Genomic DNA, 140,377 nt, shown 5'->3' with positions numbered 1-140,377 from the left:
CCATGCATTACAAAGAAACCCCAATAACAGGAATGCCCCACTTGCCATCTTTGCTGAAACTGAGGAAAAAAAACTCAACTGTAACCCACTTCTAAAAGAATAGAGGGAGTCCTCAACAAAGAATTTAATCATGACAATAGCGGTTAACGATACTGAAGAACAGACTTAAGACAACTAGACTTGTTCATGTTTTGACTTTCACAGAAGTTGCAAAGTGGTCTTTTAATTTGTAATTACTTATCGTTAACTTTATTCAAAAGTGAGTGCTAAATTAAAATATTAAAGATATGAAACGAACAAAATGACGATTTGTGTAAACGGCAGAAAACTAAAGTGCTTGATAAGTCCTCTGCCACCCCACCCCCTTCACAGCTTAAAACAATCTCTTTCATTAAACTGCTAATCTTATGTATGGCAGCTGCTATAAAGCATGAGATTCTTAGAGCATTGCTTTGTGCAATGTTCATACAATCTATCCCACTACAGGTACACAAGAAATCTATTCAGAAAAGCAAAAGGAATTTTGCAACTTAAAAGGTGTAAAACTATCCCAATTTAAATTAACAAAAAACAGCTATGAAATTGATCACTGAAAAACCTTTACAGCAGTTTTAACAAACAGAACTGTAGCCAATGGACTACTTTGCAAGTTAGAAGTTATGATTCTACCTAATGACACCTAAAATGGTTCAAATACCCCAATAAAAACTTCATGCAACAAGGTTTCAGCTTTTGCATCAGCTTTATGACTCCAAGCCTTAATTTATTTTTCGACAATGAAAGCGGTCTTTTAACTTGCAACAATGATGTAAAGTGGCTTGTTGTACCTTTATTCAAAAGTGAGCGCTAAGCAATTTAAAACATTCATGATTTAAAACTGTGATGACGATTTTCATAAATGAAAATTTAAGTGTTCGATAAATCCTCTGCCACTCCACCCCCTTCATAGTTTAAAAAAATCTCTCCCACAGAACTGAATTAATAGACCTGATGCAAGCTTTAATGTTTGGATTAATACAGAAAAAAGGTAAAAGCTAATTATCTCTTCAAATGGACAACTTGGTCAGACAAGAAAGCAATTAATGTGTCAAGGTGTTATTTTGTCTGCAGCAAAAACAAATGCCAAAAAGGGCCAATAGTAAGAAAGCAAGCAAATGTTCTTAAATATGGATTTTAGACTTACCAACTGTAGGGAGGAATTTGCTATTGTTGTTGTTCCCTTCTTAAAACACAATTACCACAAATATGCCTTAGTTTAACTTGGAAAATATTTTATGCATGTGGTTAAAACGTGGTGTACAGAAAATGTGAAGACTTTACAGAGAATTAAATATCAATTTTAGGATTACAAGATTTTATATTATATGGAACTCTCATTTTAAATCAATTTTACATTCAAGACAAATATAAACTTAGGTTTAAGCAGGGCAGACCACACTTCCCTTCTGACAGCTACAGCCTCCAACTCCACCTGGAGGATTCCCAGATGCTCCCAGGCCATCTACAATATATAATCCCTCCAGCATGTTGTGTCTTCCATAACCAGTACAAGTCCAGCAGATGGTGCACTGGGGGAGTTCTCACCAACTGCCTGAACCACCTCTTGATCCAGAGGAGCAGCGACTCTACTCCCAGATCACAGTTCTCTTCTCCACCTCATGGAGAACAAGCCCAGCAGCCCAAATGGCAAAACCTTACTTCCACTTGCACCTGCAATCTACTTTTTTTGGTCACTACCCAAAGCTAATGACTACAGGTGAGGACGGGGACATAGATCGAATGGAAAAATGAGAACTTTGTCCAAAAACTTAGCTCCCACCTCCCCGCAGCAGATCGGTACAGTGTCCACATTACTGTAGCCACTGCACCAATCCGTCAATCTTGCATTCCCCTATACCCTGACTTATGAACTACACCTGATGGTATTTAAATTCCTCCACCTGGGACTGGTGGTGCCCCTTCTGGAGTAAGCAAGCCACTCTTTTTGCGAGACAACCATGTCCTCCAATTTTGTGGTGCTGACCCTCATTCCAACGGTGAAACACACGGCTGCAAACCTCTCCAGTGAACACTAGACATGACAGTCGGAAGAGGCAAACAGGACACAAACAACTGTTGCAACCCTCAGATCCCCAAACCTTGACATCCTGTCCATGAAAATCACAAAACAGGACAGGAGACAAGATGAGGCCTAAGCGGAGTCCAACTCCCACTTCGAATGGGCTTGACTTAATACTGAGAATGCAGGTACAACCCTTGTCCCGCAAATACAGGGACTGGATGGCACATAGCACTAGCCCAGGCAACCCATACTCCCACAAGATTCCCCAGGGTACACGGGAGTATAACTAACTTTATATTAGTTTTAACAGAGCTAATATAAAGTTAAACTTTTTAATTAGATGCTATGAATTTGAAGATTAAAGAGGGAATGACTGAAAGGAATAACATTTGCTGGTCATTATGGTACTTGAGATTATCACACAACTGCAGAAGGTTTACTTTTATTCAAAAAGTTACTGTCTCCAGACAAATACAAATCAGAAACAGTACAGTGGACGACAGAAGATGGGGGGGACAACAGGTTAAGGTAAATATATTTATATATATAAAACATTTTAAGCTGGTTGAAAACATACAGCTTTAAAGAACTGCTCACACAAAGAAACACACCTTTGAAAATAGAAAAAAATCAGCTTGCACTTAAATTTATATATACAGTCCTTTCAGCAGTTCTGTTAATGCAGTGGTGTGAAAAAAACACTAGGCAGTATTCTTCAAAGCATAAGAGTATTTACTTACGTAAAAATTACGTAAAACAAACATATGCTGTGTCAATAGCATTTCTAATCTTTTTCTGTCAATATAACACTAGTCAATTTCTATGGTTTTTGGCTACCACAGCCCCATAATTAAACCTTTAAACATAACTAGTTTTATTTACTTACATGGAAGATTTCGGCAAGAGAAAACAGGGAGTTTTGTATTGCAAGCATATTAAGGCATGGAATGATTATAAAGAATATACCTCAATAAACAAGACATTTAACAAAAATGTACATTTTGTACTATAAGTTAATGTTATACTTAAGCTGTGTCTAGCTGCCCAAGCATTGCAGAATAATGTTCATGTCCAAATAGGTTTTTTAAAGATTTTTATGTTACAGATTTTTTATTTAAGGATTTGTGAAAGGACATTTAAAATTTAAAAACTTAAAGCTGAACTTTACAGAATACCATGATGGATAGTTTCATGAATCTGTTATCCAAACTAATTTACATATATAGGAAAACAAAAAAGGTATTGAAACCTGAAGACTTTGCAAAGACAAAGAAAAACAATATAAAATACAAATTTAAAAATCTTTTTTATGCATGAATACACATGCATTCATTTTTAAACATTTTAATATATTTCTGAAACCTTATAATTTTAGGTTGGAATTTAAAAGTAAGAAAAACTAAACAAACTGCGCGATTATAAAATCAGCACCAATTTATATATATATAACTTTATTTAAAATTTAGATACCTATTCCCACACTCTAATAAGCTGTATAATTGTGTTTTGAGAAAATTATTTTCAGCAAACATACTATACCCAAGCTCTTTTTTATTAGAGACAATACAGTGGCACTACTGGAAAGATTTGCACTTTCTTCCTTAATATTAGTCTCTCAAAAGGACAGGCAAACAGTTTAAATCTTTGGGTAAGCTTAATGACTGCTTAAATATAGTCATCATCATTAGTTTCCAGCACTGCATTGATACCTCAGAAGAGTAACAGGGATTTACTTCTTTATGTCTCATTAGTCATAATCTGCTCCAAGATCACATGGCATTGGAACCTTTTTTTATTTTTACGATACAGCAAAAAGAAAAAACAAGGAATCAAGAGGACAGGTTCCATCATCACACATCATAAATGTCAAAAAACAAAAAAATGTATACTCATTGTATTCAGAAACAACCTGCTTATAAATTACTAATTTACATCTGATTACGTTCTATTACAAAAGGGCTATACATTAGACAAAGTCTACTTTAAGTTATAAAAAAATTCACCCCAGTTTTAAAAATACTGTAATCTGATTTAGAATTCTGATAGCTCCCTGCACAGGGTTTCAATGCTGAAAATGCCTCCCTGTAAATTGAAAACATTCATTCTTCTATTGAAATCAATATAACTGAAGTCTAAAAATCCCAAATCCTTCCTAATTTGTCAGTCGCTGTTTAACTAAAAACTGGAAAGCTTACCCAATGATTGCAAACGTTTTAGTAGTTTTAACAAGTCACCTCAGCAGGCAAACAATGTTGCCTCTCAATGCACTTAGTCCAATGAGCATGTCCAATAAAGATTCTCCACAGAGGAGAAAAAACATCTGTACAGCATCAAGAGGTTTACTGTAACAACAGAAATTGTCTTTCTCCTTAGCAAATCTTCCACAAAATCTGCTTAGAACATTGATACTCCAAGGACCTAAAAATAAAAGAAAACGAGAAGTTGAACACACGATGGAGCACAGTTCATTCATATGCAATTTAATTCAAGTATTCAAGTATTAATTTTCGGGATGTTCAAGTTCAATATCTGTTGGGACTTTTAAAACATACATGATTTCAGTATATTCTTCGCATGTTTAAATGTGAAAAACTTGGTAATCAACTGAAAAACATCTAACCTTTTGATCCAATCATTTTTAAACGCCTCATGTACAATCTATTTTCACCTTCAGCAGCTGCTTATTGCCATCTTGTGGTAAAATAGAAAATAATCCCATATGCACAGAAAACTAGACATTACCAAGAAGATTTTATCATACTTGAAATGTGCAAAAACTTCGACAGAGGTTCAATCTTAGCTGCACAATGCACCTTATAAGGCTTAACTACAAACACTTTATATATATATACTTAATATAAACATTTACACAAATTTTTTTTAAAGAAATGGTTAAATCATTACAGAATCATCCATGATAGAAGCAGGATCAAAGAAGTCCGGTTTCAGTTCTGATCTTTCTCTGCGATTCTTAGATGGCGGCTGAAAAAAAAGGTTTAATAAAACAAAGTTGTTGATAAAGAAATTAACAACTCAGCACATCAAAATTTAACATCTACTATTTGTGATAGAAAAAATAATTTAATGATTTCACTCTGTCCCCTAATTTGATGAGCTATAAAACAGTGGCCTGTTTGTACACAAAGCTACACTTCTTAGAATCCTGAACAGAACATTTCATTTCCTGTTATATATAAGAGTTATCTATAGTATGAGTTGTGGATAGTAAGTATGCCACCTTGTGGTGGTATGGCAATATAAATCTAAATTATTTTAAAGAAGATTTACAAGATGAATGTTAAATATGTAAAAATGACAGACAGTACCAAAGCATGTAATTCAGTTCTGTAATGTACTTTTATAAAAAGCACATTCTAACAAAAAGTGAAATGTTTTCTTACCAGATCAATATCCATGGTGTCAAAATCCATGCCTTCATTGAGATCTTCAATGCGTCCTTCAGATGACATCATTACATCTTCTACAATTGGCTCTTCATCATCTTCCATAAGACCTGTACCACGCCGGCTGGAGTAAGTTAAAAAATAATGAGGTGAGGGATTTTTGTTAACTAGTTTGGTATATACTGTAAAAATTATTTGTGCATTTTCATACCAAGTTTAGTAACTACTAATTATTTTTAGTAGTTATTAAAGCTACATTACTTTCATTGACACAATATATAACCAATATAACCCTTTAGGTGTGAACCCCACAACATAATCTAAGACTGACAAATTACATACTGTTCAACACTAAACACTAAACTAAAGGAAATCAAGAGTGAGTATTGTTTAATATACATGGCTCAACACTTAAAGATTTCTAAATTGTTTTAACAGAAACATCAGAATTTTTTTCACTTTCTATTTTGCACTTTGAAGTCACCATTACATTTCCTTACATTGCATGCTGTAAATTGCTTCTCAGTTTGGCGTAATTCATTGCTCTTTCTTGCTGCTGCCGGACTTCTTCTTGTTGTCTCTGAGCCAACATCCAAGTTACCTGGGTACTGAACAATACAGTACAGTTATATATTTGTAATCCCTTGAAAATGCTATCATTATTTGCAGAATTTTATGTGCCATGACCAGGGCTTGCAGAAGTGTCAGTTTCCAAAATGTCTTGAAAATTGAAAGGAAGAAAGGGAGAAGGGGAGACCGAAAGAAAACCCTGTTCTCCCCCTCTTGATACTTTCTCTGATATTTTTGGTCGAGTCTGGAACCAAGTTGTATCATATTTTCATAAACTATCAAGTAGAGGCTACAAGTGTAGCTTCATGATTTGACATTTCATAAGTATTCACAAGAAAAACAAGTGACTAAATTGGTATATAAAATTGCTTTATCATATAAGCCTCAAAATACAACTTTTATTTAAACAGAACTTTGTAATCATATGCTTTGATCTAACTGAACCAACTTCCCCATAATTAATCATGTACATACTTGTAGTCCATTGGTGTTTGATGATGCTGTTGCTGAGGTTGCTGCTGTTGTTGCTGTTGCTGATCAGGTGGTAAAGAGTAGACTCCCATGTAGCTTTCTTCTGGTCGTAACCTCTTGGGGTCTCTCATGACAGTAGATGTGAGGTGAGGCGAGGGCATCATAACTGGTGTCTGCATTGTCTGTTCCCTGTTCATCCACATGCCATCACTGCTGCTGCTTTCTTCAGCTATAAACAATTAAATGTTATAACTAATTAATTTGGAGATGTGAATTCGAACATTAAATGTAACAGATAATGACATATCGGCTTGTTTGCATTTACATGTCTTATACAGATATTTTCCTTACCTTCCGTTAGTTTCCGTTTCCCAGTTGCAGGTTTCGCCTTTTTACTCCTCATAGTTGAACCTCGACTGCTTATTCCGCTTATAACAGACATGGTATCATCGTCTCCTCCAGCGAGCAAAGAATTTCTGTACGAGATCAGTGGAAGCCAGCAGTCCTCTCTTCGCAGAGCCATCTGAAATGTCATGAACTTCTCCAGGTAAACATATCTGTGGAAGGAGCAAAAACATATCAAAAGAACAATTCTGATTAGGCAAGTGCAACAAAATGGAAACAATGCAGACATTTCTTCTTGATAACTGCCACTGCACATTGGATAGTTTATCTGTTGAAACCATTATGCCAAATTTTAATGTCACATACTACACAATTTTCAGATGACTTAAAATTTAATACATAGTTGTCACACAAGTGGCAAAGGGACAAAAAAAGATTAAGCACTGAGAAGAAAAAAGTTTGTAGATTTTTTCACTATAACTTCAAGAAACCATATGAACTATCCTTGAAATGTTTTTTTTTCTTAAAGAACAGATCAGGTTAAGCATTATTTTCACATTATAAATCTGAATTGAGACTTACACTGTCCTTTTGTCCTGTCGAAGCAGTTTGGAGGAAAACTCACTTAAGATATCCAGGAAGGCTAGATTAACTGGGGGATTTCCTTCTCCATGAGGACTGGGCTCTTTAAATGCGAACTCAATGCCATCTCTGAAAATAATCAGATTTCTCATGTTTTAAGTGTTTGATGAACACGAAAACCAAAAATAAAACTTAAAATCAATACTCCAAGACAAAAGGCTGGGCATCTTAATTTCATAAAGCAATGTGAAAATGCAAATCTTCCATTTTTCATGTTTAAATCTAAACTTTAATTTCAGTGTGCAAAGCAAAATTAAAGAAAATGGAAAAAATGAAAAATGTTCAATTCATTTTACTTTTTGTGAAGAAAAAGAAAAGTAGCCTTTTGCAATCCATGTAATTATTCTAGTGACTTACTTGTGTAACATGGCAATAGCTTCCCTGGTTTTAAGCTGATCAAGCCCAAACGTTAATGAAAAACGCCGTGCCAGTTCTTTTATTCCACAAAAGGCTGAAGAAGATCGGTCAAAATTATACCCAAGTTCTGACAGCATCTCATTGAACAGCTAGGAAAGAATCAATTTTGTTATCAAAAACTGAACAGAACAGATTTCAAAAAACGTTTTAAAATGTTTTTAATTTTTGTAACTGTACATTGCAAGAACGATTATTTCCTCATATACACTGAAGTAGGTTTTAAATACCTGTACATTTTCTAACTGGAATGAAGATAATTTTATGTTCATAAAACTTAAGCTTAAAACTGAAAAGGTTTGCTCTTACCTGCTGTAAGCTCAATATGAGTGTTTTTGCACACTGGATCTTGTCTATTTGTCTTGTTTTGCTCATAGTTTCTTTGATGATATCCCCATAGTCATTGTAATACTATGAAAATAAAAATAACAATAATTAAAAAATCATGCAAATGACCACACAATAACAACAATAAGCGAATGTATTCCAGACCTACCCTCATGTATTGTTTGAATATGTCTGCTCCTGTATTTATTTCCACAACATTATAAATAATTAATTTACAGTAAGCTGCAAGGAGGTTTCGCCTTTTGTGCAAAGCTTCAATTTTTCCGGCTTCGTCATCTTGTTGTCCATCTGATTAAGAAAAAGAAGAGTCTTTCTTGAATCTCTAAATGAACAGAAGGAAACCAAAGGCTAACTGCCCCCACTCTGTAAACATTATTTGCATAAAATGTTAACTAAAGGTTAACTCTGTACACAGATCATCATCAGGGAGGAGTTTTAGCTATTCAGTTTTAGATATTCACCAGCTGTAATATTTATACAGCCATATGTCAACTTTATTTTCACCCAGATGTTTAAATTTGTAAAGAGACCAACTATATAAGTCTTAATTTAAATGGTACAATAAAACGTTTGAACAAGGAAACCCATTTCTTCCGCTTTTGGCTAGACAGGATTAAGGATTTCATTTATAATATAGGCCAATATGCTTTTACATGGCAATGTACATATCACAATTCACAAACTTAATATGTACAATAAACTATGTTTAGAAGCTTAGAAATGCTTAGAAGAACAATTAATTTTAATCTTCTAATCTTTCATGATCATTATGTTGATAACACAAACCATGTTAATATATTCAATATACTTTAGAGCCCTCTTACCTGCACTGTTGCTGTCATCATCTTGATCAATAAATACATGATCCAGAATGAAGTTAAGTAGTTCAGACTGCAGAGAAGAATCTGGGGTGTAAACTAAAGGCTCAAGCATGTCACGCCCTCCTGATACAATCTGATGACTAAATATCATCAGGACATCACAAAGGATAGTGAAAGCCTAGAGATCAAAGGGAACCCAATTACTAAGGATGACCTGATCATCAAAAGGCATTCAGGCATACACAGTTATCCAGAATAGATATTGACAAGAGATTTGAAATACCACGAAAAGTCACTGTTGATTTGGTTTTTCAAGCCATGGCACTGTAAACATTAAGTATTACAAGATTCTTTGAAAATTGACAATCCTACACCAGTGTTTTTTCATTCATTGGCACACTTGTATGCATTTTAAAATTTTGTGACATACCACCTCACTTCCTACACATACATGTCTCTAGCCCAAGAACATTATTAAAAATGTATTGCCACCATATCAAAGCAGGAACTGTTAACAATAAAACAATTCTTGCTAAGGCAGTGTTTTTATTTCCATCAAAACAAAAAAAATGAACTTCGTATCACACACGACACCCACGTGTGCAGTCTTGAGCCTGATCACGATCCCTGACTTGTGTGTATAGTCTGAAGGGCAACAACATTTTGGTTATGCCACAAAACTAATATAATAAACAATATTACATTTCTTAAGTTTGATTTTTCTCATTAGGGACTTTTCCAAAATTCTTTAGCACTAACATTAACTACAGCACCCAACACAGTAATATGACACTCATTTATTCAAAATGACATTAATTTATTCATGATCTTATCTATCACAAAAATAAAGTACACAAAATTTTAAAAAACAAGTACTATATAAAATTACAGACCTGTTCTTTAACGGCTGTATTTACATTTGTTAGGTAACGCTGGCACATCAGACAAAAAGCCCTCATCTGTTTCCTCAGGTTCACCATATCCTCCTGCAGGAAGACGAGAAAATACACTTCACATTAACCACATTACTGTTACAAGAACACTCAAACCTAAAAGGTGACTTTCCACATATTATACACATTGGTATAAAAAGCATATAAGAATTCATGCTAAAACAATCAATAGATCCTACTTGTCAAAACTTTCAATACATTCTGATCAAACTACCTTGATAAAATTGTATGAAGCTCTATTTACCATCACTCTGTTAACCTTGTGTAAAGGATGGTTTACACCCTACAGTAACAAAAACAGTACAAAATCTACAGTAATAACAACAAACCCTTCCACATTAAGGGAAAAACAATTTTACACTGATACAATATTTTAACTCCAATAAAAAAGCATACCTTTGTAGAACTGCCTTCTGAAACCTTGGCAAGACGCCACAGTATCACGTAGTGTGTGCACTGCAGTGCGTGAATGACAATCTGAAAAAAAAACATGCAAGTTTCTCATAGAGAAAAGTCCTTTGTGGATGAAAACATTAGAAATTGACCATAAATACCTGTTCTGGCATGTCCCCGTTCTCAATCCCAGTATTAAGTAACTTGTAGGTGCTACTAAATAAGTCCCACCGGGAGAGGTCATGTGCACTAGTAGAGACAGAAAAAAAAATTAGAACATGCAACAAAAAGCACTGTCAAGAAAAATATATGCTGAAGATTTTATATTCAAAACTAAAAAATGTTTAAAGTTAAAAAAATAAATCTATGGAGCTCTCAGCTGACTGAACCAGTAAAGGCTGGAAGTTGGATCGAGCTCTACAATGGAGACATTGTGGGTTTTAGTCTGGGTCATATAAGCCATCTATGACTAGAATTATCCAAATGGCAGTACACAACTGGCTATGTGTCAGCAGGGTAGAGAAAACTAGTGTTAGTCAACCAGGCCTATTGCAGCAGAACAGCAACTGTGTAAAGTATAACTTTAAGCAGGAGAAGGGCTTCTTACTTATGGAAAGCTGTGATCCTCTTTAGTGTGGATAAGACCTGATAAGCATCATCCTCATCTGGCTCTTCTCCCTGTGAAACAGAGTAACAATATCAAAAACACAGATTAGTATTAAATTGTCCATCTTCAGCTATATCTGGGTTTAAAATGTGTAAGTAATTGGAGAGTTATACAAACCTCCTGCAAAAAGTCCTCTAGTAGTCTGTTGAACTTGTCCACCAGCTCATCTAATAATTGGCTCCTTGCTATATCCACCCTATTAAATATTGTGAACTCTTCATTGCAGAGGGCATGGTAGGTCTTAGAGCAAGCCTCTAAAACATCAGTGTCTGTGTGTTTCTCCACAATCTCCCTTATTTGCCGTAACAAACAATCCAGGTGCTGTGAATAAAGATGCATTTTATTTTAAAGATTACTTAAAATATAACATATTACTAATCAAAAAAAGTTTATTATAGGACATATTATGAAGAAAAAACATTTTAATTACACATTTTAGTCCTCACCTTTTCTAACCGACCTGTTGTGTATATTTCTAGGTCAAAAAATTGTGGAAGCTGCAAAAGATTGGTCACCTTTTCAGCATCTACAGAGTACTAGGAGAAAAAAAACAAAACAAAGCTTATACTTCTACCAGCAGAACTTTTTACTTTTTGAGGCATAAAAATGAGATAATCCACCGTGCATATTATATAAAATATCTGACGTCCTAAATTTTAAAGTCACTGATCACAACCAATGTTACCTCTTGAATCAAAACAGTAAAGGAACATTAACATGAGTAAATTTTCAGTTTAATTTAAGAAAAAGTTGCATTAATTTTGGTAAATGACTCAGATGTTCACCTTCAAATATAAATATATATTTGGTCAAAGACAAACATACATCGAAAGTGACTAACATGAAAACCTCTGGCATTCTGAATTGTCAAATAAAATTAATTAAGGGGACATTTAAAATGTGATCACTGATGTTCTTTACAATATTCAAATTTAAGTTAATTAAATCAATTGTTGAACTGGTTTTTAGCAGAATCTACTATTATGACATTATCAAAAATGACAAATGATAAAAAAGAAACATCCTCAAAATGAATGTGAACTAAAATACCTTGGCTAGCAACTGAGGCAATGATACAGCAAACAGCTCAGTGATTCTCGTCCGGTCGTCGAGCTGGGTTTTTTTTTCCTTTGCTGTAAGTACCTGTTAAAAAAAGTACAAAGTTTTTACATTTCACTGTAGAATCAAATTCTAAAAACACAATAAGAGAAGTGCCCTTCTCAAATACATTCATACCTTAAAGATTTTGGATCTACAGTAGCTCAGAAAATTTGAATAAACTCATTTTGGTAGATACATTTTCAATTGAACAATTTATTCCCTTACCACGGGATCACCATTGCATAGTCTCTTTAAAAAAATAGGAGCACATCAGAAAGAGACATTCTCTTAAATATTGATAATATCCATGGGATTTATCCCCTCAAAGAACAAAATTAAGCTATGGAGACCCCCCTTTGAGCTCCAAAATTACGGATTAGAACCCAATTACTGTATCTCACTCCTGAACCTTCTGTCTGGAGTACTGCTTACCCTTTTCCCTGTTCCTCTGCCTACTGGAGGGTGGCATTCTGCCGCCTGCCGTATGGTGCAGAGCATAATTTCAATCAGTGCAGTCTCCTGGCGGTCTGTCAAAGCTAAAAACAAAAATCATAGCTTATGCAAACAAACTTTCAATATATACATGACACACTCAACAGATACCTGAAAAAAGGCGACAAAATTACATTTTCATTATATATTAATAAGTATCTTAATATCAATTGAGCACAGGAGTATAAACTCAATTTAACCCATGTAAATTTTAATCAAGTACAGTGGTGTATCGGCAAATGCAAATGTCAGAATATGTCCAGAAAAAAGACTATTGAAAAAAGTAACCTATGATACAATATGCCATAAAACATTCACATTACTGAAGTCATATACATATATAAGCAGAGTAGCCCTTTACCTTCCTCGCCTGGAAGTGGCTCTTCCAGCAGAAGGCTGATCATGCACTCCCAGTCCTTCAGCACATCAGAAGCACAATCCCACATGCTGTCCACGAGGTAAGCTGCATGCTCATGAAGCTAAAATGATTACATACATTACTACACTAATCATCCTAAACCTCGATGTTTAATCTTTTTACATAGTGCTGTAGTGTTTGAACATTGTTGGGAAATCCAGATCTTGTAAATACAGTTTAATTATCAGATTTATTGGTTGATTAGGCTCACTTCTTAATTTTTTTACCGCAAGTATTCTGCTGTATGGTTACTAACCAACAAACACTTCTGAAAATCATCCTTGATTAAGTTGATCATGTTTTCCCTATTAAGAGCATACACTGCAGTCTGGCTTTGATGACTGAGGAAGTGCCCTTCTGTGAGGCTTGCTGGAAAACCTGGGATATACCTGAACCCTCAACAGTCAGCATTAAGCAACTTTAAATTGCCAAACTCAATAAAAACATGTTGCCCTTGTATTAATGACGTGAGCAGATTTAAGGGCTGTGTGCAAACAATGTATTGCTTAAGACGGTGTCAAGTGTTTAAGAAGGTTGTAATAATGACTTCACAAAAATGCTCAAATTAAATCAAAACTATAATAGTAAACACTGGACATACAGTGCCTTGCATAAGTATTCAGTCCATTACTTTATATCTACAACTTACTGAACACTTTCAAAGCAGTAAACAGACAAAGAAAAACAGGAAGCCCTGATTGCTTAAGTATTCGAAAAATTATGTTTATGCAACATTGAAGAAGAAGTGTTGTAATGCCATTGCAGATGACCTGCACTATAACTGCATCACAGCACTATACCCTGTACACATCTCTACTGTAGCTATAGGCTCCATCACTGCATACGTCCCATATTTAGGAATAATTAGATGTGGATTTGGTGAAGAAAATATTTTTAGAATCGGATTCACTTACTACCGGAACTACCGCAAAAAGAAACGATTGACGTGAATGATGAAAAGTTCACAATGACGGGAGTGAATTTTATGGAGATTGAGCTCCTTCAATATGGAGCGTGCAGTTTAAATTTAATCTTGAGCTTGACATTGGGAAGCATTATGATGTGGGACATGACCTTAGAGCAATAATCATTACAGTCAGCCAACCCTGCTGCTGCATAAGTCACCTTTCTGCCTGTCAGTTCGTGCCACTTTCCTGACCTGCCTCATTTCCAGTCATTCACCCCAGTCCCTTCCACCACAGCAGAGGCTATTTTCTCAAACCCCTATATCCATACAGTTCCTAACCTAGATACTCACTGTTATTAACTGTTATCATCTGATATTTTTGATAATATTTGAAAAAATATTTTCCTTAACTGTGTTGATATGGTCCCCATGGCATTGTAGAATGTTAAGAGTTTCGGAAACTAAATTTGCCCATGGGAGTTAGTCTGTTAAACACATTTAACACATTGCCTCTGAATACTGACTTTTGCTTTCTTGGATACATTTTTAATGGTTTATAACGATATTCATCTTCTAGAGGTTTTTAATTCATTAATATGCAACAGTATGCTTACTAACTGCTATTGATATAATCTCACTAAAAACTATTATAATTCAAACACTAAAATGTAATCTTACCTCACTTTCCAAAAAGAAAAATACAGTTGTTTTCACAAGATTAGCATTTGGACTTTGCCTTCCCCTTCTCTTGGGCATTCCATCATCTTCTGTATCCCGGTGACTGAAGAGTCTTGAGATAAAAAAACAGTTGCATTTTAAGTTTAACAATTGATCGTGGATCCTAAAATCTGTTAACATCCACGAACTATTGGACGTATCTTCTTTGAGCCTAATACATACTGAAAGTACATGTACCAAAGGTACAAATAATAGGTTTATTCCATGCTGAAAAGAGAAGAAGAAAACAACATATACTCGGAAATGTTTTTTTCAGAAACAAAAACCCGGCACAAAAAAGGCTTTCAGACAACTACGGCACACAGAGGTGCTACTTGAATATGCCAGTTATCTGATGTTATTTTATGGTTCACTGTTTGACTGTACATAACAAAACTTTAAGAAATTTGTCTCTAACTATGAGAAATGACACCTATATAGAAACTGGAGTAACTTCTTTCTGCTCCTAGATGTCATAGCAGATCACTGAAGAACGGACAATAAAATCCTGCATCAACCTCGTCCCCTTTTCTCCTTTTTCTGGACAAATATGTCCAAATTTGGCATAACTTACAACAAAACATTATTTCTGTCATGAAGGACGCCAACATACTCAGTGATAAAAGTTAAAATCTGATGCCTATACAACAAAATCACAATGATATTAAATATTCAAAATTCAAAAGATGTTTTGTTTACAGATTTAAGAAGTACATAGCAAATGCTGAATGTCTATCAGTTTTTTTGTTAGCAGGTTTCATCACACTATCTACTTCAGTCTTGCATATTGCAGCTAAAGATTTTACACGTACAACGGGACATTACCTGCTTAGTGAAACATGCTCAACACTCCTAACTAAATGTTTAAATGTCCTACTCCCCTTTAACCATTTTCCCTTAATTTAGGTGCACTGTCAAAGTAAGTGGGTAAGGACTTGGAAGTCTTCAAAACTACTTGAGGTTTTCTCATTTAAATTGCAAACATTTAAGTGCTGTGGATGTAATTGGGTCAGATGGCAGAGATTTCAGAAGTCTGCACCTCAATTATCTTAAGCTTCATATGGATAATTAAATTATCTTGTTAAGCTGAATAGCATTGTACATGATTTACAAATTGTTGGGCATTACCAAAACCACACTTTAAAGCTTATAGCAATTGAAATAAAACTAAATGGTCTTTATTACAGCTTCTCTGCAAATTGCTTTAAAAAAATTAAATTTAGAAATAAGGCTGTTAGAACACTGGTCCTTAATGTACATTCTTGTTACCAATTTATTTTCCTGATCCTTTGTGTATCATTCTACTCTGTAAAACTAAAATACATATTTTATATTATGAAAGGACCATTAAAGCTAATTTTACTATTACCATTCTGCAAGCACAGTATATTATAGTGTTGTATGTGAACATGCAAAACAGCATAAAATGGAAGAATAACACAAGCTTTAATATTTCACACTAAAAATAAAACTTTGATCAGATTTGTTCATTACCACAAAGACATCCACACAGCCTATACACTTTTGCACAGTGTACTTTCAACACGAAAGCACAAGTCCAAAATATTCTAAAGGGTCCAAAATATACCTAAAAATACAACTTTGAAGCAAAACTTGCTTTCAAATAAACATTCATCTGAAATTTTGCCACTGATGAATAGTTAATTTTGGGTTTACTCAATATGCCTACAAGAGCTACCTCGTATACTTCATGAATCCATACATGCTTAAGCTTTGTCCTCTGTGTGATTCAGTAAGTTGATAAATATTTTTTCTTCATAATTACACAAACAATATGTAAACAACTAAATTAAAGCAAAAACGACTTACTTTTTGTAAAGAAACTCTCCTGCTGCAACAGCTACTGGCCTATGAGCTGAATAAACTAAGTGATAAACACTTTCACAGTCTTCTGCAGTTAGAACTTCATCGCTACTACTGTAAAGAGAAAATAAATATTCATTTACAAGCTGCAAGACATTTTTTTAGGGTATAACACAAAACAACAGAATTCATGTTCAAATTTGTGAGCATCCCAACACGTTTTTCCTGAAAAAGAAAGAATGTGTTCCAAAAGGAGCACCTATCGTATGTGGTATCAGACCATTTAAAAAAAGAAATGAATGGAAAATAACATACAAATCTGCTTCCATTTTCAAATGAATAAAAGAATGAATGAATCGATAAGATTGTGACATCAATAACAATATTAACCCTAGTGCATCTAAAGATCAGATAGAACACTATTCCTTGATTTATACTGCAAAGTAAAACTTTGTACACTGGTCATCTGCAAACATGCAGCCAATACTGAATAAACATACTCACTGTAACACAAGGGTCAAAAGTTTTATTGCTTGTACTGCAACATCATACTCCTTGTCCAGTGTCATCGACACAATTCGATCCTATGCAAAGAAACAGAAATATTATAAAGGAATCATTTTTTTAATTCAGCATGCATTGACATGCTCTACATATACCAATGATTAACTCTCAATAAGGAAACAACCAAATGATCAAGATGGGTATAATGGCCTTCTTTTACTTGTACTCCTTGTTTTTTTGTAGGACACTTTGAATATTCAATAGTATAAAAACATTCTAGTAACACTAAAAACAATCAAAACATCACTTTCACTAAACAATTCTTTGCAGGTCATGGTGATGAGCAATGGACTTTTAATCATTTTGGCTTAATATAATCTGTTGGCATATATTCTTGCAAACTGAAAACATGACAAACCACAGAAATGTGTTCAGAAATGCTCACCTTGAAACGGCTTGTGAATAACTCAAGCTTGGCATTCAGTTCTCTGTTGTAATATAGGCCCTGAAGAGCCGTAAGACACTTGAGCCTCACTTCCCCTTGCTGAAACAATAAAACAATGATACAAATTGGATTAAATGCTCCTATATAAGTAAAAATTAAATTAACATAAAAAGCAGTGTTTATGTTCAGATTTTATGCAAAGGACAAAATGATGCATAATTTCAAAAAACATGAAAGTTACCATCTTACTGCAAGCCTAAGACCATATAGAGGAATGATTTTGTTAAAGGATATATATCTTCTTTGAGAATCTTACATGACCACTTGCCGGCAACTACATATGCTGCCTAATGGTTATGTTTTAGGACTGTGTGCTATGAACTGTTTCAGATGATAACATAAAAAACGGCAACATAAAAGTATTAACTCTGTGATACACATTAAGTAATTTGGAGAAATACTTTTATCTTTAATAATAATTTACCTTATCATGCATGGTCCACCCCACATATTTTAAATAGCTGTCATTGAGAAAGGCATCACTGTACATCTTCATCCAGACACCAATCTCTTCAATGCAGATTGCGCGAATTTCAGCTATTGAGTCCCTGTGAAAAGTTAGCAAAAAATAAGTTGGGAAAACTTACAAATAAAACAAAGACAAATGCAGAAAAAAGAATCTGTTTATTGTTCACGTGCAGCCCTAAGAGACAAATACATGTGGTATGACATTTTTGTAACACTTATGGTCTTAAACTTCAATAATCAAATAAATTCATTTGCAATCCAGGCTTTCAGTTTATTTCAGGTCTTTTGTGATTTATTTTCTTTAATCCTAACATTCTTGGAATTGGAAATATGTCTATACTATGCATATAAGAAACATATTACAGGAAAAACCCATATGGAGAAACAAAATCATACCGATATCTGTGAACAAAAACGCCTTTGAAGATTGCATTCATCATGTTTTCAATTTCATCCTGATTTTCTTGAAGCTGCAAGGAAATGTGAAAAACAAAATGCATTACAACTTGCAGTACAGGTCTGTCAACAAGAGAAAAGGAGCTGCACTCAATACATTACGTTGCATTTTTTAAGAAAATGAAGAAAAGGTGCAAATTAATTTAAAGTGATCCAATATATCCTTAAATAGGCAATTTTTGAAAAAGACTGATATACTGTAAAATTAAATGCACACAAAACCTTACGCTGCGTGAAGGCCTTCTGTATTAAATGCAAATAACCAGATGGTGACCCAGCAGGCACTTTAGTTATGTAACTCAGATGTTAATTACACTGCTAGCTAAACATAAATCCTTCACAGTGAGAAGTCCTTAAGTACAGTATTCAGATAATTCCAGACCATGGAAAAGCAACAGCTAGAGTCAAATATAAGATACTTTACAACTGATCCTTGCCATTTTGTAAATTGTGAACTTGAGTTTGTCAGCTTATGCCTAGGGTGTCAAACTAATTTACTATGGCATGCCAGATTTGATTTAAATGTACTTCAAACAGCATGCAATGCCATTAATTATCAAAATACTAGGCACAACCACTACACTATTATTTATAGTGCCTTCATTTTACTAAGCCATTTTTATTTAAATGAGGTCACTTCGCTTTGTAGCTGCTTCCCTGTGATAGCTCTCGCTTATTAGTCATATTTATTGTTGAACATCCTTCTTTATTTTTAACAGCAAAATCTCCACCCAATGCTTCAGAAATTACAAAAGTACAGAAGGAAAGCACTACGCTGGCTGTAAAACCTGGAAAAAAAGATCTAAAGGACTAAAAAAAGCAAGTGGTCGGAAGGCGTTTGCATTGCCTTGAACTTTGATGTCAAATTTAAGTCTTTCAAAACCCAACTTGTATTCTTACATTTCTTAAACATGGTGATTATCCGTAGCACGTCAGGTATTTAAGCAGTGGAGACTAAAGAAATGGAATTGTGGAGGGGATGGACTTTATAATTTCAAGCCACAAGAGTAACTCACCTTGACAACATTTTGAGAATTTGTAATCCATACGTTAACATTAAAACAACCATTTTCAGCGAAAAACATGGAAAAAAACTATGGAACAATCTTTGGATGCAAAGATGGCATGCCAACAATCTTTAAGTGAAAACATCTAGTTTTTCTTTCAACTTTACCTCTTTGCGCTTTTGTAGGAGCAGCTCCAGCCTATCATTCGCTCTCTTGCCTATCATTTTGTTTCGCTCAGCCTCGTACTGCCTCTGTGTGTTGTCCATGTTGATACTAAGATTCAGTGCCACATTCACCAAGGCGGTCATCAGCTTCATGGCTGTTGAGCAAACATTTATACGGTCACAAATTAAAACCTATATCCAATACAATTACCTAGTGTGGTTTATCCCACTGCAGAACATTAAGCCTATATATTGGTCTCCTGCATGTTTTCTACATGAATGAAAAGTTACTCCAATATTGATTTTTTAACTCTGCTGATAGTTTTCACCTCATAACTGTAGAACCTGGAAAGGATGACAACCAGCTGAATTGTTATATTTTAAATGCATTATATTGTTTGTGGTAAAGCACTACTATGCTTGGAATGTTCTGTATCGGTTTTGTAAAAATATTAAGTCTTTAAACAATCTGTCAAGATGGAAAAAAAAACATGTGATAAATGAATGTCTGCCCCAGTACTAAATGTTAAAAAAAGTTTTTTGAAAATCAAGCTAGTTACCTGCTAACGTGCTGGTATGTCTGAAAGCTCGAACCTGGGAGTCCGAAAGCCCAGTCAGAAGCGAGATTACTGTGTCCATCATGTATTCATCATATATGATGCTGTATTGACACTGTCGAACCAGTACCCCAATAAACTCACAAAAACTGGATTTAAATTTTTTCCACTGTGGACCAGCAATAGTTAATGGATAATCACCGCTGTCCTAAAATCAAGAGAGATAAGTATGGTTATTTCTGCATTGTAATTACTATGTCTAGTGCAAAATTCCTTCAAGAACAGTATTTCAAATAACAGTTTTAAAAATTTTAACTTATTTAAAAACATAAGCAAAAATATTGCTTATTACAATGATGATAAATATGAATTAACTGAAATTTTGTATTTATAAATCAAACCAAAAATAGAGCTTTTAGAAATTAAAATGGATTAGTACATAGCGAGCAAGCTGTTTTATAGTATAGTACTAATGGGATTAATAAATGAGTCAAGAGTTATATCCACTGAGGTAACTAAAAAAGTAAATTACTGGTAATAAATTATTAAAGCACCATAGAGGTGATTTTTGTTTTACGTATAACACTGAATATTAACTTTAACAACAATAGTAAAGCGCAAGCATAATTTCTTAATTACATTAATGGCACTGAGTGAATTGAGATAAAACGCCATTTTGTTAAAATATGCCGCACTTGTAGTTTTATAAAATACATGGTTTCATATGGTTATCTCAGCCTACATAAAGGATTATCAATACCGTAACAGGTAACCTGACTAAAACCGTACCTCATCAAACTCCTCAGTCATCTTCCTGATGATTTCTGAATTTTGCATGTGTCTGAACATTTCAGCAGTTACAACACCTGTAAGACAACAAAGATTACAGGACTAAAGGTGTATGTCTACTTTAACAGTGTTTTTGTGTTTGGCCCATTTAACTACATATATGTAATTCTTGTTAAAATATGAACCAGAACTATGAGGTGCCTGAACTGTAAACTAATCATACAGACTAGCTAAATCCACAACATTGCATAAAACGTTTTATTACTATATTTTTACTAACCAAATCGTGTTGAAATGGCAATACAGCTTCACCTACCTTTACAGCCTGAACATTGAATGAAAAAGTTGATTAAGTCCAGCAGTGCTGTGTCTCTGTCATGTTTGTAGGACTCTATCCAGTCATCAACTACAGACTGTGAACGCAAAAGCAATCAATATTTAAAATCATACGTTTACAAATTGTAAGCAACTATGCATTTATCTTTTATTTATGTAATTTTAAACCCTAGTTATCTAACATTTGAATATTAAATCAACATTTTCATTTGCATTTTCAAGGTTTCAAAATACCATATCAAGTACCACAGTAAACAGTAGTATGGTAAAGAACCATACCTCTTCTTTAGATGGGGAAAATACATGTTTACAGCTCTCAGAACAACGACATATAGATATGGTCATCTGATTATCATGTTAACTTTGTAATCTTCAGGGACAAACATTTCACAGGCAATATACCATATTATGTCTCACATGCTTAGCTTAAATATACCTATTTTACTTCTATGTATAATGATATGAATACTAACCTGCATGGCACACTTTCCCATTTTCACCACCTCAAAAAGCATCATGTTTTCCATTCCATTTTCCTGATGGTGTCCATTCATTCGGCTCAGGCCTCCCCCCTTTCCTCCATTTCCAGCCTTTCCCTTCTCTCCCGTGACCTTCTTGCCCTTCTTGACAGTCTGAAGTGCACATAAGAAAACATGAAATACAGGAAAAAACAACAATATAATCCAGACTAAAACTTTTTAACCCACTGTATGGAATAAGCACTACAGAATAAAAAAAAAACATTTTCTTACTTTTCCTTTGCCTGCCTTTGGATTCCTTCCATCGGGATCTTCGAAGTCCGTATCAGAAGAGAAATGCGTATCAGTTTCCCTTAAAAAAAACAGTATTTAATTTTGAAGATGAAACGGACACAGCTTACAGATACATGTTTTTGGTCACAAGTAGAATGATAAGTCTAACAGGCTCAACAAAGCAAAAAGACAGGCATTCACTTACTGTGGAAAATGAAACTCCGTTTGTATTTCTGGTGCTGCTATCATTTCTTTAACATCTTCTGTACCACGTCAACTTAGTAAGGACCTCCACCATTAACCAGTGAAGACCAGTCAGATCCAGAGATACCCTTGTTAGCTCTTGAAACTCCTAAAAAACAAAAAGCACAGATATAAAAAGTCTCCTTTAAAGGTAAATTGAACTGGGTGGTTACCATGTAAAGTCTTCGATCTCTTCATCAAGACATTGTGGAGAAGCAATAATAACAGACACAAAGAAGAGCATCAAGAATGATTCCATTTCTCAGGGCAATGTTGTACACGTACAGTTTGAGGGTGCTAAATAACTTCAGAACAAAGGAGGTTTCATTCAAGTACAAAAAACCTAAAGGATATAGACAGGTTTCGTTCAACCTAGTGTGTCAGTGAAACAAAAACAGGCACAGGGTCACAAAAACTGAAGCAGAATTCATTTAGGACAGACAACAATGAACAAAAAGGGGTGAAACAGAGATCTCACCTTGGTGTTTGAGGACCAAACTCTTTGCACCCTTAAGCAATGGCTAGAGGAAATTTTAGATTCACTTGGCTACTAAACTATCAAACAAGAAAAATGAGCATAATGACCCCACTTCATTGGCAGATCTATTTATGTTATAATTTTAACCAAAAAGCTTACAGAGGTAAATCAATGCTGTTCCAATATCTTAGTTGTAGTTAAAAGATGTTACATCAATTTGCTAAAGGAGGTAAAGTTCAAGCACAGTATTTTTCTACTTTCCGAAATTCTCACGAGGGCCAAGAAAAATTGTCAATTTTTAACTTGACAGCTCTTGTCGAGGATTTTTAATAAAAAAAAAACCAAATTGGTTTAGAATTTTGCCTTGTACTAGAAATGTATAATGTACCTGTGCTATACAGGTTGTAGCCACTAGGGGAGCAATGTTGCACTCCTTTTGAACTCAAGCACACTTTGCTGTAAATTGATATTCGCTAGAAGTCACTAAAACATGATGCCTATTCTTAAACAACGGATATCCATTGATTTTGCTGAAGATATTGGAAAGATCTCTTATTTTTACAAAACTAAACTTTCCTGTCTTGTAAGAATATGATTAATTAAAGTCAAGCTAAAATATTGCATTGGCCTTATTAAGAATTATTCTTATGAAGAAGTTCTAATTTCCAAAAGATTGCAAGGTTATGGTTGCATGACAACTTTATTATATCTCCTGTAACCTCAATAAAATGCAGCAACTGGAAAATCCCAGTTGACTGAAGTGCCTTAAATCATTTACTACACCTGAACCTATGTGTTTTTGCTTGGTGTTTTTAATGTTCTCCGCATATATACATATTTGTCCCACAATACTATTTCATTGTTTTGTGAATCTTTTCTTAAGACTTTCACTGTATAAATATACATAATAAGCAGTCATTACAGCAACACTTTATAACCTTTCACAGTCCTGGGACACTGCTTCAGGACCCCAGATGCTAGAAAGGAATCTACACCATTCAACTTGTCAGTCAATCCTATTTAAAACTAAGGATATAACTTGAACTTTACTCTGTCAATCTCATTGTTCAGAACACAAAATACCCATCTATTCAAAGCTATGGGCCTTCTTGTGTGGGGGAAAATGTGATTTTAACTTCTCATTGTCCACTGTGCACTTGGACAAGCCGAACTCCTAAGATGCTCTTCAAGTTGGTAACCTTCGTCCTATATACAGAAGCACATTTGAACAAAAAGTGCTACACATAAGCAAGCAATTCTATGTAATTACACATAACCTTTAGCAAGATATTTGTGGTCTACACTTCCTGATCCTCAACAAATAATCTACAAGAGCTGGAAGTAACATAAAAAATTCAGTATCTTACCCACTGTCAGATTGTCTTATGCTTCAGTGGTTAACTAGGCACTAAAATCAAAAAGATATTAAAGCACTTCTTGCAATCTCAATTTCCAGACTTCAGTCATTTTGGTTATTTGCATTTCAAGCACAAGAATGCCTGAATTAAGCACAAAGATGGGTTCTTTTCTTTAAAAGGACAATTAAACTTGATGCACTTTCTGTGAGAACAGGCACATTAAAGTTACTTGCAGAGTAAAACAATTAAAAACAAAATGAAGGATTACGGGGTGTTTAGCTCGGAGTAAAAACTGCCTTCTGACACCACATTACCTATTTATCAAATTGCAATTGTTTGGATCAAAACAATTACATAGATACATGCTATCCCTTCATTTTAAATCATCTGCTGAGTCATAACTTGCCTGTTTTGTCACTATGTTTCACCTGTAGGATAGGAATTTTGCAACAGAAAAGCTTTGCCCATTTCCTTTAAGACTTGCTTATGAGAACTTTTTTTTAGTTTTGACTAAAAGGGCAAGGAATAATATTCTTTAGGTAAGTCAAATAGTTTCTTCTAAACATTTATTACAAAAGACTATTGTGAATGGTGCCATTAATATATCTTTCATTCTCATGCTTTTGTTAGAATGTTTCAAGGCAGTTAACTTATCAACAGGATTATCAATATAAGTGCACCTGTGACCTACTAAAACACATTCAGCAGATGCAGACTGCCTTATAGAATTGAGGAGACATAAAATAGATTTTCCATTGATTCCATATAACCTGTAAGAGACACTGTATACAAGCTAGCCTGCTGATCAATTACATAACTGTCTACACAAAAAACTTCAATCTGCAAATTCTCTGAAAACCACTTTTGCCAACCACATTCTCACTGAGAAATCATATACATCACAGATAATCATATATATTATACATATATATACATAAATTTTGGTTAACAGTTTGCTTCTTAACATTTGAAGGCTCCACATGTGAAACAATGTGTTATTTTTTCTTTCTCATGCTCTGAATTAATTCTAATTGTTCCTTTGTGGTTTCCCACTCCCCGTGTGTACACTTTATTCTAAGTGTCCTTATTAACCCCAGTCTCTGAAACACCTCTTGGGAATCTTAAAGAAAAAATGTTTCTAGAAACACTGGCAAACAAACCCTCCAGATCTTTTCTATTATGGTTTTTACTAGTAAACCAATGAAAATTGTATTAGTAATTACTGGAATGAGTCGCAGTACTACCCATCAAAAATGAACTACTTACTGTTAATTGTTAATTGGTTTGACAGACATTAGAAGAGATGAAAATACTCTAAACCGCTTTCTATTTTCCTAAGCAGTTGTTTAGATTTTAGCTTTTGTGCCAGTAATACCTGAAAAACCTACCAAGTAACAGACTATACTACATGATTACAAAGTTGAACATTCAATGGAGTTGGAACAGGTTATGAATTTGCTTGACTCTACAAAAGTGCATTCTGATAGCATAACATTTTCAGACATGACTGTTAGTATGTAATGTTAAACATTTTATTAGTTTCTTTTTGATAGACTGGTGGTTTCTGAACACCAATTTAGTAGCCTATGCCTCACAGTGCACAAGGGATGTTTAACATATTGGAGTTAGCTGTCACTAAAAAAATTAAATGTCTTGATAATTCCATTACCATGTTATAATGCTGTATAATCACAGAACTACTACTCCCAACAACTTGCACCGGATAAATGTATGTAATACATGAATCATTACCTAAGCACAATTACCAATTTTAAAAGATTTACTTTAGACACAGTCTAAAGTCAAACATGATTGCGATTTGTTAATGCTAAGCACTAAAATTCAAGATTAAAACAGAAGGCAGGTTTGTTAGTCTGGAAGTAAAAGAACTATAAATCGAAAATAAAGTAACATTTTGTCTGTAGTTTAAATTGTACAAGTTGCTGTACAAGAGTATCAGTTTCGTGTAGGTCTACCCCTGATAGTAACATATACATTAAAATGAATTTATGGTTTCCATTTGATCAACAAGAGCATTTATACATCAGAACAAAAAAAGACCTAGCCTAAAACCTAAAATTTTAATACGGTCTGGCATCTCTTTTTACTTGGTAGCCTGATTTCTTCTATTATCCAGAAAGCAACAGAAAATAAAAATGAATTAAGTACTCCTTATGTTAGTGTCCCAGAATAGAAATTCCTCTACATAACCCAGTGATGAAAGCAAAGCAGAAAAGAATCAATTAGCACATGCTGAGATGCTATTGTTAAGTTCAGAATCCATCCACAGTATTCACGGCTTGAATGTAATATTTGTATGCAAGGAAGATTTCACCCTCATGCTCCAGTAAATAGGGGGCTTTCAGAATGTTTCGGGTAGCTGGCAAAAATAACAATGCCAGTTGAAGTATGACTGCTGTAATTGAAGAAATGCTAAGGAAAGGAAAGTAACAGAACAGTTAAGATGTTAAGAAACTGTAACAGAGTTATAGACATTTACTAGTGTTGACTAAATGTAGCTGTTATCAAACCCAAAAAGCATACAAGGAAAAGGTACAGAGCTATAAAAAGAAACAACTTTTCAAAAATCATAGAACCATCAGAATTGTACAGCTCCAACAGAAAATATTTAAATTAAAATCTAAAAGATTAGACTAAAAAAAGTAAAAAGTAATCCTGATGACAATTATATATCCAGCTACCAAGATTACCATGTGGCACCTTTGCAAGCTCAGACTGTTTTTTTATATAAATCCTTTGTTAAGAGGCATCCTTACCATCCATCTGTTCTTTACATTTATCACTTGCTGCAACAGTCTCAATAAACCCCAGCTTACTTTCCTGAAGAACTATTTTGATCTGCTCCTCTTAGTAATATGTAAAGCAGAAAATATTTATCAAACAAAAAAATTATATATAACTAGTAGTCATTATATCAACACAAATACCCTCAGGTAGCTGTATTGCTATATACAATGCAGTTTCTAACCAAAAATCATTTAAGTTTAATCAGAATCTTTATTTTTGTTGAAATAAATCTAAGGTACTGCACACTGCTACACTGCATTCAATTTAATATAAACTTCATTCAAAATGGAAAAACCTCATGCCAAGAGCGCTTTCAGATTACATTTCAAAGTTAAAAAGGGCAGATTAGTGTAGGATCTTAAAAACAGAACATTCTGAGAACTGTCAATTACAATCTAAGAATTCTAAGAATACTACAACTAAAAAAACAAAGAAAATGAAAAAAATCCACAACTACCATCATCTGTGGGCTACAAATAAATCTAAGAATATGTTTTAAATAGTCTAAATATCAGATTCCCAGTCAATTTTAAATCTCTACTTGTCTTGACAAATTAGTTCACAGCAGCATTAGTACTATACCAACAGCATAGTAAACACTGAAGTGCACATTGACTTGATGGGAAAGAGAGCTAGAAGAGACTTTCTGACATGCTACAAACTCCACAGTGACACATATGAGGTAAAACAGCAAATGGATAAGAAGTACAACCTTCATGATGTCACCATAAGTCTTCAGGTGCCCGGGACATAGCAGAGGTCACACCAAAAATCGAGAGAGTCCTTGACAACCAATCCAAACCCTACCACAGTGGTAGCAACAACTGTCTACCACCTGCTATCTTGTACTTCTAAAAAAGACAATAACATGACTTGGGTGATGCTTTCTTAAACTTGTTTTGATTATATATGTAAAGCAATGCCAAATAACTTGAATAATGCTACTGCTGGCCTACACAATTCTGGCTAAGACTGATCTGGCACACCGATATATTAAGAAAGCAACCTTGGAATTGTTTTGTTCTTCTCCTTAATGAGAGATATAGCATAATGCTCGGAGAACAGGGAATTACAAAATACTCCCTTATGTTCCCCACTTCAATTTCTAACAAATCCTGAATGTATAAATAAGACTGGCACCACAAATTAAGCAAAGCCTCCATTTTCTTTTTAGAACTAGATTCAGAATATTTTGTGGCAATACTTTCATGGCACATGCTTCTCGGTGTAAAGAACCACATCACAACCGAGAGATTAATATTAGAAAAACAAAGAGACAGCCTACATTGACAGGACTGACATCTGTATGTAGGCAGCAAGATCTTTAAGCAAATAAGCCTGACTAGAACAGTAATAGGTTCTGAGAATAACAGAGAACTCTAGGCAGTGTTGCCTTCATTAAAAGTCAAAATACTTATAGAATAGTAATGTGTATTTCAATATACCTGCTCCATAAACTATCTGCTCACAACAACTCTTGGTTCATATACATAAAAAGTAGTTAAATCTAACTTTCAGAGCAGAATAATTAACAGTCAACGGCTTTAACAAATCTTAAAACGCATCAAAGATAAACCTAACACCCGATTTATTTTTAATTTCAACTCTAAATTTAACAAAGTGTAAGATGAAGTGCTTCACATGAGCAATTTACTAAATCATTCCATTTCTTCACAAAATACATAAGCCCTGCGTCTGTAAGATTCCTTTTTCATGATTCTGTCACACAGCAGTCAGGCTTCATAAATTCTGCGTTTTTATTCAAGTACACATTGTTAAGAAATATTAGAATAAAAATCCCAAATCGTTAAACTCAGGGAACTCTGCAGAGAGAAAATAAAATTAATCAAGAAATGTATTATTTGCAATAGCGTTTTTCCCAACTGAAATTGTTTAACTACTTATGTTCCCTCTAAAAAGGTTAGGAGATCATTTTGTAATTACAATGCAATTTCAAGACATCATGGAGTGCAGCCTTATAACAGTAAAGCTATACTAAGTCTCAAGGGGGAAAAAAATTAAATTATATAATACCAGTATAAACATTTGTATTGAATCCTTGCATAGTTCAGCATTAATGCACCACTATTTCACCAATCCCAAACAGATGGCTAGAGGCCATTTAAAGAAACCTCATCAAGTAAGAAAAAGGGCAGTGTAATCATTAAAATTTAAAATACAGTACCCCATTCTGAAAATTCAGCTACTAGATAAAACACATTCTGTAAATTACAAGTGTTACAGATCCATCTTTAAAGTCTGCCCACTTCAAGAACCTGACATCATCTAAGACACACCTATGACAAAAGTACCAAAAATACCAGAAGGTAGCTAGAACAACAAAACTGCAGCCTTGGGATTTTTTCAATAATATAGTCATCAGCTTAATTGATGATTAACCTTCAGATTACCCATCAACCACACAACAGTTCTTTCAGAACCAAGAGAAAGAAAATTGTCAAATTACCATAGAAAACATCCAAATATTGCCAGGAACCTTAGAAGCCTCAGGTTGTGGTGAAAAAACTGCCAAATCTGAGTATCCCGGAGTGCTATACACAATTCTGCTTGCCACCACCTTTGATTTGAACACTGTGGGGTTTTTTTAGGAAACATTTACACCTAGTATTCATTCCATTGGGATAGACTGAAACCTGGTGTCATTTATATGGAACTTATAAAGCATTTTTTGATTTAAGCACAATTACAAAACTTTTAAAAGTCAGCATATATAAGATTTTACATAAGAACATGACTCCCATATCCTTCATTATACTGTTTGACTTGAATGTTCCTGATAACCAGTATGGAGCACAGTGCACAGCAAAACGTAAAAATCTTTTCCTCTGAAAATGAAAAGTTGTGGTGGTCAGAGAGAAAAAGGCAGAGCATTTTCCTGCTGCAGATTCTACAATGTGTAGATACCTTAAAGACAAAGATATTTTCATGGCAACTCCAAAGCCTGCTATTCGAGGAGGAAAAAGCACTGCGCTGAAGAAAACAAATTAATTTTTTACTTCATTTTTGTAAGAATGTCAACACAGAATCCCTGTCTGGTACATTAATGCAAGCACTGGCAGACATTTAAAAAGCATTTTAAAGCAAACACAGGGTGGTTCCAACACTTAGAAGCAGTTTAGTTGGCTTAGTGTGGGGAAATAAAATTTGCAGATCACGAATCTTAAAGATTTTTTTGTTGAACATAAACATGTATTGGGATGTACTGCAACAGTTGAATAAACTAGAAATGATTAAACTAGCATTTGATGTTATCATTAATTATGTTAAAGACTTCTGGACATTTACATTCCTGCAGAACTCAAAATACTGTAGTGCAACACCTGCCTCTTAACCTAGAGGGCTTATGTCAATTTCCTTATTAAGGCATGCGTAAGACAAAGTTGACAACTAAGTAATTTAAATTATCTTTTAAAACTAATAACTGCAATGCATTAAAAACTTCATACTACATACTATCAAGATGCGGGCAATCCATAACCACCTCCTTTGGAAAGAAAAGCCTACACCACCATAACCACTGTAACTACATTGTGACTTGAAGCAGCTTTAAGATTAATACAGGAAAATATATAGTTACCATGTTTTTTTAATATAGAGGTTCCCCAGAAAACAAGGGAACAAATCCAAAGTAGGAAAGTTAGAGACAAAAACTAGAACATAAAGGATGGTTGGTTGATGTCACAAAAACTTGTGTACACAAATCTGTTATGTTTAATATAGTTTATATAAAATAGAAAAATTTATATTTTTAATTGATACACAATTTAAATAAAAGTGTGAAGACTGAACTTTAAATCAGAAGAATAGTGGTGTCTATCAGTTTAATCTGTGAATACTGTAGATCATTCTGGGAACAAAAATGCTGATAATCTCTAATGAAAAACAAAGTGGTCCCCACTCCTGCATTGTAATGTGGGAGCACTGCAACAGAAATACCTTCAGGCATGATGACAATACTTTCTAAACTACTAAGATATGATCGTCTTAAATAGACAAAATACAAGGTACTAGAATGCAACTAAAACATTCAGAAGTGCTTCTGTTACATGAAAGAGTTTGGAAACTTTTTAGATTCAGTCATCTAGAATGCAAAAAATGAGTGAGATGGATCACCTTGCTAAATAAGCTTAAGTGACCTAGGTCTCTTTAAACAATGTACAATGTACACCCACAGGTTTTGGTCTAGGAACCAGTAGTTCCATGGATAAAACATGAATCTCAAACACTACATTTTTTTTCATTAGGTATGGAAAAAGACAAGCCTCTTTTATGGTTTTCTTTGTCTTGGTATACTAGAAATCTTTCTAGGGCATTTTCCATAGGAACCCACAATGCACAGCTAGAGGTGTTCCAGTTATTCTCTTTTTAATGCTAGCATTAAATAAACAAAAGACACAGTATGTAAAGTACTCTTCATAATGAAAGATAAATGGCAGAGAAAAGGTGGTGAGTCCCCAAGGTTCAATACTGTTCAATATTCTTGGACTTAGACCTAAAATATAATTACATCTTCATCAAAGAATGATTAAAAGATTAAGATAACCCTATTAAATGCAACACAAAGACAAAAGATAAATTTGGATTTAACAAAATGATCCAAAACCAAAATCATTGTATGAACTCTTAGATTCACTAAAAGCGCCTTACGAAAGAGCCCAGTGTGTTTGGATTTGTGCAGTGTGAAACCCAATAGAATGCTGGTCAGCATTACCTTCAACTACCTTTTAGAGAAACTGAAAAATAAACTATAAACATCCAAAAAGATTAAATGCTTTTGGTGTCATATTGATTTACTGATCCTTCGTGATTGTGTTGCACTCGAATGACTGCTGCATAAGCAATAAATCAAGAAAAAAAAACACACAAAGGAACAGATATGCTCCATTTCTCAAAAGAACACCTTTGTGCCATTGGTAGGTTAGAGCAACAACCCCAGGTGGACTCCCAGTGGAGTGCCACATTAGCAAGTAATGTGTAGACATGCAGAATGATACAATAATTGGTGCCTTTAAGAAATTATTGAGGAGGTCCAAGGTCCTGGTATAATGATCTGGGAAGGGTATGAACTTTGCTCATAGTGATTGATGAAAACCCGACTACACATTGCTACACTACAAGCCCCGGGTCCCCGCTTGCTACCCTTCATGACATCCTGACTTTACATTCTAGAAGCACAACACATCCTCATGCTCATTCATGAGAAAGGAAAGGCTGGACTAGAGCACCAGTGAATTTGCAAGATAAGCTGGAATAAGGTGGCATGTTGCACTGGGGTACCAGTGAATAGACACAGACATTGCCCACAGTCTTCAAACTGAACGGGACAGAATACTACAAGAAAGAATCTGTGACCTGTTACAGAGCATATGTTGCATATGTACAGCTCGTATTGCTTCCGCCAGTGGCTATACAAATTAATCAAGTCTTTTGATACTAAATGTTAATCTGTGTGATGAATGAAACTATGTAACATCTGTTCAATACATTGTCAGCATATCTGCTACAAAACAGTCATTCTGTTGATATTCTGAATTTGTTGCAGTTACAACGGAGTTATCTTCTGATGTTCAGTATGTATAACTTCATGTCCTTGGATCCTTGGTTTTCCCGGTCACTTACAAGAATTTCTACATCAACTCAGCATCAACTGTGGACTACAGCGATTCAAAAATATTCACAACCACATCTGTACCACCACTTTACAGCTCTAAATATAAATGTTTTAACTTCATCTTCATACCTGTCACCTGTTTCTGCCAAATAATACCTCACATTTCTAAATGCCTACTCATTTCACTTACATTTATAGAATCTGAACAGACTATATAGCCATGTCTAATCTATCTTTGATTAAACTTTCAGAATGAAGATGACACATTACTTTTCTACTGATTGAGTTTTGCCTAGTATCAGATATTGCATTAACCCAGCAGAAACATTAAAAATTTTGGTAACCTGGTGGTAGAAGTCTGAATTCTACCACACTATACTATGATATAAATACAGTATTATAGCTGCATTCCTATATTAAACTTTTTTTAAATCATATATCTTTATTTAAAAAGATCCAATATTATTTGTCATACTTCATAAATACTGTGAAAGCTAATTGGAACTTCTGATGCTACAGCAAGACATACTACCTATAGTAGATTTTTCAATGATTGACCTCAAACAACCAAGTCTACTTCTGTGAACTCACTCGATCAAACCTTATGTCTGTATAGCTGACAAGTAACTCAACTTGAGTGAAATTACTTGCAGTATTGATTAAATAAACTTGAAAACAAACACAGTACTTTCAAAGTTCTTATTACTAATTATTTTAGCAAGAGAAATATCAGGCCAGATCAGGGGCTGTTGTAATCAAGCTTTCATGATTGCTGAAATGATGAGCTATTATAAAGGCCTTCGTTACCATAATACATTTGCTAGTGCCTTATTTTGCTCTTGCTTAAGTGTATCAGTGAGGAATGTTAAGAGTTCTATTTAAATGGTCAAAATCCGATAATGCTAAGTAGTTATTATAAGATTTACTGAAGGGTGAACATTCTTATATACTATGTTTTTTTAAATATAGCTAAAACAGTAGGATCTGCAAGGAAAATTAAAAAAGATTTAGTATAATTTAAGAAAGGCAAGATGACATTTAATGGAAATAAGAGCAGTGTGCTACATACAGGTAACAGAAAACTGTTATAAACTGCTTTATGAAAAAAAGCTTAAGGGTTCATGTTGAGAAAAACTGGAGCTTATTCTTACATTTTCATTTTCTATATAATGTAGAGAAACAATAAAAAAGACAAGCAGAACAATAGTAGATCTAGTTAAAAGCATACAATTTAAATAAAGGGGACTACCTATCTATGGTGCAAGATGCATCATGTCTTTCCAAAATAAAGTTGAGCAAGATATTCAGTTAATAATAAAAAGGTAAATGTAGTGAATGTCATCCTCTCTTTTGTAAACATTATATTCTTACCTTATGTGACACATATCAAATTCAAATTGAGTAATGAAATGCCTGGTATTAAATAAAATGCCAGAACAGTTGAATAATGTTTCTAATTTCTAAAACAATAAGGTGACACAATATTGCTGTAATTTGTGAAAACAAAACTAATTACCCGCACAATAACAACTGACAGGGAGACGTGCATTTCTTGGTCTAGCACTGGCTAATTAAGTAGTACATGCTGTAAATGCCATGATGTCATCCATATAGAAGAGTACATCAGATCTTAATGAATTCTGAAAACCAATGTGAATTTAAGAAAGTGCATTAAAAGCTTTAAAGTCTGTCAAGCTGCACCAATGACATAATGGAAGTGAAACTAGGTAAATCAATAAAAGCACCTGAGCTACTATTTAAGTAAAGACAAGCAAAGCACTATAACTGCTCTGCAGTTAAGAGTATGATACAATCCCTCACTGCAAAGAGAACATGAAACATTTACAATTCCTACTTGTATTCCGTTTTATGAAAAGCCACTTGTATGAGAGGGTGACAAAGAAATCAGCACAGAAAAAGCAGAAATATATTGTTTGGTTTTCTTTCCATGAAACATTGCAACATTACAGCCATTTCTAATAATTTTTTTTAACAAGAATGGCTACAAAAGAGAAGCCATTCAGCTTATCTAACCCGTTCAGTAGCTAGAGGCTAGCTGACCAAAGATAATCATTCAAACAGAATACCCTCATCCCTTGTTAACTGAGCATTTACAATTACTCGCTAAAACAAACTCTATACCTGTTTGTTATATGTGTGAATTTCCCCTACTAATACGAGCTTCAAGCGTGTACCTAGATTTTCATTTTTTGCCTTTCATCCTCTTAACTATTTTAACAGAAGCTGTAAGGGTATTATACAAGTTATGGTATGGAATAATGTCATGAATGCAGAAATTCGTAAAAATGTCAGTTGATCAATTTTAATACTTTATACAAAAACGCTTTATTTCGATTCTGTACTCTATGAATGCACAGCATCAATATCACCAGACTGTTTTTATACTTTTACATTATATCTCCACTTCTTCATAATACATTTAAACATAACAGCCTGCATGTGCTGGTCAATTCTATTTGTCATAAAACATACTCTTCAAATATATCAGAAATGTATGTAAACTAAGCTGGTTTATGTCCAGTTACAAGCACTTGAACAAATCAGGTACTTACATTTATTTAAACGGGAATTAAGAGCAGTATTTACAAGTTCCCACATATGAGAAGAAAGTCTGGAACCAGTTATGTTTGTTTCCACTATACCATACAGACCAACTTGGTAGAGTGACTGGGATATTATTAACTCATGAACATTACCTCCCTTTTCAGCCACTGAACACTACAGCACTTTCAAAGTCACAGATTGCCCTACAGCATCCCTAACCAGTTTCTTCCTTGCCTAGCTGCTTTGTAAGGCATTTTCTAGGTGGTATGAAACACATTCCACTTCTTAAAGATCAGCTACACAGCACTAAAAGGAACATTCAGTGTTTTGTTTATACCTTTCTCCTGATCTGTCATTTTATCTTTGAGTATTTTTGATAGTTGTTCACTACCTGACCAATGAACTTCACAGAGACAAAAAGGCTACCTATCTACTTTTGTGGCACATTATGATAATTTTTTGCACAAAAATTTTAGTTTTCCATAGTCAGGGCAGTGAACCCCTATGCGATCATAAATTTGCCTTTTTTCTTTAATATTTACTTTTTTTTTTACTTTCTATGTGCAGAGTAGGTTATGTACATAACACTAATTGCTACTGCGAAGTGTCAGAACCGTAAGCTTTAAAGTAAACTGAAATCTGTGCAAGGGTCTGAGAACCTTCGCAATCTGTACACCTGTATGTAGTATGTAGTTCAAGTTATCAGCAAAGTAATGCAACAAACTGTACTATGCCATCAGAATAGTAAAGAATACACTACCTATTGTTCAAATATATTACATATGCAAAGGTAGGAATACATTCCTGGTTTGCATACCACATTCTTCCTTTTTCATCTAACAAGCAGTATTATCTTACTAAAGCACACTGTCTGCACCCTCATCTGTGTAGTAAAGAGGAAATAAGATATGGAAAAATTACAAGTTAACCTCTGCTAATTGTAACTCTCCTAAAAATACTTTTGAGCTTCTAGCTCTTCATTTGCCAAATGTATTCCTACAAATAATCTGACTAAATACTACCATGAATAAAAAACTTACATTCGTTAATGACAGTAAAGTGAGCATTAAAAAATGAATTAAGGAGAGAAGTGCAGAATTTACTGGATAACTTCAAAGACAACTCCATATGTTCCACATTTTCTGATGAAGGCAAACACTAAAGACTCTTAACAAGTATTTTAATTAAAAGTAATTTATTAAAATGTGTATTAAAATGCAAAATGTCCACTGTGTAAAATACAGAACTGTATGTTTTAGTATCCATGTACAAACATTTCATGTAGGATACCTACATTGTAGAGATAATGTGGCTATGATGCTTTCAACTTCCAACATTTTAAAATTTAATGTGAAAACAGAAAGACAAGAGAGCACAGATTTTCACTTTGAGGTTCAGTCCTACCTTGAGATTTCTATGAGCTCAGGCTTTCTTCAAAAACTAAAAAATAGATTTAAGACTACTTTAGTTTTCCTATATATTGCATGTGCTTATGCATTTCATTGTCACAATTAAACCATGAAAATTTTATGTTCATTTGGTTTTACAAAACCAGGCCATTCGTCCATGAACGTAAGTGCTAATGTATTTTAGGACTCCTACTAAAAAGTACTGGTATTATTCTACCACTGTACTTCTTCATTAACATAAATATTGAAAAGGGCTATCAATTTTGGAGAATTTTACCTTAATTCTCAAACACGAAGAAAAACAGTACAGCTGTTGTCTTATGAGGAAATATTGGGCATCTTGCAGTTTAAACACTAGCTACACAGCTGACGCATTAATTCTTTTACTGCAAAATTGTCACAGGAAACACTAACCTTAAACTATCACAGAAAACATGGAAATCGTGATGTTCTGCAAGCATTAAAAAGAAAAAACTATTAAGGTGCTAAATGCCAAAATCATTATATAGAGCAGATTTCATGTAAAGTCACAACTGCATGACACAGAAAGGTGACAGTTTATCCAGTTACTACATAATGGCAGGTCACTTCTCTTGCTTAATTCTAATGCATGAGCAGAACAACTGATGTGACAAGAAATTATCAACTGACAGATTCATCTCTAGTGCCAAAATCAAATTTCTATTCACAAGAGAACCACTGAAGAATTAAAACAGTTCCAATTTTTGCTTGCTGGAGAAGGGAGAAAAAAATAAGCCTGTCCTATAAAGAGTGTTTTCAGGTTTTTCCTAGTATTTAATGATGATGCTAACTTTTGAACTTCACTAGTATTTTTTCTTAAATTCAAACGCAAACTACTTCATGCAGTTCCAAATACTCATGTTAGGTGTGAGACAAGGTCACCTCACAAAAATAATTTGATATTAATTCCATTATACCCTTTATTAATGTGGCTTTACTTAAGAAAACCAATTGCCTGTACCTTCTATTTTTATATTTGCCATGTTTGATAACAAAATGTACCAGTCTAGTATATATATTAGAACAGCACCCATGTGAAAAATCTCATTTTTAGTGTAGCAGGGAATTTTGAAATTGTATATCTATTATCACTTAATACAGGCTCCAACACCTGCATTTCAGTCAACAACAAAACTAAAGTAAGAATTTTGTTATCCACATTGTAAAAAAATAAAACTGAACATTAAAACCTCATTGCTTAACTCATGAACTCCTTTCAATCAACCCCTGTTAGTTACCACTTAACTGGTAACTGAGATGTTCCCAGTTGATAAAATCACGAGTGCACCAGAAGATGAAATTGTTATGCAGCCTTCAATAAAATTTCAGCTTGTTTCAGATCTAAAGACATGTACAGGAGATTCATAAATGGACAAAGAAATCAACCTGTTGAAGAGAATAGTTTAACTGTCATAAGCAGTGAATTCTAACAATTAGTAGGCCAACAAGTACCATATTGCAGAGGACAACTAATTAATAAAAATAATTTAAATAAAATGAATACTGTTCCCAATCAGTTGGCATTATTATGACTTTAAGTACTTTTTTAATATGTACATACTTCATGTCTGTCAGAAAGGTGCTAAACAGCCACAGCATCTTAAACTCCAGATTTTTAACTGATACAGTATATGACATGTTATGACAACAGCAAAAGATGCATCGCTCATTGAAATAGCTTAATTTTTGAAAGATGTACTACATGCAGGTGGTAAGATATAAACATGATGTAGTAAGTGGCAGTAAGATGGTAAGATGTAAACATGGCAGTTTTCCATTAAGAGGATATTCTGAGATGCTTTTAAAAGCTGAAGTGACAGTTATCAAGGTATGGCAAATGCCATCTAAATAGGGGAATAGTGCCCATTTTACGATAAAAGAGAGAACTACACTTTATAAACCTCTACTGAAATGTTTTTTTCATGCATGCAACGGGAACTTATCAACATCCTGCAGCAACCACTATCAAAGAGAAAGCACCAAAAAATCAACAAATACAACATGCCTTAAAAAAGCTTGTCAGATAATCTTAAGTCAGATAAAGCTTTCAATCAATATTATTTACACACCTGTTTGGTCGTTTGTTAACTCTGATGCAGCTGTGAGGGCTTTGTGATGCAGCAGATAAAAGCAACTTAAGTGTGTACACCAGGCATCCTGTATTTGAATTACACCAGGTGTAATTTCTATACCATTTCTATACATATATGGAAAGCAATTGCTGCCACCCACAGTTACTTACATAAAAGTAATAACATGTACAAAACAACAAAACACAATAAATGACTTATAAGTAGTTTAATTCGAGTACAGTTAGCAGTGATATCACCATACAGCCACCTTACATGTTTCCTATAATGTTTTGTAACTGGTCATACGTTTCTGATATCTCTGCATGTAGTGATATTGCCAAAGAATGTCTGTTATGAATTGTACGCTGCACCACAAAACCTTATAAATGTGTTTTGCTTTATTAAGACATGCATTCAATGATGGGAGAATTAAAAGCCTAATTTTAAATCTTCTTTAACGGCCTTACCATCGTTACTTCTGCAATTTTATATTAAAACGTACCAAAACTTTGAGCTTGTATGGTATGCAAATTAGGAAAGCGTTTTTAAACAGCTAAAACACTTTATAGTATTCTTACTTTCAATAATCTCATCAGGAAAAGGGGGAGTGGTTCACTAAATTCTATATAATTATACACTAACTATAAAAACTATATTGTATATAATGTGCCTTTGACTATATTTCTGTATGATTAACAAAGCTAAAAATGACTTTTTTCCAAAAGCTGTATCCCTAAAAAGCTGCTTCTTGTCCACGTCAACTACTGCAGCTTTTATTACTGGTAGGCTCAACTTTCTTTTTAAAAAAAAGACTCTATACTATACAATCTATGTTGACTCATTTTTGAAGGCATTTAAATTCCTATCAGCATTTGGGCTTGTCCTCAACAATTTGCTGAGCTTCTCTTAACAAACAGTCCCTTGTTAGAGAAGAACATGTCACTAAGAATACAGCATTATTTGATGGCTGTATCGGTCTTTTTATTTCGAAACATAGGCGGTTACTACACTAAACATGTAATAAAGTGTTTTAAAAGTGAATAAAAGACGAAAATAACTGGACAATTAAAACACAGCTTATAAAGCATGCTTGCATTGTTATGTGGGTAAATCTATGATGACTCCGCAAGAAGCTTATACTTCTATTTCAGTTGTTCGTTATTGCAAAACCTATTCTCAGACAAGCATTTTATGAAAAGTGGGAAAAATCCAAATATGGACCTTAAAAACTACGGTTAGTTACGTCGATTTTCCTTGTCTTGCGCCTCGCAACGTGCATGATTTATTAGGGTTTCAGGGATGTCGATGGTCCATATAAAAGGACTGCCTCGACAGCAAAAAAAAAAGTCATGTACATGAGAAACGTGCCTAACAGGCTTGCTCAAATCCACCAATGACGTGCTCAACACCGTTTTACACTAAGCAAAACTACATTACATAAACGCCTAACCCACTTATTTCATGCAATACCAGCTGCTAGACTGAATGTAGAAAAGAACCGAGCTGAAAAACCGCCGAGCGCTCAAGGTGTCGACACAACCTCGACAAAAAAGGAAGCGGGGGACATTTTTTTACAGGACATTAATATCTATACTTTAAAACCATTTCTAGTTCATCAAAAAGCGGCAGGAGGGGAAGGGGGGGTGGGGACAGCGCGTCCCCGTCCCCCCCCCCCTTCAGTTTCCTCACTGGCCTTCATTTCCCCTCCTGCTTCCAAAACCCCTTCGCCACCGCTCGCGGGTCCTGCCTCCTCACTCCATACAAGGACATATCCCGTCCCCCAGACTTCCACCCTCTGGACCAATCAGCGCAAATCATTAACATTTGCAGACGTAAACAAGCCGAAACAGGAGCAAAGAGACTCCGGTCAGTGCTGCTGAAATGACGCATTTTCGACAGGAACAAGGGGGCTCGAAGCTTTAGAATCCAGGCACAGTGGGAGGAGGGGAAGGGGGTCTTGAATCCTCTTTACATTAACATGACACTGGGGGAAAAAAAGAAGAAGGGATCGCCTGTTCTTCTTCACTCTTCTCCCAGCGAAGGATGCATATATAAATAAAGCCCAGTCGAAGTTCACCTTTTTAATCCCGGTTAAGGAAGTGATTCTAGCGCCACCCAGCCCCCCCCCCTTCGAAACGAAGACTATTTCCAAGCATAAACAGGGTGTGGCTTAATATTACTACTGTATTTGGAAGACACAAAGAAATTAATAAAATGCTCGTTTAAAAAGTAGCAACAATGTGAAGTGGACATTACTTTAGTTCAGAATGCATTTATTTCACAACGTGCGTACGTAACTATACATAAGTATACATAAGTTAACCAAGTGCTTTGACATGCTTACATGAGAAACATGGAAAACTCACGACATGGAACAGTGGTGCTCATTTTTTTTTGCGTGCATACGGTTGTTTTAAGAAAAAACCCGTCTGAGTTACAACTTTCAAAAAAAATTCCAAGGAGGTTAAAGAAAACAAAGACCAAAAACAAACAGCATTTTATTAACGCTATAAATATGGCACAACGCCGTGAAAAAAAAACGTTCGGTAAAACGATTGTGCAAAATATATTGTATTTTCATGTCTGGTTGGCAAAAACTCCCCCCCAATTTAACGATTGCATACAACTATAAATCTGGCGCCAAAAAGTCCATCTAAGCAGACTTCAGAAAAAACAAAATAATGTCTGCACGTCCCAAATTTCTAAAAATTAATAAAGAACCTTGCATAGAAGCGGACGCCGATCATAAAACCCGCGAAAGCATTACAAAAATTAATACAATGTTCAGGATCATCCTGGGCCTAAACCCACTCGCCGGTAAAACGGCTTCAAATACAATATTCTTCAGCTGGGACACGCTAGCAAACTACGCGGTACATAAAATGATCAAATCCAGAGTATATCCTCCTACGACTACGTTTAAAAACAGCTTTTCTGGGCTCCACGATTTGGAAGGCCAACAAGCATGAAAAGATCCGTCTCTGTAAAGTCATGAAAACAGTCCCTCCATATTTCCCTTAAAAAAAACGCAATTTCTGAGAGCACTCCAACTGCTTCCCCACAGGTAATTCGGTTACTCATCGCAGAATGCAATCGGTGTCCCCCTGGGTACACACTATGCCATGCATCTTACGATCCCGAAAATATCGAACTGAAAACTACATATATAGTCGAAAAAGCAAATAAAATCCTCCTCCATCTTGAAGCCAGCCCAGCAGCTGTTCAGGATTCTCCATCTTGACTCTGTTGAAAACGCAATAATTTTCCGGCCTTCTTCGACTAAGCCCGCAACTAGCGCGAATTCAGCAGCACAGCGGTAAAATACAGGTTTTAATACTCCAGAAGCGCAAAGCCCGGTGGCTTAAATAACTAACAGCATTTCCCCCCTTTTGAAAATATCTCGTCCTTGTGTCCTCCATCTTGCCTCGGAGTTTGAGTTTCAATAACTCCGCGGCTGTCACGTTTGAAACAGTTCCGACATTAGGGGGGATAACAAATGAGAAAATACCAAACAGAGAAAAAATGGAAATTAATCGTTGGCGTTTGATCTGCGCGTACCGAAATAAAACGGTGTTAAGTCTGCTCCTCGTTTTGAAAAAAAATCGAGTCCGTTTAAAAAAATCATTTCCCCATCGACTCTCTCGTTCCTCTCTTCCTGACACCGAAACACGTCCCTCCGACACAAACCAACAAAAACACAAACCAACAAACTTCCAGAACCTTCTCCGCCATTTTACAACTTACCTCGCCGCAGAGAGCAACCCCAGCAGACTCCCCAAGCCCCTAGTCGCAGCGGTAATCCAGATTTGAAAGGCTTGGAGCGCTTAATTTTGTTAATTTTTCTTCTTGGCTATTTTACCGACCGAGTTTGAAAGTGGCGGTCACAGGCGGTTTTGGACTCTCTCTCTCTCTTTACCCCGCTTGCTCTGTTCGGTTTGTTGTTTCGATGATTGAGGAGAAGGGAGACCGGTGCTGCAGAGGCGCCACCTGCCGGTCAGAAGGAACGGCGTTCGTCTCTCCGTGTGTTGGCTGACATCTAGAGTCAGGAAGAAGGACCGCACGCAAGCTCGCTATGGTGCGATTTTTACAGCGCAGCGTGTTCTGTGTTGAGTTAACAGAAAGTCAAATATTTTTAGAATATTTTTGTAAGCAATCGCATGAAACATTTTTGTTTCCCTTCTGAGTAGTGTTTATTGTATTATACAGTCGCCTTTATCCAAGGCAACGTGCATTAATGCAAGCTATCCTAGCTAAATAACAACAAAAACAAAATACAACTTTTAATTACTATTTATAATGGAAAATTTTAATTCCCTGGAGGTATACCAACATAAATATGTGGCAAAATGCTGCGTTCTGCAGTCTACTTCTTCGGTAACTAAAGAACTTTAGTACGATTGAAGTCGATTACTTCACCAGAATACATCTAATATTTATCTTAAGAAGTTATCACATTGCACAATTAAAAAAACAAATATATACACTGCTGTAGGCTAAACATTTGTTTATCACGGAGATCTAACTGTAAAGCTTGAATGAAAACGAAAAAGTAGTGATTTTAGTAATTAGTCTAACATTAATTTACATTATTTGAAAACGTTGGGTAATTTTCCTATAAATTACATAATACTCAAAATGGCGAAATTTTAAATTATAGACTAGTCGCAGTCACTCATGGATTTAGACTTTTTACTACGTATCACCTCTTTTTGGCTTTATATGGTTACCATTGGGAAAACCTGGAATAACAAAAGGCGACATTATGATGTTCTTCCCTGTACGGAATTTTATTAAAATATTAGATATAGTGTGAAAGTAACACTATGTGCTACAGGTACATATTGTATAACAAATACTGTGCCTATAAAAAGTATTCACCCCCCTTGGACTTTTATTGTTACAGCATGAAACTGAGAATTTTTGCCACTCATCAACACAAAGTACTCTTTAATGTCAAAGTGAAACAAAATCCAGACATTTTACTAATTTAATTAAAAATAAAAAACAGAAAACAATTGAATGCACAAGTATTCACCCCCTTGCTTTGACAGACCTAAATTACCTCTGAAGTAACCAGCTCTCTCCTCCAAGTCACATGCTGTAATTATTTGATTGAAGTCCACCTGTGTGCAGTTGAGGTGTTTCACATGATTTCAGAATAAATACACCTGTGTCTAGGACTTTCCCCACTTAGTGCATTTCCAAAGAAACACTACACCATGAAGATGAAGATGAAGATGAAGATGAAGATGAAGATGAAGATGAAGATGAAGATGAAGTTGCATTCCAAGCAGGTCTGAGACAAGGTTCTTGAAAAATACCAGTCAGGGCAAGGATATAAGAAAATTTCCAAGGCATTGAATATACCTCGAAGCACAATGAAGTCCATCATTAAAAAGGTGAGAAAATATGGAACATCTGTGAATCTGCCCAGAAGTGGCTGTCCTCCAAAACTGAGTGTCTGGGCAGGAAGAGCCGTAGTAAGGGAGACCACCAAGAGGCCTGTGGCAACTCTAAAAGAGTTGCGGTCCTCCATGACTCCATGCAGTCCTCCATGACTCCCGGGGCGTTTCTCAAAAAGAATAGGGGTCCTGGCTAAATCATACCCTTAACCATTGGCCCTTACCAATCATGGCCTCCTAATAATCCCCATCTATGAATTGGCTTCATTACTTTGCTGTCCTCCCCACTGATAGCTGATGTGTGGTGAGTGTTCTGGTGCACTATGGCTGCCGTCGTATCATCCAGGTGGATGCTGCACATCGGTGGTGGAGTCCCCATTACCTGTAAAGTGCTTTGAGTGGAGTGTCCAGAAAAGCGCTATATAAGTGTAAGCGATTATTAATTATGACTGAGATGTACATGAGCAAACAATAGCATGCACACTTCATAAATCTCCCTTGTATGGAAGGGTGGCAAGAAGAAAGCATTTGTTGGGGGGGGGAATTCGGATCACATCTTGGCTGGACTTTCCCCAGGCATGTGAGACTCAACAATTTGGAGGAAGATTCTGTGGTCTACCAAGGTGGTCCTACCAAGTATTAACTCAGGAGGGGGTTGAATACTTATGTATTCAATTATTTTCTGTTTATTTTTAATTTAGTAAAATGGATGGATTTTTTTGCCCCCCCACTTTGACATTATAGAGTACTTAGTGTTGATGAGTGGCAAAAATTCTCAGTTAAGTACATCATGGTTCCATGCTGTAACATAATACAATTTCCCTCACGGGATCAATAAAGTATCTATCTAATAAAATGTGAAGAAGTCCAAGGGGGATGAATACTTCTTATAGGCACTGTATATAATCCCAGTTATTTTATTAATACGCAAACATTTGTAATAAGTAGACTTAAAGCCTATGGATGCTTAAATATAAACACTTTTTTTTTCTTTAATGATCCAAAATAGATACAATTATGGACACTATTTTGAACAAAACATTGGTTTCTATTTGTCATGCACAGCCCAGGGACTTGTCACCTGAGAAAATGCAATAAGAGAAACTAAATTCAGCAGCACCCCAGTGACCTACTATAATGTGTCTATCTCAAGATAATCTCAAAAACCGAGATCACTTTATCATAATTGATCCCAATAGATAATCCAGTTATTTTTCCATCTCCAGCTATACTTCATTACCCTGTTAGTCATCTGCTTCAGCATTTAGCTTTTACACAACGGAAATCTTTTGTCTTCTGACTTGGAACTGCCTTCTTGTTCTCCATTTTATGAATATTACTTTTTATGAAATGTATTTCATTTTTACACAGAATTCTCACAGATGGACACTTTTTAGACTTGATTTTATTTCTTATTTGTTTAGCAGATGCCCTCATCCAAAGACTTGTAATATCTTTATTTTAAGATCTCTTCAAAGCTGTTTTACCTTTAAGATAAACACTTGGATGTCCAAACTGATACTGTACATCATTTACTTTTTTCTCTAGGCAATGTGAGGGGACAATGAAAAGGCATATAGAATGCTACACTGTATGAGTTAATTCAATTATATAATACATTAGTAAGAGAAAATAACTGATAAAACATAAAAAACAAATAACAGAACTGAATCTTTATCTTGAAAAGACAAGTCAATGTGGAAGCCTGACCCTAAGTATTAAACATCCTTAAAAGAAATTGACTAAGTCAACACAGTGGGTCTCTTCATGGAAAAACTGTGAAACCGGATAACACGAGGGAAGAGTGTTTAAAACTGAGAAGAAAAAGGTATAAATTTGTAACCTTGGAAGCGGTTATGTTCTTTCACCAAACATTTATTAAACTGCGTTCAATTTTATAAATATGACCAATGCCATTCAGCAAGATTTTTTTACTTGGGTTATCTATCACAGCAAACTGATACTAACGAAGAAACACTTTGTCTAAAATCAGCAAGTCCAGCCTTTGGTCACTTGAGGTAGTTGGTGAAATGAGGATCACAACATCAAAATTGAAACCAAATTAACGGTCCACCTTGCAGTCATCTTTCCCCCTTCACTGTACAGGGCTGAAATGCAGACAGTATACAGGAGATGCTCGAAAGCCCTGAAATCATATCGCCGACACTACAAGCAGAAGATTTTATTTATCTGTCAAGTAGGAGAACAGACACCACCATCCGTTAGAAGCTATGCATGTCCACCATCAGCTCCACTGGGTTGATCATGTCTTTCAGTTGTCAGATACCAGGCTTTCGATGAAAGTCCTCTTCTCCTAGTTTAACCAAGGCAATTACACCCCAGCAGGACAGCAGATGCGTTTAGAAGATATAGTAAAAGCAAACTTGCAGAAATGCAATGTCCATATCAACTCTTGGGTGGTTATATCCCTTGACCAAATCAGGAAGAGTTGTCCAGAGACACCTGCTCAATCTGCCTGAGTGTGAGAAAATCCCATATTAACCTTTATCAGTCACCTTCAGGTTCATGGAAGACAACCATTCTTGACCCCAAGGGATAGCTGATGAACACATAATTATTTAAGCATATTGACTGATGCTAATTGTTTAAGGAATCTTTCTGTTTTCCTCACATACATCAAGTAAACTGAAGTTTTTCATACAGTTATAGCCACTAATAACATTTTTCGGCTCCATGCTGTCCAGAGAAGTCATGCAATTGAATTGACAGACACTAGCATGCAAATATGTTTCCTTGAGCGTCATTAAAATGACTATCATCCTTTGCTAAACTGGAAGCACTAAGCTTCCAATAAATGTGGGCTAAACTAATCATAGCTCTTGTGTGTTCCAGTCTTCTGACTTATCAGTTGCTTCTGTAGATTTATCAAGTGTGCCGAGTTGATGGTGACATTTGAATGGAGTTAAAACTTACTGAAATTAAATTAGGAAGTCTGTAAATATCAAAACATTATGATGTTATCTGTTTAATAGAGTTGTAAATGACAAAATAGGAAATTAGAATAGAAAAACAGCATGCAAATTAGAAGCTGAAGCTGCAACTCTTATGTTTCATGTGCTACTCAGTCAGAGTGCGCCATTTGGCCTTTTGAAATGATTTCAGATCTTTCTTGCTTCTTAGCCAGTTCGGTTTTCCTAGCGATAATCTTCTCTTTCTCTTGGCTTTGGGCTATCTGACATTCTGTTTGTCTGTTACTAGCTGACGCAGGTAAGAAGAAAATGTCAATTATGCAGGGGCCAAAGTGCACAATGCTTCTGCACTTAAGAGCCTTTTACCATTTCTTTCACATATTTAATAACTAATTGCTACCTAGACCATCTGGCAAATCTCACTCAATAACCAGTTTAAAGTTACTGGGTTATTTAATTGGCATAGGCAAGCAGATTTGTCAGTGCACACAAACTACATGTAAAGGGCCTTTAAAAATGCATGACAAAAACGGGGAGTTGTAGCCAAACTTTATGAGATAAATAACACGCTTTGATATGAGAGATTGAGTGCACCCAGATAAGCTCTGGGTTAAATGGCTTTCTGATAACAGATGAATGAGTGATTGTCTCTGCATATGACTTTTTAATTACAGTTTCTAGACTTTTGAGTAATAGGTTGTGATTGATACAAAACTATTTACACCTCCAATTCTGAAACTTTAACCTGTTCTAATAATATATAATAGTCTTTGAATTGGTTATTTTAAAGTTTATGAAGGGGAACAAACCAATCAAAATGGAAAAAATCAGATAAATGTAATGGTTCAAAGATTCTGAACATATAGTTGACCTTAAGTTGGAAAAAACTTCAACCTAGAACAAGCTTTAGATAATTATCCTGTGAGGGAAAGTTTTCCTCCTTCCTTAAAAGTTTAGTATTAATCATTACAGCTAAATTAGGAGTTATATACAAGATATATTGTACCTGTGCTTTTTACAGGTAGTATTTATAATGACTGAGGAATGGCTGTTTAGCCTAACATCAGACCACTGAGAACAATCAATTTGAGATGTCTGCTTCCGACAATTGGCAAACAGACCTTAAATATTACTTTGAAATACTATTTTAAAAGCATCCATTGTAAAACATGTATAATAGGTTTAACAATAAATCCAGATTCTGCAAGCTGGAAATACGAGTTTATCCATTATGTTATACAAAAGGGTAGTGATCTCATGGGAGAGGAGCACCTCTGAAGCACTCTTTAGGAACTTTTCAATAATGGAAAACATCACTTAAGCTTCAAACTAATTTTTTAAGTGCCCACTGATTTTCTGCAAAATGATAATTGAACCTGTGAACACATTGCATACCATAGTTTTGCTTAGAAGTTAGTTTCCCTCTTTTCTCCATATAGTCTTTATGTACTGATGGCACACATAAAAGGTATTGATTTTTAAGGGCAGGATGTGTCCGCTTTCTGTATAAAAAATACTATTTAATTTTAAAAAAATCAACCACTGTGACTTTTATCCCCTACACAATTTCTTCTCTATTCTAGAGAAAAGAAAAAAAAAAGATATTAAATATTTTTTTCCTTCTGTACTAGTGGTTCTCAGAAAAGTTTTCAATAGTATTAATAAAAAACTCAACTATAAGGAATTATAGTATGATACTCTTATAGGTGTATTGAAAACCAAGATCTATTGATAAACATTTTTTTTACTACAAAATGTTAGCATGCTTTTCATTATACAAATTTAAAGACTGAGTACAGTGGTATAAAAAAACTAGCTATGCATTCCATTTAAAGTTTTAACAGTTATCTTTCCATCACCTGGGTTTCAAGCCATGCTTAGACCACAAACAGAAGAAAAATTAGAAAAGAAAGCATTAATATTAGTAGTGAATGTAAAAATATTTTAGCCAAGAGGTCATCATTTTTTCTTTAAGAAACACTTTGTGTCTGAAATTCCTATTCTTTTTAGTATCAGACACAAAAGTAAAAGCAACATGCTACAGCAAGCAACCCAGAAGGCTGAAAATTGATTTCTGCAGCAGGGAATGTGAAGAGTACAGAAACATGAGGTATAGTGTCTAATGCAGTGCAGATAAACAGTTGTGGATTTCCTGTGCAGGTTACATCAAACCTAACAGAGCAAGAGCAGAACGCATCTCCATCATCAGACACAAGAAACAAAGTGCTCTGAGTAGTTCAGAAGTATTTATTCTTCAAAATGACAAATAAAAGCCCCCATATTTTAATATTTAACACAATAAATTGTTCATCTTTAAAGTACAAATGCACAGTAAGATGTACATTCCAGGCACACATCTAATTCTCCTCATGAAACCTACCGGTTACACTATTAAAACACACCCACCTACCTTATATCCTGTTTAAAAGGTGTACTTTTATGCAAATGAAAAACAACAAATTTATACACACAAAAAAAGTGTTTTTCTACTTGGAATTAAACTCTGTTTAGTGTTCTCTATAGGTCAATGATGGTCAGTATTGGAAAATCAAAATGTAGTTGGATTCATGTTACTACAAAAATGTTTTGAAAACAAACTCTGATTTATAGATCACCTTAGAGGCAGCAGCATCATCATTTCAGACATGGCATACAATTAAGTAACATTATTCTCTCCTGTACCAAGGCAAACTGCCATCTTATTTAATAAAGAGTATGTGCAACCTATTCAACACCATTATTTTATATTGTATATACACTGTAGATGAAGAGTACTGTTATATTTGTATGCATGTAATTTACACCAAAAGATTTAAAGGCTTTTTTAAAACGTTTATTACATTATTACTATTTTTAAATGCTCAAATTTAACAAAGAGCTACAAAAATATGTCTGTAATTTAAACTGTTGGCTTAAAGCTACATTTGATATAGACCTCATTGAAATTTTATTCTTTGTGAATTTCTTAAATATACATTGTACTGTTCTTTCTTTATTAAATTTATATATAATCATTAATGTTCTTTATATATTTACACACAAATTCCAACGCTAAAGTGCTATATGGAAATTAATCCCAATAACCCATAAGTAAAAATATAAATCAGAAGTGTCTATTCTTCATGATCCGAAAAGTTAAAATAACATACATTAAAAAATCCTGGAAAACAGAATATAAATAATATATATATATATTTCCTCCTTTTATGTTTAAAAAATAGTTATATTTTAAATTGTCAGAATCAGCTTATAAATGACTGACTTACCATTCAAAAAGTCAAAACACAAGGCCCTATCCCCGCCCCCACCGTGTTCAAACAATAAAAGGTTTCTGAATCTGACCAAATTCAGATCTACTCCACAAAGGGATTAAAAAATAATATAATATCACTTCAAAACAATCTCGCACAGGATTGCAAAGATCACTTGGTTCGTTACAATCCATTTGTTATAAAATAAATCTCATTTTAACTAAAATTACGAAATGTAGGTTTTGACTTTCTGAACTATAGCTGCACAGCATATGGGGCATTTACTGAGGGAGTCGGAGCACCTCTTGCAGGTCACCAGGTGGCCACAGGGGATGAAGACTATGGCAATGTCTCTGTCCATGCAGACTTTACACTGTTTCTCTCTCTGCAGCTTTCGGAGTTTCTCCATGGGGTCTTCTGCCAATGTAACACAGAGGGAGAGTGAGCAGAGGCAGGTCTTACCAGCTTTACCAGACTTTTCTAATCCTTCTGCACATTGGGACTGCCCAGGTGCATACCGTCTTAATAATGTTCAAGGAAACAGCATTTAACATTACGGTTTTCTGTGTCACTTTAGGTTAGTCATTTTGCTCAAGGGAAACATCAAGCACTCAAAATCACTTATGTATGTTTTAGTAGTTCAAGTAGATAGCTGCGTCAGCATGCGTAGGCCGCAAAGGAACAAGTAAAGATTTATTCCATGCTGATAAAGGACACCTGAAGAAAACTCCACAGCTGAAATTCAGTTTTCAGCATGGAATAAACCTTTGTACATTTTAGTTGAAATGCAGGAGATGCTCAGTGGAATTGTAATTTCTATTCATTTATTTTATATTATTTAAATGGGAAGAAACACAAGGTGATGAATAGTTAATACTTATGTTATTTCTTGCAATGTTATTTATTTCAATTAAAATATAATTAAGCTGACTTTTTCCTTCAGCATTTAAAAAGTATCAAGGCAATAAGGAATAAGGAGATTTGTAGGTCAACAAGATGACAAAAATATCTCCATTACAACATTAAACTGAGGTTATGCTCATAGACTTGACATCATCTTCACAATGATAACTTCAATGTCGTTAGCGGCATTGCTAAAATCCAACTCTTCGTGCCAAAAACTAAAAGATTTCTACCAAAGCTTTTCATTTTTCTTATGCTTGTATTATGTATTGTATAACTCTTGGGGTTTCCTTAAACATACTCATAAAGCTGAATTATTACACATTACATTTCATTTCACAATTCACAATATTAGATGCATCAGTTTCACTGAGACTACAAATTACCCCGCCCCCCCCCCCATAAAATAATTACGTATTAAGCCTAACGCACCATTTGCAGATTTGTTAAAACACGTGCCTTAAAGGGGAACTGCATTGCCAGCTTAACTAAATATCGGTATCAAAAGAACGTCATTGACCTTACAGAAAAAAAAGACATTGTGAATTAAGCACAAAATTATGAAGTTTGTGAAAGTACTGCAAGTCACAATGTTGTAAACGTCGCACTCAACCTCCCTCGAATTGCAATGTGATGCGTTCCCTTATGCTCACTAGCCTCAGTAATGACTAATGTAATGCGCTTTATGAGCGAATAAATACAGGTTGTGCAGCCGACATTTCGCCGCAGAAATGTTCCAATGTGATCTGCATGCAGACTTAACAAGAAGTAGTATTTGTTGGCAAAACCGTCTCGAACCGTTTTGTTTGCCTCGTTCTTGAATCGCAGAACATGACACTGCGCATACCTGGAAATTGCATCGATTTTGTGATGCACATTGGAGGTTTGACAAGTCACTGTGTAAATTTTACTTTTATCGCGGTTTGATATACATTTAATAATGCAGATTCTTTATAACCCCAAATTTTGAAAATAGCATTGGAATGCCACTTTAAATGAGATTCTGACCACTGGGATATAAATGCCTTTGTATTCCACAAGAGGGAGACTACAACACTAGGATCGGTGCGGGATACTGTATGTCAGCTAACCACAAGCACAAAACAGCAATCTTTGTTTGGGTCATCCAGGCTTTCAGTTACAGCCACTGGAGTAACTTCTGATTTATTGTAATATTTAATCTAATACTAATCTTTCTTCCTACAATAGAAAGAAAAAAAATGTATTCTTAAAAAAACATACCATCATTTTCAGGTGTCTCTTCTGAATCACTTTCCCCCTCTTCATTCAGAAGGTCTTCAACCAGAAGCTGCACAGATTTGTACCCTTCTCCAGTCGAACGGATTTTCTCCAAGATTTTTGTTTTCACCTGGGTCTCATCCAAGCCCATTTCTAAAGCTCTTTGGGCCACCTCAGAGAGCATAACATCAGACTCTGCAACACATTATAGAAGAGTAATTTAAAAACACTTTTCAATTGAGTGAAAAACATTTACACTAGTTTGAGATTTAACTCTGGCATACCACTTACAAAGAGAAACAACTTTTAATTCCAGCATTTTAACACTTAAAAGGTCCCCACTGAACGTTTATGTCTAAATAAATGAAGACTCATGAGGTTCAACTGCATGTTGAAGTAGATGAAGCAAATAACTTTTTTAATTTTCAGAGGAATAAACTTTAGTCATAACATACCTTGTTCAGATACAGATAAGGTGTTTTCATCATCTTCATCCTGTAAAAAAAAAAACACAAGTATTACAAAATATTAGAAAACACAAGTATACAAAATATTGTCTGAAGCTAGCTAGTTTAAAATGATTTCAGGATCACCAAGAATCATTTTTGTTGATAATGAAAAAGGAAGAAATTATATACAGTATAATTTAAATAACTGCGATTATCATAGAACAATATAAATAAACTCAATTTACACAATATCATACTTTGTTACTTTTACAATCACTAAAATTTTCTAATTTGTATTGAAGAAAAATAAAACATCTACAGAAACAGGTTAAATTAAACGGTCTAAATACAAAATAAAAGGAATTTTATTTTTGCTGGTTGATGACATGATTTCAGCTACAATATAAACCTCAATATAGTGTTTTTCTCAACTTAGCTCAACTCCTCAAAATTAGCTCCTGGCAAAATGAAGAGAATAATCATTTAAGAATTTATGTAGAATAAAAGAATTTATGCAGAAAAAAACCCCAACAAAAGCCACTTAAAAAATGTAATCGCAGTACTTCCCAACTTAAGTTAAGTTAGTCAACCAATAATTTTTCACTCTACAAGCCTCACAGGACCCAATCAGGAATAATTGAGAAGAGTGATATACAGTGCCTTGCAAAAGTAAATAACCCTTCCTAGGTAAAAATACAAAATGACGCATACATTTCAAAATGTAATATTCTATTTAAAACCTGAGTGGTACTCAATATGGAAACCGTGGGTTTTGCGGTTGGTGAGGGAAACCTGAAATTATAATCCACATAATTCAGTGGTTAGCATTGCTGCCTCAGTGCTGGGGCCCTGGGTTCAATTCCAGACTCGAAGTTCTATCTGCATGGAGTCTGGATGTTCTCCCTGTGTTCGTGTTGGTTTCCTCTGGGTGCTCTAGTTTCTTCTCACAGCAGAGTTAATTGGCTGTTGGGAACATTGGCCCTGGTGTGTGTGCGTGCGTGCCCTGTGATGGGACTGGTGTATTCAGGGTGTATCCCGCCTTGTGCATGTTCCTTGCCAGGATAGGCTCTGGCTCCCCCATGACCCTGTATTAGATAAAGCAGTTAGAAGATAGACGGATATTTCAGATTTTTCAGGAATGGTTAGCGCTTTAGTTTTTTTATGAATTCTCTTCCCAAATGCAAGAAATCCCTTGCTCATACACAGTTCTGGAAACAGAAACTTAAGCACAGGATTTTCCACAAACTCATGACTCTTTGTCGTCATCTTGACTCCCTCACACATCACCCTTGCACACGTCTCTTCACAGAGCTAGGAGTTCAGTTATTTATCTTTTACGTTTAATAACAATAATTATTGCTTACATTTATATAGTGCTTTTCTGGACACTCCACTCAAAGCGCTTTACAGGTAATGGAGACTCCCCTCCACCACCACCAATGTGCAGTATCCACCTGGATGATGCGACGGTAGCCATAGTGCCCCAGAACGCTCACCACACATCAGCTATCAGTGGGGAGGACAGCAAAGTAATGAAGCCAATTCATAGATGGGGATTATTAGGAGGCCATGATTGGTAAGGGCAAATAGGAAATTTGGCCAGGACGCCAGGGTTACACCCCTACTCTTTTCGAGAAACACCCTGGGATTTTTAATGACCACAGAGAGTCAGGACCTTGGTTTTACATCTCATCCGAAGGATGGTGCCCATTTTCCAGTACAGCGTCCCCGTCACTATACTGGGGCATTAGGACCCACATGAACTGCAGGGTGAGCACCCCCTGCTGGCCCCACTAACACCTCTTCCAGCAGCAACCTTAGTTTTTCCTAGGAGGTCCCCCCATCCAGGTACTGACCAGGCTCACACCTGCTTAGCTTCAGTGGGTTGCCAGTTGCGAGTTGCAGAGCGATATGGCTGCTGGCTAGCATCTCATTTCAGTTCTCTATGCAAGTTCCTTTCTTGTGCTATTTTCTCAGGATTCAAAGCACATAGCATTCAATTTAACACTTAATTATACTGAATTATCTTTCATGCGTTGGAGTATACTACTATTATATGATATTTGTGATGTTTAAGGTAATGTTGAGATGAATAACACACTATGGAAATCGGTACTCAAGGATTTACCAATCAGTGGGATTTTCAGGAATGAATGTTGGCGATGGAAACCTTCATACTAGAATACCCATGAGCTAAATATTTGGTGGAAGCAGCCTTGGCAGCAATACCATCTGCACATCTTTTGGGGTAAATCTCTTACCACCTCTGGAGACTGGCTAGGTGCAATATTTGCCCTCTCTCTTGGTTTATTTGCTTAGGTTCTCTTGCGTTACTTGGGGATCACTTACTGTACGAAGAAACGTTTTAATGTTTTTTCCTAGGTTCTCAATAGGACTCAAGTCAGGACTTTTTGATTGGGCCACTCAAGGGCATTCACTTTCTTATTCTTAAGCCACTCCTGTGTAGCTTATTCCCATGTTCCTATTAGTCTTGGCCAGTTTCCCAGCCCCTGCTGATGAGAAGCAGAACTATAACATTATGCTGTCTGTCACATGCCTGACAGTAGGGATGGTGTTGACTGTATGATGCACCATGATAGGTTTGCTTTAGATGTACTGTAACCCTCTGCTTTTAAACTAAAAAGTTCCAATTTTGTATTGTCCACAAAAACTCTGCAGTATTTAGAATAAATAGGATTTGAGATCTTTCTTTAATTGTCATTCAAGACTCCTCTATGGATTGACTGGGATATTGTTATCCCATGGATATTTCACCCACTGAACCATGCAACTTTTCAACTTTACAGTAGCATCCCCTAACCAGCTCTCTTTCTTCCTGGCCATACAGTTCTCAGAGATCTAGGCAGCGTTCTGGTACCTTCAATTTGTTAATGATCAAACTCGCCATGTCAAGCTAAGGGCATTTAAAAAGTTTTTATAACCTTTTCTTGATCTGTGTCTTCACACAATTTTATGCTTTGAAAGCTCTTTATTCTGCCTGACTGATGGGTCTTAAAGAGTGAAATGTATTATTTTCGAAATCACATGAACCAGTATTTTTGCACACAGAAAAGAGCCACACAATTAAATGACTGGCTGGTTAAGGTAATTTTGTGGATTCAGATTTGCCATTACAAAGGTTTTGAATATTGACTTTTCCTTTTTTTATGTCTTATTATATAAAGTATATATTTACTTGTATCTATTTTGCTTTGGATTTGTAGAATAGGTTATGCATACATATGCAGAATAGGTTATGCATACATCAAATATTAATTGATACATCAAAATGTCATGACTGCAGCCAAGGAACATGTGAAAACTGCAAGGGCCTGATTACTTCCGCAAGACACTGCATCTCACACTCATCAAGTCCTGTAATGCTACATTTCTAGGCCTTCAACAAACTATACATAAGTACACATGCAATGTATTCAAAATATTCCAAGCATTTAATTTCCCTTCACTTCCTTGCTAGCTTTAGCAAAAGGGTGAATGGAAGCTACTTTATGGTCACTTAGTACACATAATTCGCTCACTGTACAGAGCAGACATATCATTTGTAAAGGCATACCATGAATAAAAATTGGAAAAGGTTTTCAGGTTTAACCTTTTTTACTTCTCAGATAGAAAAAAAAAATCAAAATCATAGCACTCAAATCTAAATTACTAAGTTTCTGAAATTTATAGAAGAATTCATGTCATGTTAAAATAACCTTAAAAATATTTGAAGTGGTTTAAAAACTACTTTTTAGCATGAAAAAATAGTTTTTAGTATTAGAAAAAACTTGAGCTGAGAACTCAAATACTTCTAAAAAAATAGAAACAGATATTTAACGTTTTAATTGTCTCCCCCCCCCCCCCAATGTAAAAATTGTTAAGGGTAATATTTTAAAGAATGGCAGACCTATGCAGTATATAAAGACTTCGATCTGGTCACAGAAAGAACTCGGACTTGCAAATACAAATACATAGGTTCATTACAGCAGTTTGAAATTTGTATAAACAGGTTTATTTTTAATGTATTAAAAACTGCATACATATTACTCTATAGTGGATATGCTAGACAAACATTTTTTACAAAGACTTCATAATAGTTTTTATAAGAAATCATAGCCATCCTTACTTACAGGAAAATTTCTTCTGTGGTCTCGCAACTGCATGCTGTTCACAAACTGCTGGCCTTTCTCCCTAAGCACAAAGCTACATCTGTTTGTTTGGAAAATAAAAAGTAGGTTTAGTACAATTCTGACACCGGAATCGTTTTTATTTGCATATGGAATGAACTATGCCTCACATGAAACAACAAGCAATAAAAAGAACTCATCCTAATAGCTTATGCAGTTTTTACCCAGGGTAATACTTGGCATGTTCTTCCCAGGGCTCCTCATCCGACTGCCAGTCTTTTAAGCCTCCTCCACACTTGAAACATATCACACGGTCCTGAACACCTGAAATTGCACAGCTACACGTAAGCCTTCAAAAGCACAGAGGGCAAATACAACGTTCCTTCTCTCAGACTCATTTATGCAGATTAAAAATGTCATACTCTGGGTTAACACTTTACTTCATCATTCGTCGTTAACTATTCAACACCGGTAATGGACAAAGTTATCCAAAAAAAAATGTACTATTTTTTAAGCCAATACATAGATTTTCTCAAATTTTAACAGCTGTACAAACTGCATGTTCTTACTCACGCAGTTGTGAAGCCTACATTTCTTGTTGCCTTCCAAGTGCCTTAACATATGTAGAGCAAGCTTGCATTCTGACTTGATGGCTTAGAGAAGAATTGTAGATAACTATTAACTACAGATTTGGAAATATGTTAAATATGTTAGTATTCAGCAATGCTACTGAATTTGCTCAGATACGTTTGTACAGCACCTTCAGTATAAAATCCTGCTCGGGCAAGCCTCTCAGGGTCAATGGGATGAAGCACACTAGCAAAACTTCGGAGACGATCCTCAAAGGACTCCATGTATGTATGTGAATGGTTAGCACTTTCAGGGGGCAGCTCAGAAGGTATGTTGCCGACATCATGACCGAGGATGAAGAAGCAATTCGGAAAGTGCCTCTCGTGTTCCTTCCAAGGTTCGTCTTGAGGTTCCCAGCCTCCCAATACTCCTCCACAGCAGAAACATTGTACTCGGTCCTGTACATCGAGGTAGTACAGACCAGCCTGAGCCAGCTGTCTAGGCCTCACAGGGACTGACAAAGGCCATTTCTCAAATGTCTTCAAGCGGTCATCTTCCCTGCACATGTGAGGGGTCCTTGGGTAGGTGGAGTTGTCCACGATCTCTCCCGTTCTCAGGCGGTATTCCAGATCTTCTGCTTCTTCATCATAAGAGCCATTGGCCGAAGGATCGGGGCTGTCATCAGGGCTTGGCCTCTGGAATTCACTGAGAGCAGCATGCTGGGAAGGGAGCAGATGTGTGCAGCAGAGGTACCTGCAATTGGGGGACACCCGATGGTGTCTCTGCACAGGGGCATCCCCTCTGCGCCAGTTCTCCACCGTCTGATTGCAGCTGAAGCACTGCACCTTGTCAGCCTCACCAGTGAAATAGAATCCTGCCCGGGCTAACCTCTGAGGGGACACCACGTCGATGCAGGGGAAATTTGAGAAGGACCGCAATCGCATCTTCATGGCCGACATGTCCGCACAGTTGTCTGATTCAATATCGCTATCATGTTGAGCGCTAGCCATAATGTATCTTGCAGAGGTTTCTTGGGAGGTCTGGCGATCTGAAGAGAGAACTGCCTGTAATAAGCACAGGAGAAATTAGCACGTTGAAAGTGTAAAATTATATGAATCCATATTTAGGATTTATTATGGGTATTAGACTTTTAGAGTTTGGGTTCCTAGCAAGAGAGTGTTCATAAAACTACTATATTCGATTTCTAAAATATTCCCATTTATATCTGGGAATATATCTGGGGGGGGGGGGGGGGCAGAATATATTAGCGAAGTAATATGGCTTTAAGAAAGATCACGTGCAGGGCTTGTCATTTCCATGTGAGGTAGGAGGCATGTGATATACTCTGCTGCTCCGGCAGCCAATAAAGACTAGGCTCGGCACATCAAATAATGAGACAGTCATGAGGTTTAGTCTACACTCTGCTTGGGCGTATTCCGAGTTGACTCTTATTACATAAAACGAACCGATCCCAATAATTAAATTTTAAAACTACGGTAAATATGGTTAATTAAAAACTGAAAATAAGAAGAAAACCTGTTTCTCTCGTGTTGGTGCTTATTTCTTGTTCCTTTGCATTACGGCTTTAAAATTTGCTATACATTTCGGTGAGAGTTTCAACTCGATGTTTTATACTTTAAGCGAAGTGTAATGCTTGCACAAATGCGCACGTGTGCCGCTGACACTTTCGTACAGTAGTAGACAAAGCAGAAAGGAAAGCCTTAAAAAAAGCGTAGGCGGGGGAATCTGCTGCTTTTAGCATTCCTTTGAGCTGCATTTTATAAGCCCGTCGTCTAGCCATCGAAAGCTTCATTGTCTCGCCACACCTTCTATTGTGAAAGTGGTGTGTAGGGAAGAAGCCAGTAAAAAAAACTGCGACTGAAATGAAAAGAAAACTAAAAAAAATCCCTCAGAATAAAATCCACCATTACTTTTCGTTAGAGAACTTCCCGTTTAGTCATTAAATGTTTAGAAAATATAAGTACCACCTTTGTAAAACTTGGGAGAGCATATTTAGTACACCATGTCAAAAATGTAATAACCTATGGCTTAAACCTACGATTTCTGAGTTGTAACTGCCAAAAACAACCTCGGTATTCTGGTTTGGTGGAGAGTACATTGTGGTGCTCGCTTTTACAAAGAAACAGCAGTGTTGTTAACATGCAACAGGGAATCCTGGGAAGTGGATTAGTGCAGTTCTTTCACAGCGAACTGTCCAGAACATCCCACACTTGCCCAATGAGGGTCACATCCAGTGAAAAGCCGAGCCATGCAAGAATAGTAATGTGCAGTCTCTCCCTCTAGCAATGTTTAGACAGCGTGACCTGTGAGAGGCAGATGTCCTGCTCAGAGAAAAAGTTAGTAATGAAACCTTTGCTTTTAAGTTTAAGACCGTGCAAATATTATGGAGTACAGTACCATAGCCCACACATTTAATACTACACAGAATGTTAGCAATGTTAGCACTTGACACTCTTCTGCTTTCGGTTGAATCACTCAGACCTATGTTGGAAAATTTGTACACCTACAGCTTTTCTCAGTTCAAAGTTTTTGCATTTCCTTGAACTTTAAGATAATACTGACAGGAATTCAAGTATTGCTGCCAGAAACGGCCCAGTTGATGCAGTCCTTATAAACAGAATATTCTAATCAACAACTAGAACTAAACTATTTATTTCCATTACAGGGACACATTCAATATAACAATTATATATAACAATATAAAGACTGATAATCTTTGAGGCTTTCAAAGTTAATAAGCACAACAGAAATATTGTAATTATGCATTATTCAAAATCTTATTTTATGTTCACTAAAAAGTTAAAGTAGGTTTTCAATATATTGTTAATTCTTCTCTTACGACTTGTCTAATATGTTGAGTTCTGGGCTATTAGATATACAACATATGACAAAATAAAAAAGGAACAAGAGGATCAAAATTCCCCTTTTTATACAAATCAAAGGGGAAATTCATTTTTTCAGCGAGTATCATTTCGTAGTTGGAGAATTTCCCATAATAAAAGAATTTGTATGGGCAGTATATAGGTGCATTAAAGAGAACAACATCTTGTTTCCCTGAGATCAGTCCTATATCCTTTTTAAAGCAAAACTATTTTTATTCACTGACTATAGCATGAATTAGTTTTTTTAAAAGTACTCCTCTCAAATCAATTTAGGTCTATCCATGCAGTCGTACTATAAATTGCTGTAACTGCAGTTATAGTTTATCCTGCTTAAGTATATACAGTAATCATCAAACTGCCACCTTCATTAGTTTTTGAAATGTGCCACTTTTTGCTCTCTACTCCATTAACTGCCTTCTAAATTCCCCAAACTCTGTAGGATCTGGACTGTAACATTTTGAAAGTCAGCTGTATTATTTAACATTCTCATGCAAAAGGCACACTCAAAGAACATGCAGGTCAGGCACAATGAATGCTGTAATGCTGTAAGAGTTCATGCTGTAAGGAAACTATGGATGCTTAACCACATGACAAAAATGAAATGGGTAACAACAGGGGTAAAGCAAATTGCTTAAGTTAAATTGGACATTTCACTCTGAGTACTAGAAGGATTCTACCACTCACATCTCAACTAGCTTTGTAGATTTTTTTGTTCACAGAGTTTTGAAAATTGTTCAAAATATGATCATAGTCATTTATTAAATACATTCTTGACTACACTAAAATACATACACAAACAGCAATTTCAACGAGTTAGGTGTTGTGCGTGGGCACTGCATTTTATGAAGACTAGGGAATTCTGGTGTAAGAGACTTAAATGAGAAATGATGTGGACCGAAGATTTAAACAAGGGTACTGAACCTAGCTGCTAGATTTGTTAGTAACCAGCTGATAGTACATTGATCAACAAAGCTAATCATGAATAGTGTAAGGGACACAAAGTACAGCCAAGGAATGTGGCACTCCCTTCCTCTTAACACACCCGGCAACCTAAGATCTAAACGAATAAGTTACTGGATAAAATAATCCTTACTCTCGCTATAACATGTAGATTATTGTTAGAATTTAATAAGAACTTAAACGTGTCCAAGTGTACAAATCAATAGTGTAGTTGCATGAGCACTAGGTTAATTGTTTCGCAACAACATACCGCGATCAATCACAGCCCTTGTTCCCACACTTTGAACCTGTAACACGTGTCTTTTTTAAAAAACAAACACACGTTTGATGCTTCTAAAAACAAGTTTCAGCTTTTCTAAAAACACGTTTCACACTGCAAAATGTCACAGAAAGCAAATTCATAATAAGCGACACAAAATGAAACCTATTTTGAAAAGGAGCAACATAATTTTTTAACTAATCTGGTATCTTCCAATGAGTATAACTTAAAACTTGAATAAAACTAAAAACATTGGTAGAGGTCTTACAGACTCTAACCCATTATTACAGACCTATAATAAACTCACACACTGCTCATTTTTAATTTACTGTAAGCAAAGTTAGATACAGCCAATACCAGAGCCATAACAGCCCAGCTGGTCAGAGCCCATCCTATTAAACCTATAAAACTATCCAAAATTTGTAGAGGGCAGAAAATAATGTTATGTATAGCTATTGTTCCTACAAAGAGACAACGCCATATAAAATTGCATTTAGATAAAAATGCCTCAGTTAAACCAGTTACCAATATTGTCAAATTTACCCAATGTGTCACAAAGGCATGTTTCATAGTTTTCATATTTCTCAGTAGCAACCTCCTGTTGTTCTTCAGTTTAGTGTTTAGGGGCTCTGGATTTTTAACTGGAAGATGGCAGGTTAAAATCCCATCACAGTTGCACCATTGAGCAAGGTATTCAAAATATTGAATTGGCACTTCCAGACAGTAAATAAGAAAAAGGTCCGTCTACTGATTTCTGATTAAATATTCAATAGAATTTTAAGACCCTAATGCTATGAACCCTGTTCTCTCTGTTGTTAAAGACATGCTACTGTCAATAATGAATTAAATCAATTCAACACCAATAACCTATTAATAAAACATCGTGTGCTATTGCAGAATTTTCTTTTACATTTTAAAATGAAAACCCAACTATATCTTAAATGTCCAACGGCACCATGCGTTTGAAAGAATGGAAAGCTGGATTACTGACACCGCTAAAATCAATACACCGAAAGCCAAAGTATACACTTCAGCTTCTAGTATTAACATTGTTCTCGTATTTACATTAAAGTAACCCTTAACGTTTCTCATCTTTAGGTAAAGTAATCTCACCTTTCATACATGAGAAATTCGTATGCAGTCTGTTTTGTAAGCAGTGAGCAAGCTAAATCTATATTTAAAACGCAGGAAATATTCTTGCTCATTATAGGGAAAATATCTAGAATTAAGCTACTGCTATAAAAGTAAGATATTCAATTTGACGTGTTTAACTAGTGGCTGAAACTAACATGTTACCGAAAGTACCAGGGATCACTTCATGGTTTCGAAACACTAACTGAAAGTGTCCAAGTCCATGACATCTCCGACGACCGCAACATCTTTATAATTTTCTATGCTATATTTCACTAAAACGCGCATTCTCATTTCGCTGTATATTTCCGAACTTATTCCTGGTACTGTCCGGATTGTAATGCAAAGGTACAAGGTGGTGCACTTTAAACAATTATGTCCTATCTGGCACCGTTTCTCTAAATAAGACATTTAAATACTGTATATTTTCATGTTCTCAATAAACATAATTGCTACACGTTGGTACTTACCTGTCACAGTGTGTCCCCTTTCGCGTCCCTAGTTTGATTACTCTCCGGGTACCTTCTCTTTTTTCGCTTGCTTTCCGTACAATTTATGTTAAAGAGCCGGAAGTTACGCATGTGACGTCAAGCGCTTCCATGAGGAGTGGGTAGCATGGGGGTTTTCAAACCTTTTTGATTGGAGTGCCCCTTGCAGAAATTTCCTGTTAATAGCAGCCACAAATTATAGGCAGAATGTCTGTTATTATTGTATCTCTAGTATTAAATATCAATTATTAAAAGCAAAACGGTACAGATGTATCATAAGCGCTACCAGTGTAGATGTATCAAGAAGGTCTGTATTTCCCCTCTTTACGGCGAGTAAGAAAGCGTGTTCTCGTTCTCTCTTTATACTGTGAACAGGAAGTTATCCGTAACTTAAAAAAAGGAACAAGCAACGTTTTAAACATTTAATAAAAGATGATATATTAAATTAAGCTTTAACAAACGCCTGCCACATTCCTAGATAAATGCACACGACCAGTGTTATTCTATATCGAAACGGCTGTTTAGTTTTTATAGTTTTAGTAGCTATATCATCGTGCAACTGGCAGCCCACTGAAGCTAAGCAGATGGAGCCTGGCTAGTACCTGGATGGGAGACCTCCTGGGAAGGCTATGGTTGCTGCTGGGAGAGGTTTTAGTGGGACCAGTAGGGGGCGCTCACCAGGTTTTTGTGGGTGCTAATGCCGCAGTATGGCACAGTATCTCTTCTGTTCTTTGGAGGAGGCGTAAAACCGAGGCCGTGATTCCCTGTGATCATTAAAAACTTCAGGGCCTTTCTCATTAAGATTAGAGGTGTGACCACCCTGGTGTCCTGGCCAAATTCCCCCCTGGCCCTTGTCAAGTTTGAAATTCACATGTATTTGCCACTCCAGCCATTTACAAGTATACAGTGGAACTAAATATCATTCCTTCTGGTCCATGGTGCAAATACAGGCAGGACAGACAGGACACTGACATAGACAACTGAGACAGGATACACATAGTGCAAAGTGCAGATAGTGCAAATTACAAGGCAAATACATAATACAATATACAAAACACACTGGGGGGATTTAAACCCTGTTTCTGGAATTGGAGTGGGTGCAAGTAGATTCCATGGTGTGTGGGAAGAAGCTGTTACAGAGTCTGGTGGAGCTAGCCCGTACACTGCGATATCTTTTCCCAGATGGTAGGAGGGCAAAGAGTTTATGGGAAGGGTCGGAGGGGACATCTACTATACTGGAGGCCCCTTATCAATCATAGCCTCCTAATAATCCCCATTAATAAATTGGCTGCATTACTCTGTTCTCCTCTCCACTGATAGTTGATCTGTGATGAGTTACTGACACACATTGGCTGCCATCAGACAGATTAATGAAGCATTAACCTCCATTAAACATTAAGTCTCCAGAAAAAGCGCTACATAAGTGTAATAATTCTAATCTATTATTTACAATGATATTTTCTTTTGCAGTTGAGAGGGCAGTATAAGAATTAAGTGAATGTGTATAAAAAATATGACAGAACTGTGAACCTCGCAGCAATCCAAGAGGCACGTATTCTCACAGCTCTGATTATTCGCACGGACCTGTAAAGAGGGAAATGGAATTCAGTTTGGAACACAAGTCGCTATAGCGCCACCCTATGGGGGTCTCGAATCATTACCAAACAATGATTACATTATTCTTTTTGCAATTTAAATTTAGGCAAACTGTTTGTTTGCCTATCAACTTTGCAGAATCACAATAATATATGAAAAGAGCTTTGTCCCTTGTGGTTATCAGGTTTCAGAAGTAATCAGTTGTTCATAAAAGTGAAACATTTTTTGTAATTGCACAGGTAAATATATCTTTTGACTTGAAATCAATAACAAGTGGTTGAGAGGTATCCTCTACCAACCTTCTAGTTCCTCGAATAATAGCTGTTCCACACATAACTATAATTTCATTCCAAGATGTCTGTAACTTTTGTTTTTAGCAATCAATATACATTTTCCATCTGGTGGGTTTGTGGGAATTGTTAATTCCACAGTATTCTGTGTATACTTACTGTATTTATATTTCACAATGTTTTTAGATGTCAAAAACCTTTGCTTTGCTTTATTACAACGACAACAAATGATTCTTTTCTATTAAACTTTTTTCATTGTGGCCATACTTTAAACAGTGTATATCATGCAAAACAATTAGGGAATGGTGCTTTTAATTAGTGTGGACATGGTCTGTACAATGCAGTTTGTAAGTTCTCTCTATGTTTGGGTGGGTTTTCTCTCACAATCCAAAGTCATACTGACTTACACTTTAATATGCCAAAAGAGAGTAGATGTTTTGGGTTAAAGTAGAAATCTGTCATGTTAAACAAAATGAGAGATACTTTAACTTTCTTCACAGCTCTTGGATCAATTTAAATATTTTAAAATTTGTATATGGCCTTGATTGGAACGGATATTCAGTTCTCTCAAATTATAATTGATTTTTCATTCATCTATCTTCTAACCATTTTATCCAGTTCAGGATCGCAGGGGAGCCTGAGCCTATCCTGGCAAGCAACAGGTGAAACGCAGGGTACACCCCTGATGGGATGTCAGTCCATCACAGAGCACACACAGACACAAACACACCAGGGCCAATTTTCCCAAAAGCCAATTAACCTACTAGTATGACTCTGGGCTGTGAGAGAAAACCCACCCTAGCATAGAGAGATCTTACAAACTCCATCGTACAGATCATGTCCACCCCATCTGCAGAATCAAATTCAGGGCCTCAGCACCGAGAGGCAGCAGTGCTAACCACTGTGCCACCATGCAAATATAGATTTTTGTCCAATTACAATATGCAGCATTAAAAAGGAAATAAAATACACTGCCTGAAGAATTATTACAATGGGATAAATGTGTCTTTAGCTATATGAAAAAGTTCAGGCCAGAAGATTCAGCCTACAGACAACTGCACAAAATACAGCTTGACTTCTTTGTGAAATGTTGCAGTTTACAAGCAGGCATTTATATGGGAAGTGGGAATCAATAACACACACTGTGCAGGTGATACCAATACCAAACCCCCATTTTAAGCGCTGAAAAACTCGGGCTGTGAAGGCTGAACACCTATCCCTGAAGTGGCAGAAGCTTAGCATGGGAGTGGCATACTAACAAGGAACCCATAAGATATTCAGGAAAGGAAAAGCAGAGGAAGTGTAATTGGGAGAGAGAGGACACAAAGGCTGGCTTCCTGAGATATGTTAACAAATAATAAAAACATCTGTTAGAATGAATAACCTGTTGTAAAATGAACAAGCTTTTGTGACACAAATAAGGTAAACTTAAGCTGCTGCGTCTACTTTTAATTTTTGAGAATTTTATGTGTGATGGTAGACTTAGTCACTGTCCACTATCCTTTTCTGCAGATCGAATAAAGCTGGTTCTATTGAACTCCCACTCTCATATTTTCTGACTTCTGGTTTGGATTCTAACAGTTTTTTGGCATGTGAGTGGGGTTCCCCAAGAAAGGAGCTTTCCGAAGATGGCAACCTGGGGTTTTTTACCACCTTCAGATAGGGCTTAGGGAAATCCACCTGGCTGCTGGTCGGGGAGAGTTCCGCTGGTAACTCAACGCACCTCAACATTCTCAGAACTCAGCATTTACAGAGGGGCGAGTTCAGGCAAGCATTCAGTGAAATAACAGATTTGTTGTGCTGTTAATCACACAGTATGAACTGTAAGGGTTGAACTTTGTGCAGGGGTTGTTCTCGCACTGTGTTACTCGCACTGTAGGACCAGGTATCGGTGGAACTGCTTGCAGTTAAAGTGCAGTAGGACTGGGTGTCAGAGAGCTGTGGAGTTAAAGTAGTGCATTAGGACTCGGTGTCAGTGGAACTGTGTGCAGTTAAGGTCACGCAGTAGGAATGTGTGTCAGTGGAGCTGTGCGCGACATGGTAGAATCGGGGGTTGGTGGAACTGTGTGCGGTAATTTTGACCATGTAGATTGTGCGTGGCTTTGTGAGTCAACTGGGGAGGAACCGGGTGCAGTAGCAGTGTGCCATATCGTAAATATCCCAGTATGAATAAACCCAGTAAGCGATGCAAAAACATAAGAAGGTTAAAACATGAGAGAGGGAAGCGTGTTTGTTGATAGGATGGCAGTGTACATCAACTGCTGGAGTGGGGATGGTTAGGTGGAAGAAAAGACAGGCCAAGGTTTTTAGTCTATGTGGAGAGACCTAGTGGTCAAACAAATAATAAAACAATTGCAAGATGAAAATAATGCATTAATGCTAGGAGCTAAGAACGTAGAAAAATGCCGTGTAGCCACTGCGTTCTGGAAACAAATGCAACACCTAGTGAATATTAATAATGAATTGTAGCAGTAAAAAAACGTACAAAAAATGTTGAAACTAATTGCTTAAAGATGTGTGTGTTAAGAGCTCTGGTTGTGGCTGTGTGTGTGCGTCAAAGACAATGGCGCAAGTGTGTTTAGCCACCTGGACCAGCTAGATATGACTAAAGAAAATAAAACAACTATAAAGTAAGTAAGGTAACGCATAAATAATATCAAGACAAGGCCAAATTACATTCCAGGTACAGGTGAAAGTAGTTTAAAAATAGCTGCTGATGTTGTATCAAAAAAAAGATAAATCAAGTGTAAAAAGCACTGTACCGCATATTTGAGCAGCTGTGAGGTACAGCTAATAACCAAGAAAAGAGAGCAAAAAAGAAAGTAAATACAGTACATATTCATATCTTTGGTTAACGTTCGCGAGAATTCATCAAGACATAATTACACTAATTCATCCCTCTACCATTTTATAGGTATCTTCTATCTTTCAGAGAAATGCCTCATCTACAATCAAAACAAAAAAATAATCCTTTCCATCACAAACATTTCTTTTACTATCAACAACTACTGCCCATAGGTTGGAGAGTACTTTTTAAGCCAGTTTAGTGTAATAGACTTTTCTGCAGTGTTAATAGGATTTGTAACAAGTAAGCCTGTTTTGTTGTATAAATAACATCTGCTATCACCCCTAGTATTGTAAGATTTCTTGGTAATTTTATATCTATAATGTTATTTACAGTATGATAAACCAATTGTATGAAATTAAGAGTCCTCTACCCAGCACTGTAACTAATCTCATCTGTGTATATTATATGTATACAGTATGTTCTTTTTGTTTGTTTTCATTGTGATCTAATTGTATTGAATGGAACAATATTTTCACATACCTGTACACATAAAAGAATTTGTGGTAAAGTATCTACAAGTAAATGTACTTGTACATGAGTACACAATGTACATGTGTACACGAGAATCTTTGAGAACACTCTGTAACTTGTTGTTTTCATGGGTGGATTTATGCTATTAATCAGGTAGGGAAAAGCCTTGAAGAATTTGCAATTGGAATATAAGCCAGCACTAGTAAGGCTTGATAAGTAAAGATTAAAACTTATCTAAAAAACAATAATACTGATGTAAACTGGAATTTAGTTTTATTTTATGGGTGAGTGGACTTGTGAGAGATGGGCTACTTCAAAAGGACACAGGCTGAAGCTGAGAAGAGAGCAGGAATAGAGATCTGTTTGGAGGCAGTGCTTGAAAAAAAGGAGTACTGCCAGTACTCGCTTCTCTAGTCTTAATGCCTGCCATTTATTACTTAAACATGACATTAATGTGTTCATCTTAACTTAGGATGTTAACCTACAGGATTAAAAAAACTGTATGACTTCTAGTTTGGATCAATGTGTAGAAATAACTAAGAATCTAAAAATATCTGGACTACTTCATAGCCTGAATTTTACAGTTAAGACTGTGAAATCGTATATCTGTGTTTGATCTGGGAACTGGAGAGAGCTGAGGGATGCGAGCTTGCCAGAAATGATTAAAAGTGATGATGTTCAGTATAACAGTGTATAAATACAATAAATTCTGAATCCTACAATTCTGAAAACTACAAAGACCACCATTAATAAGAAGCTTAATTCAGTGAACCAGTAGCTGAGAGTCAACATGAAGTGCTGGTGTTCAAACACAAGAGAGGTCAGAGGCGCTGGTGCTCCACACCAGATAGTGTTGGCATACAGTAATTCAAAGAGCTGGTTGGAGGAATTCCAAGAGCTAAAATGTGGTGAGACAACAACTGAGATCAAAACGTGTTTTGTGTAGTCATTTGCATGCGTAAGTCTAAAACAGCAGTGCAGGAGCAAGCATGTGTGTGAGTAGACACGTCTTTGTTAAAGCCTTCATCAATTGAAATTGGGGGGTATTACTGTATATTAAGAATAACGGAAAAGAATAAAAGGCATCTCAGCAATCTCAATATAAAGATGGAACTGCCAGTGTAGTGTGAGTGTGCAGTTGTAAGTACAATGTACTGTATGTTGTAATGGTGAAAAGATCACATGCAGTTTGAGAGAGGCAGGAGACTCAGTGAAAAGAAGGAATGCAGAAGTAATGGAAATTGCATGTAATGTTACGGGTAGAATAAAATTGCTGGTGAATGGGATCCAGGATGAGGGGCAGCTGAAAAGCCATATCAATATAAGCAGGACGATGGAGATTTCCGTGTGGCTCCACAGCTCTTCAGCATCACTGTAACCGGAAGAGATGCCCTTTGTGCCTGTGCTGAACCACATCTAGCAAGTGCAGCAGAATGCTGTCTGTCTCTGTGTTGTATCCTCAGTTGTCTTGTGTTTTGTGTTGTGCCCAAAAGCTCATGGTACCCTTTGAGGAGACCATACCTTAAATCTAGCTAGTATGTAGACGTCCAAAAGCCAAGAATCTCATTTTGTCAAATCAAGCTACTATCTGCTGTAATGGAAGGAATATCTACCTAGTGCAACGAAAACCGGACATTATTTGGCAAAGTGTGGGTTAGCTGTCAATTACAACTTTTTATGCTAATAAGGTTGCAGGGTCTAGTGGGAGTATAGGTCTACTCCTGATAACCAGTCAAAAGATTTAACGGAACTACAATATTGCTCAAAGACTCTAAGTTATCAAGCCAGAAGATAAGATCACTCTAGAGAAGAATGATGAGGTGGAGTGCTGAGCTTAAGGGGTTGTTTTGCACTGACTTCTTTGGGAGAAAATACAGAACAATTACAGTCTTCAACAGAAAAGATTAAGAAGGGACCTAATATAAAATTTCAAAATCCTCAAAGGGCTTGTCAGAGTCAACCTACTGGACATCAATATCGCTAGTGAAACACTTGCTGGGGGACACAGGTGGAAGTAACTTTTCGTATTTCTTGCTTATTTAGTCTTATCAACTATATTCTGTTCCTTCCAACAGGATGCCTGGCAGCTGCTATTTCATTGCAGGTGGTGTGATGGCTGAGGGCTCGAAGAATGAAGAACCTATTTTTACTATCCTCAGTGATTTCAGCCACTACCTAGAGGCCCCAGCAGTAAACTTCAATAACTTGATACTGGATATCTGCTGGAAGCTTGGGAAAGTGCTCACTCCCCAACAGGAGGGAGGCGAGGACTGATAAAGGAACAAGGCCTTTGGGATCTGAGGATGATTTGCACAAATGAACCACCAAGTCATCATAGATTTGGACATGAGGGAGAATATTGTGAGAAATAAAAGAAATTTTATGAAATGTTTAAGAAATAAAATGTTTAAATGTGAGTATTAGTGGCCTGAGCTGTGTCTTATTACTGCAGAGGTGCCTGGTAATATTATTATGGAATAACCAAGGTCAAAATTTCACATTTTATAATGTATGTTGTGGAGGTCACATATTTTGAAAATGCTGTAAAAAAATGTAATAATAGAATTTCTGTGTTGAACTACACTGTGCAGATCAGTAGTGAATTGGCAGGGTGTGTGTGATGAAGGTCTCCTGGTATACCCTTTCTCACATAGTTATGTGTAATAATTAAGTATCTTATAGGTTTCAGTTATGAAGGAAGTTGTAGAATGAACCACAGAGCATGGACCACATACATAAAATAATTCAATCATGGGAATGGTTCAGGTGATCACTATGAGTACTGCACTGAGTCAGCTCATTAGATTACATGCTCCCATGGCACTGTTTGTGGGCTACAAAATGCCAATACCATTGTAGTCTCTTCTGAGCCGATCAATAACTCAGACTATACAGGTGTTGCCAACACTGTGGTATTTTCTCATTGACAAGATGGTATGTGCAAGAGGCCTGCATTGTCTGATGCCACTAGAATCCACATTCTACCCACGAGTGTCATGCTTTTTCACAGAGGTGGTTTAGCCTGCAGTGTCCCGCAGTTATACAGCAGGACAATCATTCAAGAAGAGGAAAGTAAAAGTCTGTTCTGAACAAGGAACAGCAAAAAGAGGTTGGAAGACCCTGCGATGTTTGATAAAATTCTGTGTAAAATTCTCAGCACGCTTAGATAGATAGATCACTTTATTGGCCAAGTAAGTTTTCACTTACAAGGAATATGACTTGGTGATTTGCTCATACACTATATGCACACAGACATACCATATATACATAGACACATAGAACACAATATACATTTCAGAAATGAGAGGAAAAATATATATTGCAAAAGATTATTCAGTTTGATTCTCCACAAACAACTTTAACACCCAAAAACAAACAAATCACGTAAGAGCAACACACTGTGGCTGCCGATCGAGCCGCCATCTTAACAGTGAGACACTCAGAGCCTATTTCTGTCATTAGCTTTGTCATCTGTTTTAATAGCGTGACTACAATTCAGTCATGTCATAATTTTAGTCAGGGAAAAGCATCCAGGGTTTTACCAGTAACCTCTTACCACCAGTTCAGGAAATAGTAAATAGTATCAGATCTAAACAAACTCTAAATTCCCTCCCATCTAAATCCCTTCAATAGGGAAAGCCTGAGGCTGTATGAGGAGTGCAATTGACCTGAAATGTCAGATTAGAGGAGCTGAGGAGCTCTGCTGATGTTTACGTAACCATATAGGTAACCTGCCTGGGTTGCTAGGCGGTTAACAGGAGGACTGAAAAGCTCAGGCTGTGCAGGCCAAATGCCTGTCTTTGAACTCACGGAGTTTCAGCACACTGACAAGTATGGGAATGATCATTAAATAACCAGAAACCTATGAGATATGCAGGAAAGGAAAAATAAAGGTAGTGTAATTGGGAGGTACAGTAGAGGAGAGAATATGCTTGGCAGACTTCCTGAGATGTGATAACACATAGTAAAAGCATTTGTTAGAGTGAATAGCTTTTTTGTCAAATGAACATGCTTTTGTGACACAAATAAGGTATACTTAAGCAGCTGCACCTGCTTTTGATTGAACATTTTTCATAAGATGGTGGACTCTGTCACTCTCCAGTATCCTTTTCTGCAGATTGAATAAAGCTGGTTCTTCTGAACTCAAACTGAGGTTTTCTGATTTCTGGTTTGGTTTCTAACAGTTTCTGGCACAGTTTATGTTGATTCTCAATAAATTCCCCAAAATCCAAATTAAACCTGCAAATGTACAAAGGTCCCTAATAATTTTAGCAGACAAAATGTTACTGATTTCTTAAATTAAATTTACTTAGGTTTTCCAAGATAGTGAATATTGTCTTGTTTCTTGATAGTGCATTTTAGCTTAAATAATAATTTTACAAAATGTATGTCTGCACTCAGACTTTTACTGAGAAGTAATCAAATAATGTATCCCGTAAATAAAATGCCATGTTTTATATATATAGGCAAACAACTGATCTGAAATGTTTAATGCATGTTGTCTAAAATCATTACATTGTTAAGATAATTGACTGGCAACAGAAAGTAACGTAAACCTCATAGCTTTATTCAAATTACACCAATGTAACAAAACTACAATAAAGATTGTAAATTAAAAAAATAAAATTGCTTTTTAGATACAATTTCAACCACCAGCCATAAACAAGCGTTCCCCCACAATCCCAAGATGCATTAGCCCGCGCGTCCTTTGACCCGGTGCTTTGTGCTAAACATCCGGGCTAAGTGCGGTATAGTGGGGAAGATGGCGGCGGTGGTCCTCCCTACTGATTGGATCAAAAACTGGGAAAAATCAGGAAAAAATGAGTTGTGAGTTAACTTTCCGTCGTTGTGTTGAAATGAGAGATAGTCAATCGTTCTTGGTTTTAAGAAGCACGTTTCCACGTGATCGGAGTTCGTGTTTTAAAAGCGCGGTCCTGTAGCGAGTAAATAGTACTTTCTGCATTGTGTCCACCTCCACCTCCATACTTTCTATTTCAGAGCAGTGTGGACCTCGGCGTTACAGATATCGAAATATTTAGGGGGAGGGATAATATGTTCGTTGAACTAAACGATTCACAACGCTTCCACTCGACTGATTATATTAAAATTAATGCATCATTTGTATTTTTAATACTTTCGACACCGTACGCGATCACTCTGCGCTCGACTTTGTGCATGTGATTTGTGTTGCGCACGCTTACTTGGTGTTACTGCTAGCACGGTCGTAGTGACACTTTTTTGGAATCACAGTTACATCGTAAAAATGACTGTTAAATCTGCTATACTTGACATTGAACCTGAGGATTATGCACATTCAGTATGAAACTTGTTTTTTTTTCTTGCTTTGTTGTAGCATGGGCTTGAAGCAGTGGTTAACGAGTTGGGTTTGCGTTGGGATTAAAGAGTTTTTTTAAAAAAAACAATATTGCTTCTTGTTCCTGTGGTCATATGATAACGTCAAGAAATGACTTTTGTCTTCAAGCACTTAATTTAAACCGTTTATTAAATTTTGCATAATGTAGCTCATCATAAATGTTTTTAATAAAAAAAACAGCAGCAGTTCCCCATGGGCTATGGGTGGGGCATATATGAACCAGCACGTTCTTTGAAAGTGGAATATTTTGTATAGTAAAATGAATGCAAACCTACAGCGGATCCTGAAATTATTTTGAATTGTTGGTACATAAGGAAGGCGTTTGCTCAGTTAACTTTATTAAAAGAGATCTTTGGGCATATTATTCTTATTGTCACTAATGGGAAGCTATCAACCTAGTTTCTTTTTAATGATAAGCAGTTAGGCCTAGTTCAGACTACTTTGTGGTTTGAAAATATATAAGTGACCTATATGTAGTGATGCCATGGATAATTTTACATGTGAGGCATTTTATTTTTATGGTAGCATGTTACCGTTCCCCTCATATTTTAATAAACCCTAATGAAGAACATTTGATCAAGTATCCTGCTCCACATTAACAAAATGTGGAGTTGAGCCTGTTTTGTTGACTTGTGTAGTTAAGAGAACCTCGTATAACGTAACCACAATGACTTAACATAGCATGGTTATACCATGTTGTGCATGCACAACAAAGGTCAAAAGCTAACATTTTGTATGCCCTTTGCACACTGGCAATATGACTGAGGATTTAACTTGGGTAGACATTTTTACTAGTTTGATAGCATCTACTGGGGTCAGAAGTGTTTTGAATGTTAATACCTCAGAATGGTAGTAATCCACCTCAGGTAATGGGTGGCAATGTGCTGTTCTTAACATTTGACAAGAAGGTAGAAGGTAGAAATTAAATACTAAGATAGATGAAAGTTTAAGCACGCATAGCCAAACATCATTTACTTGAACAAATAAAGCATAGGTATCTGCCAAAAATAGTTACCTAAAACCTAGAGGTCTGTTTTATTGAATTAAGATAAATGTCCATGAGGAGAGTTTCTGGAAAAAAGCAGGAAAAACATGGCTGCTAGCTATAAAATAAGAGTTTGTGTGTTCACTTCAAAAGACGTTCAGTTAAGTATTCAGAAATCTATATTTTTGTCTTTGTGTTGTATTTGTCGCTCTCTAGTGCTGCATTAAGCCTGTATTAAGTGCAGTGTGTAATTGCTCAGCTAGTCCTCCTGGCATCATTGCAGCCCAACGGGTGTGTTGGGCTGAAGTGTGTAAGCTGAAATACAGTCTGTTAGGTGAACACAAGGAGTGTTTTTAAATCATGCTTCACTCTGATCCCTGGGTTACTAATATCCTGGTGTGCTTGAGTCTTGTTCTTAAATGAGAGGAGAAAAAAAATATTTGGTATACATGAAATATTTTTCCTGAAATGTTATTGAGATAATATTTTAAAACATAGATTATCGTTACATCAGTTTCAACAGCTTACATGCAGGAGACGGAAATGCCCACTTCGTGTGAATAATGAGGAACAGTACTCTTTAGGTTGCAAGACAATTGTGAAGATTATTACATGCTGGCTCCCATGTTACAATATTATTTGACATGTGACTGTGTTTTAAACTCCACCTTGTAAGTGGAAGGTGGATGCGTTAAATCAATAGTTAGATGTTATCGTTAACTTTCATTTACAGCTCTTAATGCTGTGGAATCTTTTTTTTTTGGAGTTCTCCTTTTTTTTATTAGAGATAGCAATCAAAATAACAAAGAAAATCACGACCAACAGCCAGTTGTTTCCCCTATCTCTTCCTGTAATTTGATTTTAACACTGGAAGTCCAGGATTTAATCTTTCTAGGTCTCTGTTTGGAAATGAGTTTAATCTGCAGATTTTAGGCTTTATCTGTTTCTAGGTGGAGGCTTATAGTAATAAGGCTTGGAACTCCCCTCCTCCCCTAAGCATGTGGCATCTTATATGTAGCTAGATATAAAAAATTAAACATATTAAATGCATACCTTTTCTCTTCCCTTCAGACATCTCTGCATGTACATACTGAAATGCGTTGCTTTCAGATTCTACCAATTTGGATTAAGCCTCCATATGATCACATCCTATTAATACAGTTAAAGTGACCTGATGCTCAGAGTAACCTTTAAAATATTTATAGCTGAGCATTTATCATTTTCACCGTGTGGCAAAATGTTACTTGCCTTAAAAACATAAAAATCTTACTAAAAAAATCCATGTCTGTTGTGAAAGATCACCTTCTGTGTGTTCAGGTGTGGAGTGTTCTCAAAGTGTATACATTTTTTTAGAAAAATCAAATTTAGCAGATAATATTAAAGCTGTGTTAACAGTTAGCTCCAGAGCTTTCACTAACCTGGACATATACATCTGTCTGGAATATTTTAAATTGAAGACATGCCTGTTTGATATTAATTTGTTTTGGCTCTAATGGTGCTCTTAACCTGTTTCAGATGATGTTGTACAAAGTCATATGTATATGAAATTAATTAAATCCTAAGGACTTATACGAGAATTTACTTAACTGTTCTAAGCTATGTGAAGCAGGAGGAAGGCTGGAATAGAGGAAATGTGTTTAGTTACCTCTCGCAACAGTGCCTTTCTAAGCTAATGTGTTTAGCATAATTTGAATGTCTCCTTTTCAAAAAGTTCCTATTCTGTCCTCCCCTTTCTTTCTCAGTAGTTGTTTGTCAATTTTTAGAATTGCATATCTGTCGAAAGTGAAGAGTACAACATCTGTGTGTTTTACATGCAGTGTGATATTTAATAAAGTGGTCCTTGGTAGATAAAGTGTGAACCATGGGCAAGTAGCTGAAAAAAGTTGGCAAAGACCTTTGATAAGTGCATAGAAAAGTGTCAGTGATATAATGATTGTATAGTACATAGGCATTTTTAAGTCTGCTTGCATGCAGCATAATTATTGGACTGATATTCTTCTCTATGATTCATTCTTTGCAACTTGCACATTGCTTCTCTGCGTTTTTTAAATTATTGGTTTCGTCATCCATGTGACTGCCATTAAGTAACACCTTTTTACAGCTGGAATTCCTTTTTTTTCTGCCCAGCTAAGTTTCACATCTGTCACTTTCTTTGTAAGGTTTGCTGAGAATTTGGTAAGTTCTCTGAAACAAACTTCTCTACATACTTCTTTCCCAGGATATGTAGGGGGCACTCACTAATACCACACTGTGTGTTTTGTGAGCAGAAAAGTCCAAGATAAAAGAAAGGACGTTTTTATTACTGAGTACAGGAAAGGAGCCATCGTTTCCAAGAGAATAGATAAAAAAAGACAATAGAGAATAGATAGTATGAAGTTTATCAACAGCATGCGTCTTCGCACATTGAACAAGGAGTAATGGAATTTCCCATTTATTCTTGAACATGACCCATATTTTGTGCAGTTTACTGTAATAAAGGACACATTTCTGTAGTGGGGATATCTTCAAATGAAAATTTGTTAAACAGCTTGCTTACATTTTATTTTTTTGCTCTTGATGTGGTTGTTGTAAGAATTTGAAAGCATTTCTTGTTTAAAGAGGTATCTGATGTAAGCATATTATTTAAAAGTTTGGTTCTAAGTTTTTAGAAATTGTAGCTTTCTTTTGACGGTTGAATGAATTTATTATGTTAGGGAATTAAAACTTGATTTTTTTCTTTTTCTTTTTCAGTGTACAGTTATGTCGCAATCTTGCTGACAATAAAACTAATGATGACGTGACGTTAAAAGGTAAGATGTCATAAAATGTGTTCATTAATTGCTGACAGCATTATTCCAAGTCCCTCTACTGATTTGTTTTTCCATATTAATGAGAATGTCTGTCCGTGTTCAGATTCTTTGCAATTTTGTGTTTACAATAAAACATCATAGCAGCTTAATTTTTTTTTTTCTGGTTTGTAACTTTTTTCCTTCCCAAAGTAAAAATGCTCTTAATCAGCCTTTTAAGGCAGCTTTCCTTGGGAAAAAGTTTAGTTGGCCTTTTTTCTAACTGTAATAAAATGAAAAAGAATAAAATAAAACCCAGAGGTTTTTTGGCAAGTATGAGGTGCTTTGAATTTGTCTTGCACCAGCCTTGCCAGAAGATGTTTGCAGTGAGTAAGTCCCAGTGGATTCTTGCATCGCAAAAGGGTTTCTAGGTAACGAGAGAGAGTGGTTACCACGGACAACTTGGGGACAATACTGTGATTAGCATGCAGTGAAGTTAATATCAAATGCACAAGATAGCACCCCTCTGTTGTCTTTCTTGTTGACCTGTGGACATTAATTAGCCATATGTTTTGTGTACTGTGCAGTATTTTTCACGTTTTGAAACTTCAGCAGTAGAAGTACCAACATTTGTGGCCTCCTCAAAACAGCAGTAGTAGTGATAAAATTCTCTTTGTACTGACTCCTTTGAGACACCTTAAATAGCACAGGGCACGTTGAGGGATTACCATTCACTTACCTGAATATTTAAGGATGTTTGATTTTCATGTTAAGGAAAACAAAATATTTTCATATCTAACAAAATGCTGCAGAAATCAAATATAGTCCTTAAGTAATTTGGTAAAGCTTTTTGTGAAGCAGTATTTTAATAATGATTGCACACTTAACGTAAATCTACAAAAAGGTGTATTTTAGATTTTGCACTTTGTGTGAAGATTGGTTAAGCACGTCAGTTTTGATAAATAGAACTTTTGAAGTCTTTAAAGATTTGACAAAAAATAGTCTAGCTTGTTCAATCACACTATCACTTAAAATTAGATTAAAAACATTTTTTTGAAAACTAACACACATAATACAGGCTACTTGTATTTCACCTAATTCATTACTGTCCCAGGAAACTTATTTGGATCAGAGCACAAGTCATAGTAATTTATTTTCAGAGAGGCCTGTGCATATTTTTTGGGTACATGGTAGAATGATCAATATATTTAAACCAGCTAGATGTTAAATCATATAACCTTCCACAGTTACACTGTGTACATCGGATTCATCACCTGTATGATAATGGCTCATCTCCAGTGCCACAAAACCTACAACACTGTTGATGAGGCAACAACTTCTATAGTTGTGGTTGGGTGGTGGATGACATCATTGATGAACTTGTTACGCTCCATTGCTGTTTTCCCAGAGCCCAACAAAGCTGTTATCTTTGTCACTATATTAATTCATGCATTAATAGTTTCACTTTCTCACTCTTTCCTGGTGAACATTTAATTTTGCTATATAATTGAATTTGGGCAACAGGGTAGCGAAGTGGCTAGCATTGCTGTCGCTCTTAGGGATATGGGGTGCTATCTGCATGGAGTTTGTATGTTCTCCATGTGTTCGTGTGGGTTTCCTCAGGATGCGCCAATTTCCTCCCACAGACCAAAGACATAGATTAATTGGCTTCTTGGAAAATTGGCTGTGGAGTGAGAGAGTGCCTGTGTCTTTGTGTGCCCTGCGATGACTGGTGTCCCATCCAGGGTGTATCCTGCCTTCTGCCTTCTGCTTGCCGTGATAGGCTCCAGCTTCCCTGTGACCCCGTGTTGGATGAAGTGGTTAGAAAATGGATGGATAGAATTGACCTTTTTATATGCCTCTATGTCTTCTGTTAAGTCTCCTGTGTCATGAAGCATGGTCTGGGAGTGAGTGTCCTGTCTTTTGAACTGGCAGTTCATGTTTGTTGCAGCTGCTCCCCAGCATGAGCCGCACTTAATTATAAAAAACTCGGAGCCCTGCTGAAACAGAAACTTGGAGGCACATTCTGTTTCTTAAAGGCAGTGTTGCCTGACTGAAGGATGGTAGTTTCCTTGGCCTTTTCAGCACCGATTGTCCTGCTCAATTAAAACAATTTGTGAAGAGTTTTTCTCTTGTTCAGAATCACACTCTTGGAGGTGCCACATCCCAAGGAACAGATATATTGGATTTATTAACGCAGTCTACATTAGCGCTTATCAAATTGATTTAATCAAAAAAGAGCCCTAAACGTTTTTAGATCATATTGTCGTAAGTATGCAATGCTTTGAGGAGTTTACCAATATTTAATAAAGTACCTTGAAGAGTACAATTGGGTTTTGTTTTTCAACTGAATTTTAAAGTGTGATCCATAACTGAGAGAAACAGAGAATACACAAAAAGTAGTGTCACAGCCTTTTCTAATATAATTGGCTTCCAATTATTTGGTATACACTGGACCTGTTCTCTTTCTGTGCACTTTTCTCAGTAAAACATGCAATGCTTCAACTAACTGGCTTCTAAGGTGCCATTTAACATTGAAAAGGGCACTTCTTTTTTTAAACTTGACTCTTTTTCTAGCTAATTAGCTTCTCTAAAAGGCATTTATTCTGATTCCCAAGAAACCTTTTTTTAATTTGGAGTCACTGAACTGAGACCTTTAGTCAACTTGTTTAATTTCTCTGTAAGAATCTGATCATAAACTTCATTGTAATAGAGCATAACACAGATTGTTTTGTAAAAAACGTATTACTTCTGAGTATGTTCTGCGGGTTTTGAATCTCTTTGATTTATTTTATGGGTAGTGTCTAATTTTTAGACTAATGCTGCTGTTTGTACTATATTTTTGTGTTGCTATGGAAGGCCTTTTTCCCCATTGAGTTACTCAAAGACGTAAATAGATTTACTTTTAAATTTTGAACTCTGTAAAGAACCTTACTAACAGAAACTGCAACATGAACATCATATTTGGCTTCATCAGTGATGGGGTTTATTTGATCTCTTATTGTTTCCCTTCTTTATTTCTCTATCCCATAAAGGTTTATGCATTTATGTAGAAATGAAGATCTTGACAGGCTTGTGCTGTTTTTACAGCTTTTGTAGGAAAGTGTAAAGAATATTTTATATACTTTATTGAGAGATTTTTTATTTTAGAAGTCATGTAGCATACTACAGCATACCTTCCTCTGTTTAATGTTTTATACATGCTAAGATAGAATGCATGATGAAGATAAATGTATTAACACAGGTAGTGGCTCTTTGTCAAGAATCGATTGGTAATAACATTTTTTTCTTTAAAATGAAATATTTTAATTTTTTTCACATATGATGAAAGTATGTTATCAGAGAAACAGAAATCAGTCTTTCTGCATGTGAGACCTGAGCTTGATTCAGACACTTCAGAGATCAATAAGTTATTTCATGAAAGCCCGTGATGGTACGAAGACTTTCAAAATGAAAGATTTCATGTATTTGACTGTTGATTGTTGACTTTTGTAGGTCACTACGACTTCAGTAAATTAAGATTAGTGACTGACTTACCACAAAAATCTTCCAGTCACTCTTAACAGCATAAATTCGGTAAATACTAGAGGTATATACGGTAATGGGTATTGAGCTTTCCTCTTTCTATTTATTGATGTACACATATTAACTTTGCCTTTAGAACTAGGCACAGATTCAAAACCAGATTAATATCTGCATATTGTAATTAATAGAATATTTTTCTTTTCCTTCCACAGATATTCATGCTGCCCTCTATGAACTCTCATGGCATGTCATCAGGGGCAATCTCAAATTGGACCTGGCTGCCAGTGTTCTTGGTGACATAATGGTATGTGGAAGAATTAATCCTTCTGTCCCAAAGCCAAGTAATTCTATGCCCACAGGCTATTAATTGAACCTGGATAAATTTCAGATGTAAAGTAAACCTTAATAAATTGCAGTACATTATTAATGATTATTGACTGGATATTAGAGATCAGCTTTATGAAGCGATTGCAGCTACAGATGTTGGAGAGACAGAAGCTTAATTTAGCCTGTAATATAGTGTGAGTTAAATTCTCATCTCACAAAAGTGCAGGTTTTAAAATGACATGGTAGTAACTGCTGCATTATACGTTATAAATCTAAATCTTAACGTACCATTACCTGGCTCATAATTATAATAATCGGTCAAGATATCACATTTTTGTACTTTAATTAAAGCCATAATTGTACAAGCAATGATGTTTTTGTTCTGTTGACTTAGAAAAGTGCATTATATTCACCTTTGAATTGGATAAATATATCTTTATTCTCAGATATTAAGAATGAAGATGTCTATTACTGATCAAACAGACAATTGTATGCAAATGGTGTCTGTTCTGGTGAATCTTTGGTGAAATTGACACAACCGCTGCGTGGTACACACTTAAAGATTAAATCATTCTCAAGCAAATGTTAATGCTCGATATTTACAGTTTTGGAGATATTCAAAATAGTAGAACAGTGAAAATGACATTAACACAAGTTTGGGCACCCTCTCAGTCAGTACTTAGTAACACCAATGGCAGGTATTACAGGTTTCAGACATTTCCTTTAACCAATTAAGAGTCTTTCTATTCTTGCTTTTGGAGTTTTTTCCCACTTTTCCTTGGAAGAACTCTTCTATCTCAGAAATATTCTTAGGTCTTCTTGCATACACTGCATGTTTTGAGATCTCCTTACAGATTTTCAGTAATATTTAAGTTTGGGGACTGCGAAGACCATTCCAAAAGCTTAATCTTTAGTTCCTGTATGTACTTCATGGTATGTTTTTGATGTATGTTTCAGATCATTGTCTTGCTGAAATATCCAACCTCATTTTAGCTTCCATTTCTTCACTGATTTCTTGATATTTAGTTGAATCCATTCTTCCTTCCACCTGGACAGTTTTTCCTGAGCTATTGACTGGCACACAACCCCAAAGCTTTACCTGTTTTTCTCCAAATGTATTTTTGGTGGTTGTGACCATAAAGTTTAATTGTTGTTTCATCAGTATGCTGCACTTTGTTCTAAAATGTTTCTGGCTTTTATTTTGTGTACTTCAGACATTGACTTTTTTTGATGAGGTCATGGGAAAGATTTCCTTCTGACAACTCTCCATTTTTGTATAAGCAACACTGTACTCTGGACCTGTGGACAGCTACTCCACTGTCAACTAAACTTTTCTGCAAGTCCTTTGCAGTGATCTGTGGATGCTGCGTCGTAGATCTGACCAGTTTCTGAGCAGTTTTATCAGAGATTTCTCTGGGTCTTCCAGATCTTGCATTGACTTCAACAGTTTAACTTCCATTTCTTAATGTTTCTGACAGATTGAAGGTGCAATCTGGAAACTTTTATGGACCGGTTTATAGCCTTCCCATGCTTTGCAAGAGTGAATTATCTTTTTTTTCAAGGCCTCAGACAGCTGCTTAGATGGGCCTTTGGTTTTTAAAAGTAGTCAGAACAACATTTACAGCCTGAGAGGTTATAATCGGCATCATTTTTGTTCACCTGACTTAATCTAAGGCCGGAGAGTCCCACAAGTCCCACAAGTTTTGTGGTCTTTTGAAAAAAATGAATCAACTGGAAGAATGCCCAAACCTTTGTACATGCCACATTCCATTTATTTTTTAAAATGATAAAATAAGCAAGTACTTTTAATGAGCAATTACTATTTTATTTCCATGCTGATAATGTGTCATCTGTTTAGAGATTCACTGCAACAAAAAATTTTACCAGGGTGCCTAAACCATTGCACACAACTGTAAGCATTAGGATAACTGCCCTCTTTTATGTAAAATATAACATAAGTACATTTTATAAAGTGATGTTTACAGTGCAAATTTTATCAGAAGGAACTAGAAAAAGAAATTATATTATAAAACGTTATATCGAAAGAAACATGTGTCTACAGCAACAACAGTATAACATCTTTATGAAGTTTTGTGTGACAGGACAGTAAGCTTCTGGGAATTCAGTGACTTTAAGCTGATAAAACATTACCATTACACGTGCATGTCAGTGGAATAATAATTTTTCATATTTTGGTTCAAAATAAAGAGCCGTGTAGCCTAGATTATATTGGTAATTTAAAACCACTTTTTCAAACATGGTTTGGATGAAAAAGAAATGAATTGCTTTGTGTACAACACCTTGATGATTCACTCTTTTTTCAGGAATTACGGGAAGACATGTCATCCATTTTAGCCGATGTATTCTGTATATTAGGTAGGTGCTTTGTTAGAAGCTATTAATGATATTTTGCCTTCTTTTCTGTTTCGGTACCATATAAATATCTGCTGTGAATGTGTCCTGAATGTGTTTTTAAGATGTGAAATTGCTACTGTACTGCTTTGGAAACAGAAAGAAGGTTTTATATTTATATTTACCTTGTAGTGGTACAGTGTGTGGGTATAATGATATGCTGAATATTATGAGAAATACTTCCTCAACTCAACTCTTCCAGTAAATGCCATTGAAGCTGGTATTGCTTGTTTTCATTGTAGATATAGAGACTGGTTGCTTGGAAGAAAAAAACAAGCGTGACCATTTTACCCAGTTGGTAGGAGCGTGTTTGGTAAGTCCCGTTCTTGATTTCAGCACAGTCTGTGTTGTGAATAGAACGAGTAATGCTTTACTCAGTGTAATGGCAACGTCAATGTAGTGAACTAAAAGGCTTCAATGTTATGCACACTAGATGGCAGCATTGCATTTAACAAGTCAGATTATTTTATCTTTTACTGACAGTGCTTTGAGCATGAGTTTGATTTCAGACTTTTAACACAAATAGTTTTCTTTGTGACGCTTAAATCCACTCCCCCCAGACTTTTAAGATTAGCTGTTTTAGTGTGATAGAGTGACCTACATTCTGTTAGGAAGTGTTCATACTTTCCGTAGAAAATAGCTGTTCTCTTGGGGGGGAAGTTTTAATGTTAGTCTATAATTAGATGTGAAATAACTAAAGAACAAAATCAGATATTTAAAATAACTGTGTAAGCTTTTGATCTATGCTCATAAGCTGAGTTTTCACTAATTTTCTGAGGAGCTATGAGGAATGGTTATTTTCAAAGTCAAAGCTGGGAATTCAGCACTTCACCCCATTTTGTATGCCTATGGTGTAACACAAAGAAAAGAAAGAAACTGGAATTTTGGTAGATAAGTTTGGTGCTGTAAATGTAGTTTGTAATTGGTTTGTTTAATATTTGCTAAGCTTCTATTTTGTTATATCTACATAAGTAATACTAGTTATGTATATATGCTGTTATTACAGTTATCAGTGTAGCTATTATTAGTAAAAATCCCAAAAACTTAAATTTTAGGTTGAACATAAAAAACGTTTAATGTGAATATGGGAAAATAATTTTCTGCAAGGGTAAACTTGGATTTTGAAGTCTGAGCTCTAGAATAAACCAAAACGCCTTTTTGTGAGTAGTATTATTGGTCACCTTCCTCACTTGGGTATTTTCTTTCCTCCAGTATTTTGTTTCAGATGCTGTGCTCAAGGAGCGCTTGGATCCAGAGACTTTAGAATCCCTTGGACTCATCAAGCAAGCACAGCAGTTTAATCAGAAAATCGTAAAAATCAAGACCAAGCTATTGTGAGTAATTGGCATTCCACACAAGGCTTTCCGGTGCAGATTTAAGAGTGAGAATAGGCAGGAAACCTGCTTTGAAAGAAAGCTTAATGATTTGCTGCCCACCTGTGGCTTTATAACATATGGTTCAGCGTTACATTTTCCTCTTGTCTACTGGAATATTACTGGACACTGCCCATTATGCCCCTGCTACTACACTACAAGGCATTTGGCAGCTTATCCCAACACAGGCAATATATAGCCAGTAAAAAATATATATATATGACTACTGAGGCATCATATGACCTCATAAAGAAAAAAACACTTAATAACATTTGATATGAAATGCACTTCACTCACAATTAGAAATAATAAGCACAGTTGGTAATTATTGCACCTTCAGGTTCAGTTCGGCCTGTAATCTGAGGTGTCTGTTGTATGTGAAACACAATAGTTATGCTGAAGTAGTTCTGCTGAAAGCTGGCCAAATTCATTGCTGAGCTCTCCATAAAAAAGTTCTGCATTGAAGGGCACTTGAGAGAAATGTGTGCTCCTTGCAGGCAGTTCAGTATGCTTGAGACTGTCTGTCAGTGGCTGCAGTGGAACACAATTAACAATAGGTTTTGCAGCAGTGCATAGGGAGTGATGCAGAGCATGACAAATAATAATGTTGCCCAGTTAGACCATGCAGAGCCTTTAAAACAGTGACAAAACACCACTGCAGAATTGTGTAGGATTCTAAAGAAAGGTTTTTACTTCAGTACAACTCTGTGTCACTGCCTGCCTTGATCTTATTATTATGAAGCACCTTTGTGACGAGTACTTTGTAAACAATGTGTAAATAGTCAATTTGTTCTGCACCTTATTTTATTTAAAGTTAAAAACAGATTTTCAGTGCCCCTAGTGATTCATTTGCTTTCCGTTTGTAAACAATAAAGTGATTAAATTTGGTGAATTTAATTCCTTTTGTTTCTATGCAAATCGAGCGGTCATGTCTTTGTAAAAGCAGATCTGAATGCTATACCACAAAAGCTTTAAAAAGTAACTGGATTTACTTTGTAACTGTTGACTTATATAGGTTTAATAATAATAATTAATAATTGCTTACACTTACATAGTGCTTTTCTGGACACTCTACTCAAGGCGCTTTACAGGTAATGGGGACTCCCCTCCACCACCACCAATGTGCAGCATCCACCTGGATGATGCGACAGCAGCCATAGTGCACCAGAACACTCACCACACATTGGCTATCGGTGGGGAGGAGAGCAGAGTAATGTAGCTCTGCTTAATAGAGGGGGATTATTAGGAGGCCATGACTGGAAATTTGGCCAGGACACCGGGGTTACACCCCTACTCTTTTCGAGAAGCGCCCTGGGATTTTTAATGACCACAGAGAGTCAGGACCTCGGTTTTACATCTCACCCGAAGGGCGGTGCCTGTTTTTACAGTATAGTGTCCCCGTCACTATAATCGGGCATTAGGACCCACATGGACCACAGGGTGAGCGCCCCCTGCTGGCCCCACTAACACCTCTTCCAGCAGCAACCTAGTTTTTCCCAGGCGGTCTCCCATCCAGGTACTGACCAGGCTCACACCTGCTTAGCTTCAGTGGGTTGCCAGTTGTGAGTTGCAGGGCGATATGGCTGCTGGCTTTAGGTTTAATAAAATAACTCATTAATTAGAGAATGTTATGAGAAGAGATTTGTAAAGCTTTGGCACAAGTTATAAGTGATATTTTTCCTTACAGTTATAAGCAACAGAAGTTCAACTTGTTAAGAGAGGAAAATGAAGGTTATGCAAAGTTGATAACAGAACTGGGCCAAGACTTGTCTGGGAACATCACCAGTCACTTGATCCTTGAAAACATCAAGTCATTGATAGGTAAAAACTTCCCTTTAACATTGTAACATTTCATGCATAGTCCTGAAGGAGTATAAATATTGTTTGCTTTGTGTGCTTATTTTTTTATCTTGATGTTCTGTACAGTCCATAATGTGTTCGAAGTGTAATTATGATTCGGAAACTAATGTCTTTACTATGTCAATTCTCAATCAAAAACCTTATAATGAGCAAAGTAGCTTTCTTTAATAAAGTGAAACAATATCCTGTCTTGAATGACTAAGGAGGCTAATAGCCCCAACATGATTGTGTTTTCACACTTAGATATAATTTCAAAACCCTGAAATTCTTGTTTTTAATCAAACTGCCCTAGCGGTATATTGCAATTTTTTAAAATTGCATTTGATGTTTTTAGAAGCACATTATTTTTCATTAGAACAATGTATTTAACTAAGTTTGAACTATTTTAGGGAAGAATCTGTAAGATGAATTGTTAAAATCTAAGACGTCTAACAGATTGCTCACTTAGAGTGTGACTCATCTAATGGCAGGCTTTGTTTCTACGAATTATTGTATAAATAATCAGGACACTTCTTACAGACACTAAAAGTGTTGCCATGGATTTCAAAGAGTTTTGCAGGATCTCATTTTCACCACAATCTACGTTTTTCTCCATTTTCACCTTTAGGTTGTTTTAACTTGGACCCAAACCGAGTTCTGGACATCATTCTTGAAGTTTATGAATGTAGATCAGAACAGGATGAATTTTTCATACCCCTTATTAAATGTTACATGTGTGAACCACAGACACTTTGTCACATATTGGGTTTTAAATTCCAGTTTCATCAGGTAACGTTTTTCCCTTTTTTGTTCTGTGATTCAGTTAGATAAGCAGGGCATTTATTTGCATTAGGAACAAAAAAGATCAGTAGTGAGGCCAATTATATTTAAGAAAACTTCTCTTTATAATTTGAGAAGATGTGGTGTCACCGTTTTGTAACTAGCAGGTAAAGAAAATACATTAAAAAAAGGAATTTATCAAGTTTTGTAAGTGCTTGTGTGATAAGGGCAGACGCCAGAGGAGTTTGATTCTGGTCGCTGTAGGCTCCGGACACGCACACTACTCGTTAGATGGTGGATAACTCTACCACACCAGGAAACCTGCTTTTCTGCCACAGCAGAGTTTTACACTGTGTAGCTTTCACAAGGGTGTTACGTCACTTCTGTAACTAAATCAGTGTGCGAGGCCCTGTTTACACTTATTGGTTTACCTCGGCAAAGATCGTGGTGATACTGATAAAGGCTCGGTTCTGAACTTTTCAGAAACAGGTTGAAATAATAGTGTAATAAGGGTCACAGTTTTATGTTCACTTTTCATGATGTCCCTACTCTAAAATAGTATTATGCATCAATATTATAGAAACATACAAACCATAACCTTGAATTCACCGATTAAAATATCTTGTCCCAGGAACCAAACGGGGAGACTCCGTCATCTCTCTATCATGTGGCTGCTGCTCTCCTTCAGCACAATTTGATAGAGCTTGAAGATCTCTATGTGCATGTAAGTACCTTCATCGAATCCTCTTGCTGTGATGAGCTAAAACGAGAAGAGCACTGATTTGCATTTGTAGCAGCTTGGCGCGTGTATTTGGAAGCTTTAGTTAGATTCAAAAATAAAATACACTTTAAGCAGCACAACTGTTGAAGATAAGCGTTTAATTCAGCTCTTAATGCTAAATGCATCCTTATACAGTTTTAATGGGCTCCTAGGAGGCAGAACTGTCACAAATTCTACTTTCAGGAACATTAACATGTACCTTATAGCACCTCTGTGGGATTCAGAGGTACACTGCAAGATACACAAGTTGTGCTTGATAAATCGCATTTGCTTGTAAGCTTCAGTAAATATATTTTTAAGATAACAGAAGGTTAGTTGTACTGAATTAGGATACATGCCTAATAGGGTACGAATGCAGAATATAAATGGCCAAAATAACAGTAAATGTGGAGACAGAAATTGTGCTTGAGATCTCAGCGGTGTTGTAACATGCTTTTGATTGAGTTTGCTGTTATTGGTGCTCTTATAGCTCCTACCATTGGATCCCACCATCTTGGAGGAACATAAGAGGGAGATAATGGAGGCTAAACAGATAGCACGGAAACTAACCATGGTTGTGGTGCCTTCAGAAAAGACAGATGAGAAGGACAAGGAAAAAGAAAAAGAGGAGGAGAAGAATGAGAAGGTACTTTTTCTTCTAGTCAGCACATGTTTTTTCTTTGTGCCTGCTTTTATTTAATACAGAAACTTACTGTTTGGTTCAAATATGGAAAAGTCCCTCTGATGATGATAATTGACTGTTCATTATTTAAAACCACTCAAAGCTTGGTTTCGCTTCACAGCTTTATTTGAACAGACAATACATTGTCATATTTACTTTTTGAAGAGCACATCACCTTTCATCTTGAAAGTACATTCTTGCGAGAATGCCTTCATCCTACCTCTCTCCCAACAAATGTAGTACTCTTAAAAGAAAATTAAATTCAAATTATTTGATGATAAACCGTTTGAGAGATGAATAAGCTAAAAGCTTTTGTTTTTTGGTGATGTGGGTCCCTTGGAGGAATGTCTTTGTTCTGGAACAGTAAATTTAATTACACTTTCTTTTAAAAAAATGTACTAAAACCATACCTCTGCAACTTTCATGCCAAGCTTGGTGCACAACCATGACTTTATTTGCAAGGTGGTCTTGTTTTTCTTTTATCAGTCGTCCATAACGTATTCTTCCCTAATATTGTTGGCAGTGAGTGATAACCTTGATAGAATTTGCAGATATGTGATGGGGTTCATCAGTGCAAGAAATAAGTTGTCAAGAGAGATGAAAGGTGTCACGTAAGAAGGACACATAATTTATAATTTAAGAATGTTATTTTAGAATGTAATTTTGAATTCTCAAAATGCAGTTTTTGTGTACTAGAGCATAAAATTACATCTACTAGATTGAGTAGATGGCCTTTGGTCTCTGCAAAATCCTAATATGACAATAAATGGCCAGAAACAATCATATACTGTAAATATGTGCTTATGTCAAGCCATTCAATTGGCATGCTAATTTGTGTTCTCCCTCTTAAGTACATGTGCCACCCAAGTACAAATTCAGAAGTTCTTCATATTTTTCTCTGGCAGCTAAAAAGCAAGGCTGGCCAGCTTCTTTTTTTTTACAGTATTAAATAGCAGAAATATCAACAAAACCATCAGTTTCCCTCTTAATTTGAGTAGCTGTGTCCCATTTGATCCTTAAGGGAACCTTAGAAGTGAGAGCAGTCTGTTTTCCTTTTTAAGTCAGATTTCAATGAACTCTAACCTTTTTTTATATCTATAATGTTAAAAAAACTAAATGTATTCTGTAAACTGTACTGCAAAAGTTACTTTTTCCTTATTTGCAGCCACCGGATAACCAGAAGCTTGGGCTTCTAGAAGCTTTGTTAAGGATTGGTGACTGGCAACATGCTCAAAGCATTATGGATCAGATGCCTTCTTTCTATGCGACATCACACAAGCCTATAGCTGTGGCTCTTTGTCAGCTTCTGCATTTTACTATTGAACCCTTGTACCGACGGTAAGAGTTACATAGGGTTACAGATTTTATTAGAACTGCAACATACATGAACTGTCTTTAAGTCCTTACACTCCTTACACTTTTTTTACTTTATTATTATCGACAGCCTTGGGTGCGCCACATTTACTTACTTAGCTTAACATTTTCCTTTGCTGAAAAAAAACCACATTGCTGTGTTTCGTGCTCTGCTGGCTATGTGAGGACACTTGGCGCACTGAGAATTGTAGAGCTGTTAAGGTCAGGTATGGCAAGCACAAACATTCATGTGTCATCATTTACTCCCTTGCTAACCTTGGCCTCAGCCTTGGCTGTTTCAGGAGGCTGAGAGTCTACTGGGGCCTAATGCGTCTCTGTTCCTAAAGAAGAGACAAATAAAAATTGCTGTAGGTACAGGCAAAACCTCCATTTTAGGCTTTAATATACTAGCAGGCATCCTGATCATAATTAAAACTATTTGTTTTAGGTGTTCAAAATTTAAAATACAAGATCTTAAAGGTCGTGTTTTTTTATGATTCATTTATGGTAAGTTAAGGAGATTGGCAATCAAACGTTTTTAACTAAAATTCAGTGTGCCAAGTGAAGAAAGGTTTGGGATCTCTTAGGGACTGTCTAGGTTTGTTGATGGATTAAACCCGAAAAATGTAGTCAGCTTTCTGGTTCTTCTGAAAATGAATATTTCACTGATCAAGTCTGGTAGACATGCTACAGAGTGTTACCAAAAGAGCTGCACTGCTTTGCCATACTTTATTTAATAAGTTTGATATGGAAAACAATAGAGAACTTGACAGTGTATAATTAAACCACTAAGGTGACTAGTCAGTTACAATTACCTATTGTGAAAAGAACAGTAATTAATTTTAATTATATTTGTACACCTTTCTTCCACCCACTGGTAATTGTAATGAAAACCTATTAGATGTCAGTGTGTGGGAATAGTAGCCATAATTGACCAATAAGCAGCCAATTTGATATTCCTAGCTGAGCAAACAAGATAGTAAAGCCTTCACACATGGTTTTTCTTCCTGTACAGTGAGAGATGCAATCTGCTGTTGTGTCTTTGACCTCTAGGGCCGGCGTTCCGAAAGGAGCCAAAGGGTGTCTTATGCGACCTCTCACAAACAAGCGTGCTCCCAAACCAGCGGAGACATTCGAAGAGCTGAGGAAAGAAGTTTTCAGCATGCTGTGCTACCTTGGCCCTCATCTCTCTCACGATCCCATCTTGTTTGCAAAGATAGTGAGGCTGGGCAAAGGATTCATGAAAGAGGTCTGGGGCTTTTTCATCTGTTGCTGTTTGAACCGAACTATATATTAAAAATTAAAATTTGCATGCATTAAAAATCCTTCAGAAGAGACGTGTACCTCAGGAGAAATGGTGTGGAGGTATAATGTAATTATGTGTAGGCTTTCTATCTTTTTCTTTTTCAAGACTTCATGAGCTGACAGATTTGACAGAGATGCTGAATCAGAACTTGCATTTTTATTTTGGTCCAATAGTAATAATGTTGGTGTAATAACAGTCTAAAGGACTATAGATCCTGTTTACGGTGCAGAATTGTGCCCCTGTGCTTTTAGTACAGCAAAAAATCCAGATTTGCTGTTAAAAGCAGGTTTTTCAAAGCAAGGTGACAAATGTGAAATTAAATCAAATGGCAGGCGTAGGGCAGAAGTGTTAACTCAGCTGAAGCTCCTCAATGCAGGGCCACATGGTTATAGATTTTTTTTCCCCAAACATCCCCAGTTAATTGGGAAAGTGTTTGCATTTTTTTCCATCTCCCATGTGAGTTTTGCTTTCACCGCAGTGCCAGAGTATTTTGTCATCGCTGGTTTTCATGACTTGTATTGGATCTCCCAATATTTTAAAATCAGGTGATTTGCTATGTTTTTATGTGTATGTTTTTTTTTCCAGTATCAGAATGAGAGCCGACAGGATGAAAAGGACAAAATGGTAAGAAGTATCTTTATTTGCATATTCCAAATTTTTGTCTGAAATATGTCAAATGAAAAGGTAGTACACCGTTTTCGGTTGGCAGCTCCAGCAAAGTCCTTTATATAGCCCTTTCACCTATAGGAATGACTGGGGCTGCCCCACATTGCATAAAGAATGCTTGTTTGGTTTTTCAAAATTATTTTACTTTGGGATTTGATTCATTTGAGCATTTCTGTTCAATTTACAAATAATAAAAGTAATATAATTCTTCTAACTGGTGTTTTTTTCTTGTCTCAAGGACACCCTGCTCAGCTGCTTTCTTAGTATTGCGGACCAGGTTTTGCTTCCTTCTCTCACTCTGATGGACTGTAACGCTTGTATGTCAGAGGAATTATGGGGACTGTTTAAACTGTTTCCTTACCAGCACAGGTGAGGTCCTTCATTCTTGTACATAAATTAAGTAGATGGAAACCACAGAGGTGCTTCCATTATATTCTTTGGTAGCCTCATAGATGATGTAAATTAACAAGCAATCAAGATGTTTAATACAGCTAGTTCTGCCCCGGTTTGGGTTTTTTCCTTTGTATAATTTTGTCCTTTGGGTTGGCGTCTCCAGTCATAATGAAGCAGAGTCTTTAGTATAGCCCTTAGAGACTGCCAGTCTAAAAGCACGAGATATCAGAAAGTGCTTTTGGATACATGGAGCTTCGGTTATGGCAAATCCAGTCCGTAGTTAAGCAAATTGTCTTGACTGTTTGTTTGTTTATGTGGCTGCTAAAAAAAGTAAATGAATCAATTCTGTATTTTCATTTTTTTTCCCAATTATTTCACTTTGACAATAATGTACTCTTGGTAAATTAATTACACGGCTTGCAAAGCTGTAGTATGGTCCGATTTGATTTTTGTTGCGCTTCTGTTGAACTTATCATTACTATCAAAAAATGAATTTTCTAGACCAGTGCCTGCTCTTGTCAAGACTACCTTAAATTATTGACCTGTACCATTTGACAGAGATTTGCTTTGTCTTTCTGGATACTTGGCTTAAATCCAGTTTTCATCCCAAGTGGTTCAGGCAAAAGCAGATCTTGTAGTAAATGGAAAGAGATGTATCTATAGTTCCTGTAATCATTTACTTGTAAGCTACAGATATGATCTGTCGTATCCTTGTCCTTTGTCTCTTTCAGGTATCGATTATATGGACAGTGGAAAAATGAAACATACAACAGCCATCCTCTACTTGTCAAAGTCAAAGCCCAGACAGTTGACAGAGCCAAATATATTATGAAGTAAGATTTTTTATAATTTAATTTTACTTTTTGTGCTAAAAACTTAATTCATTAACCTGTAGATAAAGCTTTTGGCAAATACTCTACAAAATGCTTGTAAAGTCATTGACACCTTTTAGGTGAAATCTCCCATGAAGTAAAAAAAAATACTGATGCTAGCTACAATGCCTAACTTGAAATAAAAAGGCACTTAAATTTTCTGTACATGCACGGCAAATCCATTCATTTATTGTCAGCTGTAACAAAATGTGCCATAAAAATGACTTTTAGTGATCTCAGTTCATAAGGGTGTTGTTGCTACTTGTCTGACTACACAAGCACAGGATATCACTGAATGGAAGGTTATTAATGTTGCCTTTTAAGTATGTTAGGTGAATATGTAATGCAGGCTTGTAATGATATGGTGGACACGATTGTAGATCCATTATGTGTAAATGTGTTACACTTAGTTGCTGGTAGCTTTCCAACCCCTTCCTTTAAAACCTGGAAAATGAATGGGGAAAAAAGGTGAAGGAAGAACAAAGGGCAGTGTCATCAAAATGATATAATGGTGAATGTATACGTGTTCATTAAAGGGGGCAGTGAGGTAATGTCATGGGCAACAAATTCAGGAGGGAAGGATTAAGTTGGATAACGCAGAGATGGTGGTACCTCATTAGCAAGGCACATTAAGCTGCCCAGTATGACCGTTGGGCTTTGACAATTTAAGATTGAGTTTAAAGTTTAAATCTGTGTTTCAAGGTTTGTATCCTCTTGGAATGAATAACTCCCTCAGTGACTAGGGCACTGATTCTCCTTGAAATCTGTACTGTGCCGTCAATTTGCAGTGAGGGCAGGTGCATCATTAATAACTAATCTGTACTGCAGAGGTGGAAAATGGGTGATGTAGATTAAAAGGGGGATGCAATCAAGTTTCCATACACTTTCCTGCCTGACTGTGCTTTTGATTAAGCCACCTGACTTGCTTTTGAGCCTCTGACAACAAATTGCTTTGTGAATGGCTAAGTATTGGGTGCCCCATCTTGAGCTTGATTTATGGAATGCAGTGAAGCACCATGCCATTTATCAGACCACCTTACTCAAACGGGGAACTAATCTGAGGAACTGTTAAGATTTGGTGATGGTGTGCCTGTCAGTAGTGGCTTTTTACAAACCCTTTAGAAATCAGGGAAGTAAAGAACATTTTTCACAGCTTTGAACAAATATTCTTCAACAATATTGTTCTTCCCTGTGCTAGGGTGTCTTTTAAGCAGGTCAACTAAGTAATTTTCAAAACTGAATCAGTTCTGTCCCCAACTGTGATCTTAAGTGCCTCTCTTAGGGTTTTTTGCACTGAAACTTACCGTCATAGGTAATGACAGAGGAGACTGAATGTTGTTTAAATATATTTTCTATCTCAAAAAATTAATTTTCTTTATGCAATGTTTGGCATTACAACAGTTTTTAAGGAACAAATTACCTAAACTAAGCGATAGGTATATATGTTTATTAGTTGGTAGACTATGGGATTGTAATGTGAGTCCAGCATCTTGATTAGTGATTAGCATCACCAGTAAACTCTGCTTGAAGGACTGATAATCTCTGTCAGCACAGGCTGTGATAAGTGAAATGGACTGCATCTTGTTTTGTATTTAGCAGACCTTAACGTTTTTAAGTGGGAAACAAAATTGGCAAAAGGCAAGGATAAAAGTATTTTGTATGACAGAAACACTTAAAATGTGAAACAGTATTTGATATAAATAAAAATATATTTCTACAACCTGCTATTGGTGTTTGGCACCAGCTTCCTAATGAACAAATCAAGCATGTTGGCCCTTCAATCACATTCACGAAGAAATATAAATGTTTCCACTTCTTGAACCAGAAAGAATATTTTTTTTGGATAACATAATTATGCGGTATTTATTACTGTATTAAAGATCTTTTCAGATCAAGCGAGCGACACTAGAGTGGTCTAGTTTCATTAGTTAAGTTGCTGAGCTCCCTCAGGACCCTTTCACGCTATAGTCGGACGTGATCAAACAGGTCCTGTGATTGGTTAGAGGTAAAGGACTGCAGGGAACACTGTATGCAAGATGCATAAACCAAAGGCACCTGCAGTGTGTGTAAGCTCTGCGAGCTCGGACAAGGTGTGAATTGAATACCGGCCGATGGCTCTGTCCACATTTTCCCCCACAGTCCAAACAAATTAGCTTGGCATGCCAGATCTGACCCTGTACTCTAGGTATACACTAATTAAGATGTTCTTACTCCCTTTCTTGGAATGTGGTTATTTTGTTCATAAAATGGTTCCTTAAACTACTCGTATACTGTTCTGTTAATCCTGGGTACCACATATTGCTATAATCATTATTCTTCATTTGTTGCCTCTCTATATACTGGATGAATGCTTTACTGGTTTATGCCTTACGTTCTGCAGAAGCACTGCAGGGGACAGAATCAAAGACTCACAGATCATATTTGCAGTTTTGCGTAATGCAATTTTGATGTGAGAGACTTTTCAGAACTTCTTACTTGCAAATAGTCAGGTTACAAGAAAACAACATGTTCTGTTGTTTGAAGCTTTTCAGTTGAATTACAAAGTAATTCTAAACCTGCATGACGTTTTCCAAATTTAAGAGCCCTTTCCTGCAAACAATACATTTTGTAACACCTGTAAATCTGAATTGCATGTAGGCATCACTCTCCTTCTGTACTTTGCTGTAAATTTTAGCTAGGCTTTCTTTTGTCCTTTTTTCTTTTCAAAGTGGTAAATGTGTACTTTAAGTTTAAAAAAAAATCTACCAAAATGAAAAATGTAAACTCGCCGAATTGAAACCAAGTGTGTGTACCAATGAAGAATAATTTTATGAATACACAAACATATAAATTATGTGACCTGCTAAATATATTGTAATTTAATTAAAATTTAAATATACAGTTGTGTAGCGATAACATATACATACATTCTGATAAAATATATTCACATCTTTAATTTGCCGTTATTTTGTCATCCTACATACACCTTAAGAGTCCAAAAAGTCCCCCAGTGAGATTTCCCATTAGGGTTCAACCCCTGTTGAAAACCCCTGCTCTAAGTCACACTGTACTTTACATTTTGTGTTTTCTTGCTATTAGCACCTTAGCAGCGTATTTCAGGCTTCTGTGATCCTTTATGTTCTTTGCGCTGTTGTAAAGTGGCAAGAGTTTCTTGGGGTGGACTTGTCAGGTCTAGCTGCTCACGATGGTAATATCTTCCATGCCGATAGGAAGAGAAACTTGCTTTGCATGTAGTTTTTTATTTTGTTGTTTATTTTCCTCAGCCTGGCCATTTAAATCGAAATTGTCAAAAGCAATGGAAGTTAACCTTTTTCTTGAGCCCTCTGTGTCCTTAAAATATATAATTATGCAATAATAAACAAATGCTTATTTACGTTTGAATATAAATGTGCATTTGTTGTCAGTGCTAACAGTGATAAAAGTCACAAAATCTCGCATATTTACAAATGTCTAATAAAACAAATAGGCTTTTAAGGAGCACTGCCTACCTTTGTGTTAGAGGGAGGTGCTGGTGCAGAAGGGTCACGTGCAGTGAAATCCTTTTGTGGGCAGAGAAAGGACTTGATGAATTGCTTGGGACTGCAGTGCTGCAGTAGTGTAATGCTGGGATCGGTGGAGCGGAAATGATGCCACATGCATTTGCGGGGATTATAGATTGGAAAGCTAAAAGAGCTGAAGTGCTGAACAGAAAATTGAAGTGCCTGCTACATCCCAGACCGATCAGATTTATCTGAACAAATTGTTGTGTTTATTCACTATGAGTTCCTGGCTCCAGCATTAGAATGCTACTTCATTATTGAAGTTAGCAATGAATTGAGGAAGTGCATTTGTCATACCTGAGCTTGCCTTTGTCTTGCTTCCACCAAGTGAGAGGGCAGCAGGGTTTTGGCTTCTGCACTGGAAACATTTTAATTACCAGGCGTCCTACTGAATGAAGCTTAAAGATTTTCTCTGAAAACCTTTGACCTATTTTTTTTTGCTTTCCTCTCTCCTTTAATATATTCTTTCTAATCCCAGAGCACAGAACTGTCTTTGTCATGTTAAGCCTCAATTGATGTCCTTTTCCCACTTTCTAAGGACTTTGAGACGTGGAATTCAACTTCCTTAAGATGAAAGGATGGGAGAATTATCTTTCTTTATTCACTCATCTGATTGCTCATAGCTCATTTTTGGCATCAGTAAAGCAGTTAGCCTTGGACCTTGTATCTGAAAAACAATATGCAATATTCTCAAAAGAATCAAAACGGTTAAATACTTCTTGATTTAAAAAGTGTTTTTGTTCCATCAAACCCCTGCTATTCATAACTAAAAATCCATGCCTTGTGTTTAATGCTACCTTGAAGGTCGGGGAGGGGCGGAGGCTATTTTGTTTCATACTGATGATTCATGATTTTTCATAACATGCAGTTCATTGTGCTATGAAGGTTAAGAAAACAATGCATCCTGTAGTCACACATAGCTACTTATACTTGGTTGTGCAGCTCAGAAATACAGTGAAAAATTCAGTGTTCTCATGCTGCATTTTAAACAGTACAGAGCTTTGCTTTATTTCAAAAGATGACACCGTCATGGATGATCACTTTTATACAGTTAGAATATAAGCTCTCCAACTAGGACACATAAAACGTTAGTATAATGTTTCTTGACTACCCTAGGTAGCACAGGCATTCACTGTTTTATGAAAACATTTACAGGGATGCAGACAACAGTCTTTATTACCAGTTTAGCTGTCTTTTTATCTTGTATAAAAAAAAACTGGGGTTTTGATAGTAAAAGTAATCATCTTCTATGAAATTCTTTCCCATGACCACCAATCAGTGTTCTGTCTACACTTGTCTGTTGTAACAGACTTCCAAAATGGGAAAGGATTTATTTAAGACAACAGTATTTCACTATGTCAGATGTGATATGTAGGTACAGTGTTAAAAGTATAACTAATAGACCATTAAAAAGTCATGCAAAATCAAAGCCAATCCAAAAATGGTAGAATTGATATTGTGCTGTTTCAAATAAAAGAAGGAAATGCAAGAAAGAAATCTCCTTGCTAATGCGTTAGTCCTCTAAATTATATCCCAGAGTGATCCCCTTTAATTTGGCCTTTCTTTAGCTCTTTATTTAAATTTCTGTGAGGTTTGCGGCACACTGGGTTTTATTGAAGTGTCAGAATCCTGTAGGTGACAAAAAGTAATTTGTGAAAACCTGCCCCTGCACTCCTTCATAGTGGAAGCATAATTAAGATACCTACATCTGTCTCTTTGCACTGTTTTTCTAGGCGACTGACCAAGGAAAATGTGAAACCTTCTGGAAGACAGATTGGAAAGCTGAGCCATAGCAACCCCACCATCCTCTTTGATTATGTATGTATTTTATTGCCTTTGGCAGATATAATTGAGCATTGGAAGATGAATGAGTGAGTTTCATGTAGGCCTTTTATTGCTGCTGTTGCAACATAAATTTTCATTTTTCCCAAGATTAGGAAGTTGGTTTCTATTTGATAATATTGACCCAAGCACAGATTTCTTTTGTCGGGATTAGAAATATGTGGCTAACATTAAGGTTGGAGTCAACCACAGAACAAATGGAGGCATTACTTATGTTTTATTACTAATATTTAATATTCATTTTAAAAGATGATATAGCAAATCTGTTATGGATATCTTGTCCATAATGTTTTAATAATGCCATCTTTTAGGTTTCACCTAAACACATGTAGATGTTTAATATGTAACCCCTTATCAAGTAGATCATACTGAAACCTGTTATATATAAAGGCTTGTGATTAGCAATGAAGAATGAAAGAAAAAATAGAATTCGGCAACTTTGAATGTATTTGCTGTCTTTTAGCTATTTGCTGTTTGTTTCTGCTGTCTTCAATTTGTCACTTTTATATTTTAATATTTTTTGTATATTTCTATTTTTTAGTATAGGCATTAATTTTTTTTTAGTTAGTAATGGCCATATTGATTCTAGTGAATTAGTTCACTAGAATATCATGGCTTCCGCATATTGGATGAATTAATTTTCCGTTAAACCTGTAGTTCAGCAGCAGTTTTTCACCTCAAAGGTTAACTTTGTTTCGTTTACTTTGGTGTTAATATAGTTAAACTAGTTTCTTCTCAAATATTGGCTGAATGTTCTAATCTGTTGGTGCTGGATAATGCAGCAGCTATATCTGAGTTATTTAAACCAGTGTTAAATGCAGACAATGGCACAGAAGCATCAAAATGTCACATTTTATAATTTAAATTTAATTGAATTTTGGCTTCCCTTTTGATGGAAAAAAAAAACATGACTACACCCAGTACAGTTGTTTTCATTTCTTTGGGGTTCTTAGAAAAAGTCCTGAAAATTGCACAAGCGCTGTTGTCTGTCTTCCCGATAGCTTTTAGGTCAGTGTTTAGTTCAATTGTTTCAGGTTGGCCAGGAATCACCAGATGTCTTTCATCTCCATCAAGTTTCAGAGCTTGAACTCTTGTGTAATTTCTAATATTTCCAAATAGTAAATTACTAATATTAAGATATATTTCTTAATAGCTATTAATATGAAGTATTTGGACCAGTATTTTTCAGGCTTTCTTTGAAATTGCCAGCAAATTACTGTAGTTTAATTTACAACTTTGTCAGTGGTGAAGGTGAAGCAGTCATCTTTTTTATTATAGGTTTATTGGTTTGTCATGGAAATTTGAAGCTTTGTTTGAAAACTGTATCCAAATCAAGTGTTCCAGGTTTTGTTGGGCAACTTAAAACAAATTGATTTACTTTGAGGTAAAACTACCTGGGATGTTATAAGCACACCTTTATACAGTTCAAAAGGGAATCTCTTTGAATTGCAATTTATTGGTTTGATAGAAAATAACTCAAAACAAACTAAGAAAAATTGTATTAAGTACAGCCCTAGCTGAAATGCAAGCACTGAAAACAAAAATAAACAAAATATATATAATCAATTAAAGTATTAGTTCTGCATAAGGCTTGAGTAATAACAATCTGAATTTTATGCAGAACTGCACAGATGCTTGAGTCAACCAGGACTAGGAATATGCAGCCTTTCTATCATTATAAAGTAAAGGTGAAATCCTGCTTGGATTCCTAACTTTGAAGAAAAGTCATGGGCTTCCTCCATGGAGATCTCAGAATGTATTTTTAAAATTGTACTCTTAGGAACCTTTCATATGAAACATGCTGGGACAGATTGTGTCTTTTACTTGACAAAAGCTGACACTGCTTTTTTATTAAAGGTGTGGTCATTAAAATGTATTTGCACATCAGAAAGAACTTTCAAAGACAGTTCAGACAAAATGAAGCATACCTTTGGTATTGTGCACAAAGCATGAATAAAATATAAAACCAGAAGTTTTGCCTTTGTTCTACTTTTGACACCTGTTTTTTAGCCTAGGCCATATCAGCCTGATTATTTTATCCCATCACTTGAAATCGCTCCCTATAACCTGAAAAGAAATCTGCAGTAAATTTCTGCTAATAATACCTAATATGCTCAGCAAAAGACAGGGTATTTAATGTCATTTATGCATGTTAAAAGTGAAGGTTTATGGATAGATACCCACTGTTATGCTTGAATTCCCACCTTAAATTTAGAACAGATTTAACCCTGACCTATTTCTTTGTAGAGAGTTAAAATAATCACTGAAAAACATGGAGCAATCACTCTAAATTGGCATGTGACAAGACACTTCATTGGTATAAAGAGCTTCAGCTGACCTGTATTCTCTTTATATTCAATTAAAAAAAAATGCTGCAGCATTTATTTATTCCTTTATAAAGTATTTTTGCACTGAGAATTTTTTAAGGCCTTATTGAAAAGTCTGTTATGTTTTTTAGCCAAGTTTGATGGTGCTTTTCTTTATTGGGGTGTAATTTTGGGCTGCTTGTTTTGTATTTCAGATTTTGTCTCAGATCCAGTGGTATGACAACCTCATCACACCTGTTGTAGATTCCCTGAAATACCTCACTTCGCTGAATTATGATGTCCTGGCATGTATCCTTTTGTGGGAGCTTTTTAATTTTGTGTAGTTTATTTTATCATGCATAGCACTGTTCATTCATGACCACGGCCTCACACAATGAGTGACTTGGAGCCTGGAACATCATACTAAAGTCATCATACATAATTCAATATACACGCTGAAAAGTGATATGGAAAGTGTAGGAGTAAACGAAGGCTATGAAATGCATGAAATACATCCTGCTTTTTGCAGTACTGCTTTTCACATAGTTGAAGATTTCAAACTGCATTTCTGCATACTTTAATGTAGACATTTTTCTCTCCATAACTTTCTTTACAATCTGGATTATTAATCATCCAACTGTATTGCATATCAAAATTTTCTGTCACATTGTCATCCATATTCTCAAATTATGATAGAAATACCGTTTCGTAATCTGCTCTTGACATCTTTTTAGGGCTTAAATTCTCACTTGTCATCCTGTTCGCTTAATGGTCTGGTATTAGACAACTGTCTGACTGTTCAGAGTCTGCAGACTGGAAGGCAATAGCTAATGTCAGCCACAGGTGAGGGGCTTTTGAATTCATCTGGTGGTGTTAACATAGCGGAAAGCTTTCTCTCCTTTACTCTGAGCCCTCAGATTGTATTATCGAAGCACTGGCAAATCCTGAGAAAGAGAGAATGAAGCATGATGACACCACTATTTCTGCTTGGTTACAGAGTAAGTGGCTTTGTGATATTTTCGAGTGATTTGAGTAAGACACCTATTCAAGTCAAAGATGTGATGCATCCTTCAGTTGCAAATTACAAATCCAGTGCTTGTTGTCAGCTTTTTGTTTGGCAGATGCTTCTTCCTCCTTCCATGTGAAAATACCATTTAAACTACTGATCTTGTAATTTGCAATTGGTGGGCATCAAAATTGTAATTTAATCTGGGCCCGTGTTTGAACGTCAAGTTGATCGTTTATGTAGGAGTAATATCTTGATTGTTTAGCCTGAGTTAGATTATTTATCAAGTCAAGTTATTTATGTTCATTGCCCTTTTTAGCATTTTCTGCTAAGGTTGAAAAATAATCATTGTTTTTAATGTTTTTGGTTTTATTGGCATATGCATCTGTCTCAAGCAAATGCTTTGTGTTTATGTTTTCGTAGGTCTTGCAAGTCTCTGTGGTGCTGTTTTCAGGAAGTATCCCATTGAGCTTGCAGGTCTTCTGCAGTATGTTACAAATCAGCTGAAGGCCGGGAAGAGGTACCCTGTTGAGACTGTCGTATCATTTGTGCTTCTTCACTGCTTAGCTGTCTAGTGCAGCGTGCGCATGAGAGTTGTTTCAGTGAGGCAATACAATTAAGGTGTCAAAATGATAGTAAGCAAAAGATCTCTGATTTCGAAACTGCGTCTTCCAGTGCATGGTTCAGAGGAAATGCTGCTCTATACATTTCCTCCCTTATCAGCAGCAGAGCTCCCCCTCCCCACACACACGCCACAGGAAATGTACTTCTTCTTAGTATCAGTAGTTTTCATGCAATAATGAGGATGTGACTGATAATGGGATGCCAGATTCCAATTATTTACTTGTAGCCCAAGTTAATTAGCTTTTAGGTTTATCTTTGACGCTGTTTACTCCTCACAATCTAACTCTTTTGCTTCAAGTTATCTTCCTTGGGACTCTTCACAGTTAACCTCCTGGTGATTGGGGCTCATTCTTCTCAAAGAAGCACTTTGTTTCCAACATTAGGGTCAGGACTGCTGATGGAGATGTCTGTGAGGAGTAAACACACAAGACCCAGATAAAGAGGGCAATTCAGTCCCTGCATTTTATAATACAGATTGCATCCACTGGAGTCTGTGTGAAGCAAATTGTTTTCTCTTGTCACTGTTTTCTTCCGTTTTAAAAAAAAATATTTTAAGACTTTGAAGGGGTCGTTGCAACAAATGTAAATAATTGAGACTTTAAAAAATGGTGTTGTGTGCTCACGATGTACAGATATGAATAATTCATCCAAATAGAGTGAACGCTTTTATTTTGTTCCATTTGTTTTACTCTGCTTGCCATAATGAATTAACTTCTGTGTATATTTATTTTAGTTTTGATCTGCTGATTCTCAAAGAAGTAGTGCAGAAAATGGCAGGAATCGAGATTACAGATGAGATGACAATGGAGCAGCTAGAAGCCATGACTGGAGGGGAGCAGTTAAAGGCTGAGGTAAATAATAAATAGCATTTGGATTTATATTGTTCTTTATGTACATTGGACATTTCGCAGTTAGTCTCCTCATTGCTTTTTCTTAAAACTTACTGCAATGGTGATAGATGTAAAAATGTTTGCTGCATTAGAATTGGACAAATTAAACAAACAGTGTAAATTAATACCAAATAAGCATTGCAAATAAGCAATGCTGTGTAGTTAAGTACTTTACAGAAAATAAAATTACATTCTGTAATTTTCTTCTGAAGTTTACGACACTTGCAGGCTCTGGAGTAGCTTGACCAGTAAGAAAATCAGAATGGTTACAAACAAGAGAAGGCCATTTAGCCCTCTTGCTCATTTGGTAATTAGTAGTTATGCAGCTGGTTCTTGTAGGGGGCCAGTGTATCTGCTTCAACAGTCTGGCTGTGGACTTGTTCCATATTCCCACAACCAAGCCTCCTGTTCTTAGTTTTAAATGCATTCCTATATATGTTTCACTTGTATTCCTTGTTTTTGTTTCACTGTTGATTCTGAAGTGTTCACTCCTGCTGCCCAGATGTTGCTTGTTCAAGCCTGGCACATGTCTCTAGCTGACTGTGACTGGGATTTTTCAAGCAGCAGTGCACAATTGGCTGCTGGGCTAACGTGGGTGTTATTTAGACATTTCCAGACCACTACATGGTTGCTGTTACGTTAGTGAGAGACACGAAGCTCCTTCAATTGGATTTAACTCTTCTGTAAGACAGCTGTAGTGTTCTGTGTCAAAAGATAAGGAGGAGCGTTTATGCAGGGCCTCAATTTTCTGCATAGTCACAAAATGAATTCATAGACGTGAAGCCTGTTTTTTTTAAAGTAAACTGACAGTAAGAGATTCATCAAACTCTACAAAATAGAGTTTCCCTCCTGTTTCTGCACTGTACACGAATGACATATTGGTGCGGAACATCTCTCTGTGTAGTGACCGATATGTTGAAAGGAGCAATTCTTTATGTTTCAATGCTGTCAGTTTGGAGTCTTTTAACTCCATTTCCTCCATTCATTAGGGCACCGTAACATTGCACAAGGAGACCTAATGTATAACGTTTTGACAGCCTCTTCAGAAAACTAGGCATTGAACCGTGAATCACAAAGTCATTCCCCTGTCATTTTGTCTTTATTAGCAATTGTTTTAAAACTTACTGTAGACGTGGTTTCAAGGAAGTGAGTTAACTTTTGTGGGTTTTGATGATACTGATTGCGTTTGGTTTGTGCTTCGTATTAGGGTGGCTACTTTGGACAGATTCGGAACACAAAGAAGTCTTCCCAGAGGCTGAAGGACGCACTTCTGGACCATGAATTGGCTCTTCCTCTCTGTCTTCTCATGGCCCAACAGAGGAATGGAGTTGTCTTCTTAGAAGGTGGCGAGAAGCATTTGAAACTTGTAGGGAAGCTCTATGATCAGGTAAAGTGGGTGGAGAGTGAATTGTGCATTTTTAAGTTAGTTATTATTATGATGCTAATAACTATATAAAGGCCTTTACATGTTTTAGTGCTTGTGACTTTTCACATAACTAGCTTAGGTACAGCATTTATATTGTTGCTGGGCATGACATGTTAAGAAAACACCTTTTAAAAGTTGTTTAAAACAGGTTTGACATTTAAAGTTAGAAATGTTGATTATATTAGCGGTTTGTGTGTGAGAATGTGAATTAAATGTCTGGTGTTTTATAACAGTAATTTTGTGTTTTGCAGAAAGTAGATGTGAAATCGTAGTATGTCTGCATATAATAAGGAGAACAATGTAGTTTTTTATTGTCAAGTCCTTAGTTTGTACTGATGTTTTTTTCTTGGCCCTCTGGAGCAAGCCACAAACATGGCATTAGCATGGCCCTGGAAAAGATTTTAACGTTGACCTGATTTAATGTCATAATAGGAAGCAGTTTCCCTTTAGTTCTCTACATTGCTGTCTCGTGGTATGATTCTTGACTTTTATGAGTTCTAGGATGCGTGCTACCTCTTGGTCTGCTAATACCTGTAATCTATAGATTTAAGAATTCGTTGACATTTTTCTCTTGTGGTATTAGCCTTGTGCAGCCATTTTGAGTTGTATGGCTTCAGGCTTCTTGCTAATATGGCTTTAGGCCATCAAAACTTTTTTTTTGTGCGAGCTGTGTAGTAGGCTTATAGCCAAAAGGCAGCTTAAAGCAGTCAAAGAACTGAAAATCAACACTGCTTGTGCATGTGTGTAAAGATCACCCCTTTGCCTAATGAAAAGATCCCAGGTGTGATGTTTGATGGCACCAGAAGGCAATTCTAATGGTTTATTGTTTGAAAAACCTTTCATATTCAAATTACATGCATTTTAACTGCAGATGGGACTCAAGAACTAGCAATTAAAGATATTGCAGTGCATGGGAATGTAAAAAGACAGGATTTGAAGGCTGCAGCGATATTGGCATTTGTTGACATTTATCCATAAATGATTCAAATTGCAGCGTTTGGAATAATACCACTTTTTTGTTTTTATGAATTTTCAAAATGATTACTCAAGCATTGCATTTAAAACACTTTAGTTCAATGAGAAGCAGTATTATTTGCATCTTATTCCCAAACTGGATGGAGATTAAAGCAGTTTATCAAAAGCCACCCAAATGTCCAGATTCTTAAACAGTATTGTTTATCTTTGAATTTAAAATCAAAACTGAAATTAAGTTCAATGGCATAATGTCTGACTTATGTATAGGCCTAGTGTTGTGCTTTAAAACAAGTCTCTTTAAGCTAACATCCACATAATTAGAAAACAGAATAATTCCTGTTTATCTAATTATTTTCTTACACATTTAAATTTTTAGTATTTCTAGTTTGTATTTAAATAATTTTTAATCACACTGGAGAAATCCATAACGCTCTTTAGAAAAAATAATTATTTAAATTATAATATAATTATAATATAATATATATAATATAATTATTAGCATTCTTTAATTTTTTTTCAAATATTAAATGGGAATATTATGTTTTAACAAAGAGGGGGTATATCAATATTTTTTGTTTATAATGCATTTGTTTGTATGTTGATTTGATTGAACTTTCTGTTTGCATTTTGGGGAAAAACAGTTTATCCTTCTTCCTCATATGTTAATTTATTAACAGTTTAACAACAATGTAAATATAATTTTAGTTAACTTCTTGTAACAATTTCCCCATCCCATTAGATCATACAAATCTGGAAAAAGCTCTGCTTTAATTTGTATACAAGCTGATTAATGGTTTATTAATCAGTTATGATTAAATTAAAGGAGTGACAGGCAACTTTTCCTGTGTCATCTTGGTAACATTTTAAAACCCCTTTTAAGACTTAAGAGTTATTGTCTTGCTTTTCATGTTGGCTGCTGGTTAAGAGGCCTGTTTGGTGGGACTGAAGGCATATAATTAGATTCAACACGGGTTAAGTCGGTCCAGACCTTTCCAGGATTTACTTAGGCTCTAATGGATTGTAAATATGTACAAGAAAATAAGTTGTTTTTTTCTCTTCTGTTGTTGTAAACAGAGGCTAGAATAGCACCGTTGTAAGACTGGCTAAGATCTAATAATTAGGGTCAAACTATAATAGTGCAATACTCCAGGATAACCTTATTTTCATGGGAAATGTGACATTTGGCCCAATTATAGGAACAAATAGTTTTTTTTTTACCCTTCAATGTACATTTTCTTTAATTTGACATATTTACATCCCATTTTTAACAATTAAACTGGGCTGTGATATTCACATTAATTACCATACCCAGTTAATAATTGACAGGCATCTGAAAGGTTTGAGTTACCAGCTGTTACAGTATAAAGTTGCTGTCTCTTTACTTAAACAAATCTAACATGAAAATGGCTATAAATGAGAGGAGGCCTTTAGGCCCTTCTGGCCTGTTTGCTAATAACTAATTGTATGTAGGGAGTCAGTGGCTGGATATCTTGTTCCATACTCTCACAACTGTTTGGGTAAAGTAGTGCTTCAAGTGCTCATCAAGAGTTTTCACTCATTCACTGCTTATTCTGAAGATGCAATACCATCGTAAGCTTGCTCCCACGCACATTGAATTTTTCACATGTTCCCTGTGTGTAAAATGGAAAGGAATTAAGTTTACTGATTCTTAAGAGTTAAAGCTACTGCACTCCCCATCAACTTTTTTGAAAATTTGTCATCTTTATTTTTTTTTATTTTATCCCCCTATTACAGTGCAGTGTGGCAGCTTGAAATGTTTAAAAAATAAAATGTTTCGATTTTATTCATTTAAGAGAATTACATGAAATCCAAGAATGACTTGCAGCTGTGCAAAGAAATATTTTTTATTTTTATTTTTGCCTCTAAGCATAATATTATAAATGATACACGAAAGGTTGTCGAAATGGTTAACTAATTGATTTTCCTTTTCTCATTTAGTGCCATGATACACTTGTACAGTTTGGTGGATTTTTAGCCTCTAATCTCAGCACCGAAGATTACATCAAACGAGTGCCGTCAGTTGACGTGCTGTGTAACCAATTCCACACTCCCCATGATGCAGCATTTTTCTTGTCAAGACCTATGTATGCACACCAAATTTTGGTAAGTAAAACCGATGTCTTGTTTGCCTGCCAGACATCATAAAAGTTATTGCTTGACTGCTGGTTTTGGTTTCTCTAGGCCTGAGGGTTTAAAAAAAGGTTTTTCCTTCTATCTGGAAAGAGCTGCCTTTTCATTTTTCAGATGTTCTGTGCATGCACTTCACTTTGCAGACTGTTGTCAAAGCATATCTTATGATCACACCTGACACTCTTCATAAAACATTTTATTTTCTCTGAAGTGTATTTCTTCTTATCTGTAAAGACATCAAAAAAAGCCTGGCAAAATATTTCCAGTTTCTTGACCAGCCTGCAAAGTACCATGCATTTTATTCATAGATATACTGAAATCCAGAAGATTAGCAGCTTTAGCTTTATTTGAAATGCATGAAAATAGACAGTTTGCTGTGACTGGTGATGTTCACTTCTAATACATGTTACCACTTACAGTCCAAGTATGATGAGCTGAAAAAGGCTGAAAAGGGAAACCGGCAGCAGCAGAAAGTTCACAAGTACATCACGGCTTGTGACTTGGTGATGGCGCCTGTCCACGAGGCTGTGGTCTCCCTGCACCCACCAAAGGTCTGGGATGACATCAGGCCACAGTTTTATGCCACCTTCTGGTCACTCACCATGTATGACCTCGCTGTGCCTCACAATGCCTATGATAGAGAAGTCAACAAGCTCAAGGTTCAGATGAAAGCCATCGATGAAAACCCAGAAATGGTATGTTCTCCTAAATCGAAATTTAAGACAGCATTTCAGATTTAGCTTGAGGTGCTGTCCTTTAATGTTCCCGTTTTCATCACCACTGGGTGATGACAAGTTTCGTTATGTTGCATTAACACTCTGTGATGACTACAAAAGCATGCATTTTTTCTTAATTAAATCGGGTGCAATAACTTACTTGTGATTTATTGCAGATTTCATATTTTCTCTTTTTAGTATTTTATTTTTAACTAGTTTTCTCAGAAAGAATAAATAATACTGAAAGGCCAGGACATGTAGCTGTGTAGCAGCTAATGCTGATGCTAGTCCTAATGCTGAAAGGCCAGGACATGTAGCAGCTATGGAAAGAACGTTATTGGCTTTTGATATTTGAATCTTTTCACACTTTCATATATAGTGTTATATTTCTTTTGTGTGAACCCTGCAGCCCCCAAACAAAAAGAAGAAAGAGAGGGAGCGATGTACTGCTCTGCAGGAAAAATTGCAAGAGGAGGAGAAAAAACAGATGGAGCACGTTCAGAGAGTCCTGCAGAGGTTAAAGCTTGAAAAAGACAACTGGCTTTTAGCAAGTAAGGGATGCATGTAGTTTCCTTGAAAGCACATCACATAAATAAGAGAAAAGAGTTGTAAAATTAATGTGAAGAATAGATGCCAAATAGCTAAAAGTATATAGGTTAGCAATCTTGGTTCCCATACCTGCATGATTTCAAAATTTGTACAAAAAAATCTTTTTAACTAAATCTCCATCTTAAGAACTGTTTTCCAAATGTAGAGTTCCTCTGTGCTGATTTTGATTCAATAGAGATTTTGGCTCTATTGAATAAGGAAGTAGCGATGATCATTTGAGGCTGTTTTCAACAGTGTAGATAGTGAACGGTTATTGCCAGTGAAAGAGGGTTCACATTATACTTGCAGGAAGTGACAACAGAAAAACTACACAGAAAAATAGTTTTTAGGTTGGTAAATTTTTTTTAGTGCTTTGGTATCCGTTTCATAGCTTCTTATGAAGCAAAACGAGTTCTTAATAGTTATTTGTTGAGAAAAAGGGTTTTAATGGAGAAACTGCTCAATTACAGTTCAAATTGTATTGTTTGTAAATAAATTAAGCAGGTAGGACTTCACACTGGGTCTTTAGGCTTTGGGGGTAACTAAAGAAATGGCTTAAAAGGTAGATACAGAAGGCAGCAATATGTAACGCTGAAGATATATGTCTTTGCCCCTGGTGTTCACAGTGTGTTCCTGTGATTTAAGTTTTTTTTTCCCCCTGCAGAATCAACAAAGAATGAGACAATCACAAAATTTCTGCAGCTGTGTATATTTCCTCGCTGCATCTTCTCTGCCATTGACGCGGTGTATTGTGCTCGCTTTGTGGAGCTGGTTCACCAACAGAAGACCCCAAATTTCTGCACCCTCCTTTGCTATGACCGGGTAAGTGCTGCTCTGCAAGTAGTTTTCCCTTTGCATTTTAATCTTATTTATTAAGGTTTTCATAACTTTTAATGAGTCTCAGATATAGGATGACCCATTTAGGAATTGTGGGAGTTCAAAAACATGACCATACCCTGTGAGTAATTAATAGCATTAATAGTTTAATGACTACTTGTGTCACTGAAATGCAATACATTCAGTTGGAAAGGAACAAGTAATACGTTTATTCTATGCTGAAAAAAAGAAGAAAGCCTCCTGAAGAAGGCTCCACGGCCGAAACGTTGTGTTTTCTTTCTTCTTTTTTTCCAGCATGGAATAAACCTATTCCTTGTTCCTTTGCGGCCTAGACATGCTGACGCAGCTACCCACCTGAACTAATACATTCAGTTGTGTAAGGATTACTATGTAATGCATTGACACCCAAAGAAGGCTCCACAGCTGAAACGCTGTTTCCTTTCTTCTCTTTTCAACATGGAATAAACCTTTATGTGTTCCTCTGTAATACATCTCCATTTAAGCAGATTCAAGCAAATGTAATTTGTGTATTTATATTGTTCAATATCTAATTGATCTAATATCAAACTGTTTGCAGTTGTTTTAAAAAGACTGTTTGAATTTTAGGTTTTTTCAGACATTATTTACACTGTAGCCAGCTGTACAGAAAATGAAGCCAGACGCTATGGGCGGTTCCTCTGTTGCATGCTGGAGACTGTGACTAGGTGGCACAGTGACCGTGCCATTTACGAAAAGGTAAAATTGAAATCAGTTAGCCTTTTCTACATATATTTTGACTCTCACTCTGCCAAAAATGGACCCTTTCCAGGATAAAGTCTCTGCTGATGGCAAATATAATTTCATCTGTATATGGGAATATTAAATGTGTTTACTTGATCTCTTTGGAGTTTCAAAGGAATAATTGTTTTTAGTTTTATATCGGTTTACATACTACTCTAAATTGTCCATGGCTTTTTGACACATTTTAAGTGTGGTTCTCATGCAAAACTAAACATGAATACCTGTCCAATCCAAAGCTGGTCCAATTTTATTTAGTGGAAAAATAAGTTTATTTTTCTCAGGTACCTGATTTATACTGACATGTTGTATTAAGTATTGTTTAGTTTATCACGGTGGAGCTAGTGTGCAGAACACTTGTATGAGCAACACATATGTAAAAGGAAGTGCAGCCTGAGTTAAGTTTTTGATCTTTTTTGATCATTGTGCTTTTATACAATACAGAGTGTTGGTCTTAGCCATGTTTCTGAACGTTGGGCTTGTAGGTAGTCCTCTGGGCAGCTTTCACTAAAACATTATTAAAAGCCATGAAATCTGAAGAGTTTTCTGCTGATGGGCTTGGCAGGCAGCCCATTGCATGTCCTAGCACTTCAAAAGCAGATCTGTACAGATTGTTCTTTACAGTGCTTTTACAGTTTTGAATATGAGACTTTGGGCTGAGCTTTACCAAACACCAGATGCCTTTTGAACCCCCTTCTGTGAATATACTCTGGTACATAGTTGCTCTGGTAATCTGGGACAGAGTAAACAGAATTTGACCCATACAGTGCTTTAGAAAAAATAAATTACTATTTGATGCCTCTTGTCATAGCTTGAAGAGCAAAAGAGCAGCACTGTATAGCCTTTTTCTGTCTGATTACATATGAACATTGTAGGGGACATTTTTAAGCATTTTGCTTGATTGAACAGTCAGGTATATATATAAATTGTTTTGTGGCAGCATTGTATTGAGTTGACAAACATTTGTTTAATTTTCAATGTCAGGAGTGTGGCAATTACCCAGGGTTCCTCACAATTTTGAGAGCAACTGGCTTCGATGGAGGAAACAAAGCAGATCAACTGGACTATGAAAATTTCAGACACGTTGTTCACAAGTGGCATTATAAATTAACAAAAGTAAGTTTTGTTCAATTTTCTGTCCTCATTTGAAGATGGCAGCTGAAACAGTACTAGGGTTACATTTTGAACTTTAATTATTAAAAGGAATGTTATGTTGGTTATGGTTGAGAGCATCACATTTCCTTAAAATATTTCTAAGAGTACTTAATCTTTTTTTGGTTAAATGTTTGAGTAAAATAACATTTTTAGATTTCATTCTGGTTTTTCTATGATTGTGATATTTGCTATTTTCTTTGCCACGGAGAATGTTTACTGGTTCTCATTTGTAAACACCAGAATTATAAATCTGCCACTGACCATTTTTTAGTAAAACACCTTTGTCTTTCAAATTGAACTTTTTTTAAACTGCAGTCAGGATTTTATTTATTGTAGTGTCTGTTTAATTTTATTTTTTAACCAGTTTCAGAGTTAAGAGATATTTCTTCTTAACCAAAGGCTAGTAAGGACTTTAGATGTTCTCATTCAACACCGGGTAATTAAATTACGTGTTAAGACTTAGCCAGGTCAAGCAGATATCAAACAGATTTATGGGCTCTAATTATAACAGCACAAGATGATGAGCTTAAGGTCCATTGTCTGCTTTTGAAGTCACTACGTGCTCTTTAGCATCTGTAGAACACATAGTGATATTTAAACAAGCCCATGAAGATCAGCATAGGTTAATTTCACTATTACGGAAGTTTTGGTTTGAATGAAGCTGTGGGTAAGCTTTAATATTTACAAAGGTGCATCTCACAGAATTAAGAATTTAGCTCAAGGCTGCATTATTTTATTTTTTTTCTAGGCTTCTGTGCATTGCTTGGAGACTGGAGAATACACCCACATCAGAAACATTCTTATAGTTCTGACCAAGATCCTGCAGTGCTACCCCAAAGTGTTGAATCTGGGCCAGGCTCTGGAGCGTAGGGTGCACAAGATTTGTCAGGAAGAGAAGGAGAAGAGGCCTGATCTATATGCATTGGCAATGGGGTAACAGAGTGAAAAACAACTGTGTGATTCTGCAGTGTATTATATAATGCCTTTGTAAAGCATCACAAAATAACCAGCAGTTTGCATGAACACATTTCTGCTCTTCATAAATAGATCCTATTTCAAATTCAGTTAAAATGCCAGCTATTTTAAGTCTATGGTCAAGTGAAAAGTTATTTGGGCATATTATATGTTGATGAGGAGGAACCTTAGATTTTTTTTCAAGCTTTTCACAGGGTTTGACCTCCTGACCACTGACAAAGATTTTGTAGATTTGTCGAGCACTTTAAAGATGAGCTAGTTCTAAACACAGCAAGGCATCTTTTTTTTTTTTATTTGGTTTGCAGTTTGCACTAATGAGAGCAATTACAGAAGCTGAGTTGTGTAAGAATCTTTCTGGTTGGTGTCAGTTGAGGTTTACAGATCATAATTACAGGAGCTAACATTCTGGCTTAAAACGGTGTCGATTTTTCTCCTAATACTGTTCTGTAATTGTGTCTCAGGCCTCCTGTTCACGTCTGTTGGTCGTATTTTACAGCAGTCAATTCTTTGTGAGATGAAATGGCTGGATAAGGTCACGACTGTTGTAAAGTATCTCATTGTTGGCTAATGAAAACCATTAATTCAATAAGTTGATTTGTTGGGATCACGCCTTGTTTTTGTCCTGCCTTGATTAAGTGATCTTATCATACACTCACTTTATGATGTCCTAAGCAATTTAGAAGCAGAATGAGCCTTCTGCTTCTATATTGCTTTAGGCGTCATAAAGTGAATGATATATTGAGAGATATTCAACACACGTTTTCTTTTAAACACTCATCTTTTAGTTCTGAATATTATGAATATTTTACAATTAGGGCATTGTTTCTATTTTGACATTTAATTAAGTACAATACAATTTGAAAACAGTCTGGTAATCCGATCTAGAGCGGTGTGCGGTTACAATTTGTTATAATCAGTTTTCTGTACAGATATTGAATGCACACTAAAGTAGGCAAAAATTAAATTCACTTTTGCTTGTTTACATGTTTTGCTCAGTTTTACAAATATATAATTGAGTACTTCTGCAGAACAGCTTTGCTTAAGATTTGAGTGTCTAGCTTAATGTCTTGATGTCTCTGTCTTTAAGGTTACTAAAACACAAGGGATTAACTGTCAGATTCCTTATTTCAGTTAGAAATTAACACTGTGCTGAGTGTCATAGCTTTTGCTTTAAGGTCTGCAATTTAAATGACTGGATTCTTATTTTTTAACTACATGCTTTTAAAGCTCTTGGCGTCTGTCTTTACTTGAAATATGTACTAATAAGTATGTACCCATAGTATATATTATTTTAAAGCAAAGCTATGCCTTTGAGATGTTGTATTGAAAAAGGGAAATTCATGCTATTGAAAAGAAAGTATACTAATTTTTATTTAATTCCTAAAATTATGGAAAGGATTTAATTTGAAATCAAATAATATTTTCTCTTGGCCATGATATTTCTGTATTGTTTGAAATCGAACCTATTTTCTCAGTTCTTGTACCTTAAACCAATAGCTTCTCTGGAGTTAAAATAACTCTTCCCTTAGCAACCTAAACATTCCATGACAACCAGCTGAAAAACAGTAAACTGTGCTTTAAGCACATTTGTTTCTTTGTGTCTTTTAAATTTGATGGAAAAAATGCAACTGTTGCTGTCTATTAAAGGTTATGAAATCTTGATGTGTGCATACACATCTCCTGCTATATAGAGTCTTGATAGCTGCTTTGAACACACTCCTTTCAGTTTTAGATAAGGGTGCTTTCTAATGTAAACTAGTTTTGTCTAAAGCTTTTAAAGCCTTTGATCATTTCTAACCTAAACAAGCCTTAAGAGTTACTGTGCTTTCACTGGTATCCAGAGTCAATAATAAAGCCTGCACAGGAGCTGGTAGAAAAAACAGTAGTCATGAAATTTAATGGCACATGTAAGCAAATAAATTTGTCTGACTTTTTTTCTTCTCCAGTTTATTCAAGAGAAAGCAGAAAAAAGCCTTCCATTTCCCCATCATCTTTATCCTTTAATTCTTACCTTTTCCTGTCATATGTAGTATAATGGCCCCAAACAAATCTGAAATGAGAATTCATGTAAATATCCCTAAACCTCAATATGCTATTGGTACTTCCTTTTCGTCTACTAACATCAAGTTGTTTTCGGTTGTAATGCCTTTTGATTTTTTTTTGTGTTTGTGCCTTTTTTAACCACTTGTGCGACTTGCAGCTATTCTGGCCAGCTGAAAAGCAGGAAACCATACATGGTCCCTGAGAACGAGTTCCACCACAAGGAGCAGCCAGTGAGGAGTGCCACTCCTGCTAACCTCCAGAATGGACCAGGCAGTGCAGGCAAACCTGCAGCCACCACTGCTACCACTGGCAAACCAGAAGAGGGAGTCACAGAGGAGACAGGTACGAGTGCTATAAACATGAAGCTTCAAAACTTAAGAGTCTGTATATCTAGTATGGTGGATTGCCTTACAGCACACACATACTGGGTTAGCTTTGGTGCCAGACAGTCTTTTAGAACACAGAGAAACACTGCATATCCAGGCTTATCATTTGATGAAATGGTTGTACATTTATGTATTAAATAGAAATGTCAAACTTTGGTCATTTTTTTGTCATAAAATTGAAGAGAGATTTAATAGCTCTGATTTAAAGACGGTTTTGCATAAGGCAATTTTGTAGGGAAGATTCACTGTTTATTTTACATTTTTTTGGTAATTAAACATTTGTTGGAACACTCCCGGAATGGATTAGATTCTATGAGTATTAATTACAAGTAATGTAAAATAACACATCCCCTGGTTCTTGTGGTGTTAAGTTTACACTTTTTATTTCTCCAAAGCATTTATCTCCTTTGAGCATGGCCCTATTTTTTTGGTGCTTACGTGACGAATCTTGTGCATAGGAAACAAGTCTAAGTAAAATGTCAGGAAGCAGCTTCTGGTATAAATGTTTAAATAATTCAGATCTTTAAAACCCCCATCTAGATTTCATTTAGATTTTATGAATTTTCTATTTCATTTTAAGATTGGACATTTAAGTCAGATGTAAGTAAACCCCAATCTTGTTCTTTCCTCAAAGTGCTGTCCTTAATCTTTTGCACCCATTGTAAATTGAATCTCATCTCATAAAGAATCGCATTCTTCAATGATGGGATAAGAAGCTTTAGTACTTAATTCAAAAAAATTACATGCTAAGCCATAATGTTTAACATTTGTGCTGTTACTATAAATATACATAGTTTTCTTTTAAATTAGGGAAGCGATGCTAACTGATGCCAGCTCTCACAAAGGTGCTCATTGCTGTTGCAGATAAATTGAAGGAGAAATCCCAGGGTCCTGTAAAAGCAGCAAACAAAACCAACAGTGCAACTACAAAAGTCACCACCAGCAATGGAAACAGTGCTCCTAACAGGTAACAATAAAACTAGTATTCTTATGGAGGGTTCATCACACATGATTTAATATCGGGGAAAAAATACTTTTCTCATGAAACAACATTGACGTTTTGTCCTGTAGTGGAAAACATAAGATTTTGTTTTGGGAAATGTTTTTCGATATAATCAGTTCTAAACCTGAGTATACTTCTATTTTTTTAGCTAACAGAATGGATTCTGTTTTAAATGTCTATTGATCACATAAATAAACAATAAAACTATCAAATAAGAACAGGTTCTGTTTTAGATCCGGTATTCGTAAATTAATTTTATAGAATTATTAAAGTATTAAGAGGAGTGGTGCTTATGAAACTTACATTGGCTATCAGTGTAAATGTATTGTAAATAAAAGGATTAATCGCCTTTTGAGTTTTCCACATTTCCTTGTGTTACAGCTTGGAATCATTTTGTATGCAATTAGGATTTTATTCCACAAAACATTCTATACTGTTGAAGTGAAAAACACAATTCTGTTGATCCTCTTGAATTAATTATATATAAAATGGAAAATAACTGATGTCTTAAGTATTCACCTCCTCTGCTGTGACACATCTGAATAGGCTCTGGTGCAACCAGTTGTCTTTAGTAGTCACATAATTAATTTTAAATTGTTCAATACATTTTAAAAAATTGACAATGTTAAAAGGTTCACTGAGAGTTAAGGGACCAAAAGTAGCTAATGAGTTCAGGCGTGCCTGTGGGGATTTTTTCATACGTTTTACTAAGCACGACTGACATAGTCTTCCCTTTGTATTTTATGTGAAATTGATTAACATTAACAAACATTTAGTTTTAAATGACTTTTAGCACACCAGTATTTACATCTTAAAGGTATAATTTTGCAGAACTGATTGTATTTGCAAGTTATTGAGAGTGGACCTGGAATACATCTCCCCATTTACATACATTGTTAAGGAGAATAATTTTTTAATTCGTGTTTTTGAGGTATGAGGCATCCATTAGGAGTGCATCTGCCATGTGAATTGAGAACTACCTATTGTTGAAAAACTATTTTTAATAGAAACATTGGAAATATTGTTTGCTTAAACAAGTATAACATTACCAATTATGTCTTGCAGCACTAAGGCTGTCAAAGAGAAGGAAGACAAGGAAAAAAGTGGGAAGGAGAAAAGTAAGGATAAGAAGGAGAAAACACCAGCAGGCACTCCAGAGGCCAAAGTAACAGGGAAGGAGAAACAAAAGGAAGAGAGGTTGGGCAAAGACGACAAGGCTAGGGAGACCAAGGAGAAAACACCCAAGGCGGACAAGGAAAAGGAGAAACTCAAAAAGGATGAGAAACCCGGCAAAGATGACAAGGTCAAGCTGAGCAGCAACACCGAGTTCAGATCTTCTGCTGACAAGGAGCCGTCCAAGGAAAGAGATATAGCCAAGGAAGCCAAAGTCAAGGAGAGCAGTAAAGGTGAAAAGGTTGCAGCTACTGGGTCCTTGAAGTCACCTGTTCCCCGGTCGGAGTCCTCAGAGTCTGAGAGGGGTAAGTGCAATAAAGAGGCTTTTAGAAACCTTTTCAGAGTGAAGATGTTTAGATCAGTCTAAGTTATGAAATCAACCAGAATAAATCAATATTTTAATTAATGAATGGGATAAATATACAGGTTAAACTGTTTTCATTCTTCAATTGGACAGATACAGTAACACGTTGATCACCCTCAGTGAAAAAGATCACTACAGTAACTTGCCTTTTTTTTACTGAAAAGCTTTACAATGATCCTGGTTATGTAGCTGAGGGAGAAAGAAAATGACTTTTAAAAACTGTCAATTTCATCAAAACAGGCGAATTAATAAATGTCGATTTATTTATTGCAGAACTAAAGCGTCGAAAACTTGACACCCACTCTTCACCATCGCATTCCTCCACTGTTAAGGTTAGTATAGCCTGAGGAAGGCAGCGCCCACGTTTCTTGCCTTTCCGGTTGGAAAACGAGTGTTCTTCCAAGTGTCCGTCTTCCTTCAAGTTGGTGATGGAAAGAGCGCACTGGAGCCTCTGGATTCCTATTTTAAAGGGAGAGGATTAGAAAAAATCATTTCATGGACAATGTTTTTGTAATGAATATTTTTATAATAAAATACCTTCAAGGACCTAGCAGAATATTGTATATAGTAAATGCTCCTTTTTTTGAGTGTAACCGTTTTCAAGAGCGCGTGGAGGAAAATTATCTCGGAAGTGCCTGAATATTTTTTTTACAATTTGCAAAGTCATTTTTGTACATTTTTTTCCTCCTTTTTGATTTTTGGAGTGTGATATTTGCTTCAAGCAAAACGGCTTCCCAGTTGAAAAAAAAATGGAGCATTTTTATTTGAATTTTTTTCCTGCAAGCTGAGATTAAAGAATGTTTCTTGATGAAGATTTCCTGGATTGCGCACAGAATTTACCCGGATATTTCTGGATACAGCAGGGAGCCAGGATGAGCGCGCCGCCGCAGAGTGCCTTCTGAGAAGGAATTTCGTTTAAGAAATCAAGTTCCGTGATTGCTTCTCCTGTAGTTGTCTTGCATTATTCAGTCAGCATGCAGCCTTATGTTTTTACCTTCCCCACAAGAGGGTGTGAAGTGTGCCAGTCCTGTGAGCCTGCATTAGAAATAAAAGGCAGCCAGACCTTCCAGCAAGCCAAGAAAAAGCCATGATATACCACCAGCAAAAAACAAAAGCCAACAACAACAAAGAAAGTGGGCGTAGCCTTCTGGAAGGATCTCCATAGCAACTACTCCACTGAGCTTTTTTTAAAAATTTCTTTATATTCCCTAACACTCAAGAAGTCATTGAGTTTCCCATATTTTGACCATTTTGAACTGTAAGTTGTTAAATCACACACAAAGCACACTAGCAAGGAAAAAATTCCATTGCCTAGTATTGTTGAAATTAAACTACATCACCAGGACACACTTTCCTAAATACTAAATTCATGCATTCATACCTCATAAAGTGAAATATATGAAAAAACCTCAAAAGCAGCCTTGATTTCACACGGCAACATAACACACCGTAAGACACTACTCTGGGCTGATAGGGATGTAGTGAGAAACGTTTTTTTTTCCAAAACCAAAATTTGATAGGATACCTTTCATCAGGCTTTTCTGAAGATCTGTAAATGTAACACATTCACGTGCGTGAGGGTTTTACAAAAATCAGATTAATTTCACTTCTCAGGGCAATTTTTGTATATATGTTTTTATAAAAGAAATTTAACACTCCACAGACATATGAAGAGTCAGACACTGATATTAGATTTGGAAACCAGATTAACTTTTTTTTTTGAAAGTCTTTCTTCTTCTCCAAATAACGATGTCAAAGACTTAGTCCTTGAAGGTCAATCTGGATGTGCAGAGTGAACATCAGCTTCCCCCCCCAACTTCTTGGTTTCTGAGAACTGTTCCAGCTCATCTGTCATCTCCATTCATTCCTACAGGACAATCTCAACGAACTCAAGGACTCAGCTTCAAAGGTTTGGCTTTTTTACATTTTCACAACAATGCCTTTAGGGGTCAGCCATTTGCTGCCATTGTTCTTAAGGTTCTGTATCTCCATGTTCTTGTGGAGACTCAAGCTGACATTGGTGTGTCATAGTTAAGTGTAAGAGGAGCATTGATTGCACATATGTACACAGCCTAGAGGATAAAACAATCATAACATTATATAGAAAAAATTGTGTTTTTTGTAGATATGTACGTTTTTGTTGAAGGTCGACCTGCGATTAGAAAGCTAAGTTGTTTGACTGTTTTCAGGGTTGCCAGGTCAGTTCTGGAAAGATTATGCATAATATTTAAAATATTACAATGATGAAGGGGTTGCAGAGTATGATTATATGCTTTTTCGTAAAGGTTGCAGCTTAATGGTGATCCATTGGCATTAAAACACAAAGTGAGCTTTATAAATGAGCCAGATTGTGTTTTAATTCCCTTGTGTTCTTTACAAACTTAAAGAAACCAATTCAGCTGGAACAAATAACAGTGAGTGGCTAAGAATAAGTAATGCTATGTAAGAATACGTAAAGCTGTAACAGTAGTGATTGCTTTATCTTTCAATGCTACTTTCAAACTAACTTGCCAGACAGATTATTCCTGATCTTTTGCACAGAAAAGGTGATTTTGACTTATACTTAATATATTCTCTGCTGTTTAAAATTTCACATTTTCTGTCCTTTTTTACTTAACTATTTCTGTCTCAGCTTTGACATGTAAAAACAGCATTTCTAAACTGATTCCTTTTTGAATGGCTTCTAGTGAATGCTTGGTGATTCTGCTGCAGTCAATGAAGAAATTACTGGGCATTTGAAAATATGCTGATGGCACCACTTGAAAGAGCAATACACCAGAATTTTAAGCAGTCTGTTTTTTGGCTTATCGTGGTGTTTTTTGTTAAGGGTTTCCCTGATGTTCCAAATTTCTCATTATCTTTTGAATTAGAACTTAATAAATTTGATGTACTCAAAGCATGTAAAAGACTAAAATAGTAAGTAAAGTGTTCATGCAACAAGACTTTTATATACCACCATTTTTCCTTAACGTTATCTGAGTTTTTGATGTTCAGAAATAGATTTTTCTGTCTTTGTGCCAATATTATGTTTTGCTTTCCCAAAAGACATTATTGGCAAATTGTCTTTCTGTCTTATTACAGAAATGTTGGATGGTAGAAGGTAGCTAAGCAGAGGAAATCATCATGATAAGAAACCCATTATGATGTGGAATTCCCACCTGCAAGGCTAGGATTAGTACTTTGAGATTGGAATGTAAAATTATTCCGAAAATAAAAGTGCAATTGAAGAGAAGCACTCCATCAGACATGTTACTGTCTTAGAAGATCAGTGATATAGTAGTGCAATGCAGATTGTGAAGTACCTGATGAATTTAGAGCTGTTAATCATGTAGTGTTTAAATGTTTAATGTAGCTTGAGCTGTTACGGTAAAGAGGTGATGTGTAACCTTTGTCTGACTGTTCCTGAAATGCAAACATCCAAAATATTGTCCCATCAATAACAATTTCTATTTGAATTTTAATCAAAAGCTAATAAACTACTTAAGATGAATAATGTCTTATATAATAACACATGTACTTTGTATTTGCAATCAAATAACATAATGGCACAAAACACTCTTGATAGTGGCATCTTATTTGCTGTATTCTGCTTTTTGCCATATTACACTAAATGTGGTGGGGCTGATTAGTTTGTCCTCCCCCTCCAAAAAAAACTCTAAAACATCTCAACCTTTCTATTGTAAAATACATTTCTGAGGAATGTTTTTAGGTGTCATTTATGAATTATCGTGTGCACTCTAAAAATGTCTATTCCGAATATGCTAAAAAGGTTAATGGCAGATCTATAGTAATTTTGTCCAGTGAGGGACTGCAATTTTACTGGCAAATGAGGCATCGTAGTCCACCTCTAATATTGTGTGTACCATGTACAGTGAAAGCCTTACATTTTTATATTTGATCATAAAGGACAGACAAAAGTAAACCAAAGTAATAAAAGTTGTCATTGTTTTTTTATCAGAAGTCAAGACAACTTTCACTGGTGCTCTGCTTGCAAGATTATGGAGTGATTTATATTATTGGTAAAGATAATAGTAGAAATAACACAATTTTATCGTAATTCTCATTATTATTAATATCAATACTTGGTTACTTTCATATAACATGCACGTCTTTGTAATCGTGTATTCAGATTAATTTTTTTTTGTGGTGCACTTATGGACTGCCTTTGTCCCAACCCTACCCTTAATGGTTAATAGTTTTTGACAAATACACAGAAACAAAGCTTAATCTAGTATGCGAGCCTTTATCGGGAGAATGTCAGAAGCTGAAATGAGAGTATATAAATATTCTTATTCTTGGGGGATTATTGTGGTATGCTTGATAACTACAGCATATCACTTAGGAACACAGACACATCTGACTAACAAGAGTTCAGTGTTAAGTGGCTACTACTGAATTTTATTAAATTATTGTATGTTTTATTTGGCAGATTTTAGAAATTTTACTTCTTTTTCTAGATGCAAATTTGATTCAGGTCTGCATTAGTTTAGTTTTCAGCTTCTGTTCTGAAATGAACCACGTGAAAGATTTTTTTTTGGTCTGTAACGAATTAATATAACCCCATGTCCAGAATAAAGCCAGCCTGAAGCAAAAGCCCATTGTTGTGTCTGTTTTAAATGCTGAATATTATAACGTTTGTGTATATATAATATTAATGTCCCAACCTTTTAATGTTCACATAGTTCATGTTTATTACATTGAACAGAATGCAGAACCCTACATGAAAAGCTGTTTTGAGAATAGATGGAAAGGCTGTCTGTTTTTTTAAGATGTGCGTTTCTTTTCTGTTAAAGTAGTTAATGTATCTAGAGGAAATGGGAATTGAGAGTTAGCAGGAGTTGGGAAAGTTAATTAAGATTGTTGATTAAATATACTCTGTTATACAAAAGTCTTTGTGTCTGTACTTAAAGCATTTTCTCATATGACATTAAAACTCTCCCTTTTTCCATTCTTAATAGCTCTCTTGAGGTTAAAAAAGCAACACTTTTGAGTGACACAAGCTGCATACTGTAGACTCTAGGATCAGTAATGTTATGTGGTGTCACAGGTTTGAACCCTGGTCATGTCACTAGTCAGCTTTTCCTGGAACTTCCAGAAAAAGTGCTGTGTAATTGGCAAAACACCAACAAGGATGGGATTAGTTAACTAGGGGTCTGAGTGATACAGTGTCTCCTTCAATTTCCCATGAGCCTGCAGGCATGTAGTGACTTTAGTAAGAGACTGTTCATCCACAACTCTCCTGTCTGTTGTTGTGGAGCTTGCAATCTGTTAAAAGATGAATGACTTGATGGGTTAGAGAAGCACATCTGCCCTTCCTCATTCACATCTTGATATACATAATTTGTTACTGTGAGCCACAACAGGAACAATCAACTATTCCATATCAGGTGGGCATATAATGAAGTACAAAAAACAAGTGGTATGACCTCTCATTGCTGAAAAAGTTTGATTTTAGCCTCTGGAAGGGTATTAATGATGCTGTTACAAATGGGGGGAAATGATTTTTGATCTAATCCTATAGTTCATTTTGATTGTCTATAGCAAGTATCTGCTGTAATGCAAAAACACATTGCAATATTGCTTTTAAGTTGATACACCTAGTTTGTTGGCCTCAGTGCAAACTGAGCTGAGCTGAAATGTCAATTTCAAATGCACACAGAAATTTGAGAAATGCAACCCCATCTTAAAGATCAAAGAAAGGAATACAGCTATTTGTTTTAGTTTTGTATATTTGTTGCTGTTAAGATTATTAAAAGAAAGCGTGATAAGGATAAAGCATACAATTAAGACCTGATGTCTGTCTATTGTTAGCATTTAAACAAGCAGTTTGTGCATAAACTAATAAAGACTGTACAGATACCTCATTTTTACTTTCAGCCAGGAAAACACCTGCCTGAACAAGAGTGGTTTTTTGGCTATAGTTGACTTCTATGTCTAACCAGTCTATCCTGTGTTTGCATTAAGCTCTTGTTTTACAACAGGTCATTACTATTCATACCAAATAGTCGGAGTGAATGAGTCATCCTTGTAGTGCCAAGATGAGCTCTGTGTTGAGCAAAAAAGAATTTTAGTGACTTTGTTGTTACATTAAGAGCACAGGCTTTTTTGTGTCTCATTTCCAAATGTGAGAAATCCCATCATGTCTGAATGTGGGACATAGGTAGGATTCCCCATGAAAATACCCTCATAGCCACTAATCAAGGGTTGTTCATGTGCAAACTGTAGTTGGCAAAATGGATTCATTATTCTACCGATTATAGGGATGCCTGACAGCCTTGTAAGAGTTTATAGGTTTTCTTTGATGACTGATTGTGTTAATACTTGTTTTCTTGTGTAGAAGTTATCGTACATGGAGTTCCTTCAAAACCTAAGAATGCTGTGATTGAGTAATTGCAGATAGTTTTCATGTCTGGGTTGAACACAGTGTTATAGCAGTTTTTACCAGAGTCATAAGAGTGATGGATTGATAGACCCTGAAATGTCCAAGCAATTTAACATTGCAACTTTCCTTGTATTAGCATTCCCTGTGTTTGTTACCTCTTCGCTGAGCCAGAGCACAGATGTAATATGATGAATGCTGGTGACCCTGTATGCACTCACTCATCACCTTTACATATTCAAACTCAAAAATCAATTTCTTTGCATGTATTTCAAGATGTTTTTTAGAAGCATATTATAACCTCTCATAACATAATTGAATAATTTGAGTTGCTGTTGTATAATTTTTAGGTCTGAATGAAAATACACGTTGTTCCAAATGTGTTCTGGTATGTTTTAAAATCTACCTTTTTAAATTTGGAATTGCAAAGAAATTGTTGATATTCTGTATTACTTGAACGAGAATGAAACACATCTGCTGTTCTTGCAAGCCCACTTACTAAGTCATTTGACATTTGACATATTTCAAGCCCCACAATTGCCTGATGGGAGAGGTAGCGCTAAATGGGCCAGCCCTGTATTTCTCACTGGCATCACTGGTAAGCCTGCAGGTACCTGCAAGCTCATAAAAGCCCCAGATATTTCCTGCCCTACTGACTGGCACTCAGTAATTTGTGAGGGCGCTGTTTACCGGTTAAGACACTCTGGGACCTTATACATTTTGTTAAAATTTTTCCTCTTTAACTTGAAAATGCAAATATTCGATGGTCTACTCTCTAGGGAATTGCTGTCACCGATGTGATTTTTTGGAAGCTGTTGTAGTTCACAGATTCCTCACATTTCTCGTTTAGTTTCTTGATTAGAAAGAAACAGTAAAACAAGAAGTCAAGGCGTTTTTTTGAGGACTTTTGTATCTAATGACCCTGGGGACTGCACAGCAATATTTCTTCTTCTGCATTCATTACAGAAAACACCCTGCCAGCAGCTACACATGCAAGATAGACCTTGTATAACCTCACATGCCATTATTTAAGTCAGTGAACACTGAAATTGTTAAAAAATTATATGTAATTTACATACTGCAACCTGAGCAGCAATTAATGGTTTATGCATCATCTGCAGTAGTCGTCTACTCCACTTCCTTTTTGGAAGTGTTTGCTCTATGTAAATTTCAGCGGCCTTACTTCAGTATCCTCTGTTAACACTGACTCTAAATCTTGTCTGCTGGTCAGCCGCATGTGCAAGAGTGATTTTGATTCCCTGGATTTGTTTGTCTTTGCTGTCGTTCCCCTTTAATACAGTGGGCCCGTTCTCTTTTTTTCCTTACAATTCTCTTCTTTGAAATATCTAATACAAATTGCACACTCCCTCTTTCTGCAACCTACACAAAAGCAAAGAGAAATGCATTTGTAAGCACCCTCAAATCTCTCACTCATGCAAGATTATTTTTCTCATATGTCCTTTGGGCCTCCAGACTAAAGATAACAGGGTAGCTATCAACCCACACATGGAAGCAGCATTTATTTTGCATTTTACCATGTAAAAAAGTAAATTGTTCCTCATTATGAACATAAATTCTGATTGGGGTGACTTAACATAGCCCCTTTATTTCATTTTCATACCTTTTTGCCACTCCAGTGAGAACAAAAAATATATGAAGCGAGAGACGACTTCACAGAAACTCCACTCTTTCTTTTCTGTAATTGCTTTTCCTGTGCTGATTGTGTTATTGGTCCTTAAGCACATAAATGTCACAAACAGAGGAAGACCATTCAGTCTACCTAGTTTGTTTTAGTGGTTCCAGCTCATTTTTCTTTGTAACTGCTCAGGAGTGCTCTAGGCAGCTGTATTAGCAGATCTCCTCCACTAGGCAGCCAAGATTATTTTGGGATGCATCTTTGACTCGGTGTCTTTTTGCAAATTAATGTAGCAGAGCTTAATGAAGCCCGTGCTGTCCCAGCATTGCATGTTCCCCCACAAATGAGCTCATTAAAAATGTATCTTTGCATTAGTTCTTACGTAATGTGTACATTAAGGCTGTTACATTTGTCATGAAGATGATTGGTATGGAATTGCATTGGGTGCTACTGTAGTTATCTAATTTTTTCCAGTGCACTTTTGCTGCCAGGCAGAAAGAAACCATTACCATTTGTTCTTTCTAAACCTAGTGCACAAAGTAAGAGAGCCCAGAAGCCAAATTTGGAGAACACAGGCCACAATATTCTCAAAAGGCATGGATTCAACATAAGAGGCATGGGTATCTAATTTGATGTATGCATTATTATTTTGTTTTTCGCCCTTTTGATGTTATTGCCTTTTTTTACATTTCTGTCGAAGGTGCCATTAGAGTTGATGGTTGGTAAGGGGAAAACACACTTTTGCCAGTATGTTTTACGTTTCTGTTGTACAATTGTGTAGATCTGGTTAGATCCTGTGATTAATGCCCCCAGGAGCCTGAAGGTAGTTTTACATACCTAGGCAACAAAAACAAATATTCTAAAGCCTTTAGAGGCCTAATTAGGCAGTAGAAAATATGGATACAATATAATATGTTTTTTCAAAGCACTCAGCAAAGAATGTTTCTCAGCTCTGTTTTTTTTCCTGTAATGAGCTTGCCTATTTTCTATTTTTTATGTTTTTTATTGCAGAAGGGAAATGATCCTAGGAGTTATCTCTCCTTTCTGATGTTTTGTTAGCACGCTGTCAGAATGTAGGCAGCTCTGTGTGCTGTAGCCAGTGTCAGCTTAAACAAAACTCGGTAGCAAATTAACTTCAGTGCATGTTAATTCTAAAGACTAACAAATGAGTGGAACTATTTTATTATATAAGATACAGAGCATGTTTCTATTGCTTTCTTTCATGAAATTTGTATTGATGTTAATAGCTTTTTTTTTTAAATGAAGCTTGTTTTTTTTTTTTCGTGGCCTGCTTCTTTTTAATATGTCTCACACCATGGATGCTTCAGGCTTTTACACCAAGGTTGATTTGGCCTTATTTTTAATACATAAAAATGTCTACAAAGCAAGCTTATCTCAGTTTGATGGGTAGTGGGCCTTTAAACTTACTGTAGGGTCTCTTGAGATGCAAAGTATTTTGTAATCTAAATTCAGTTTTGTTCAGAATTTGACTGTCCTCTCGTATATTTAATAGGTGAATCTGAAATGTCATGCCTTTGACTGGATGCATTATGACCTGTTGTACATTCTGTTTAGTCCTCAGTATTTACCAGAGCCTCATCTACAGTGCATGCTAAGAACTGCCAGAATTTCAAGTTCAAGGTTATTTGTCACTCCAGCCATATACAAGTATACAGTGGAATGAAATATCGTTCCTCCTGGTCCACGGTGCAAATACAGGCAGGACAGACAGGACACTGACATAGACAATTGTGACAGGATACACATAGTGAAAAGTGCAGATAATACAAATTACAAGGCAAATACATAATACAATATACACAACACACTGGGGGGATTTAAACCCTGTTTCTGGAATTGGAGTGGGTGCAAGTAGATTCCAGGGTGTTGAGGAGCCTGACAGCCTGCAAAAAGAAGCTGTTACAGAGTCTGGTGGAGCTAGCCCGTACACTGCTATATCTTTTCCCAGATGGTAGGAGGGCAAAGAGTTTATGGGAAGGGTCGGAGAGGTCATCTACCATACTGGAGGCCCTGTGTAAGCAGCATTTGTGATAGGTGATAGAAATGGAAGGGAGGGGAGACTTGTTTTATGTATTGCCACAGTTCTGGTGAAATCAGTTCATTGATAAACAGTTGCAGTTGTCATGATTGTAGGTGAAGCTTTCGATTGTGTGTGCATGTTGAGACTTAAGTCATTCATATGCTTAACATAGGGAATGCATAGTGCAATTTTTTAAAAGAGTAAATAAACACTTAAGGTTTCCAGAACTTTGGATACTATTAGCTCATTGATCTGAGGATCTTATACAGTACCGAAATCTCCCTGGAATTAAGCCATAAGCAACATAGCTGTTTTTTTCCCCAGACACCTACAATCCTTTGTACCCTATTATAAGCTGATGTAAGTCTCTCGTTGTTGTGTGATTTAAACCTTTTGTGTAGTATGAATTGTATGATGTTCATTTGAATAATTTGTATGATTTGGTCAAAAGGAATGCCAGTATGAAATAATAGTATCATTGGTCTTAAGTGAAGAAAAGGATAATTATTGCAAGAAATGGATGAATACAATGCAGGAATGACATATTGAAACACTTAATATGGCTAATGGAACATTTCATTCAGTCATCTTCATCAATTAGAACAGCTATCAGAATATTTTAAACAGCCCACTTGTGAAAGTAGGTTCTTTGTCGATTGCTCTTTGTTTAATTTAATGTCTTTTAGAGTTCTGATAGTAAAACCTACCATTCTGTTGTGTATTCCTTTTGCATCAGGAGATTCAGCAGTGGTTATAGGCTTCTTGCAGATGGAAATGCTCAGCAGGTTTTGTTGCTTGATACCTCCCCTGCTTACATGTGGTTATTATGTTTTTGTGCTCCATTTTGTTCCATGATTTTGACATGATTTTATTTAAATAAACTATAATTTGATTTAAAATTAGATATAGATCAGAAAGGACAGCCAATGTTTTCTTCTTCGCTACAACCAGGAAAAAGCTAGTTAAATGCAGCACTACACTCTTTACATAGTACCAGTCCAGGCAGAAATGTAAAGAATAGTGTTTTAGAAATAGCAGCATAGCATTTCTTTAGTATCTCAGTTCTATGAAATATTAGCTGTACTGTTTACCTATTGGAGACCTGAAAGTAGTAGAAGTTTTACATAGTATGCTGTTTGTATTTTTTTTTGTGGTGACTTTTTCGATCTGATTGTTAATCAAGTTCAGTTTATAGTTGCAAATCATTTGTTGTGCCGTAGTGTCAAAAATATTTTTGGAAGAGTACGTGTAGTTGCTTTAGAATGGAGAGAAAATAGTTTTGTTTCTTAATCATCTTTCACCTAAGTATCTCTATTGTATTTCTATTAGAAATACAGCAGTATAAGCCTCTGGCTTCCCCTGTTTGATTTGTAATATGGTCACAAATTCATGCATCTATCTGTGGCTGACTGCTGCAGAAAGTGCAGAGAAACTGTTATTTTAGGTGTGTCACGAATCATTAGGTAAGCCCTTTTTAAATTTTGTTACTGTTATAGAGCTTGGAGTTGCACAAATCAAATGATTTAATGCACACAGAAATCTTAAAACCCTTTCTATGTGGTTGAAGCCTTTCTTTTGCCAGTGTGTTTTGATTGAAGACATATGGTAGTGTGAGTTTTGTTGTTGCTTTGTATGTTCACTGTTGATTTGAAATATTATTTAAGTATTCATTTGATAGGTGGTACACAGCATTAGGTTGAGAAATTGAAACAGCTGCATTCTTGATATACCTATATATATAAATATTGTGTACAGTACCTTTCTCTGTCTTGGAGAGGTTTTCACATTCTCACAGCCTTATTATATCTGTTTTAGGTGAGTAACCAGTTAATAAATAGATCAGTGTAATTTATTCCAGATTTTGACACTATTGCAGTTTCTGCTTTACTGCATTTAGCATGACACCTTTTCTGAGAAAGGATTCCATTAGTCTGCTATACTGCAATGATTTAAATGTATGCGGCTTTTCCTCTCTCTTGTAGTCTGCTTGTCTTAGTTTCCCTGATGCCTTTAATATTCTGTGCACACTTCTTTGCGTGATGCAGTAACATTTTGAAGGATCCTGTTCATGCTGCATCTTTTATATTGTTTCCGCAGCTGGTATTTATATTGAAAGCTTCAGACTAATTTTTCCTGTTTAAGCCGTGCAAGTTGATAAAGTTGTGCTTTTCTGTTTCAAGATCAAGAGACAAATTCTAGTAGAGCTCTACAAATTATTATATTGCAAACTTAGATGTGGATCCTAATTATTACGATACTTCAATGCTGCTATCTCTGCATGAGGAGGTTTTTGTATATGCCATAATCCTCCAATGGGTTTGGTAGGCCTGGCAATGTACATGTATTACAATACATTTTGTCTTGAGCAGCTATTTCTGTGAGTTCCTGTGTATATCTGGAGTTCTTTCCTCACTGTGTTTTTAAGGATTGAGGCTAAGAGGCCTGTAGATGGAATTACTTGGTACTGTATTAGTATTTTATGGTTGGTGCTCACTGAATGTAGGGGGTTCTATTGCACCCCATTTTAAATAAGACATCTGCTCCCCAAAATTGAACACATGGTGTGTAACTAGTTTGTACAAGGTTGGTTGTAAAGGTGCTTCTGTGGTTGGTAGTTGTTTACAAATGTGCAGTGGCTGATAATGTGTGGTAAAGAAGCAACACAGAAATGTAATGATTTCTCGCATGATGTTATGGACATGCTTGACCATTGCACTTGCCTGTTGTGATTTAAAGTGTGTGTCCCTTAATTTTACCAGCACTACGCCAACCACAGCACAGCCACACAATCCAAGAGCAAAGAGAGGGAGATGGATAAGAAAGAAATGGAGAAATCCAGGGATCGCTCAAAAGAAAGAGAAAAGAAAGAAGAAAAAGATCGCAAGGAGAGAAAAAGAGTAAGTAACTGTAAAACAGATTCTGGAGAACAAAAACCAAATGACAGTTTTCTAAAAGAAAGTTTGGATTTGATAGAGGTAAATTGACTGATGTGTGAGGTGCTCATTTCTGTTGAGGTTTAACCTTATTTTATATCAAAAAGTTAACAGCTGAATTGAATAATGTCCTCTTCAGATAATATAATACTTGATCATCTTTTTCTCAGGGAGATGCTCATGGACTTTCATCAATTTAACATGAATATCAGAAACTGATTCTGAAACTCACTGTCCTGGCTGTTATAAAATGGTATATAATGCCTTTTTTAACAGTTTAAGATTTTTAATGAAAACTGCAAATTAAGAGTTTGATGGAGGTGAATTTTCAGGATCCTTCCTCATTAAAACATAATAGCCGTTAAAATATTTTGGATTGAATCACAAGTGTTGCTGGTGATCTGAGATGGTAAAATCAAACAAATTATTTCCTCATCCATGAGATCTCACCTTTAGGTTGTTCAGAAGCTTATGTAATCGGTTTATTAAAAATAGAAAAAGAACTAGATATCAAGCTTTTAATGTGGAATGAAACACAAATTCTGTATACCACAAAGCAAAAAGTCCACTATAGAATCTGTGCATTGGCAGTTCACTGTGTGTTGTACTGTACGTTGTGGAGATGTCAAACCTGTTTTTATACTTAATTTTTGTTCTTCCATTTCCTTGTAATTTTATTTCATGCAAATGCTTCTTGCAAGTTTTTTCTCTAACATGATCTCCAGAAGACTCTGCTACAGCATGGGTTATATGTCATGAAGTTTATTTTCTGGATTATCTTGTGATGTGGCAATACTTTTGACTGGTTCTCATATTTCCTAGCACCCTTCAGAGATCTCCATTTTGTTCTTGTTTCCTCTTTGTTCAGATCTCCCAAAAGAATTAACTTGAGAAACGCATTTTCTCCCCACTATTCTTATTGTTTGCTAGGGTCTGAGCTTTTCATATTTGCGTCTCTCTTTCTCCCTCCTTAACTTCCTCCCTTCCAAATACTGAATACAAATAATGTAAAGTTATTTCAGTAAATTTACAGATAATTTCCATTCTTGTACCTACTGAGGTAAATAATATAAAGTATTGTTAGAGTAGTCAAAACTGGAGGAGGCAAAAACACCCAGTCTGTTAAGTGTTTCAGCCTTCACATTTTACTTATAGCTCATAAATTGCAACAAAATTGTAAAACAAAATCCAGAAATTCACTAATCTTCTAAAGATCCAGTATTTCATATGTTCAGAACATGTGTATCTTTTACTGTAATATATTTTTAAAATTGATAAAATAGTGTTATTCCGGCAAATCTATCTTGTTTCTATTTTCAGGATTCAGTGTGAAATACTACAAATTTAGGAAAATGCACTTAAGATGATTTAAACAACCAGTTTATTTTAAATTTTGGATCTTGGAGTATGAGACATTTTTATGTTCAGTTACTTTTATTATAGGTTGTCTTTTTGTCTGGGTGTGCTGTCAGCACAAAGCCGTGTTATAATTTTACAGGTCTCATGATTTCTTATAAGGAATACTTTACAGAAAAGGATACATAGTAAAGTGAATATAATGTGATGTATAAAACATACAATTCGATGTCAACCAACATTACATTTCAAAATGAAAAAGTAAATCTGGCATTGATATTCAATTTCATTTTTTTAGGATCATTCAAACAGCGATCGTGAATTGAGTCAGGAATTAAAACGTCGAAAAGATGAAAATGGGACAGGTGAGTTGATTATTTTGCCAAAGGGGGCTTTAGAGCCGTCTGAGCCTGAAGGCTCTTTCTGTCATTGAAAGTTGAGTAGCCTTGCCCCTGCTCCTTTATTTGCGTTTCCTCTTGCGTGCTATCTTTCTGACACGGCTGTGCCATGCGGCCTTCACTTCACAGGTTCCACCAAACACAGCAAGAGTGCCAGCCCATCCGATTCTCCACGTTCCAGCGAGAAGGAGAAGGACAAAGGCAAGAGCTCCAAACCTTCCAGCAAAGAAAAAAGTGATTTAATTAAACCTGAAAAAAGTTCTTCTGGGGGCAAGAAGGTATGTTTGTTCTTTTGTGGTGACAGAAACCCAATCCAAATCATTTTTAATAATAGATCCACACAGCTCTTGCTGCTTTCAACTCAGTTCTGTTTTACATGGAAAACAAACAAGCAAGGAGACTATAGCATATCTTTAATCCTAACATTTTTGCATCTAAAAAGAATATCCCATAAACCTGCTAAAAGTAAATTCTTACCTATTTAAATCAGTAAATAACATAAGGATATTTCTTTTTTTACATAAGTTCATTAGCACTGTAATTAAACTTCAATATTTTCTTGAATTGCAAGGAAAAAGTGAGAAGAATTCAATTAATATAGATCACTTATTTTCTCTACATCCAGGTGTAGGGGACCTAATGTATGTTTTGAAGTGTTTTTTTTACTATATAATGTTCCAGTTTGGAATCTCCAGTGATTAATGAACCCAGCTCATTGCCACAACTCATATGCCCCATGAGCTGAGTGAGCACCTGTGCACCCAGTATTCACAACATGCCAGTATGTCAGAATTGTTTCATGGGTTCCTTAGAAGCAATCAAGCCCAGGTTAACATTTGTTCAGTTGTACACTGCTGTGTGAGGAATCTTGGTCACAGTGGGCTAATGACATAGCATAGCCCCAAAATGCTTTCATTTGGACTTTGGACAGAGTTTAACTTGCTTTCATCCAAGCCTGCCAAATTCAAGTGCCTTTCCTGGTAGGGTCCCATGTAATGTGAGCTCCACCTCCCAGCTCTTAAGTGCATCAGACACTTGCTTTCTAGGGTGTTTTGTACTTTTTCAAAGCCGACTGACCAAAGCAGCCCAGTGTTTGAGGTCAGTCAGGTCCCCTTGTATTCATTGTTGTTGCCCTCCTATATGGTTGAGATAGTGAAGCCTTGCTGTGTTCTTTTTTTTTTTAGGAATCCAGGCATGATAAGGAAAAATCTGAAAAGAAAGAGAAGAGGGACAGCACTGGGGCAAAAGAAGACAAAAAACAATATCCTTTCCAATGCTGATGCATCAAAATGTATATCAAATGTTTGGCTTATGGAAAGCCTGAGAGGTATTGCCGTGATCCATTTATCACTTTCTATGTAATATGATGAGCCTATATTGAAGAAGTGCAAGCCTACCAAAAGGAAACAAATAAAAAATGTAAAGTAAATAGTTTTACTCTTAAAGTCTGGATCTTGAAAATATTGCAGCTTCAACCAATACATTCCATTTCCATTATCACATTTTAAGTGAGCGGTATTCTGATATTTGATTAATAGCTCTCAAATGCTTAGGAGTATTGCATGAAAATTAATTCGTTTCTATATTATATCTTGTACACGCAGAAACACAAGGACCCACGCTTAATTCTAGCTCATAACAGCCTGAGAAATGGGCATTTGGGCATTTACAGAAGAATGTAATTTCTAAGCAGAATTTGGTCTTTCCCAGATGACTTGGAGGCAGTGGTGTGATTCAGCTCAGTAACTTTTAAATTACATTTTAGCCTGATATCTTATCTTTATTATTGGAGTATTGGAGTGCAGTTCTAGTTTATTTTGTGGGTTTTTTGTATTAAACCACTGAAGTCTTTTCAATGCTTTAGAGTTTTGAAAAGGTATTACAAACGTGTAGCAGATTTTGATATGTTCAGTTAAGCTCTGCTACCTTTTTTCATTGAAGGTTTTCTAGCTCATTTAACTTGTTTGAAAACAGCATATTCAGAGTTAAAAACTGCTTTTGTATATGACATTTGAAAATCAGAAAACTGACTCTAGATGTTGCTTGAATATACAGTGCCTTGCAGAAGTATTCAGACCCTTGACCAATTCTCTAATTTTACTGAATTACAAATCCTACATTGAAATTTTGTTTTCTTTGGTATTTTTATTTCAAAGCACTGAAACACAAAATTAATTATTTTAATGTGACATTGTTTTACGTTAGAAAATATTATTTAAAAAAAATAAAAAACTGCAATATGCTTTCAGTATTCAATCCCCACATTTGAATATTTTATAGAGCCACCTTTTGCAGCACTAACAGCTTTAAGTCTTTTGGGGAAAGTCTGTACCAGCTTTGCACACTGTTCTGGAGTGATTTTGGCCCATTCTTCCAGGCAGATTTGCTCCAGGTTGTTCTGGTTAGTCAGATGATGCTTGTGCACTGCAATTTTCAGATAGTGCCACAAATTCTCAATTGAATTGAGATCAGGGCCTTGACTGGGGCACTGTAGGACATCCACTTTTTTGTTCTTGAGCCACTCCAATGTTTCTTTGGCCTTGTGTTTGGGTTTATTGTCCTGCTGAAAGATTAACTTTCTCCCAAGCGTCAGTTTTTTAGCTGACTGAAACAGGTTCTCTTGCAGTATTTCCCTGTGTTTTGCACTATCCATTCTTCCTTCTATTTTAACAAGATGCCCAGTCCCTGCTGATGAAAAGCAGCCCCACAGCATGATGCTAATACCACCATACCTCACTGTAGGTATGGTGTTTTTTGAGGTGTGGGTAGTGTTAGATTTGCGCCACACATATCGCTTTGAATTTCTGGTAAAAAGCTCTGTCTTGGTCTCATCTGACCACAAAATCATTTCCCACATCGCAACTGGGTCACTATCATGCTTTTTGGCAAACTGCAGACATGCTTTCACATGGTTCTTTTTGAGTAATGGCTTCTTTTGTGCCACCCTCCCATACAGGCCAGTGTTATGCAGAGCTCTTAATATGGTTGACTGGTGCCCCTTTACTCCGCTCTGAGCTACTGTAGCTCCTTTAAAGTGATCGTTGGCCTGCCTGTGGCTTCTCTCACAAGTCTCAAATTGAACCAACAGTGCCCACTGGGACATCCAAACACTTGGATATTGTTTTGCACCCTTTTCCTAATTTATGCATTTGTTTTACTTTATCTCTACCTTCTTTGGAACGCTCTTTAGTCTTCATTTTCACAGCAGTCCTTCAGATTCACAACCTGGATCATGTTCCCTTAACTGTGGGGTTTTTATCCAGAAAATGTGGCAGTTATTTTAATGATTCACAGGTAGAGGCCAATTGTGAGGCAATTGCGTCCTCGTTAAGGCAATTGTTTTTCACCTGTATAAACTTAGAGCTTCACAGGGATTGAATACTTTTGCAAACAGCATATTTCATTTTTTTCTAAAGAATATTTGCTAACATAAAACATTGTCACATTAAAATAATTACTTTTGCGTTTCAGTGCTTAGAAATACAAAGATCACAGAGAACTAAATTTCAATGTAGGATTTGTAATTCAGTAAAATGAGAGAATTGGTCAAGGGTCTGAATACTTTTTCAAGGCACTTTTTGATTTTTTCCCTTAACACTGATACTCATAAATCGTCAGACAAACATAGATAATGTATGTTGATGCAGCCAAGGTAAGACATAATCTTAGAGCTTATTGCTACTCAGCATAACAAAAAGTGTTATATAAAGAATTATCATAATATTAGTATTTTTTTAAGTTACTGTCTCATCATGTTGTTATTTATGTTTTTTTGCAGTAATAACAGTTTTGTTATTGCTGAACGGATCTTTTCTAGGTGTATGTTTTACTGTAACTGTTACTTTATTCCGATGTTTTATAGTAGTGCTTACTTCACATTCAAAACTGCATGGAGGTAACCTGAAGGGTGCCTTCATATATTGTATAATATACTGACGTACAAAAAGCAACACTCATGTCCACTAGTTTTAATCAAATAATTTAATCATTTGTTTCAAACAGATATACAGGTGAAAGAATTATGATAGAATTTTAGCATGAAACTTGCCACACCAACAAAATGAAAACATTGCAAAGTTAGATATAATCTCCCTGGGAATTTACACAATTCTAGCAGAATTGACTTATTGATGTGATGAGCACCATGATAGACTGCCATGGGATGTTTTGACACTCTCCCTGCAGCCAGTTGTAGAATTTTGCCATTTGCATTTGTCTCCTGTTGGTGGAATTGGCAGGTTAGTCTCACAGATGTTCTGGGACTCGGGTCAAGAGAAAAAGCCACAAAGAGACTTCAGTATTGCTTTTGTGTAATTTTTGCACTTTAATCCCAGTGCTGTGTGGCCTTGCATTGTGCTGCTGTCAGATCATCCCTATGGATGTCTTCGGGGAACTCATAAGTTGTTGGTTCAAGAACTTGGTCAATAAATTATTCACCAGTAAGATTGCCCTGAAGTTGCACTGATGGTGCATGTGTTAATGTCAGTTTTTTCCCTTCATCACACTTTTATGTCGTAAACAGTTTTGTAACCTACATTTTGCGTCAAGATATTTAGAAATATAATTGTGCTTACAGTAAAGTACACATAAACATGAAGTGCATTTTATGGATTATTATTACAGTCAAGAATCTTATAGCTCTGTGGTGCTTTCATGTAGCTTCAACCAAAAGTAAGTTGCAGAATTTGAGGGGGAGTACTTCTCCAATACTGGAGATGTTCGGAGACATTTAGGGCAAGGTCAGATTACAGCAGCGTAGTGTCCTTAATAATGACAGGACATCAGAGCTGTCTCTGAAAGGAAAGTTGGCCTTACTACAACTCCAATTATCTTTGGTATTCTCTAAAGACATTTTTAACAGGCCAAAATACATCGGAAAACCATTCCATGGCTGTTTGCTACCCTGATAAAATAAGATAATTTTGTTTCATTTCGATGTTTTGCCATTGTCTGACTTGGGATAGATGCTTAAGGTCAACATGTAACTTGTTTCATGAGTTTCCAGAAATTATTATTAATTTGTTTTTTGCCTGTAGGGGCAGGTTCACTTTTAGATGGGGGAACAAAGGATCTGACAGCCTACCTTGATTTTTGGGGTTTAGCCATCAGTAAAATATTATGCAATAACCCGTTTTTTTTGTTTTTTCTTGTACTGCTTTATTTGGGGAGCACTTCAAATATAATTTTTGTACATCAGAAGCCTAAATGTTCCATATACAATGTGCACTACAAATGAGAACAACCATTGAACAGGACTGAAATTTTAACAATTATCTCAACTGATGCTGAAGAATATGCTCTATAATTACAATTGACAAATAACTAATTGTTGAGTTGGAAATTATGCAGTGGCCAATCGTTTCTTTGTGTTATAGTGCTTAGTATTCTGATTTTGAGATAACAACCTGTTTATTTTAGGAACAGAGCATTTTGAATGGATAAAGGCTTTTATACATGATTTAAATCCCTCTATGCTCATTTTCAGCAGGGAGAATTATTTTTCGTCCTTTGATTGCAATGGATTATAATTTGCATGTAGAATACATTGGTTAGCTTTACAATACAATTGTGATGCTGAACCACTGCAGAAAAAAATGTTTAGGTTTTTATTCATATTTTGGTAAATGCTTATTTTTACCAAATTTTTGCACATATGAAGCTGTGTCAGGATTCAAACTTTTGAGTTTGAGATTGAGAAAAAATTTTTGCATACCCCAATTTTTTTAATGGCTGCATTGCTAGGCAAAATGTTAACCGTCTACAAAATACTAGAGACATAATGCTTGATAAAACATATTTAATACAGTTAGTCTGTTTTAGATGGAATAATGGCTTCATAAGAAGTTGAACAGTGTTGTGCACATTAGTATCTTTTGACACAGATCAATTTTGTTTTGCAGATGTTTTATTGCTGTTGGCTGCCGCAGTCTGAAGAAGACATGCTTTTATGTAACACACACATGTATTGGATTAGCTTTTTTATTTTTGCTTTGTTTTTCTATTGATCACAGTCCAAACAGAGGACCCATCTAAAATATAATAATTACTGCCTGCATAAATATTTTGGTTGTCCAGCCCAGATATGTCATAGTTGTAGTGTTTTAACTTGATAATTTGTTTTGTTCCTGTGTATTTCAGTAAACGGCTGAAAGTTTGCCTTTAAATATAAGCACAATGTGCTGCACACATCAAGAAAATGTAATTGACAAATAGGTATTGATTATTCTCACATGCTGTCTGCAAATCTGCCTGCAATTGTATAATTTCTCAGCAAACAAAAATGTATTTTGGCTTTGTCAGTTACTTTATTGCCATTAAAAATACATTTGCCACCTCTGCATTTACCTCATTTAGATCAAGTTTTATTTATTTTTTGCCTCCTTTTAAATCGTGTTTGTGAAAATATTTAGGAGTAGCTGTTCGAAACAACACCAATGTTCTATTTGTATATTATGTATACAACAATAAAATCATTTCATGTAATTAAATTCAGATTATCTGTTACTTTCATTTCAAATGTCCCTTGCAAAATCTTTGTGTGCGTGTGTTTGTCACAATGTTTTTAAATGAATTGTATAAAAAGTTGGATTTCTTCATGAGGCAAATAAATGACTTGTACAACTACAGGAGATTTGTACTGCAAACGTAGTCACAAAAGTTTCAGAACTACTTTTTTGGAATTTTTATCTGCTGTATTCTACCAGTGTAAGCTTTTTTTCTAAATAAATGATAGTTTTCTTAGTGGGTCATAAATAATTGTGTCGTGTCCCTCATTCATTGCGCTCGTGGAAGATAAAGTGTTTCATGCAAATTTAAAAAATGTTAATACCTTCTGTCAGAGAGAATTGATGGGTTTAATTGACCAGCTGAATGTTTTGAGCTGTGCATCTCAAATTGGTAGGCTTTTGTGTGCACTACAGCATCTATGTGGTTTTAAAGCATTCATTAAGATTAGG

General features: G+C 35.9%; 3 protein-coding genes across 4 annotated transcripts; 1 reads left to right on the top strand and 2 right to left on the bottom strand.

Moving 5' to 3' along the window:
• Window positions 1-2,488: 2,488 nt before the first annotated feature.
• On the bottom strand, window positions 2,489-42,643 carry stag2b (STAG2 cohesin complex component b). Its single transcript, XM_088925603.1, has 34 exons — window positions 42,418-42,643; window positions 22,293-22,439; window positions 22,088-22,166; window positions 21,809-21,967; window positions 21,316-21,412; window positions 21,000-21,076; window positions 20,214-20,418; window positions 19,657-19,808; window positions 18,423-18,496; window positions 17,983-18,106; window positions 17,499-17,597; window positions 17,054-17,133; window positions 16,556-16,663; window positions 14,687-14,798; window positions 13,045-13,162; window positions 12,624-12,727; window positions 12,141-12,233; window positions 11,537-11,626; window positions 11,208-11,411; window positions 11,031-11,101; window positions 10,585-10,672; window positions 10,427-10,507; window positions 9,971-10,063; window positions 9,081-9,255; window positions 8,405-8,544; window positions 8,218-8,319; window positions 7,852-8,000; window positions 7,435-7,563; window positions 6,859-7,064; window positions 6,511-6,736; window positions 5,967-6,074; window positions 5,464-5,590; window positions 4,967-5,044; window positions 2,489-4,480 (listed from the first exon to the last, which is right to left on the bottom strand). The coding sequence occupies exons 2-34, from the start codon at window positions 22,334-22,336 to the stop codon at window positions 4,457-4,459; spliced, it is 3,816 nt and encodes a 1,271-aa protein (XP_088781729.1). The 5' UTR covers window positions 22,337-22,439; window positions 42,418-42,643; the 3' UTR covers window positions 2,489-4,456.
• A 6,595-nt stretch (window positions 42,644-49,238) lies between these two features.
• xiap (X-linked inhibitor of apoptosis) lies at window positions 49,239-63,357 on the bottom strand. Its single transcript, XM_088926130.1, has 7 exons — window positions 63,268-63,357; window positions 57,735-58,608; window positions 57,199-57,298; window positions 56,978-57,056; window positions 52,854-52,893; window positions 52,402-52,593; window positions 49,239-50,673 (listed from the first exon to the last, which is right to left on the bottom strand). The coding sequence occupies exons 2-7, from the start codon at window positions 58,552-58,554 to the stop codon at window positions 50,483-50,485; spliced, it is 1,422 nt and encodes a 473-aa protein (XP_088782256.1). The 5' UTR covers window positions 58,555-58,608; window positions 63,268-63,357; the 3' UTR covers window positions 49,239-50,482.
• A 9,871-nt stretch (window positions 63,358-73,228) lies between these two features.
• thoc2 (THO complex 2) lies at window positions 73,229-140,174 on the top strand. Of its 2 annotated transcripts, XM_088926128.1 has the most exons (39): window positions 73,229-73,317; window positions 77,580-77,638; window positions 81,352-81,443; window positions 83,791-83,842; window positions 84,121-84,191; window positions 85,091-85,212; window positions 86,939-87,072; window positions 87,719-87,879; window positions 88,502-88,594; window positions 89,121-89,276; window positions 90,478-90,650; window positions 91,719-91,914; window positions 92,557-92,595; window positions 92,876-93,006; window positions 93,762-93,863; window positions 99,175-99,259; window positions 101,805-101,898; window positions 102,507-102,587; window positions 103,019-103,115; window positions 103,953-104,070; window positions 105,317-105,496; window positions 108,470-108,634; window positions 109,081-109,356; window positions 109,787-109,928; window positions 110,630-110,787; window positions 111,409-111,537; window positions 112,564-112,695; window positions 113,483-113,667; window positions 115,910-116,094; window positions 117,003-117,105; window positions 118,207-118,619; window positions 118,952-119,010; window positions 120,552-120,587; window positions 131,494-131,631; window positions 133,322-133,388; window positions 133,551-133,699; window positions 134,606-134,682; window positions 137,026-137,073; window positions 139,322-140,174. In XM_088926128.1, the coding sequence occupies exons 1-38, from the start codon at window positions 73,253-73,255 to the stop codon at window positions 137,051-137,053; spliced, it is 4,743 nt and encodes a 1,580-aa protein (XP_088782254.1). In that variant the 5' UTR covers window positions 73,229-73,252; the 3' UTR covers window positions 137,054-137,073; window positions 139,322-140,174. The 2 variants fall into 2 exon arrangements, with proteins under 2 accessions (XP_088782254.1, XP_088782255.1); XM_088926129.1 differs by lacking the exon at window positions 137,026-137,073 and having other exon boundaries at window positions 134,606-134,748.
• The last annotated feature ends 203 nt before the right edge of the window (window positions 140,175-140,377 follow it).

The sequence above is a fragment of the Atractosteus spatula genome, chromosome 9 (genome assembly GCF_055471065.1).
Source record: "Atractosteus spatula isolate fAtrSpa1 chromosome 9, fAtrSpa1.hap1, whole genome shotgun sequence".
Lineage (NCBI taxonomy): Eukaryota > Metazoa > Chordata > Actinopteri > Semionotiformes > Lepisosteidae > Atractosteus > Atractosteus spatula.
The sequence above is the reverse complement of the archived record's forward strand: the minus strand, read 5'-3'. Positions and strand labels throughout refer to the sequence as shown.

Excerpts from the sequence above, each read along its gene's own strand:
- stag2b (XM_088925603.1), bottom strand. The coding sequence starts at position 22,336 with ATGATAGCAGCACCAGAAATACAAACGGAGTTTCATTTTCCACA. Across the intron at positions 16,664-17,053 it reads CTTTTGACCCTTGTGTTACA|TAGTAGCGATGAAGTTCTAA; the intron begins GTGAGTATGTTT and ends TTCTCTTTACAG. Across the intron at positions 7,065-7,434 it reads CGACAGGACAAAAGGACAGT|ATATGTTTACCTGGAGAAGT; the intron begins GTAAGTCTCAAT and ends CTCCTTCCACAG.
- xiap (XM_088926130.1), bottom strand. The coding sequence starts at position 58,554 with ATGGCTAGCGCTCAACATGATAGCGATATTGAATCAGACAACTGTGCG. Across the intron at positions 57,057-57,198 it reads CATGCCAAGTATTACCCTGG|ATGTAGCTTTGTGCTTAGGG; the intron begins GTAAAAACTGCA and ends CCAAACAAACAG. Across the intron at positions 52,594-52,853 it reads CTTATCTGTATCTGAACAAG|AGTCTGATGTTATGCTCTCT; the intron begins GTATGTTATGAC and ends AATGTGTTGCAG.
- thoc2 (XM_088926128.1), top strand. The coding sequence starts at position 73,253 with ATGGCGGCGGTGGTCCTCCCTACTGATTGGATCAAAAACTGGGAAAAA. Across the intron at positions 84,192-85,090 it reads AGTTGGTAGGAGCGTGTTTG|TATTTTGTTTCAGATGCTGT; the intron begins GTAAGTCCCGTT and ends TCTTTCCTCCAG. Across the intron at positions 117,106-118,206 it reads GGAAACAGTGCTCCTAACAG|CACTAAGGCTGTCAAAGAGA; the intron begins GTAACAATAAAA and ends TATGTCTTGCAG.